General features: G+C 45.4%; 4 protein-coding genes and 1 long non-coding RNA gene across 18 annotated transcripts; 2 read left to right on the plus strand and 3 right to left on the minus strand.

Annotated features, from left to right (window-relative positions):
- Window positions 1-315: 315 nt before the first annotated feature.
- STRADA (STE20 related adaptor alpha) lies at window positions 316-27,591 on the plus strand. 9 transcript variants are annotated; one of them, XM_087854225.1, is made up of 14 exons: window positions 355-465; window positions 3,109-3,154; window positions 9,068-9,147; window positions 10,816-10,873; window positions 13,105-13,133; window positions 19,038-19,140; window positions 19,556-19,677; window positions 21,142-21,250; window positions 21,369-21,492; window positions 23,091-23,262; window positions 23,800-23,904; window positions 25,804-26,045; window positions 26,353-26,395; window positions 26,694-27,591. In XM_087854225.1, the coding sequence occupies exons 3-14, from the start codon at window positions 9,112-9,114 to the stop codon at window positions 26,844-26,846; spliced, it is 1,296 nt and encodes a 431-aa protein (XP_087710351.1). In that variant the 5' UTR covers window positions 355-465; window positions 3,109-3,154; window positions 9,068-9,111; the 3' UTR covers window positions 26,847-27,591. The 9 variants fall into 9 exon arrangements, with proteins under 9 accessions (XP_045669949.1, XP_045669950.1, XP_045669951.1 ...); XM_087854224.1 differs by lacking the exon at window positions 3,109-3,154 and adding an exon at window positions 5,526-5,818 and having other exon boundaries at window positions 356-465; XM_045813993.2 differs by lacking the exon at window positions 3,109-3,154 and having other exon boundaries at window positions 316-465.
- Window positions 14,312-29,100, minus strand: LOC123802959 (uncharacterized). Its single transcript, XR_006782713.2, has 3 exons — window positions 28,488-29,100; window positions 19,133-19,411; window positions 14,312-16,201 (listed from the first exon to the last, which is right to left on the minus strand). It is a non-coding gene; the product is annotated as an uncharacterized LOC123802959 (long non-coding RNA).
- A 1,143-nt stretch (window positions 29,101-30,243) lies between these two features.
- LIMD2 (LIM domain containing 2) lies at window positions 30,244-32,698 on the plus strand. The gene is made up of 5 exons (XM_045813937.2): window positions 30,244-30,399; window positions 31,170-31,264; window positions 31,451-31,495; window positions 31,578-31,717; window positions 31,793-32,698. Exons 2-5 carry the CDS (start codon window positions 31,223-31,225, stop codon window positions 31,950-31,952), a joined length of 387 nt encoding a protein of 128 aa, XP_045669893.1. The 5' UTR covers window positions 30,244-30,399; window positions 31,170-31,222; the 3' UTR covers window positions 31,953-32,698.
- A 1,559-nt stretch (window positions 32,699-34,257) lies between these two features.
- Window positions 34,258-92,660, minus strand: MAP3K3 (mitogen-activated protein kinase kinase kinase 3). 3 transcript variants are annotated; one of them, XM_045813935.2, is made up of 17 exons: window positions 92,213-92,660; window positions 83,345-83,466; window positions 81,609-81,701; window positions 71,388-71,428; window positions 66,070-66,169; window positions 61,649-61,762; window positions 54,233-54,353; window positions 46,934-47,067; window positions 43,797-43,870; window positions 41,786-41,853; window positions 41,480-41,572; window positions 40,699-40,890; window positions 40,000-40,148; window positions 39,205-39,336; window positions 38,648-38,777; window positions 38,132-38,309; window positions 34,258-37,047 (listed from the first exon to the last, which is right to left on the minus strand). In XM_045813935.2, the coding sequence occupies exons 1-17, from the start codon at window positions 92,214-92,216 to the stop codon at window positions 36,819-36,821; spliced, it is 1,974 nt and encodes a 657-aa protein (XP_045669891.1). In that variant the 5' UTR covers window positions 92,217-92,660; the 3' UTR covers window positions 34,258-36,818. The 3 variants fall into 3 exon arrangements, with proteins under 3 accessions (XP_045669891.1, XP_045669892.1, XP_087710349.1); XM_045813936.2 differs by lacking the exon at window positions 81,609-81,701 and having other exon boundaries at window positions 92,213-92,659; XM_087854223.1 differs by lacking the exons at window positions 71,388-71,428; window positions 81,609-81,701; window positions 83,345-83,466; window positions 92,213-92,660 and adding an exon at window positions 66,545-67,123.
- An 814-nt stretch (window positions 92,661-93,474) lies between these two features.
- On the minus strand, window positions 93,475-105,824 carry TACO1 (translational activator of cytochrome c oxidase I). Of its 4 annotated transcripts, none has more exons than XM_087854227.1 (5): window positions 105,319-105,824; window positions 104,080-104,126; window positions 102,525-102,652; window positions 101,839-102,016; window positions 93,475-101,503 (listed from the first exon to the last, which is right to left on the minus strand). In XM_087854227.1, the coding sequence occupies exons 1-5, from the start codon at window positions 105,599-105,601 to the stop codon at window positions 101,303-101,305; spliced, it is 837 nt and encodes a 278-aa protein (XP_087710353.1). In that variant the 5' UTR covers window positions 105,602-105,824; the 3' UTR covers window positions 93,475-101,302. The 4 variants fall into 4 exon arrangements, with proteins under 4 accessions (XP_087710353.1, XP_045670198.1, XP_045670197.1 ...); XM_045814242.2 differs by having other exon boundaries at window positions 104,080-104,129; window positions 105,319-105,823; XM_045814241.2 differs by having other exon boundaries at window positions 104,023-104,126; window positions 105,319-105,822.
- Between the last annotated feature and the right edge of the window lie 3,415 nt (window positions 105,825-109,239).

Here is a 109,239-nt window from a genome sequence, read left to right on the forward strand (position 1 = left end):
TCGGACCCCGCAGGCCCCACCGACGACAGGCTAAGCCTTCGGCTTCCACACACTCAGGGAAAAGGACCCCTTCTGTTAGAGCCTGCATGCCCTCCCTCAGGAACGCGCTGCGCGGGCCGCGCTAACTCAGAACCGAGGAAGCGCTCTCCGCGCGGCCGTTGCCTGGAGACTGCCGCAGGGGCCCCGCGCACCCGACACCACGCGGGACGCGCTGGGGAGCCGCCCCGCCCCGCCCTGGGAGCGGGGGGAGGGGGGCGTGGAACGGAGCTTCCTTACCCGCGCCGCGGAGGAGCCGGGGCGGGGCGAGGCGGAGCTCTCCTCCACCAGCCCTACCCCGGTCCCGCTACTGCGCATGGCACGTTGCGTACCTCCCCCTACCCCCAGCAACTGGCCTGGCGGCGCGGCCCTAAACTAAGGAGGCGGAGCTGAGACGGGGTCGGGACTGCTTGCTAACTCCAGGACCAGGTACCGGGCTGGCGGGGCCGCCTGGTGCGCTCCAGGGACCAGTCCCTCCTCGCCCTGACGCCGATTCCATCTCCTCAGGGGCGGGCCTTCGTCAGATCGGCCATCCTGGCCCCCCCTCACCCTCCACGGGCCCCCTTTCACCCCGTCCTCTTCGATTCCCGCAATAAGGGGCTCCAGCTTGAGAACAGAATAGGCTTGGGCCTGCCCGGGAGACGGCCGAGCGGAGTTGCCGGGCGAGAGAGGCGAGCGCCTGCTTTCCGTACTCATCTTTTCCCCTGACTCCTAGGTGGGGAGCCTGGGGCCCAGGTGTCAGCTTGCCCTGCCCAAAGAGGCGGCCGATCTTGTGCTGACCCCCCTACCCCCATCCCACAATCCCAATTCCCATCTATCCCAGGCTGGACAGCGAATCAAAACCCCCTTAAGGAGAGAGATTTAGGTGACTCCCTGAATCAGCAAAAACAAAACGCTTCTAATTGTCTTGTTGTTTTCCAAGAATGTTTCAGTGCCCGCAGATTTGGGGTGGAGATGGGCGGTGGGGGTAGGGAAGTGAGCGCGAGGGAAGGGGAGTGGTTAAATAAAATTGTTCAAGTTTCCAGGAAATGGGGGACTACTTTTTCTGCGCAGCCTTCTGTTAAGATAACCTAGCATATTCCAACTCGACTTTCCCGAAGAGGAAAAGCCGTTCGAACTGGTCCTTTTCTTACTGTATAATACCTGTTAAAGTAGAACCGTATTCCAGTATGTATCTGAGGCATTAGGACAGTTCTTCATTGACTGATTCATACTGTCTAAAGACACCCAAGACTGTTTCTTGTTCCTGAGAGTTGAAGAAACCAAGTCTCATCTGGTTACTTGCCTTAGGCCAGGAACCTATTCAGCTATTAGTTACAGTGCTGAACTTGTTAGGTCTGTTCCCCCACCTTTCAACCAGGTTTCTTAGAGTATTGTGACTCAAATGCAGTGTTTGTAGTTGTAACCCCAGACATGGAAGAAGTTTAGAAAACAGTGACAAAAACAGGGAAAAGGGAAAAAATAAAGCAAGGTAAACGAATTCTTTTCTATTCTATTTGGCATCCGGTCAGCAGCATTGTCAAATCAGACGATGTCTTCTCAGTCAGTCATCATTGTATCTTTGCAGACACAGTCTTGATACTTCTCCCTAGACTTCTCTGTAATCACTCTGGTTTCTAGAGCATAGGCTTTGGAACAGATCTAATGGGTGCTCTACCAGTTGCCTGTATCATTCTGGGCATTTAGCCTCTCTGAGCTTTTAAGTTCCTGGTCTGTAAAATGAGGAAGATGATACTTATGGTGAGCTGATCTCTGTGATGCATTTAGCACAGATCCTTGCACATAGTAAGTTCACCATAAGTGCTTGCTGCTTTTATTATTTTTGCTATTAACAATTTAACAGATATGGGAGTGCCCATCTTATGTGTTGGGCACAGCAGCCCGTGGGAATGCAATAGTGAGTGAATAAGATGCATTGGCAGTTAACATTGTGGTAGGTGTAAGGGTTGAATACAGAGGCTGAACACCTAACAGAGGTGGGGGGGAATGGCGGTCAGGGAGGATTTCCGTAGCACAGGGTACCTGAGATGAGTAGTAAGGAATGATAGGTCAAAGTTAACCAGGTTGGGGGAGCGAAAGTGGTCCAGGAGGGGAAGCAGAGTCTTTAAAGTTTTTCCTTTGGATTCCATTTTCTCCTACCTGCCTTCAAGCATGATGTCCTAAATATGGACCTATCCCAAGGCTTGCTTCCCAGCCTTCTGCTTTTTTCTCCCCATTTTCTCCTTCAGTGCTTTTGTCACTTGTATAGCTTTGGCTGCTAACTCCCAGGTCCACATAGCCATCTCTAACATCTCTCTTAAGCATCAGTCTTACTTTTCTAACTGACTGCTATATCTTCTCACTTGGAATATAGAACTCTTTTCTCAACCTCAACATGATTTAAAAACTTGAACTCATTTTCCCACCAGAACCACTTCCACCTCTGAGTTTCCTGTTTTGTCGCTGACACACTACTCTTTCCCAGTTACTTGGGCACAAAAAAAATCAGAGTCATCAGAGTTGTCCACAAGTAGAATGGGTTCCATGATAAGGTAGTGAGTCTCTGGCAGGGGAAGTTTTCATGCAGAGGCTAAATAACCTTACATCCAGGAGTTTGTAAAAGCTGTTCCCCCGAAGGGTGGAGGGTAGGCTAGATGACTTATGGTGTCCTTACTAACTAAATAGAATTTCTTTATTTTTCCTTCATCCCCTAGCCATCTATTTCTTAACATTCCCTCTGCTACAAGCTCTTATCACCCCAAATATGGTTCACTATAATTGTGTTCTAATGGTATTCCTTTCTCTGGGGATTTTTCACCTCCCCTTCTCACATCCGTTGGCAGATTAATATTCCTTAGAATGTTTCTTAGAACAAGGCTTCTCAAACATTAGTCAGTACGATGGTCCACAGACCAGCAGTGTTACCATCATCTGGGAGTTTGTTAGAAGTACCAGGCCTCACTCCAGACCTTCTAAATCAAAATCTGCACTTTTAACAAGATCCTCAAATTATTTGAATGCACAATAAAGTTTGAGAGACACTATCTTAGACCACTGTTTTGTGTTTGTCACCTTTCTGTTTAAAATCTGCAGTGGCTTCCTACTGCCTGGTGAAGAAAATCCATACTCTAGCATGCACGTAAGGCCTCTTCATTGTTCTCATATATCTGGAGTTGTGCTTCTATAACTTGTTATGCAAAGTGCTAACATACTTCTCGGTATATTTGGTCAGTCAGTCAGTCAGTCAACATTACTGAGTACCTGCTATGTGATAGGCACTGTTCTAGAAACTGGGAGATACAATTGTGGACAAAACAAAGTAAGCACTAAAAATGAGCAGCTAATACTATTTCATGCTTGGAATTCCCATTTTCTTTAGGTCCTATTTGACACTGAAGCCCCACCCCTGCAATAAAGCTATCCAGGTCCATCCCAGCTTATAGTAACTGTCTTTCCCTTTGCTGAACACCATAAGGACTTGCCCATTTCTACCTGTGCGTTCCCCAGACCTGCTGAATTAAAAAATTTTGAAGGTGGGAGTTTGAGCATTCATCGGTTTTTATAACTACATGAGTTAATTTGAAACACATCCTGGTTTGAGAACCCATGTTCAAATAATTAATGAAGCTGTTGGTGTGGTAGTCTAGGACCAGTTCTTAGGTTTGTTATATTATACGGTGTTTGGGGATTGACTTTATTTTCTGTTTCCAATATTTTCCCAGAGCATAGGTAGTTCCTTCTGCAGATAAAAATCATCTTTTTATCTACATTAATATTCTATGTTCTTTCTGTTGTAGACTATATTTGGATATGGACCCTGCTTCCTCTTAAATTTCTTTTGCATGATGCTTTGTGTTTAATGTTATTAAATAATGTGCACTCTAATAATCTTTTTTTAAAAAAATCCAGTCCATATTTTTCTATTTCATGCCAGGATAAATGATTCTCAACGTGGTGATGATCTTCTATAAGAAGATTAGATAGGGGTGAAGATAAATGCAATTTGATAAAAATATATAGATGATTTTAAAAGGCCTCCTCTCTTCCCTGGATTGAAATCCATTGCTTTGATTTCTCTGAAGCAGTTCTAAGGATTCCAAGAACTCTATGTATCTGATTAAGTTCCCACTCCCATTGCTATACTATATACTACCACAATCCCTCAAAACCCCAACCTACCTCAAAAAAAAAAAAAAAAAAAAGGGAAATGTGGCAGGGATTTTTTTCTAGATTCTTCAAAAGTGTTTCTGATTATTTATTTTAGTCATTTTACTTTTGTTTTTTGTTTTTTGTTTTTTTTAAAGATTTTATTTATTTATCCGACAGAGATAGAGACAGCCAGCGAGAGAGGGAACACAAGCAGGGGGAGTGGGAGAGGAATAAGCAGGCTCCCAGTGGAGGAGCCTGATGTGGGGCTCGATCCCACAATGCCGGGATGACGCCCTGAGCCGAAGGCAGATGCTTAACCGCTGTGCCACCCAGGCGCCCCTATTTTAGTCATTTTACTTTTAAAGTCATTTTTGTTGAGATATAATTTACCTACAGTAAAATATACCTACATTAAGTATGTATGGTTTGTTGAGTTTCGACAGATACACTTGTGTAACTACCATGCAATCAAAATACAGAACATTTCCACCACCCAAAAAGTTCTCGCGTGTCTCTTTGAATTTGGTCCCTCCTCTTACCCTTGGTCCCAGGCAACCAAAGACCTGCTTTCTGTCATAATATTTTTACTTTTTCCAGAATTTCATGTATATGGAAACAATATATAGATTTATGTCTGACTTTCACTTAATATGACATTGTTGTATGTATCAGTAGTTTGTTCCTTTTCATTGCTGTGTAATATTCCACTGGTATATATACCACATTTTGTTTTTTCACTTACCAGTTGATAGACATTTGGACTGTTTCCAATTTGGGGCCATTGTGAATAATGCTGTTATGAACATTCATGTACAAGTCCATGTGAACATATGTTTTCATTTCTCTTGAGTAGACTACCTAGAGCAGACTTACTGGGTCATAGGAAGCTACTAAACTATTTTCCAAAGTGGCTATTATAGTAGTTTGCATCCCCATCAGCAATGAATGAGAGTTTCTATTGGTCACTATTCTTGCCAACACTTGGTATTGGCAGTCTTTATTTTTAGCCATTTCAGTAGGTATGTAGTGGTATCTCATTGTGGCTTTATATACATTTCCCTGATGGCAAGTGATGCTGAGCATCATTTCATGAGCTTAGTGGCCATTCCACCTCTTCTGTTCAAATCTGTTGCCCATTTTTTAAGTTGAGTTGTCTTACTGAGTTGTAGTTCTTTAAATATTCTGTATATAAAATGTTTTGTAGACACACAGACTGTTCTCTCCCAACTTGTATATTTTCTTAGTGCTGTCTTTCGAAGGTAGAAGTTTTTAATTTTCATAAAGTTTATCATATTTTTCTTTTTCATTTCATGCTCTTGATGTTATTTTTTTTTTTAAGATTTTATTTATTTATTCGACAGAGATAGAGACAGCCAGCAAGAGAGGGAACACAAGCAGGGGGAGCGGGAGAGGAAGAAGCAGGCTCACAGCGGAGGAGCCTGATGTGGGGCTCAATCCCATAACACCGGGATCACGCCCTGAGCCGAAGGCAGACGCCCAACCGCTGTGCCACCCAGGCGCCCCTTGATGTTCTTTTTTTAATTTTTACTTATCCCAACATGATGAAGATTCTCTCCTCTGTTTTATTTAGTAGTTTTAACTTTTTCTTTAGTTCTATGATCCACTTCAAGTTAATTTTTGTGTATCCTATAAGGTAAGGGTGAAAGTTCATTTTTTCTAAGTAGATATTAAGTTGTATCTAGGTTATTTTTCCCCCATGGAATTACTCTGGCCCCTCTCTTGAAAATTAATTGACCATACATGCACGGATCTATTTCTGCATTCTCTGTTTTGTTTCATTAATCCATTTGTCTGTCCTAGACCAAAGTACACTGTCTTGATTACTAGCATTAAAGTAAGTCTGGAAATAATGTAAGTCTTCTAACTTTGTTCTTTTTCAAAATCATTTTCACTATTTTAGGTCCCTTGTATTTCCATATAAATTTTAAGATCAGCTTATCAATTCCTTCCTAAAAGTCTGCTGGCATTTTGATTGGGATTGCACTGAATCTATAGATCAATTTGGAGGGAGTTTATATCTTCACAGTATTGAGTCTTCCAATCTATGAACATAGCATATCTCTTATTTAGTTTATCTTTAATACCTCTTAGCAATGTTTTATAATTTTAAACATACAAGTTCTTATAATTTTAAAGAAATTATTCCTAATTATTTTATGTTTTTGTTGGTATTATAGTTAGTTTCGTTTTCTTAAATTTCATTTTCTAATTGTTCATTGCTAGTACATAAAAATACAGTTGGGTTTTGTAATTGGCCTTCTTTCTAAATTCATTTTTTTAGGTCTAATGATTTTTTTCTGTAGAATACTTAGAATTTTCTATATATACAATCATGTTGTCTATGAATAAAGAGTTTTACACCTTCTTTTCCAATCTGTATGCCTTTTGTTTCTTCTTTTTCCTTTTTGCATTGGCCAAGACCACTAGTACAATGATGAACAAGTGATAAAAGCAGACATTCTTGTTTTGCTCTGTTTTTAGAGGAAACTCACTAATTCTTTTTACTACTAAATATGATGTTAGCTATACATTTTTCATACATACTTTATTTTATTATTATTTTTAAAGATTTTATTTATTTATTTATTTGAGAGAGAGAGAGAGAGAGAGTGAGTGCAAGTGGGGGGGAGGAGCAGAGGGAGAGTGATAAGCAGACTCCACACTGAGTGCAGAGCCCGATGGCAGGGCTTGATCCCAACCCTGAGATCATGACCTGAGCCAAAATCAAGAGTCTGATGTCCAACCAACTGAGCCACCCAGGCGTCCCCTTCATACATATCTTTTACCGAGTTGACTTGGTAAATTCTATTTCTATCCTATTCCTATATAACTATTCCTAGTTGACTAAGAGGTTTTCGTAAAATCATGAATTGATACTGAATTTTTTCAGATGATTTTCTCTACTGAGATGATTGTATTTTTTTTTTTTCCTTGTTTACTCAGTTACTCTGGTAAAGTTACACTGATTTTTTTTTTTTTAAGTAAGTTCTAATGCCCAGTGTGGGGTTTGAACTCATGACCAGGAGATGAAGAGTCTCATGCTCTACTGACTGAGTTCATTTTTTTTCCTGCCCACCCCACCATTTTTTTAACTCCTTGAAATTGGTTGTTTTTTATTTCAAACAACCTCAGACAAAAACAGTTTGGTATACATTGATTCATTTTTTAGTGTTAAGAAAGTCTTTAGTTCCTGAGATAAACCCCACTTGGTCATGATGCATTATGCTTTTAGTCATTCTAGATATAATTTTTTTAAAAGATTTTATTTATTTACTTGAGAGAGAGCAAGATCACAGAGGCAAAGGGAGAGGGAGAAGCAGACTTGCTACAGAGCAGAGAGCCCGATGAGCTGAAGACAGACGCTGAACCGACAAAGCCACCCAGGCGCCTCTCTAGATATAATTTTTAACTATAAATTAAGCAAACATAAAACAAGATCAGGATGATATAAAAGAAGATAACATTTGGGGCGCCTGGGTGGCGCAGTCGTTAAAGCGTCTGCCTTCGGCTCAGGGCGTGATCCCGGCGTACCGGGATCGAGTCCCACATCGGGCTCCTCTGCTGTGAGCCTGCTTCTTCCTCTCCCACTCCCCCTGCTGTGTTCCCTCTCTAGCTGGCTGTCTCTCTGTCACATAAATAAATAAAATCTTTAAAAAAAAAAAAAAAAAAAAGAAGATAACATTTGAGAAATGGCAAAAGCTCTTGGAAATGTGTAACCAAAATTTAAAAATTAGTAGAAGGGTTAAAAAATAACATTGAAGAAATCTCTTGGAAAGTAGAGTTGTAAAATAGGAGTGAAACAAGTATAAATTAATTCTAGATAATTCTAGAAGTATGTCTTTATTAGGAATTCTATACATAGGGGAACCTGGGTGGCTCAGTCGTTAAACATCTGCCTTTGGCTCGGGTCGTGATCCCAGGGTCCTGGGATCGAGTACCACATCGGGCTCCCTGCTTAGCAGGAAGCCTGCTTCTCCCTCTCCCACTTACCCTGCTGTGTACCCTGTCTCTCTGTCAAATAAATAAAATGTTAAAAAAAAAAACAAACCCAAACAGCTAAGTGCAGCTGGCCTAGGAAACAACTAGTCTGGGTTGTAGCAGGGGGATGGAGGGCCTTGGAAAGGCAATCTCCAGGGACAAATTGGAATGGATAAGTTCAAATGTATGGTAAAATATATTGATAAGACAAATAGCAGAGATGTACTTGGAAAAAGTAACAGCTATGTGGGAAACCAAACAAGTAAAAAAAATATGAGTCCATTATTAACTCCAGGAAAACTAATGGTGTACAAGAAAACAGACATGGTCATCTTTGTTTGCCTCGGCTCTGAACCGTGTTTCCACAGTCATAACAATGTAAATGTGGATTTTTTATTTAATCAAACATTATGCCAGAATTGTGTGGAGAGAATGAAGGCAAGAAAGTAGGGTGCAGGAAGGTGATGTAGGAGAGCTTAGTCTTCATCTACCACAGTAGAAAGTTAGTAGAGAAGTGTCTAAAACGGATAAGTCATGGCCATATAAACATTATTTAAGAATGATAATAAAAAGCAGGATAAACAGCCAAAAAAAGCAAATGTAATTGCTTCTGGGAAAGGATCAGTGGGGAATTGGGTCAAGAGAAATTTAAAAATTAAAGAAGAAAACCATACAATAACAAACCTGTCTTTTCTTACAGAGATTGCAGTATTTCCGAATGTACTTGGCTAGAGTACATCCAGTTTTATTGTCACTCAAAGATTCTCTAAACCAATCTTTAGAATCTAGAAATTTATAGGTCTGGTACAGTGCTTTGAGTGGTAGACTCATAGTAAGTTTTTGTTAATCAAAAGGCATTTCTATAAAAGGAGATTTGACTAACCTGTTTCTATTTTCCTTTTAGGTTTAAATTTTTGAAATTGAAGTAGGTCTACACATTAGGAACTCATGTCTTTTCTTGTAAGTAAACCAGAGCGAATTAGGGTGAGTGTTTCTATTCTTCTGGCTTTACTATTTTTATTTTCTGTAAAGCAGTGTGTTTTGGCAGATACTGTAGGTGGTTTTTATGTGATGCTCAGAATCCTATGGATGTGAGGCATGTGGGAAGTAAAGCAGATATTGCAGCCTCCACTCCTAAGAAAAGAGCTTGCAGGCAGAGGCTGACTAGAGACAAATACACCCACCAGCTTGTCTGATAGAGTAGAAATGGTGGCTTATTTCAAGAATATCACTCATACAAAATTAAATGAATCAATGTCCCTTTTCACTATAGATATGTAATCGCTAATAAGCTGCCTATTTCCTATGTATTTTCAATGAGTTTGTGTGTTTTAAAAATCAGTATTATCAAATTGTCATTATTTGAACACTTTTTCTAAGTTTAATCATAAGTTTTAACTGAAGACTCTTTGAACGTGAAAAATGTTATTACACCTGAAAACTTCACCAGCTAAAATGACCTCAAGAACAAATACTGGATTTAGCTTCTTTATAAGCTTCCATGACTTCATAAAAGAGCATTGTATTTTGTTTATTATCAAGTATTTAATTTCTAAATGCAGTAGTAATTATTTTAAAATTCTGTAACAAGGAGGAAGTGCTATGTGACACATGAACATACCACTTCCTTTAAATATTAAAGTATATGTCATATTTTGTGATACAGTACATATTATTTTTTATAAAGTTTTTTATTTTGGGTGTTCTTTTTTTAATTTAGAAAGAAAAGGACGGAGAGTGATGTTGTAGTTCCAATTCATAACCCATATTATACAACTTATTTCTGAATGTTACTTAATCTTCTTTTTTCTGGTGTTTGTGTATATAAGAATAATTTATACTGGGAAGAGTAAACTTCACTGTTAAGTAAGAGGAAAAACAGAATCTCTCCTTAGCCTGAACTCTGCCTGGTGGAAAGAATGCCCCCAAGCCAAACTTGAACACTAGTCCTTAAGTGAAATTCAATCGTGATTCCATTACTTTTACATACGAGCTTCTTTTCTGTGTCACCCTCACCTGATTCATGTGAAACCAGAGCACTTTATCAGTATTAAGGAATCCAATACTCATTTGAAATAGGATAGTAAAGTGAACCATGATTGGTAAAGTTAGTGTGGTCCTTGTAAACCTGGTAGAAAATATAGTAGTGATGTCCTTAGAAATCCTAGTGGATGAAAGAATATGCAGCTTACTATTTTCTTTTACAGACTAACAGAGGCTTGTGCAAAACTGTTTCATCTCTGTTTTCCATATTATGAATTCCAGTAGCATTTTTCACATTGTCATTCATGATCCAAAGCATCTGTAATAGACAGCCATTGAGTGAGTCAGATGGAACCAGAAGGTAGTTTTATGTCTAGGAGGGACAAAAAACCTTCTTCATTATTAGGGCCAGTACCACATGTTTCTCATCTGTCTGTCAGATTTAAGGATTATTTATCAAATTAGGCGAAGAAGAATAGAGAAAGGAATTAACCTGTTGTTTTCAGTTGATTTAAATCCAGGATTCTTTTCAAAATTGTTCCATAGAAATGCATCTTAACTGTACCGCATGATTCTGTTTTTGTAGTTTATTTGTTTGTCTAATGGCTGATAGCTAATTTTTTGTGACTTGGAAGAAATACTAATTCTCTTTGGGGTTTTCCTCTTTAGCGGTGGGTCTCGGAAAAGTTCATTGTTGAGGGCTTAAGAGATTTGGAGCTATTTGGAGGTAAGTACAGTATGGCATTTAGCCATCACTTCAGGATAAATGTCACTACTCTTGTTGACTAAATCAATTTCTAGAAATTAGCAATTGGAAGGGCAAGTGTAAAGGATAGTTCTGTTGTTTGGCTCCATTTTGAATCCATGGTATCCCAAAGATTTGAGGGCTCATCTGGCAGTTGACCTTGGCCTGTCTTGATTGTTAGAAAGTCAGTATTTACTTAAAGGCATATTTATTTCTTCTAAGTATTCATCCAGTTGAAAGACATATTCTTAAAGGAAGAAAACTTAAGTGTTTAAAATCTTCTAACCTTGAAGATTTTAAAAATAAAATTATTAGGACAAAAGTACAAATGATACAAAAGTTCTGGTTTACTGATCAATCTAGTTGACTCATCTTTTCATGGTAGAAATTATGAGACTTCAGAGAACTAAGGGAAAAATAAATCTGCCAGGACAAAAATATTAACTGACTTCCTGTTGTAAAATCCACATGCTGATTTCGGAAGTCGTAACCTTGAAATTTTGAAGTTTAACAGGGCCAGGCATTCGCCTATGATTCTTTTGGAATTGAGCCTTTTTGAGAACTGGGATCTTAATTTAAGGCAAAGAAAATTCTTTTCTATACAAATAACAGTAGTAGAGCCCCATTCTTGGTGTCTGAATACCAAGACACTGTCTTCAGCTAAAGAAACAAGTTATCAGATAAGTGCATTGATTGACTGATCAAACAAAATACCCTCAGATAGACTTAAGTCATTGAGAACTGAAACCTGTTAGTTACTAGGTGATACCTGTTAATTTATTTCCCTTAATGCCACTCAAAGACCTTCAGAGAAGTATTATTTGTTATGTTTTAGACAAATGAGAGTTTAGAAAAATAATGAGTTATTTTTGTTTTAGTTCTGAAGAATAAAAATTAGCTGCACAGTAAAGGAAAAGCTAGTGGGAAAAAAAATACTATATTCTGGTCCTGTTCTCATTTTCTTCTCATCTTTAATGGGAATACCATTGGTTTAAAAGTAAACATTGGCATTGATGACAGTTGAGTTGGAAGTCCAGTTTACAATTAATTAGTTAAAAATATTCCAGTATATGTGAATTGAATTAAGGATTTTGGTTTCAGCGTCTTGAGTGTAGGATCTCTGGCAGTCTTTTGACAATTTCCTAGTCTCTAATTTGAGGAGAGTGAAGGGATTGTTCTGTCTGTTGTTTACAGCTTGATGATGTATATTTTATCAAATTTTATATAACTTGGAATTTGCCTTCTACTCTACAAGATTGGACTTCATTTGAATTAATCTGTTCACTTGGCTTCTTACCTTTAACAGACTGTCTTAAGTAAATGCACCTGTCATTTGTGTACCAGAAAAAATAAATAAATAAATAAATAATCTTATTTTGACAAATTGAGGCTAATTTACTCTGTAGCCAGTCTCCTCTAACAATACAGTTGGGTGCTCTGATTTCTAATTTAAGATATTTGGAAATGTGTGATCATTCTGATACTTCCCAGTTAAAAATCGACTTTGACGGTTTTTCTCACTTTCATAGAATGATGAAAATAAAAAATACGGATAGAGAATTTGTCTGATTTAAGGGCAGAAAGTTATTTCAGTTGTCCTTTGCTTTATCTGTTTTCACCTAGAGTAGCAAAGGGCCAAAAAGCCCTTCCTTTATTTGTATTCAGAATAGAGTGCATGTGACTGGAGAATCTTAACTGGGTAATGGTCCCACGTATACATGTTGCTGTACTAAAACCTTTTTTGCCTTTTTTTTTTTTTGAAAGCCTATTTTCTAGTCCCTGCACTTTCTGGGAAATAGCCAACCATCTCTATAACTTTATAATGAATGTTTTGTTCACAGTATAAGACTCTGAAACCAGCCTATTGAAAGTAACATTGTGTGCTGATGGAAAGTAAATTTAAGACTAGAATTACAGCAGTTGAGTTACACTTGCCAAAGAATGCCCAGAGAATAGTAGCCTTGCCATGTTGTGAAGAGCCAGAGATTCATGTTTAAAACCCCATCTATGTGTAGTGTTTTGACTGTGGGTCTCTCTCTGTGTGTGTACATGTGTATGTGTTCATACATGGCACTGCAGGCACTTTTTACCATAATGACTCTTAAGTGGTTTCTATAAATAAATGTTGTCCTAAGTGCAATAATTGCTGCTGTGAATGTGGATCTGTCTTCTGCTAAAAAACAAAATGCCAACAATCAGTTTCTCTACTCCAGAGCAGCCTCCGGGTGGCACTCGGAGAAAAGTAAGTGACTTTCTAGGCTCTAGCACTATGGCTGTTGCATGGGGATGACTTCTTGTGGAAATCTGTGGTTTTGGTTGGCTTATCATTTTATGTTTCTGCTTATCTCAGTGAGTTTTATTTGTAATTCTTTTACTTGTGGAAATTCAGGTTTCACCCTGGAAAGATTTAGATGTGTACTCTGGAAGCTGAAACGCTCTCAGGCACTTTTTTCTCTCCCTTGGGGATTAAGGTCTCCTCCCCTTCCCGACCCTACCAGTCCCCCACCACCTCCTCCAAAAAAACGTTTCAACAATCTAAGATGTGGTTATCTTTTAGTAGCTAGTGGTACTAAATTTTCCATCCTTGGTCTATTGCTAATCGATTTCAGTCCACAGAGATCATACAGAGCTCTATCTAGATTATAGGCAGTACCTCAAATCTCCTACCTTTAAAACAAAACCCCACATTAAAAAGTACAAAAGGGAGGTGCTTTTTTTTTATTGGCAAAAGTTCAAAGACTCTTGCCCTGCTTCCTAGTCTTGTCGTTTATTTTACCAAAGTAAGTAACAACAGATGTGCACAGTGTACCAAGCTATTTTTGATAATGTGAATCAGTGTCTTATAAAGAGAGGGGATAAGAACCCTTTTCTAAGTAGACTTCTTAGTCTTTTCAGATGACAGGCATCTGCCCCGTTTGCAGGCAGCTCCACAGTGGAAGGACAGTGACGTTGACTAGGAATTTCTCTCTGAGTGAAGCTTTGGTTGTGCTTATGTAGTCTGCTAGTCAGGAGCACCTCTCCATCAGATCCAAATATGTTCCATTCGGGAGACCAAAAAACATTCCCTGTACCATCAGTTAGATATTTTTCCGGAATAGAAACCTATTAAATGTAATTTTATATTTTCACAGCTGCCGGCATGATGCCAAGAGTTATCCTGTGTGAAACCTGGTGGTGGGGGGTGGGCATAGCATTTCACAAATATTGTCTTTGTGTGCTCTGTTGTGCTTCGTCTTAAACTCTTTAAACAAAGTTATTTAATGGTCATTTCTGGCTATCAGAAGCTTATGTATTTTCCAAATGATTCAAAATGAATAAAATGCTTTTCATGGCAGGGGAAACTAAGAAGCTTTGCTAGAATTAGTTTCTCTAGACAATTTGAGATTATACATCACACTAATACAACTATGTCATGCTGTGTTTAAAGAGAATGGACTAAACATTTCATCCTTTGCATCTGAATTTTGGCCTTTTCTAACTCTGAAACAGTACACTCCCCTAACCCGCCTCTCTTGTGGCAATATCAGACCCGACCTCTTCCTTTCAAAATACTGTCTTTGTTTGTTTGTTTTCCTAAATAAAGGTTGGTTTCTGTCTGAGTTCAGACCTACAGAACATCCACAAACTAGAACTTGCCCATTTTAGGATCATTGCAGTGAGATGGGGACAGCAACCACTAGACTAGTTCATCTCAGGCAATTCCCGACTGCCAAGAACTCACATTCCCAATTACCTTAAGAATTTTAGTTCCTAAAACTAACATTTTTGAGTCATTTTCTGTAGTCAACAAAGATAGTAGAAATATTTGCCAAGTTACTACCTAATCATACCAGTAGTTTACTACATCGTTTCCTACCTAGGCTCAACAAGAGTGTGCCTTTAGTGTGTAGCCTACTAGACAGTATGTCTTGTATGCACTCGTAGCAAGGAGGAGGGACATAGGTCATAAAAAAGTATCTATCAGTAGTTTTTCCCAAGGGAGTTATTTAAAATGCATTTAATAAGTACTTTCATCTCACAACTCCAGCTGTCCTTCATAGTCTCTTTTTCAAATTAGAGAAATATTAAGGAGTTTGCCTGGAAATCAAAGGAGAGAAGACCTTCAAATATATAGTAGTTCTAGATTTGTTCTCTTTGGGACTATATTGCTACCTGCTAAAAAATGCAGTACTTTCTCAGAGGCAGGTACCAGATTCTGATCTATAAAGCGCCCCCAATTACAAGGGATTTAATGAGTGTGTCGCATGAGGGCAGGTGTTTCCAGTCTAGGTCGATATGTTGAACTCTGTCTCCGGTGGAACTGGCTGGTACATGCCCCCTACTCTCCTCTTCAGCAATGACAAGGGCATGGGCAGGAGACCTTCTCAGTTCAAACTTTGCTTAAATGAACTTTGTATGTGGCAGCCTCATTGTAGGCATTGGGGAACACCTCGGTGGCAAGACAGACAAGGTCCGTGCCCTCAGGGAGCTTGCCTTCTAGTAGAGGAGGCCGTGATAACGTTCCCTGAGGAAAGTCAAGCAAGATGGTAGAATAAAGTGACCGGGAGCCTACTTTACTTTCTGCACAGAGCCTTCGGTGCGCAGATGACGGACGTTTAAGTCGAGACCTTAGTCATAAGGAAGAAGTGGCTAGGAGAAAATGGGCAGGGGCAAGGAAGGAGTAGGGCAGGAGTGTTCCAGACAAAGGGACTGCTGGTGTGAGCTTCTTAAGACCGAAGTGTGCCTGTTCACATGGGTCAAGTATAGTGAGTCGGGGATGTGGTAAGGGATGCAGTCGTTAGAAGTACGCAGGGTCCGAGTCACGTGGATCCTCACAGGCCAAAGTAGGGACTTAGGGTCTGCAAGCCACCCCCTGGGTTTTGTGTTAACTCATAACACCGATTTGACTGAGGAGTAGATTGATACCTGAGAAAACAGGATCCGCAGAAGAACAAGAATAGGTGCAGATGGTGAGAGGGAGGAGGTTAAGAAGATGGGACTGAAGACTAACTCAGCTTGCAGCCTGTCAGTCCTAAACAAATGGTGAGCTGCCATTTCAGAGCTCCTGGTTTGGGCTTTTGGCTCACACTTTGTCCCTCGGCTGTGTATCTCTCACCTGTCTGAGGCACTTGGAATGCACTATCCAGTATCTTAGGATTATTCTGAAGACTGGACAGTGTCAAGAAGCTATACTGGCTATCAATGAGCCTAGAATTTGTTTTCAGAGCATTTGAAAACACAGATAACTGTAAAAACCAAAATCAAACCAACCTTAACTATTTATCGAGCTCTTCTTAGGATTCTCTGTTTTCTTCGTTTTCTCTGTTCCGTCTTACGTGTTGAACAGGAGAGTGACCAAACAGTAGGCAGCAAAAGAGGGAGGAGAAGAACAGAACTCATATTAATTGAGTATCTATGAGACACCAGGTAGCACTAAGCTCTTTCCATATTTCATCTCGTTTAATTGCCACAACAACCCTATGAACGGGGAATTAATCCACTAATGAGATAACAGAGATCCTAAGAGTTTAGAGTGACTTGCCCAGGGTCACAGAGCAAGTGATAGACCTGAGTTCAAGTTCTGCCTCTCTCTGGCCCCTCAGCCTACACTCTTTGTATTATACCATTTGTCTTACTTAAAATAGCCTTTCCCAAATTATCTTTTCCAAAATTTAACAAAAGATTCTCTGGATGAGTAGATTTGGGAAATGCTAGGTTAGACGAAGTTAAACAAGTTTCTTTACTATAATACTTCTCAAAGCCTTTATATGCTTTGAAAATGCTGCATTTTCTCATTTAACTGAACGTGTAAACTGTTCCTATGTGTTAACTGCCAAGATCCGTGTTCCGGGGGGCCTACTTTGGGGAAATCCTGCATTAGAACAGCCCAGTAGAAAAATGGACAAGAGACGCAAAGAGGCAGTTTCACCTGGGAGAAACCTACATGGCCAATAAATACATGAAAAGATGTTCAACCTTATTAGTAACCAAGGAAATGTAAATCAAACCCACAATGACATTGGCAAAAATTAAGTCTGATTAAGTGATGGAGGGAAGTGGATCAATGAGAACATACATATAATGCTGGGGGGAGTGTAGATTGGTATCACCATTTTGGAAAACAATTTTGTATTAGTTTGTAAAGTTGATTGTTCATTTACTCTGTAACCTAGCAATTCAATTTCTGGGCATAAGCTTTAGAGTAGTTCTGGCATATACACATCAGGAGACACTTTCAAATGAGTTTCTAATAGCACAGTTCATTAGAGCAGAACTGAAAACAACCCAAAAAGCCCATCAACACTGGAATGGATAAACTGAGATATAGTCACAAGATGACTATTACACAACATGGGTGTATAGCATGGCTAAATACAACAATATGGATGAATCTTAGAAATAGAAAAATTGATTGAATTAGAAATTTGCTGACAGGGCTCTCATTTGCTTGACGAGATTCCTCCTACTGTCATAGTAAGAGGTGCAAGAGGAAGAACCCATGTGGTTTCTTTCCCCATTGGCAGCATGAACTCTTGAAACCAGATGTGCTTGAAACATCAGGTTTAGGAATATAGCATAGGAAATTTGAGCTGGCCTAAGGTTCTCCATTTCAGTAGGACACACATCTGAAGAAAGAGGATCCAAAAGAAAGAAAAACATAGCCCCAAAATCATGCAAATAAATTTAGGTCTAGAAGAAGGAAACAGCCTTTTGAGCTGTTGGTCTGCCATCGATTTTGCTGGGCACTCTTCTTCTGGACCTCAAAGGCCAGAGGTGTGATGCCCACATCCTAACTGGCTGGAGTCCAGCTTCATTTGCAGCAGGAACAAGGAAGCAAGTCACTTCCGCCGCCTGGGATGATGGCTGAGACCTGACAGCTCTGTTCCTTGCCTGCAGCCCTATGTGTTGGCTCGGTTTTCTGTTTTTTTGTTTTGTTTTGTTTTGTTTTTTGCTTCAGTTGGAAATATCAGAGAATAATTGGCCTGGGCTCTTGGTTTGCTAAAGAGAGGACTTCTTATGGCCACACTTTCCCTATAGCAAGATTCAGCCTGTGACTTTTAGGATCTTGTGGTCAGGACCTTATATAGGACCCCCGCATCTCTCTATCCCCCTTCTCTTTTCTAAACATGGCCTTCTCCAGACATTCTTTCCCCAGTTAAGAATTTCATAGTTTTTGGGGCGCCTGGGTGGCACAGCGGTTAAGCGTCTGCCTTCGGCTCAGGGCATGATCCCGGCGTTATGGGTTCGAGCCCCACATCAGGCTCCTCTGCTATGAGCCTGCTTCTTCCTCTCCCACTCCCCCTGCTTGTGTTCCCTCTCTCGCTGGCTGTCTCTATCTCTGTCAAATAAATAAATAAAATCTTAAAAAAAAAAAAAGAATTTCATAGTTTTTAGCAAGTTGTTGGAAAGGACAAGCAAATCAACAGTCAACTGAAACTGGGCCTGTCCCCCACCCCCATTCCTAGATGGTGCTCACATTTACTGGCTCTGATATTAGAGCTGGTGACGACATTGAACCACCTGGTGTTTTACATTTCTCATCGAATAGTGCTGGACAATTTCTTTTTTTTTTTTTAATATTTTATTTATTTATTCGACAGAGATAGAGACAACCAGCGAGAGAGGGAACACAAGCAGGGGGAGTGGGAGAGGAAGAAGCAGGCTCCTAGCAGAGGAGCCTGATGTGGGGCTCGATCCCATTACACCGGGATCACGCCCTGAGCCGAAGGCAGACGCTTAACCGCTGTGCCACCCAGGCGCCCCAGATCTTGTAACATTTTTAATACCAATTTCTATGTACTTCACAAGAACTGTTTTCTTTTTTTTTTCCTTTTTTTTTTTTTTAAAGATTTTATTTATTTATTCGACAGAGATAGAGACAGCCAGCGAGAGAGGGAACACAAGCAGGGGGAGTGGGAGAGGAAGAAGCAGGCTCATAGCGGAGGAGCCTGATGTGGGGCTCGATCCCACAACACCGGGATCACGCCCTGAGCCGAAGGCAGATGCTTAACCGCTGTGCCACCCAGGCGCCCCTGGACAATTTCTTTGACCCAGAGTCAGACTTCATATGTTTAGATGCCAGTCTCCTCATGGGTGTGAATCACCACCTCCCACTCCCATCCCACACCCCATTTTCTCTTACTAACCTATTTTTCTTTTTCTTTAGACCAATGAGGCAAGCTCAGAGTCGATAGCATCCATCTCTAAACAGGAGATCATGAGTAGCTTCCTGCCAGAGGGAGGGCGCTATGAGCTACTCACCGTCATAGGTAAAGTCCAGGGACTGCCATTCTCAGGCTCCAGGGCGCTGCCACGATCTCCTCTACACCCTCGATGAATGTGTGCCAGAGGCTGTCAGCTAGTTAACAGGAGTCAGGGTGACAAAACAGCCTTTGGGGGCGTCTCCTTTGCTTTCATCTTCCAAGTATGGGGAAAGAGATCATGTTACCAGGAAAAGCTCTTTTGTAGTTTTTTCTTTTTGGCTTGTATGCTTCTGATGTCCTGGGCCATAGTCAGTTTGAATGGTTGGCTGAGAAGGAACTGATAGGAGACAAATTAAGAAATGTCAGCCACAAGGGTAACAGTAGTGACAGTTTTAACTTGAATCTTCTTTTTAGATCAAGTCTCTTTAAGGCAACCTTTGTGACTATTGTCCTTGTTTATGGCATTCCCCTTCTCTTTTAGGGAAAGGATTTGAGGACCTGATGACCGTGAATCTAGCAAGGTACAAACCAACAGGAGAGTACGTGACGGTACGAAGGATTAACCTGGAAGCTTGTTCCAATGAGATGGTGACGTTCTTGCAGGTAATAAAATGTGAATAAAATGTGAAATAAAACGTGAAGCCCACTTGAAGGGTGGGCTCTTCGTTCTAACAGTAATCACCAGGCGTCTCTTACATCTGTCTTCCGAAAGTAGCTGGCAGAAAACTAAGGTGGACCAAACCAAGATGTTACAGAAGCTCTTAATGAAGAATCCTGGGCGTTTGGCACTAAGGATTCTATAATGCTGCTCAGGCCAATTTATAGTCCCGTCTTCTTCTCCAAAGACTGCTTTGTGGCTCATTTATTCATTTATTATTCAGAGAGGCTAAGTCACTTGCCAGTAGTCACACACACTAGCAAGTGGTTGAGATGGGATTCACACCCAGGCAGTCTTGTTCCAGATTCAGGGCAACCTGCTCAGCCACGACAGCCATCTTCCAGCTCTCGTCGTCCTGTTGGCCCAAGGTTCCTTTCTGTTGCAGAAGCAAGTAGCTGCCCTCTTGTTAAACACGGAGAGACCACAGATCTAGTAGCTGGCCGGGGACTGGACTCTCCTTCACTGACGCAGGCTTGCACTGGGAACCCCTGAGATTCAGGGCCTGGGTCAGTGTATTTTCAGCGGTGGACGTGCAGCCTCTCCCCCTACTTCATTCATAACGTGTCTCTGAATTCATGCTTATCTGCTGGTCCCCTAACACCCATTCATGTGGTCAGAGTAGTTTTGTGGGTCTGAGAATGGAACCAGCAGTCAGTCCCAGCTTAGTTATTTGGGAAGAAAGATACCTGAGTTTATTCTAGAGCATGTTGGACTTTAGGATTCTTTTCTTAATTTTTTGGAGCAGTGGACAGGTAGAAGGTATTGCCTATTTGGCCTTAGCTCATGTCCCAGAGGCCAGGACCCCAGAGTTTCTGTAGTTCTTTTGTCCAAATTTATTTTAAAATCCCATAGGTCTGACACTTTTCATAGCTGCTCTCTCAATCCCAGGTTGCTGGAGAAGTACCTTCGAATATCTAGTAGTTATCATTTGCTCTCTGCTGCTTTGTTTCCTTGTTCTATCGATTACAACATTTTCCTCTATAATAGAAAAACAGTTTTTGTTTTCTTATCTTAAAGAGGAGTTCCGTGCCTTGGGCCTTGAAGTCGAGCTAAGCTCTAAGCTTATTACTTCCTCAGTCTTCAGTCAGCAGTTGGTTCTCATCGTTTCCGAGGTGGCGAGCTGGGACCCTCTATTGTGTTGTTCGTGGTTTCCCTGTGGGTGGGGAATTTTTCTTGAGGCCCTTTAAGATCAGCTGGTGGAGCCAAACTCAGGCAGAAGCTGGCAGAGCAGTGCAGGTCTCCCTGTGGAGACTGCAGAGCCTGGCTTCTCTCCTATGGGTGGCCCACAGGCTGCTCCCAGGAGTAGAGCTCCAGAAGTAGTAGGTCCCCATGTTATTCATGCTGCCACCATCACAAGCGTCCTTCGCCAGCGCCCCTTGATTCTGACTTCCACTTACCATTGCTTTCAGGGAGAGCTTCATGTCTCTAAACTCTTCAGCCATCCCAACATCCTGCCATATCGAGCCACCTTTATTGCAGACAATGAGCTGTGGGTTGTCACATCATTCATGGCCTATGGTGAGTGGGACAGGGGTCCTGGCAGAGAGGTGTTCTGAGACCACTGTTGTCAGCCGGCTCACGTGCGGTTTCCCTTCTCTGTTCCCCTTCCCCCTGCCCCCACAATTGTTTTCTTCAGGTTCTGCAAAGGATCTCATCTGCACGCACTTCATGGATGGCATGAATGAACTGGCGATTGCTTACATCCTGCAGGGGGTGCTCAAGGCCCTGGACTACATCCACCACATGGGATATGTACACAGGTGAATTCTTAGGAATAATCGCCCTTTCCAAGAGCAGGGATCTGGGCCTGAGCCCTTAAGCAAACAGTTGAAGGTTGACTGAAGTTAGTGAAGTCAGAGTTTAAACCAAGGCTTGGGATTCTGTCTTTGCTCTGACTTGGTAGAGCATTTAGTCTGTCAGTGCTAACTTTTTTTTTACTGAGCGGCTTGGTCCTGAGTACTGTGTGAGAAGAACATCTGACATGGACCTCTGCACCCTCCATCCCCCGCCTTCCTTAGAGCACCCAAACTGGTATATGTGCCCCAAAGTCAGCCCTATGCGGAGAGGCTGGGGGGAAAGCAGGTTGCTTAGTAAATGGTATCAGGAAAAGCAGCTCACAGTAGGGAGGATAAAGAAACTGGACCCTACCTAACTCCACATACAAAGGAGCACTTCAGATGTGGCCTCAATGTCTGATATAAAACTAGAAACTGCGATAGAAGGAAATGATTTTGTGGCCTGAGGCATCAAAGACTGTCTAGATATTTTAGAAGCACAAAACATCTTAAAACAAAAAAATTGATGTTTTTAACTATATCAGAATTAAAGATCTCTCTCCAGTGAAGGACACCATGAACAAAATTAAGAAATGGGTGATAGCGTGCGAGATGTAAGGTTTGTCTAAAACAGACAGGAGATTTGTAACAAGGAAATCCTGTGAATCAAGAAAAGGATAGCAAAGCAATAGAAAAAAGAGCAAAGGGTTTGAAGTTTGTCAAAAAGGAAATCCAAGGGACTAACTGTCGTATGAACAGATGCTCAAAGCCAACAATAATCAGGAAAGCAAATTAAAACAGGAGGATGTCACCCTGTACACCTGAGACAGGTGTAATGTGGAGGCTGGATGAGGCCCAGTGTGGTGAGGAGGTGGGGTCTCCTGGCCGCAGAGTGGAAGATGGCCTGACATGGCCAGGGTCCCTCAGGACTGGGACCATCAATGCTGCTGCGGGCGGACACCCCAGAGAAACCCTCACACAGAGTCCTCAGGGGTTATATGTGGTGTCATCGTTCCCACGCGTGGTGGTTAGAGGCAGTGTCGTGTTCCCCCCTGGGACAGCGGCTGAGTAAAAGTGTTAGAGCCCATCCCAGAGTACAGGTGGCAGTTAGGACCAAAGGTGAGTTGTATGCAGGTGGCAACACAGATGGACTTTGTAAACAGCACTGAGAGGTAAAGGAAGAAAGGGATGCGAGCACAGCACCGTCAGGTAAATCGAAAAGATATGCATACAAAACCATGCCACGCTTTATAAGATACCTACAAACAGAAAGTACAGATTAAAAGCAGTAGATGGTGGGGGAAGCAGTGGTCTGTGAGCATAAAAGAGAACTTGAAGAGAATATAAGTTTTAAAATCTGGTGATACGTAAATTGGGTCATGCTGTTTGCTGTTTTTTCATACACGTGCTATATAAAAATATGTGTTTATGTATAAGTGGCATGAATATATACATGTGTAAAATATATACCCAAACACTGCCAGGGAGTGAGCCGACTGGAGCTGGTATGTGAAGATCAAAGGTTTGTGGCATGAGGGGCTCCCGCTGCCCCATGACACCCTCTCTCTTCCCCACCCTCCCAGGAGTGTCAAAGCCAGCCACATTCTGATCTCCTCCGATGGGAAGGTCTACCTGTCCGGTTTACGTAGCAACCTCAGCATGATCAGCCACGGGCAGCGGCAGCGTGTGGTCCACGACTTTCCTAAGTACAGTGTCAAGGTTCTGCCTTGGCTCAGCCCGGAGGTCCTCCAACAGGTCGGTGGACTGAGTCCTGAGGAGCCCCTCGCCAACTCAGTTTCCCAAGGGAGCCTTCAGGAATTTCCTGGAATGGGGGTGCTTCGCTTCTGAATGGAGTAAGGGATTCCAGAGGGAGGGGTTCCCTCTTGGCAGGTGGACCTGGAGGCCTCTCAGCATGGGCGTTATGTGCCCATTGCAGATGGTGTTGTTTCCCCTCTGTGGGGTCCCAAACTGGACCTAATGCTATTTCAATTCCCTTTAGAGACCTTCCCATTTTACAGGAAAAGTGAGCATTCTGGAAATACTTGGTGCTCTCCACATCCCTCCACTAAGCAGGAGCACGGGGCCCCACGCTTCCTCTTGCTTGTTACACAGCACCAAACACTCCTTCCTTTAAAATATCAGCTACTCTTTGGTAGTACAGGCAAGAAAAGTGGGCGGGATTGGAGACAGGCATTCTTTTCCTTTCCTTGGATGTCGTCCCATGCCTTTCTCTTCTAAGAACAACCAAGGCTACAAATGGAGTGATGTGTGGCTTTTTTTCTCCTGACTCAGAATCTTCAGGGTTACGATGCCAAGTCTGACATCTACAGTGTGGGAATCACAGCGTGTGAGCTGGCCAATGGCCATGTCCCCTTTAAGGATATGCCTGCCACCCAGGTGAGCCTTCAGCCTGGTTTCCTTCTTGCCTGCCCACTGCATGTCTTCCCCTGCTGTGGGAGGGAACCCAATGGGAGGAGAGCCCAGGAGCAGGCCCACTGCTCACCACTGTAGGGCCTGGAGCAGGAGTGCAAATGGAGGCCCACATGCCATGTGTCTGTTTAGATGTATAAATCAAGCTAACACATTTTTATAAATTTATAAAATATATTCTATCCTCCTACCTTGATAAATATACCTGGAAGGCCTGTTTCTAATTTATAGTTCTCAGACTTCCCAGATTCTGTGCTACCACATTCTGGCCAATACCTTTGAACCTCTGGCCTACAAGTTCAATTTCTTTTCGTGCCCCTTACCACAACTGCCCTTTGGTCACTCCTTGGCACACACAGCCTGTGGCATATTGTACCTTTGGGAGACAGACCAGGGGAGAGGCTTATCCAGGCCTTATCAAATTCAGGAAGCAGACTTCAGACATTTGGGCAAGGATTACCTGAGTCCTAAGTACCTGGAGCAGATCTAGAACTGGGCGGGCGGGGGTGGGGGGAGAGGCTCTGAGCGAGCCTCTCCCTTGAACCCACAGATTGCCCTGTGGGAAAAGGGGCAGCTACAGAATGGCCAGAGGGGAACTCTGTAGAGCAGGGGGCCCAGGGAGGCTTCTGGGAGGAGGTGACATTTGAGCCTTGAAAGCAAATGTGTGAAGAAAGGGAAGTGGAAGGAAGCTCTTAGGCAGAGGGAACAGCAGAGACCCAGAGTCAAGAAAGGATAGGATCTGGGGAATGGCAATAGTTATAAATAGCTGAAGTACAGGTGCTTCCAGGGGGCTGCTGGGTGATGTGGTTAGAGAAGGAAGCCACGGCAGATCCTGAAGGACTTTGTGTGCCACGCCAGGGCCCAAAGCATGTGGAGAACTGCCGACGGCTTTGAGTCCAGGAGTGATAGCCTCAGATAAATTATGTTAGAATGATCACTACAGCAGGTGGATTAGACCTAGTAGACTAGTTAGGAGGGTATGGAAACCTACATAAAGAATCTAGAAAAATCTAAGACCATCAAAGAAAGGAGCTCAGGAAAAGTGAAAGGCTACATGAGGTGAACGAGAGGTACAGATCTAGAAACAGCACGGTCCAGTAGCACTTTCTGGGATCACGGGAATTCCTTATCTGTGCTGCCCAGTATGGTGGCCACTGGCCACCTGCGGCTGTCGAGCACTTACAGTGTGGCCAGCGAGACCAAGGAACTGAATTGTAAGCCAAATTTAAATTCACTTAAGTATAAACAGCTACATGTGACTGGTGGCTGCCATATTAGGCAGCACAACTCTAGAGAGCCTTTGGGGTTTCTGGCTTGGAAGTTCAAGAGGACAACCCTAAGGACAGCAATCCTCAAGGTGGGGCTAGTTCTGCACGTGTGGAGTCTGAGGACTTTGGCACAGCTGCCCCAGCTGAGCCTGCCCCCCCCCACCCCCACCCCGGGGGCATTGCTCCTGTGCACCCTGCCACAGCCCAGGGCAGGTGCCACGTAATGCACCTGTTTGGACCCATCTGGGCCCGGGCTCCAAAGAAAATGACCTGATGGCCGCCTTCACCCTAGGGTGAGGGCTCTACGGTTAAAAGGAGGTGATGATGTCTTATAAACAGGAGAGGAAACTGGGAGCCCCTTCCTTGCAGCCATAGTTGGGGGCTTTGTTTTTGTAGGCCCTCTCCTCTGCACTTTGGCCTAGCTAGGGTATGGCTGCTGAGCCAGAGGCCTGCGTTGCTCTGGAAAAATTAGACTTATCCTGCTTCTCTTTTCTCTACTCCCCTTCAGTATTTTGGGAAAACTGTATTTGTAAAGAAACTCTATAGACCTCCCAGGGCCCCCCCCCTCCAGCCCAGGTAGTGGCTCTGTCCTCCCCAGATGCTGCTGGAGAAGCTGAACGGCACAGTGCCCTGCTTGCTGGACACCAGCACTATCCCCGCTGAGGAGCTGACCATGAGCACATCACGCTCAGCAGCCAACTCTGGCCTCAGTGAGAGCCTGGCCACCAGCACCCCCAGGACCTCCAATGGTGACTCGCCATCCCACCCCTATCACCGCACCTTTTCCCCTCACTTCCACCACTTTGTGGAGCAGTGCCTTCAGCGCAACCCAGACGTAAGGTATTTCCTCTGGGCTGGGAGTGGGCTTTCAGGGGAACACGGGGGGTTGGGGGGGTCAAAAGCCGAGTTTGAGAGGATGCCTCTGTCCTGTAAAGGGCTGGATTCCTGGAGGAGTCCTGAGCCCTTGTGGCCAGAGGGATCAGCACAAGGATTTGCTAAGCAGCCAGCCGGGGTAGCTCTGGCTGTCGTTTTTTGGGCGGGCTGAGGGAAGAAGTTGAGGATGCTTGAGGATAAGGTGTAAGCAGCAGGGTTCTGGAAGTCTGGGGCACAGGGGTGATGCGGGTCTCTCTTCCCCCTTTCTCTACAGACCAAGTGCCAGCACCCTCCTGAACCATTCTTTCTTCAAGCAGGTACAATAGCACTTTCCCGAGGCTCCCTGGGTTGGTTGGTTGGTTGTTGTTTTTTTTTTCCCTTGCCTGTGCTTCTAACTACCCTGCACCCCCTTGGCTTCGGGGTCCTTAGGTATATTCTCCTCCTCCCTTAGAATCAGAGAAATGGCCATGTGTCTGAAGCCCCTTAAAGGCGCTGCTCCTTCCTCTCATAGAGATTTTTGGCTCTAACAGGCCACTTGTCAGGAGGCCACTTGCCCCACGGTGTCCTGGGACCCAGAGCAACAGGCTCCACCCCCAACTGTCTCTCCTCTCTCAGATCAAGCGACGTGCCTCAGAGGCTTTGCCTGAGTTACTTCGCCCTGTCACCCCCATCACCAATTTCGATGGCAGCCAGCCTCAGGATCACAGTGGAATCTTTGGCCTGGTAACAAACCTGGAAGAGCTAGAGGTGGACGACTGGGAGTTCTGAGCCCCTGAAGGATGTGTACATCCTCCATCCTGGGACACGTGAGCCCCGGGGGCCCCTCCTGAGGGCTGGCCACATTCCCACCCTCCGGGGTGCAGACTGGGTAGAAAGGACATTTCTGCCAGGAGAGTTGGCCACTTACTCACTGGGAGAGAAATTCCTGGAGAGAAACCTTCTTTACCGCTCCAGGACTTCTGAGACACAGGGGAATCCCAGCAACCAGTGAGCAGAGGCCAGGAAGCTGACATTCCATCCTGGGAGCACAGGCGACCTCTTCAGAAGGAAGAGATGCTGTTCTGGCCCCGGATGGCTGAAGGCCAAGCCCAGGGTTTGACTCTTCAACCCAGGGGACTGTGTGACTTCCTTTTCTCACTCTTGCTGTCCTGCCAGGCTGTTCCATTCTCTTCCTCTGCTCTCAGATCCTATAGGTCCATGGAGGGGCAAGCAATAAGCAACCTGCCCTCCACCCTAGTCTCCAGACCTCGCCCTAATAATTGAAGGGAAGCACCAGGTTAAGGCTGGGCAGCCCCTCCTTATCCCTCTCATTGCTTGGGCCACAACACCTAAAACCTCCCGTAGCTCCTCCGTGTGGTTCATCCCTTTCCCACCAAGAGTCCATCTTACTGCCTCCGGCCTGCCGCCTTGAGGCTTTCTCCAAGGCCACAATGTCTTGCCTAGCCTGAGGACTTAAGTCCTTATGCTGCTTTAGTTTCATCGCCAGAACAAATTAAAAGTTTTGGAGAATCCATTGCAGAGTGGCATTGCTGTGTGCTGGCCATACAGGCTCAGACAGGAGTCACCCAGCCCCATGTTCTGCCGACCCAGAGTGGTCCCACGAGTGCATGCAGAAGCACAGCCGTGACCACTTTCATTAGAGAGCCTCACAACACATGTAATAGATTTGTTTCCTCACCATCCAAAAATGTGAGACTATTCAATTTAGCCCGCGGCCATCAATCAAACCACTTTGGGGGTGGAAAGGTCTAGGTGCTTAAGACTAGCCCTTCCGCAAGACCACTTCTGGGCCACTAGGAGTCCAGGCATAAGAGGCTCATCTTTGGCAGGAAAGGAGGTGAAGGGTTTTGTTCTGTAACATGACTTGCAGTGTCTCCTTACCCCTGGAACTAATACCCAAAGAGCAGGTAACCCAAGAACCAGACCTGTCCCCTCTGTCATCCTGGCTGGCGGCCAGCGAGGCTGGGCAAGGGGGTGATTCTGACCTGGGTCTCCATGGTGCTTCTCAGCCTACATGGGCACCAGCCTGGCACCTTCACCCCTGCGGTTCCCTCAGAGGCAAGGTGCCCTTCTCTCGCTCAGGCACTAAAAATGTCAGATTAAGGAAGTGCCCCTCCCTCTTCCCTGAAGCTGCGTTGAACCCTCAAATGCTCTCACTTTCCCTTCCCTCAGAAAATTTAACATCAGCTTAAAAACGAAAAGTAAAAACCCTCTTCCTTTGGGCAGTTACAGGGGTTGAGGTGAAGAGAATGGACACGCGCTATGAGGCGGAGTAGGGAGGCCAGGTCACCTTTGTTTCCAACCCTCCTCCTTACCCCTGCCCAGCTCATCATTTCTTTAAACCTCAAGTTCCCTTTTCTCAACACCCTTATCAGCCCGTTTTCTTTCCTTCTGAACTGCTTTCTTCACCTTGTTGTCCGTTCCTCCTCGGCACCCAAGCTGCTGCTTCTGAGGTGGCTGCCCGCAGTTGCCCCTGCAGACCCATCCTGGGCAGGGGAGGGGCTCTCCGGGCACAGGTGGCGAGACAGTGCGAGCTGCTGGCTGCTCCTAGTGCTCCTGGTGCCGGTGAGGGCCACACAGTCCTGCCCCACTGCAGCCACCTTTGAGAATCTGGTGACCGCTGTGCACACTGCCGGGAAAGAGGCACAGAAACACAATGTTAGAAGTGCCGCACACACACCCCAGCCGTGGCGTCCTGGGCCTGCAGCTCCACCCAAACTTAAGTCTTCCTCTAGAGAAGGGCAGGAGGCTGGGGAGAAAGAGCCAAGCGCAGCTGCGAGCCCTGAGGGAGCCAAAGGAACAGCTGGGGGCTGGGGAAGCCTGCTGCCTTCCTCTGGCCCTCCCCTGCCAGGCACAGAGGCGCTGAGTTGTTCTGTTCCCTGACACGCGTGGGGGCCGCGCTCTGGAGCCACTAGCTCTATTCCTGCCACAGTGTGGGAACGAGCCATGTTTAGGGCTGTGTTTGGTGAACAACTTCCAGCCAGACGTCAGGCAGAGCCTAGCAGTCCCTGGAGCTAACGAGACCCGGGTCTCCCAGCACAGGTCCCTCCAGGAAGCCGCTGCCCCAGGTGCGCAGCACAGCTGAGGCTCTCCCCCACCAGTGGGTGACGGTCACCTGCCTCCTGTAGTGCGGTGTGCCGGAGCCATGGCAGCCGCTGGGCCAGAGGGGCAGGAAGTAAGGAGCCAGCGGCAGGGGGCCTGGCTTCTGGCGCCAGCCCTGCCTCTCTAGCTTTGTTACTTGGAACTAGGCACTTCGGATCTTCAGGCCTCTCTCCCTTGTGCTAAAGGGTGTTAGGGTGCGTCGAGTTTTGCTTGTTTGAAGGATGGAAATCTCTTTCCCCGAAGGGAGTGCCCTCGATTTCTCGCAGGCAACCGTGCCCGCCCGCAGGAACTGGGGGGAGGGGGTGACTAAGGCCACAAAAACCGGCCACAGAAACGCTTTAGGACGGTGGGCCTTGGAGCCTCCCTGGGGCCCCTGTCTGTGGGGCCGCAGGAGAAGGCGCTGAGGGGAGGTGGTCCTGTCGGACCCGTAGTGCAGACCAGCGCGCGGTGAGCCGGCGGCCCAAGGTGACAGAACACGGGGACGCCGGGCTTCGCAGCCTCGCGTGGCGTGACCGCGTGCGGGTCGCCGCTGCCATCTTTCTCTGGCTGCCGAGCGGGAGCGGCCTCTGGCGGCGGGAGGACTCCGCGGCCGGAGGGGGCGTGGGATTCCGGACGGGGCCGCCCCCGCGGGGTCTGTCAAACCTCGGGGCCCGCGGAGCTCCGGGCGAAAACGAGGGCCAACTGGGGAAACTGAGGCAGCGAAAGGCCCAGAAGCACCCCAGTGATCCTTTCCCGCCGCAGGGGCGTCGCCGGGAGGGCTATTTGTCCCGGGACCCCAGGCGTCACAACCTGAACTCGTCCTCGCCCTGAGGCGCGCGGTACCCTCCGGCTCCGGTCCCTTTCGGTCCGGAGCGGGCCGGCGGGGCTGCCGGCTTCCCGAGGCGGGCGAGCGCGGGGCCCGCGGAGATGGTGCTAGTGCCCGTAGCGCGGGGTCGGGGCGGGGGACAGACAAAGGCAGGGGACGCAGAGCGAGGGAAAGACAAAGCGCAGAGGGGGTCGGCGGCGGCGCCGGGGCCCCGGAGGCGGCTCCGGGCGCTGCGGAGCCAATGGGCGGGCGCGGGGCGGGGGCCGGCGGGGGCGGCGCCGCGATAAGGCGGTGGCGGCGGCGGCCGCTCGGGGACCACTGGCAAGCGGCGGCAGCTCGCGCCCGCGCCCTCCTCGCACCCGAGGCGCCCCCAGGAGACCGACCCCCCGCCCCGCGGCCCAGGCCGGGGCCTCGGTGAGACCCGCGGGCGGGCCGGGGAGGGGGCCTGCATCCGCCTCACAAACCCGGGCGCTGAGGTGGGGGTGCCGGCGCGAGGGCCGCCCCCCGCGGGGTCCCGACGCCCAGCGCCTCCCCCGGTAGCTCTCGCTACGGGGCTCCGAGGCCCTCGGCCGCCCTCCCGGGTGGGCCTTCGAGCAGTGACGGAGCCGAATCCCCCTGGCTGGGTCCGCGGGGTCCCGGGTCTGGGGTCCCGTCCTCGCGGGCCCCGGGGCCGAGGAGCGGGGCGCGCGGGCGGCGGCTCGGCCGGGCGGGGCGGGCGGCGCAGCCGGGGAGCGCTGTCCAAGGGCTGGGCCGGCCGAGCCGGGAGTGCCCGCGGCCTCGGCAGCGTCGGGCAGGGGTCATGCCGGGCCAGCGGATTCTCACCCACGCCCCGCCCGGTCCGCCCGCCCCTGACCTCCCCTCATCCAGGCGGGGTCCTGGGCCGCGGGGCGCTCACGGCGGCTGCGCGGCGCCCCCTCCCCCGGCCGCTCCCGGCTAACTCTGTCCCCCCGACACATGGTTCCACTCAGGGACCCCTCTCCCTTGGGGAGCAGCGTGGGGGGCGGGCGGGCGAACGAAGGGGGAGGTGGGTGAGGGGCGGAAGTGGCAAGACCCAGAGCAACAGGAAATGACTTAGGGAAAGTCCCAACCGCAGCCCCCCAGCCCCCTGCCTGTAAACACTCCCACCCCACCCTGCAGGCTAGGGAAGGGCTTGTGGGGCCCGACCGACCGACTTCCCCTTGCAGAACCCAGCGGGTGCCGCGTCTCCACCTGGGGCCTCCATCACCCCCACCGAGCCATGTTCCAGGCTGCAGAAGCCGCCCAGGCCACCCCCTCTCATGTAGGTGATCAGCGGGGCGGGAGGGCTCCTCTTCCGCAGGTGTCTGGCCTGAGGGTGAGGGGGTGAGGGGCGGCAGGTTTGCCACCCTTTGCCCCACCCCCCCACGCTCCTGGGATCTGGGCTGGTGACCGCTGCAATGGTCTGGGGCATCCCTCTGACCTGGCCCTGACTGGCCCTCTCCCTTAGGAAGCCAAAGGCAGCGGTGGCAGCAGCACTGTCCAGCGCTCCAAGGTAGGGCCCTGAAAGTGGAGTGTTGGGGGGAAGAAGGGATGGGCATGGGTCAGGCCCCTGGCTGACTCTCTTCCCTGGACAGTCCTTCAGCCTTCGGGCCCAGGTGAAGGAGAGCTGTGCCGCCTGCCAGAAGACTGTGTACCCCATGGAGCGGCTGGTGGCCGACAAGCTCATTTTCCACAACTCTTGCTTCTGTTGCAAGCACTGTCACACCAAGCTGAGGTGCGCCCTTGCCCTAACCCTGCCCTTGCCTGCCAGCCCTGACCTGACCTGACCACAGTTGTTCTGCTTCTGCAGCCTGGGCAGCTATGCAGCACTGCACGGGGAATTTTACTGCAAACCCCACTTTCAGCAGCTGTTTAAGAGCAAAGGCAACTACGATGAGGGCTTCGGCCGGAAGCAGCATAAGGAGCTCTGGGCCCACAAGGAGGTGGACTCTGGCACCAAGACGGCCTGAGGCCTCTCTACCGTCCACTGTCTCTGTAGAAGAGGGCCTGCAGAGGGGCAGTGGGAAGGGTGGGAAAGAGATTGGACCTGGGCTCAGGTTGGGGGGCAGGGTGGGAGGGGGAGAAGGCCATCTTGCTCAGGCAGAGGGTTAGGGGGACAGGGCTGTGCTCCAGGATACCTTCATTATCCCTGGGGGGGGGGTGGTTTGGGAATCAGGATTGGGGTTTGCTCACCGCCCTGCTTCCTACTTCTTTCAGCCTACCCCACCTCACCACCCTGGCCCCCTGGGAGGCCCCCAAGCCCAGCTTCCCTATCTAGGTGCCTTTTCTCCAGCAAGGAGTCACCACGCCCCCTCAGGGTCCCAAGCTCCCTCACTGCCACCTGGGGCCCTCTGTGGCCCCCATGTCTCCCCATCTACCTCTGCCCTTAGCGTGGTCCTGAGCCATGGAGACCGGAGGAAGGAGAGCCCGTGTGCCCTCGCTGGGGCTCAGAATGCCCACCAAGGCCCTGGGGAGGAAGGGAGGGGGAAGTGTATTAGCCCTGCCCTCCCCTGAAAGGCGAGGCAGGGCATGCCCGGTGGGGCTTGGGACCCATCTTGCACCACCGGACTCAAGAAGCGGAAGCTAAAGCACCCGCCAGGCTGAGAGCCACAGAGACTGGCTGGGGGCTGGCGTGGGCCACACTCCTCTCTTCTCCCCTGTTGCTGCCGGTTTCTGACTGTTGTGATCAACCCTGTTTTAAACATGTTTTAACAGATTCTGACTCTGTATTATGTGGCCTGATGGGGCGGGGGGCAAAGGGGGGTCCTTTGTGGCAGGAAGGATGCAGACTTCTCATGCAGAGGTGACAGGAGACATGGTCAGCCCAGAGCACTCCTGGCCTTGATTAGGGTGGGGGTGGGGCTGGTGATGGGTGTCAGGGAAATGACACCAACCTGAGAAAAAGAGGGAGCACTCCTTTTTCAACAGTCAGGCCTCGATGCTGTCATACCCAGAGTGGTTTTAGAACTGAAACTCCACTTTGCCCCTCAGCTTTGTGTCGGTTAGGAGGGTCAGGATGGGGAGCCTGGCTGGCTCAGTCAGTAGAGGATGCAAGTCTTGATCACAGGGTTGTGAGTTCAAAGCCCACTTTCAGTGTGGAACCTACTTTAGAAAAAAAAAAGAGAGAGAGGGTCAGGCCATCAGTAGATGATGGAGCCTAGCCTCACTTCACTTCAGTATATTGGAAGGCAGGACCCTTCTGCTGAGTCCTTGTCTGGACCACTCTTGCCCTGGAAATCGGCAAAGGATGGTGGAAACCAGCAGATTCAGCAAGTGCTGCTGAAGGTTCTCTAGTTCGTTGTGTCCTTCCCCATCTGTCATCTTCCCCTTGCTTTTTCAAACTCTGGGGAGTGGGGCAGCCATGGTCACCGTCCCAGGTAGTCCAAGGAGAAACAGCTTATCTTCTCCTCTGAGAGACAAGTTTACAGCAGGGCAAACACGGCCAACTTGGAGGACCTGAGACACCTCCACCCCCACCCCCACCCCCAGAAGATTATAGGCAGGCAGTCTGGGTTGTCTGTTCCAGAACCAACTGTCCTGATTTCCCCAAACTGCCCATGGGCTACATGAACTGGTGGAGCAAGAGGGCTGACTCCTGGGGGATTTGCTGCTACTGCACCCCATACAATTCCTTAAGTTCCTAAGTGACGCCATGCCCATAGGACAGGGTAGGGGGCGGGTTTTCAACTCTGGTGGCAGATGGGCCACTGGGCTGTGTTGAGGTAGACAATGCCCCTTGAAGCAGCAGAGCTAACACTCAGCAGATATGGCATTGGGTCATCAGCATGAGGAGAGCTGAGAGCCTCATTCAAAGCAGGCCCAAATTCTGCACTAGAGGCCTCAGATGGGGACAAGGATGGGTCTCTCCCTGCTCTGAGCTTAGCACCAGCAGCAGATAGACCAGGAGGAGAGAACAGAGAGGTGGCTCCTGGAATGCCTGAGCCCTGCACCGGGAAGACTACTAGATGCCATGAAGTTCTCAGACCCTGGACACTGGTGACACTGGGGCCGGGGGGGCTGACATACCACCTTGATAATCAGCCCTGATAGAAGCCCCCTCAGCAGAGCTCCTGGAAGTGGGGAGAGTGGGGAGCCACCTCTGAGCCAGCAGTGGTATCAACCAAGTCATCCCATCCTAGGACCCCTCTTAGAGTCCTTTCAAGTTCTCTGCTGAGGGATCCACACTGGTTACCAGGCACGATACCTGGCTCCTCCTGGGCAAACACCTACTCTCTCCACTACCCAACCAAAAGCATTGCCACAGGACCCCTTGGGTATAAATGATCCCTTTTATTGTAAGTAATGCGCGACACTGGCCTGGCTTTGCACTGCAAGCCCTCGGTCGAGATATAGTCAAATAACTATGGCTGCAGGTTCTTCTGCACGATCCACAATTCAGACACAGACACAGAGCTGAGGTGGGCAGGAGGGGCAGGAGGGACAGGAGGGCGGCGGAGTGTAGACTGTCCCCAGCCCTGGCCTTTCCACGTAGGTTTGGCCAAGGCTGACAGCCCACGGAATGATGAGCAAATGGCAGCATGGCCCTTCCCACAGCAAGCCTGGGGCTGCTAGGGGACTGCCTTTCAGAATCTTCGGGCCCAGGCTGTCCTAGGCCCACAACTTGTCATCTGGGTTATTTAATATAAAGACAATAAATTAAAATTAAGCAACAGCTTGATCCTGAGGATGCTGAGCCAGCATGTCCACAGTTTTTGGCACACAAAAAAATCAGGGTCTTTTGGTTTTTTTTGGAGTACGTTTGTTGGCCTGTTTGCAAATTCACTTTTAAAACCCATTCCCTGTGAGGTAAGACCCCAGGAGGTGGGGCTCTGTGAGAGCCTGAAGCTGGGACACACAGAGTCGTCTTCTCGGCACTGGCACCATGCTCTGTTTCCTCTTGGGGAACAGGGACTAGGGACAGGGGTGTGGGCCCAAGAAGAGTGCTACAGCCATCAGGACAGGGTCGTGGAGAGGCTGAGCTGCCACATGGCGGCTTTGGTCAAGTTGAAGGGCCAGTCTCCACCCTGGGCTAGGGCCGAGGTGGAGACAGGAGCACATGCTCACTGTCTTCAGAGGGCTGAGCTGGGGGTGCCTGACAGAGGCCCCTGGGGGAAAAGGATGGAAACAGAGGGGCCCAGGCCCAACTGGCACCGTGCAACACACATTCCTGCAAAACCAGCTGCTTTCATTTTCTCTTCTCTCTCTTGAGGCGTCCATCACCTGTAACAATCTAGAATTGATATATATAAAAACCATCAAATATGATCTGAGATATAAATTAACAAGTACAAGGCCTCACATTACATGATGTGAAAAGGCTAAAAACAGCGATAGAAACTACATTCATAAAAGTGCATCGTCAACAAACAACGAAGGCTTTGGCTTGTTCTGGTGCCCATGGGAAAGTGGGCATGGCTGGCAATGAGCTGCCTGGCGCTAATCCCCAGCTCCCCGGAGAGGCCCATCCCTGGGCACTGGCGTTGTTGTTGTTGTTGTTGTTGTTGTTCCTTTAATGACAACTCCCAAGGAAACTGGGTGTTGGGAGGGAGGAGCTCTAGCAATAGGCACATTTTGGAGGGGAGGGGCCGGAAGAAAGGACCAGCGCCCAGGCTGAGGTAAATAAGGCCAACTCTAAGCTGCTTGGAGATACTGGCTCCCTGACCCCTGCTACCACTCCTCCTCTAAGAAGGGAAAGAGGCTGAGACCTCATGGGGATGGGCAAGGCTGGCCAAGGAGGAACAGAGATGGTAGTTTGGGACACAGTTGGTGACATCATATGGACTCTCCCTTCTACCAGGTGGAGAGGGCTCTGGCTTAGCAGGGTCACGACTCACAAACAGCCTGATCCAACCTCCCTGGCTATCTACAAGAGCCTGCCCAAGGGCTCAGGGAAGCCAGCTGGGTCAGATGCCCTCACCACGCTGTCCATCTTCCTTTCTGCTCCAGTGGGGGAAAAGGTGCCAGGTCAGGAACACAAAGGCCATTACCTTTAGCTCTTTCCAATCCAGCCCAAGGCCCAAGCCCACAACAGGGATACTCAGAGCCCAAGGGTACACAGTCTCCAGTTTAGAAACTGGGTACAGCATAAGAGTGACTCCAACTTGTAAAACAGAGACAATTGCATTGACAAAACTGGGTCTCCCCGCCTAAGTGGGGGCAGTTCCACATCTCAGGCCCCTGCTGGGGGGAGGGGGGCGCAGGGTCATGGGGGCAGGCAGGATGGGCTCCTCCTTCCCTGAATAAGGCAGCATAACATTTGCTTCATTCATCTTTGGTAAAGGACAGGGACTGGCAAAACTGACCTGGGGGCTCTGGGGAGAGCGCAGCCCCAGCCTCTGCCTTCCATTGGCTGTGGGATGCTGGGCTTTACCTCAGGCTTGGGTGGGCTCATCCAGCCCAGAGATGCCCTGGTGGTCTCCAGACATGGGAGGAGAGACAAAATAACACTCTGAATGAAAGTAACACTATTCAGACCCTCGTGTCCGTTCTGTGCCCCCAGACCTGTGAGGCTTTGGTGCTGATTGCAGTGTCAGGACACAGCCCTGAGGGTAAGGCCCTCAGCGCTTTACACACTGTCCCTAGCCCCTTCCCCTCCACGCTGAGCTTAGGATGCTGGAGCTCTCGGGTCTGGCAGGCTGGGGGCTCCCAGTCCTTGAGGCTGCAGCTACTCTGCCCTGGCTCTGAGCCCCAGTGGTAGAAGGGGCACAGACGAACGCTGGTTGGACTGGAGCTCCACGGTCCACAGCGTTGCCTGGGAGAAGCAGCAACTTTGCAGAGCCCCATGGCAGCCCTTGCCCGTGCAGCAGGGGCAGCTGGCAGCAGTGTGCCTTGAGAGCTCAGTACACGAGCTGTGCAAAGTGGTGTGTGAGCAGCTCCTCGGCTGAAGGTCTCTGGCGGGCCTCCACAAAAATGCGCCTCAGGAAGTCCCGGCCGTGCTCAGAGATGTGGGAGGGCAGCTGAGGATTGGTGGGCTGGGTCGCAATCTTGAAAATGGCGGCCATGGCTTCATACTCTGCCCAAGGTGGTTTCTCCGTCAGCATCTCTACCACAGTGCAGCCCAGGCTCCTGGGAGAGAGAATCACTTGTCACCCCAGGCTCCCTGACCTGCCCACCATCATGAAAGGAGGTGCCTTTCTCCGAACACCCTGAGGCAGGATGGGGCAAGCTGAGGGTTGACACCTCTGTAGAGGGTCCCCAAGGCCTCATCAATGAGGGCTTCATCAACCTACACCCACTCAGGTGAGTCTTGAGATTGGGGAAGAGACCCCTTAGCATGGACAGAAAGAGCTCTGAGAGAACCATGTTAGTTTCTTATTGCTGCTGCAACAAATTACCATGAGCATAAGATATAACAAAAATTTCTTCTGGAGGTCAGAAGTCTAGAACCAGTCTCAATGGGCTAAAGTCAATGGGTCAGCAGGGATGGTTCCTTCTGGAGGGTCTGCTTCTAGAGGCTGCCAGCACTCCTTGGTTCACGGCCCCTCCTTACACCACTCCAGTCTCTTGCTTTCACTGTTCCATCTCTTGCTACCCACTCTCACCAGCTGCCTCGCTTTTGTAAGGACACTGGCAATTACACTGAGCCCACCTGGATGATCCAGGATAAACTCCCCAATTCAAAATCCTTCAATTAAGCATATCTGCAAAGGCCCTGCTGCCACGTAAGGAAACATCAACAGGGCGTGGGCATCTTTGAGGAACCATCACTCAGCCCACCACAATACAGTTCTGAGGGGAAAAGATACTCTCACAACTTCCAGGCCCTTTCAGAGGACGCACAGGAAGTGAGGTAGAGTAAACACAAGCCATCTGAACGCTAGGAGAGGAAGAAGCCTGCTACGATTCAGAGACTGACCCAGGCCTTCAGACTGGTGCTACTTCTGTTAGGAATTTAGCAAACTCTAGGGATGTTTTTCATGGCCCAAGTTCTCATCAACAGCAGATAAGGTGCTATTTGGGGTTAAAACGCAATGCATTTGCTGTATGTGCTGGGGCAGGCACCGACATCCTGGCCTGGCTCCTGGCCTGGCTGCCAAGAGGTGAGTCTCTTCTTCCCACCACACCGCAAAGCCCCCACAGCTCATTTCTAAGTTAGAGTCACGACAGCCCAGACATGGAGATGCCATCCCAGCATGTCCCCAGCACTCACCACACGTCTGCCTTCCTTCCATAGCCCTCACCGCTGATCACCTCAGGGCTCATCCAGTAGGGTGTGCCAGTGACCGAGCGCATGCCTGTGCCTGACATGCAGATGGTCTGCAGGCGCTTGCTGGCTCCGAAGTCCCCCAGCTTCACGTTCCCGGCAGAGTCTCGGAGGATGTTGGCTCCTAAGGCATGAAAGGGCAGAGGCTGCAACCCTTGACCCTCCGGGCATTTTCTACCATCCACCCTCTTCCCCTCCCTCCCAGGTCACGGGGTTGCTGGGGAGGATGGAGACTACCATGCATCAGACATGACGTGCACAAAGCACTACTGGCTCCGCCCTACAGCATGAAATGATCATCACCATGGCCAACATCTGCACAATACCCTACAAGTAGTTTCCCAAATTGCTCAACCAATCTATACCAATCCCCTAAGGAAGCAATTAGGGTCTCACTTTTCAGAAAATTCAGAATGGTTACGTGACCAGGTCTTGGGGACCCCACAGCCTATGTCTGCTCACCCTTGATGTCTCGGTGAACGATCATGTTGCTATGCAGGTAGGACATGCCCTCCAGGATCTGCCGGGTATACTTGCGGGTCACACTCTCTGTCAGAGCTCCGTAGGCCTTCAACTGGTCTTTCACTGAGCCCTACAGCCACAGGAGTCAGAGGGAGTCAGCTCAGGAAATGGCAGAGAGGGGACAGCCAACCCCAGTGAGCGATGCACCAGGCTTTGCTGGGGGGTACCGGGCAGCTTAGAGAACAGTTCCCTTAAGCCACGTATGAGCTAAATCCAGAAGGGAGGCCCCTCTGCTCCAGGAACAGGTGGTCCTTACTGGAGAGTGCAGCCTCCCTCTAAGCCTCAGGTCAGGGTGGCCTGGGACGCTTCACATCCCACACCGTCACCACGGCCAGACGCAGAGCTCTCCTGACTTTGACCATCACCTCTCATTTTCCCCCTGAACCTCTGGCATCTCAAGTGATCAGAAGCATGTCCAAGGGACCCCTCCTCCAGAGCCCGCAGCCCAGGTCTGGGCCTCTTTTGTATGTGTCCCACATGCACTGAGGAGCACGTACCCCGGGCATGTACTCCATGAAGATGGTCAGAGTCTTCTCGGCACGATCCCGCAGACAGCCATAGTATTGCACTATGCGCTCATGCTGCAAGTTCTTCAGCAACTGGATCTCACATTCCAGAGCACTCACCTCCTAGGGGAGGGGCCCAGTGGTCACCTTGGCTTGCAGGGCCCCACTTCTGCCCACCTGGGATCAGCTCAGCTTGCCCTAATAAGTGACCTCAGAAGAGTCTGTCTGCCTTGGGAACCTCAGCTGGAGCAAAGGGGTACTCTCTTAACCGTCTGGCCCTTGGACACAATGTTGGGCGACCCATGGGACAGTGGCACTCCCATGCTGGAAGAAGGCAGACAGTGGGGTGGGAGAATGGGTGTAGGTGCTTAGTTAAGGTAACTGCTGCATTTGTCCACTCAGAGTGGAGTGTAGGCCATACCCAAAGTTGAACTCCAAAGATAAACAAACTCCTTCCTGGACCGAGGGCTAAGAGGCATCTGTTTGGTGAGGGTGGGCAGGTACTGCTCTTTGTGGCACTGGCCACTGCCTCTCAGTTCGGGTGGTTTGGTACTTTGGCATCAACTCAGTTCTTCATACCTAATCCCTCACCTAGGGGGTCTAATGCTTCTTTGGACCACAGTCCCTCTGCCCCATGGCCATGTCCAGGGAGGAGAACAAGGGAACATGGAAGGAAGAATGATGGGGGAAACAAGCTGTAGCTTCTTGAGCAGTTGATCTATGCAGTGAGACAGGAATTCCTGTTAAGGGGGGAAAGTGGAAGCCAGACCATGGGGAAGGCAGTACCTTGCTTGTCTCAGGGCTGTCTGGGTCAAATTGGACTTGCTTGGAAGCAAGTTCACGTCCTGTGTCCACGTCATAGCACAGATAGACCCTGCCGAAGGCACCCTGGCCCAGGAGCTTCCCACGGCGCCAATTGATGGGGGCACTAGGAGCTACAGGAGAACAGATGGAAAGAACATTAGCTCAGGCACATTATTTACTGAGATCTTGCCTTGGTTTCCAGAGGCTCTGTGATGGGACCTCCAGCTCAAGACCCCCTCACTCAGCACCGTCCTGCCTCTCAGCCCAGCATCTCCACCCCAACTGGAGCAGGCTCGGTGCCCTGATCAGTGGGACCATTAGGTCCTGAGAGGCAGATGACTGGCTACCGTCATGGTTAAACACTCCTCTGAACTGACCAAATATCTTTACTACCTAAGTCCCTAAACATCTGAATATGGCAAGGACTGAGGAGATTGTTCTTCCATTTAAACACAGAGACTAAACACCAGAGAGGGGAAGTGGCTTGTCACACAACAGTGGAACGAGGCTTAAGGTCCAGGGGATCTGCTGCTGACCCACAAACTCTTCCAGTGTGATGAGGATGGGCCAGAGCAGCCTACCACTGAGCTGAACAGCCCAGGGGACCTCTGGCTACCTGCCCTGCCGCCTGTCTGAGCACCCCCCTGGGCAGTCTCCTTCTGGCCAGGGCCCACTCCTCACACTTGGTTGGCACATTCCTCTCTTGCACAGAGAGGGCATTCTCGCTGTCCGCACTCCGCAGGCGCCCTCTGGGGTCCAGATATTGCACCGCCAGACCCATGTTCTCGCCATTTGTGCTCAGAGACCGGCTGGACGGCACCAGGGTAAAGAGGTTGCCTTGATGACGCCGTATTCGTGGAAATGTTCTTCTGCCTGAAGGGTGCAAGAGCCAGAGTAAAGCAAGTCAGACCCCTGGCCACGAGGCTAAATGTGCGAACCACATCATCCCATCTGCCCTTTTACCTAATCCTTGCCAGAATGGCTAATGTCCCAAGCACCCTGAGAATCAGGACAGAGGCAGGAATTAGGGAGCAGCCAGAGATGGTTCAGGAAGCCCTGGCCAAAGGTAAGGCACCTCGGGCACCACATCACTTGCAGGGCTAATCCACTGCTAAAGTCTGTCTTCCCTGGCATCCTAATCCTAAACCTTTGTGGAAGCTCCATTCTGTCTGCTGCCATGGGGCAGAGGAGGGCGCTGGAGAGCTGGCACCATGGGGCATGCTAGGGATTCAGATCAAGGACAGTTTTCCCAGTGGCAGCATCTTGGTTTCCAAACACTGTCCTTCCGCCCATCTCCCCTCAGTCTCTAGTGCCTCAAGTCTTGGCACAGCTCCTCAGGAATAAAGAAAACATGCGGTCTGGAGGGCCTGGGCCTAGCCCCTGGCAGGGCTTTTGGGTGGCAAAGCTCTACCCATGTCCGTTCTGAGGCAGCCAGCAGGGGGCAGGGTAGAGGTGTACTCACCCTCATTGTAGTCCTTGTGGTGCACAGACACATGGTAGCGCCGGGGGTAGGTTCCACCTTTGACCCCTTTGTCATACAGCTGAGTTTCCCGATCTGAGTTAGACAGAGGAGACAGAGGAATCGCTGGTTTCGGGGTAGGTCAATGTGTGTGAACCATTTAAGCCCCTCTGTCACCTGAGACGTCAGAGCCGCAGGCCCGAGGAGAATTAAAATACAGTCCTGGCTTCCTAACTCAGCTAGCAAAAGCAGAATGCCCCAGTCCCATCCAGACACCCTGCAGTGCTCTTCAGGCTCTGGGAAACTCACCCGAGAATTCCTGTCTGTTGTCTGGGAAGCTCTGGGCTCGGGACATTCTCGATTTCCGGAAGGATGGGCTGGAAAAAAACAAAATGAAATCACAACGTAGGCATCAGCCTACTTGGAAAAGCTGCCCACCAGGGCAGAAGGCAGGATATCCAGATGGATTCTCTTTTCTAACTCCCTCTGCATCATTACATAGAATAGAAAAACCAGAAAACAAAATATCCAGACTGCCTAGCTTACCACAGCGCCTGCTTGGCATGTAATCTTTCCTCACAGTTTGGGAGGGAAGCAGAATTTGAGAGAAACAGCCCTCTTCTGAGTTTGGCCTCCTACTTTCTCTTTAGCAGTCTGAGGTCCAAATCTGACAGAACCTGGAAGAATCAACTCCTCCAGCCCTCACAAACTCCAGCTCGGAGTTTGGCACACCACTTTCTCTTCTTGCCCTTTCCTCCCACCTTGGTAACAGGCAAAGAGTTGCAAAACATCCCTTGTCCACAGCGGTAATAAAAATAGCAACAACACCAAGCATCTTCCTTTCAGACTAAGCACCACCATCCCACTTTAGAGACAGGGAAACTGAGGAACAGAGAGGTTAAGGGAAGCTACTTGACTTATACTGGATGGAGATGGGATCTATGTGGCTACAGATCCCATAAGGAGGAGAGGAAAGCACTATGCTCAAGTTAGGCTGGGCCTCAAGCGAGTAAGTCCAGGTCTCTGGGTGTTACTCCCAAGGAAATGAAAACAAAGCATTGGAGGGACAGAGGCAAAACCCAAGGATCAAGTGGGTACGCTCAGCTATCTTTCCTAGAATTCACCAGAATGGTCTTCTACCTTACACGTGAGAGTGCCTTTTGAGAGGGCCACGGGTCAGAAACGGTCAAGGTAATGACATGGGGGCCGTCCCCTACTTCACAACTACTAGACCTTCCATGGTCTTGTCCTACTGCCTGCCCCACTCCCCACCCCTGCTTGGCCACAAAGCTTAGGAGATAATCCAAAGCCAGAGTCAGTCCCTGTCCAGGCAGAGTCTTCAGTTTGTGGCAGCAACTCCTGGCACTTTTACCTGGGCCTTCTTGCTCCCCTGGTTGAAGAGCAAGCCCCAAGCAATGCTACGAATTGGACACCAACAAGTAACTATGACTGTATTCTATGACGTCTAGAGGGAAGACAGTGCTCCTCAGTTTTCAGATCTGTTAGGAAAGACACAGTACGAATTTGGCCAGTACCCATGTGAACAATTAATCAGTTAAACAAAGGGGGGAAAAAAATTCCTAAACCTGCTCCATAGCCTCTGACTACAACCCTAAGCCCAGCCAGACATGATCAAATGCGCTATTGGGCATAACAAGGTCAAGATGAGAGACTGGCTGGATCAGTGCCAAAGCCAACTCTAAACATACCTCTGCTGATGGGTGAACCAGCTCTACAGAACCATTTGGTATGTAAGACAGCACTTGTTCCCTCCTAAAGTGTGAGGAAAGATTACACACCAAGCAGATAGTGCAGTAAGCTAGGCAGTCTGGGTATTTTGTTTTCTGGTTTTCTAACCCAGTTTCTAACTCCATCAGAAACACTTGGAGAAAAAAAAAAAAGGAAAGTAAACCCACAGGTGATAGTTCAAATTTTCCCCCAAAACACTGAAGGTTCACTACCTCTCAGGCCAGATCACAGATGAGGCCAAGAGCACAAGAGCAGCGTGTATTATACAGAAACTCAAAACATGTAAAGCACTTGGGATAACAGAGCAAGCATTTAATACATATGATTGCTATTATGAGCTACTATTACATTCACCTAATTATACAAACATAACATTCTTATGGTATTTGAAAAATTAAGGAAAGGGCTAGGAATCCCAGAAAGAGGTTTCTTTCCCAGAAGCATGATGTTTTAACCACGGACCTGCAGGCCAGCGTCTAGATCAGAGACATACTAGCTAACTCTGTTTCCTCAGCCCATCAGTCCCAAACATGCCTATGTACTAGCCCCCAAAGCAGCCACAGTCCCATACCTGTCTGCCGACCTGTCCAAGGATTGGCAGCTTCCTGACAAGGAATTCTCAGCACTGCTCAGGGGATCCAACATCTGCAAGGCAAGTCATACAATAAAACCCCAGCCGCAGCCCCAGTCCCAGCCAGGTGACTCAGGGCTTTATGGCCCAGCCAAGGCCAACAAATAGTCCTTTTTGTCAAAATATGAAAGTGCCCTTTCTCTGCCTGTACAGTGGGAAGAATGGTTAGGAAGGTGCCATTCTCCCCCGTAGTTTGAAAGGCAACTTTCCAGGAGGGAGAAAAATGTCTGGCCGGCATCCCAAGGAGCTCTGCCAGGAGAGCAAAGCAGAGACGCTACTTCTCTTGTTGGCATTTTGTTGGCTCATGAACACTGGGAGCCTGGCACTGAAGCTGGTACTACCCCGCAGAGGCTTCCATGGCATATGGGTGGGACCGTAATGCTTCTGTTTACACTCCATAATTTAAAATTTACAGAGACAAGTATTGCCCTCATTCCACAGACAAGTCACTGCAGGTCTAGGAAGGTTAGGAGAATTGTTTCAAGTTATGAAACTAGTATTATGCAGTTAATACTGATGAAAAAAGTCCTACTTCCCGGTTCCCATATGGAGGCAATAAGTATCTATGTAAGTTAAAATGTTTCCCTAGCCCTTGGTCAATGCAGTAACAAAAAGCCTTCAGATTAGCTTTTTCTCCAACTAATCTCCCTTCATTTTGCTTATGGGGGTATTTTCTATCAGAGTATTCATTGTCTGAGATCCAAAGTTAAACATTACGTAGGGAAGCAGAAATCAAAATTATGAAAATTCACTAACAACTTTCATAAAATTAGTTTCCAACTCAAATTATCCCTTCCTCAAATTATCCCAAATTATCGCAGCAAAGGGGAAGTAAAGGAGGTTATGTTGTGTCAGCAAAATTTTTGTTAGAAAAATTAAGCCAAAAAAATTAACATGAATCATGCTTTTGTTCATTCTAAAACTTAGCAAAGAGATGCAACTATTACCATTATCTGATGGAAAAAAAAAAAATAAACCTATCTTAGTTTCACTTTTCAAGAAAGTCCCAGTTGAATATTCTTTCACTATATACTACACTGTTTTGGTCTCTGTTAAGTGGATTTATCTTGAATGGCTGGTTACCAGGAACAATTCACTTTTTTTTTTTTTTTAAAGATTTTATTTATTTATTTGACAGAGAGAGACAGCCAGCGAGAGAGGGAACACAAGCAGGGGGAGTGGGAGAGGAAGAAGCAGGCTCATAGCAGAGGAGCCTGATGTGGGGCTCGATCCCATAACGCTGGGATCACGCCCTGAGCCGAAGGCAGGCGCTTAACCGCTGTGCCACCCAGGCGCCCCAGGAACAATTCACTTTAGCTAAGGGGAAGGACCTAGGCATTCCTTCTTTGGCCTCTTTCTAAAACTCTGTCCTCGCTAGGAGTCCGATACTCCCACACCTTCCAGGGATAGGCAGGTAAAGCAAAGATGTAAAAGGACCAGGATATAGGGCCATGGGGAAGGATAGAGACCAAAGGCAATGAACTCATTTGCATCTCTGAGATTTTATACCCACGTCACCTCTGACAGAGCTGATGGCCAGAAGTGCTCTAGTTAGAGAAAACAGAAAGGATGGTCAGTAAAATACCCAAGGAGGGAATCCTTAACTAAAAGCACTCCAGGTCACTGTTCTAAACATAAATTTATCTGGAAGCAGGAGTTACAGAAAAGAAAAGCAGCAGTGTAAACGGCTTCCTTCTCAGTCTATGTAGTTTGGATAATGCTTTATAGAGATTAGCTATCACCAGGAAAGAAAAGTTTTAAGAATCAGTTTTAGGGGAAAGAAAAGTGACAAAGATCAGTTTCCTGTAAAATCCCTTATGTGGTGGTGCTGGTCCTTCTGTGATGCTATTGCTCTTAAGAAATTTCCCCTTCCCAGACCAAATCTTAAAAATTTATAAGAGTGGATCTTTCTCTTATGAAATCAAAGTAAGCTCATTGAAAAGACCAGGATGAAGCCAGAGATCTCACTCTTGCTGAGTTCACTGAGCCAAAATGCCATTTTCATCAAGTAAGCCACTAGTTAAAAAGTTAGCCATTAAAATGGGTTAGCCATTGTGGTGGGCATACCTATCTAAGGTGGCCCCCACAATGAGTCACAGTCTTGTATAAACACCTCCCCTAAAGTATGGGTAGAACTTGTAACTTGTTTCTAGTCAACAGACTATGGCAAAGAGGGTGGCATATTCATTTCCATGATTATGTTACATTTTACGACTCCATCTTTACAGACTGAAGCAAGAGATTCTCCTTCTGCCTTGAAGAAGCTGCCATGTTGTGAGAGAGCCATGTTGCAAGGAACTGAAAGTGGCTTCTAGGAGCTCAGAGTGGCCCCCGGCCAACAGACAGCAAGAAAACGGGGACCACAGTGCTAATAACAACTGCCAACAAACACGTAAGCTCAGAGGGGAACCCCAAGTTCCAGAAAAGAATGCAGCCTGGCTGACACTTGACTGTAGTCTTGTGTAACCCTGAATGGAGGATCCCATTAAATCATGCCTAGGTTCCTTACCCAGGGAAACTGTAAAATAATAAATGTATGCTGTTTTTAAACTGCTAAGTTTGTGGTAATTTGTTGTGTAGCAACAGATAAACTAATATAGCTGTCTACCACCATAAAAGCTCACCCAAAATAACCATTTCTACAGTGCAATTTGGATATGGCACCCCCCTACCTTTCATCAAGAAATAGCAAAACTAAAATATGGCTGATAAAAAACAAAATCTGTCAGTTTAGGATTGGTCATATGTTAAACTCTGCTGATATCACAGGTGGTTGTAAGGAAGTATTCAAATAGCATAGTGATGTTCTGCGGGGAGACCAGTGAGAGGAGCATAGCTTGTCAAATTTGTCAAATGCTTATCCAACACCAAGGAAGCTGGGTAGTTTACACACTGTCCATGGCAGGAATTAATACTTGGCCCCTAAAAAGGAATAATCCGTATTTGGGCAGGCCTGGTTTACAAAGGAGCTACTGGATGGGGTTCAAATCCCTCAGCTCTGCACCATGCCCACTGAGAAGCCCCATTATAACCTTGGTCTTACACACTCCAAGGCACATCCCAAGCCCTGTACTCACACACTGCTCGCTGGTCTCTGGGATGAACTCCCCCTCGCTGTTGATGCTGGTGTAGGACCCCTGACGGGCAATGCGTTGCTGCCGCTCAGGCACGTAGCCAGGGGGAGGTGAGCTTCGGCCAGGGTTCTGGGAGCCTAGAGCACAGAAACAAGACCTTTTACAACAGAGCCCAGAATGTGTGGCTGAGAGCAGCATATAGGGTACCAGGTAGGAACTCAGCAGAATTCCATTCGTTTCCTTCACTCTATGAGGCAGATACAATGGGTTAGACTCAAGATCCATTCTACCCTTCTAGTATGCCTTCCTATACTTCAGAAGTTAATCAGCTAAAAGCTATTATTCCTAAGACCCTCTAAGGTCCGGCCAATCAGATGCACTTGTGTGAGATTTAGATGGCTTCCTGCTGCTCCTACTGCTCCTGGGCATAGTCATGGAAGCCCTGGTTTTTCTGATGCAGCATGAGCAGAGGTCCCACACCTGGCCTCCAGTTTTCCTGAAGTCAAGACGCAGATGCAGTCCTCCCTATGCACATGGTGTGGACCAGAGCACTGGGGGAATGTGCTTCTGAATCTGGTAATTTCCTGGTTACAGAAAGGGTAGGAGCTCTGTGGTGTCTTAACCTAGAATCTATTTCTTTCTCTCCAATCACTTTATATGCCCGGATGTGCACTAAATCTCTTCTCCCCAAAACTAGTTAGAGTGGATTCTACTCTGTGCACCTGAACCGTGACCAATATACTTTGGAATGAAAAGGTATTACACACTTGACCTAGAATGAACCAAAAATGTCTCTTGTAAGGGACTGATTAGAGAGAAAGAAAAACTTATTTATTGATGAAGTCCCAGACAGTGGTCCAAACTATCTCCAGACAGGATGAACTGCCCCCAGTCTGTTACATGGAGTATCTAGGTGAAGTCTCCCTGGGATAAAATATCCAAGGCCCTAGACACCCATTCTCTCCTTTACCAGCTACTGAACTCTCCCCTGGTTTTACAGGTAGCATGGGACTTGCTCACATGAGGCCAGCACTACAGACCCAGGAGGGGCTGGGGGAAAATAGCAAAGGTTTTCTGAGCTTTTATTTCCAGCCAGAGACTTTCACTTTTTCCAATACACATTGCTGCCTGCAGAGAGCCAGCCCTGTTATCTGATGGGCAGTGGGCCAGGGGCTATTGTGCACAGGCCCACAGCTTGGGGCAGGAAAGGGAAGTCTCCCCAAACCAATGGCTATCAGAGGAAGCAAATGGAAAAACCAGGAGTTGGCAGAACTGCTCCAGAGCATTTTCAGTTTTGTTTTTATCTTCAATTCAGAAATTGGGGGCTAGTGAGACACACACCAGCAATCGAGAACAAATGAGACAGGGACCTTAACAGGACAGGATACTGGACTGCAAGACTCACTGCTGTGCCCACTATTTACCAACAGAGACAGCAGTGAGCCAGACAGCACAAACCACAGTACTATGCAAGACAACTCATTCTGAGCCTTAGAAGGCAGGCATGGTAGGGATGGCAAGCTCTCTGGGATGCCCTTCCCTGGCATTCCAGCCAGATTTTGCTCTATTCTTATGGGGCCGTTTGTGCCAAAGGGCCCCGTCAGCAGCAGCTGAAGCAACAAAGCAGAGTAGTCGTCCTGTGTTCAGAGCGGCCCACAGCTCTGCGCGAAGGTGTTCTACACAGGAGGAGAAAGCCAGGGCTTTAAGCTGCTGACTGGCTGTGCTCCTCCCAGGGCATGCCAGCTCTCTGCCAGCTCCTTAACCCATAGTGCAAAGTCTGAGCAAAACTCTCACCCAAAGCTGAAAGACTGGCTCTCAGATTCTAGCCCTTCTCATAGGAGACTCCGGTCAGGAAGCTGATGCAGTCAGGAAGTTCCCTCCGCAGGGAGTTCTAGGGTTTGGGGTCAGTGTTAATGTGCAGGTCATTCCAAGTACAAAGAGATAGCTCTTTTGGCCATCAACTATTTTCTCTAAACCCTGCTGTCTCTTGCTGGGCAGATGAGATTGGGGGAGGAATCGACTCTTTTTTTCCTTCCTCAATGGGAAATCTTAATCAGTATTTTTCAGTGCTCACACTGGACCAGGCTGTGCAGAACAGTGCTTCTTAACATTTCATCCCACAAGACCCTGAGAACATCCTAGATGTTTCAATTTCCAAAATTCCCATTTGATTTTGAAGTTGCCATCACTACTAAATAGTTTCTGGTCTCATCCAGCATCACAAAAGAAAAACCCCGTGGAAGTGAAGGAAACTGACCTATGTGATGGCGGGCTCTGCCCTTCTACTGCACCAGGAGGGGAGGTCTGCACTGCACACAGCTCTCTCACCAGCTGCTGCCAGGGACTCCCTGCAAGTCACCTCGTCCTTTCAACACTCTCTCGAACCCCTCTCCTCTCCGAGGAATAGGGCTCCCCTCCCCTTGCCAAGGCATTAGGCACCCTCTATCTGCACTACCCATGTCATCTGCAACAGGAGTTGGCTTCCCCACATCCCCTTGGCACCTCCTTCAATCCCCTTTTCAGCTGACTTTGCACCTCCCTTCTTCATGAGCATGCTCAGATCTCTAGCTTACAGTCTTGACCTTACTTTTTGCCTTTCCTGTAAGCCACTAACCGACCTCTGTTTTTCTTTCACAGCCAAACTCCTTGAAAGAACTGACTGCCTCAGCTCCCCCACCACCCATTCCTTAGGGGCTGCAATCTGGCTTGCCTCACTGTGGGACTGCAGTGGCAAGACAAGGAGCGAGATGGAGTAGGAACAGAGGCAAAGGCACTTAATGAGATGCATTAGACCCAACAGGAGTCAGAATGTGGCAGGGACAAGTCCTGCATTTGAGGCTTGGCTGGGTGGCTTAAGGGCACCACCCTACATATTATGGGAAAAATGGTGCTTGAGCTCGGCTTCAAAGGTGGACGGAATTTCTACAGGCAAAGATATAAGGAAGGGCATCGTCACGTAGGGAAATTCCATCTGCCTTGTCTGAAGATCTCCCCATGGGGTCTTTCTTTTGGGTTAACTTATTACCTAGTTGTTGTTTTTGCTTGTTGCTTGTTTTCTTTTTTAGCATGAACTAGTTTAACAGACTAATTGGCTTGAAAAAAATTAAAATTCAAGGTATGTATATTATGATGGGGAAAACAAAAAGCAAACAGGACAGGTGGTTTCAAACAGTTGGAAACCTATCATATGAAAGATGTTATCTATGTATCTGTGTTGGTCAAGACAGCAGTACCAGACTCACTGGGTAAAGTGAGGGAAGGCAGATTTTCAATTCAATATAAGGAAGAAGTTCAAAGAAACAGCATGGATTGAGCTACCTTGCACTTCCCCATCACTGAAAATAGCGCCATGGGGGGGCTGAATGACCCACATGTTGCCATCTCTCACTAAATACTCACCGGTTCCTTCATGTTGGTGGGGGAGGAGGGCAACCCCCGACCCTTGCTCCTGCTGCTTGGGAGTTGAATCACTAAGGCCTCTCTTTTGACCCCGATTCTACTGCAAGGACTTCTCCTCGTGCCTGATACTTAAACCCTGACTCTCCCTTCTTCCTGCTTTCTTCTACTTCCAGAAGGCCTTACACTGTACCGTCACAGCAGCCACTCAAGACATTTGTGGATGAAAACGACAAGTTGTGTCTCTTACCCTTTCCAACCTGGCTGGTACCATGTAAGGCCCCCTCCCACCCTCTCCTGTTTTTCTAGTCACTCCTTTCCTGTGTCCTCTGCAGGTTCATCCTCCTCTAATTGGCCACGAAATGTCTGGGTTCCCAAGGCTCAGCCCTCGGCCTCTTCTTACTCTGCAGTCTCTGCCTAGGGCCTCTCATCTGGACCTGAGGCTTCAACTGGACAATTTCTAATTTTTTTTCTAGTCCTGATTTCCTCCCCTTTGAGCTGAAGACCTGTATATCTATCTACCTGTCCATTTGATAGGTCCTCTTAGCTGTCTCAAAGGCACCTCCAATTCAACCTGTCTAAAAACATCAGGTCTGCCTCTTCTCAGCACGGGAAACCAGGCTCTCATCTCTCATTCCTGTTTTAGTGAAAGGCAATGCCATTTATCCAGATCCATAAACCAGTAACTTATCCCCTGCCCTTCCAACACTCACAAAGTGAATCAAATACCACAGTAGTTCTTAAACTTCTTAGAACCCTTTTACACTTTAAAAATCAAGAACACTGAAGAGTTTTCATTAAGCGGGTTATATCAATTGATATTCACTGTATTAGAAATTAAAGCTCAAAAATTTTGAAAACACAATAATACACAAGCACACATTCCATTAGCCATCAGAGCAATGACATCACCTCAGTCAGGTAACCTCTGGCAAACTCCACTCAGACTCATGAGAGAATAGAGTAAAAAGGCAAATCATAGACCTCCTGAAGGGATCTCAGGGACCTCCCCACCCCCGCCTCAAGTCCCCAGACTACACTTTGAGAACTAAGCAACACCGTGTTTTGTTGGTTTTACCTTCTAAATGTCTCAAATCCACCTGTGCTTTCCTCTCTCCACTACTCCACTAGCCTAATCCAAACTTCTGTGTTCTTCACCTGGACCAAACTACATTAGCCTAACATGGTTCCCCCTTTGGTCCGTTCTTGCTCCCCAGCAATCTGTTCTCCACACTGTAGCTACAGCAATCTTTTCAAAACACAAATCTGAGTATGTCATACCACCTATTCCTATTCACCTTAAAAGCCAGAAAGTGGATTTTCACTGCTTTCAACATTAAGCATCAAAACCTTCATCACGGACCACAAGGCTCTGCCTCCCTCCCTGGCCTCGGGCCCACTGCTCCCGTCTCTCCAGCCTCAGGGCTTCTTTCTGTCTCAATCACACCATACTCCCCTCAGCCATCAGGCCTTCACACATGTAGCTCTCTCTACCCAGCACTCTCTTCCCTGCTTCCCCTTTGCATCATTCACGCTCTGGATCATAGGCTAAGGCTCTCCTGGCCCCGAAACTAGGATGCATCCCTCCATTACACATGCTCACAGCACCATACACCCTTCAGTCACAGCCTATAAATTATACATTAATCTCATCAGGACAAGTGTTTGTCTTCCCATGCAGCTGTAAGAGCCACAGGGGCAGGAGCAAGGTCTTTTTTGCTTTCCATGTTTCTGGCACACAGCTGATACGTGGCCAATTAAATCTTAAGTGAATAAATGAATGAACAAAAATGCAGTTTGATAGGGAGAGAAAAAAGACAATAAGATAATGTGATAAGCATTGTAACAGAGATGGGCATTAGGGACCAACATTTTCAGTGGCTTCCCACTGCCCACCAAACAAGCCCAAGGGCAGTCCAGGCTCTTTAGGGATGGCCCAGGCATCCTTTCTCAGCTTTCTTTATTCTCCTCCAAATGTATCAGCCAGTCTGAAGGACAAGGGAGATCTCCACAGGTAAACAGTCAAAAAGTCCTCTCCCGTCATCCTTACCTATGGAAATCCCCTACAATCTCTAAAGATCTAGTTCAAATAGCTCCTCCACGGAATGTATGTCCCAAGTCATTCCAGTTAGAAATAACCTCTGCCATTTCTCAGCTCTATGGAAAGGCTGGCAGGCTCCGCCCACCTCTTCCGTCATGTCCACCACACTCCACACCACTCGGGGTTCTCCGAACCCACCACCTTTTGTGATGGTGTCTGGCAGGTGCCCCTTCCTGTGCCTGGAATATCTCTATGCTCGGTAAATCTTTCCTTCCTGTGGTAGCTCTGATGTTTCCTCTTCTGTGGAAGCACTTCTCCAAAGTCCTGGGCCGAGTTGGTTATTGCCTCCTCCCACCCCACCCTGCCCTCTACTGTTGCCCCCATCCCAGCTCAATGGCTGGTACATACTGCTTGCTGAACGAAGGAACCCAGGATCTACGTGTGCTAGGAGGCTGCGCTGGCCATTCTCTAGATACACAGGATCTACTTCACAGAAATCCTATTCCTCAGCATTCTCAGACAAGGAAATTCCATCTATGGCTCCTCCCAACAATGGCCCAGCATTTGGCCCCCGCCTCTACACACAAATCACAGGCTCTTGCTTAGGAGCAGGCCCAGTCACGGCCCCATGTCAATCCTCATTGCTTACTGTACAAATGAACAATGCTGCCCTCCTCCAGCCCCTCAATCTCTCTGAGGGCTCTGGAACAGAGGCCGAGCTGGCAGAGCTTCCTAGGCTTCAGGGCACCTGGATTCCAGGGCCAGAGATGTTCCGGATAGGGCCTCCTTGCTGGGGTGTTGGCTCTCTCTCCTCTACCAGCTTATTGAAAACACAGCCACCAATTATCCACAATGTTAGAGAAACATGAAACTCAAATACAGACCTTCAGCTTGGCAACACTTACTACCAGTGTTTGCTCAAGTTCCAAAAATTACTCAGGCAAAGTCAGTGCCTCAGTAACACATTCTTCCTGCTACCTTCTCAGAAGGCTTGTCACTCACAGACAGGCTCAGCGGCAGGACTGACATTCAGAACTCCCCATGCTCAGCTCAAGATGTTCAGAGAGCAGTTCAGTTTGATGCAACTCTACCTGTGTGGATAGAACTTCTCTTCCTAGCAGCAGCAGGAGTCTCAGCAACGTTAGGGCAGTAGGTTCAACACAAATGTTTGATAAAGCCAGGTTTCCTGCTTGATACAAATTCCACAATTAAGGACGTGGGCTTCCCCTCAGACTCTGGGAAATGGGATCCAGACCAATTCTGGGTTATCTGGTATAACGCACAGACCTGACTTCGATTTCTTTCCTGGGGAGGCCTGGGGGCAGCTACGTAGTTTTCTTCCTAGTTAACCAATCATATATACTATGGCAACAGTCTCCTGTCCTTCCCAGACAACTTAAGTTTGAGTCTCCAAGATTTTCATTGGTCAACATCTTCCTCAAAGCATAAGGACTCCTCAGGAATCATAAGCAAGAGGTCTGAGGTCAAAACTCAAACCTCGACCTTACTCCTAACCTCATAAGTCCCCAGTTCTTTGGCGAAACAATGGTCAAAAATGAGAGCGGACTGTTTGCTGCTGGACGTCTTCAAGCAGATGTTTGAGGAGATCACTTTTTCAGACAAGTTTAAAAAGGAACTTGGTCACGCCATCACGTTGTTATACTGTAAGCTCCCTAAGAGTCAGGACACCATCCCAGTCATTTATCTACCCCTTCCCCCCCAAATAAAGGCATAGAGGATTATTTTGCACAGAGTAATAGTTTCTAAATGTTTGATGATGACTTTTTAATTAATAAATACTTGATTTTTAAAAAACGTGGGCAGATAAATTAGATGAGAGGGGAAAAAAGGGGTGAAATACTCACTGACAGAGAGATGCCTGCTTCTGGGCTCAGGGGGCTGGTAGATGGTATTGATATCTCCTGCAGACTGGGAAGCTTTGATCCGCACCTGCCTGGACACCCCGGAATGGGGAGAGGGACTGGTCTGTAAGAGAAGAGGAAAAAGGCTGAGCTAACTTTAGGCAGGCAGGTCAAGAAAGGCCGCTTGCCCTTCCCTAAGATTCTTTGTGCTCTTAGCTGCCTTGACACTTTTCTTTTTTTAGATGTATTTATTTATTTATTTATTTGAGAGAGAGAGAACACAAGCAGGGAGGAGGGGCAGATGAAGGGGGAGAAGCAGACCCGCTGCTGAGCAGGGAGCCCAACGCGGGGCTTGATCCCAGCTCCCTGGGATCATGAGCTGAACTGAAGGCAAAGGCTTAGCCAACTGAAGCCACCTAGGCGCCCATGCCTTCACACTTTCAGTACTCGAGGTACCCAGCCTTCCTCCCAATCTCACTCCTCCATCTGTCTTGGCAAACCACTATTTCCTCATGGTAGTTTTACAGCTTCAGTGATACCTGAGCACTGAGACCCACTGCCCCAGTTTAACAGGTGCTGACCCAGGCATGGAGGAATAACAGGTTTTCCTATAATAATATGCCAAACAGAGAAGTGAGTTGTAAATACCCTCTCATAAAATTCTCCAGAGAGCTTGGGGAAAATAGCAGGAAATTATTTCGGCAGCGAGATCACCTGCCGAGTGGGGGTCAGAATAGAGAATGACAGCAACCTCCCTGACCAGCAGAACTCTGGTTGATAAACATGTATTTCTAAAAGCAGCTTGATGTGCTGCTTCTACCCCAACCACAATCACTCCCCCCAGATTAAGGCAAAATCTCAGTTGCTTAGTATCACCAGGGTTTACATGCAAAATCACCTCAAGGTTGTATTGATCTGGGAAAGGCTACCATAGGTACCATTCTGCCAGAGGTTAAGGACCTCAGAATGAGGTCAGCAACTTTACCACATGTACCCTCACTTTTGCACTGTTCTAGTCAAACCACCAAGTGAGCCTAGAAAAAAATCAAAGCAACAAAGGGGGCACTTGCACTGAGAAAGCTGAAGACCGAAGGTGAGCGGTGAGCAAGTGATGTCGGGATGCGATCATAAGCACGTGGAGCACTACAGAGAGTGGGAATGGGAGGTCAGGAGTGCTAAATAACTTGGGGCCAAGTTTCAACTTGCTTCTCTAGCTCTTCTACCTCATATAAGAAAAAAAGTCCGACCTAAACAAACTATATCCTGTCCTCCAGGAAAAAGGCTTCCCACTCTCAGGGTTGAACTCAGCTGCCAAGCAGCCTCCTCTGGCCTCTCCACGCCAGACTTTATCACATGCAGGGCTGTCTTTACAAACTGTCTTGCTCTAACGGGAAGTCAGAACCAAGGGGAAGTGGAATGTTCTTGCTGAAGCCTCCGATGTGCAATAGCTCTCTGCTGAGAGTCAGAAAGGAAAAAACAGTCAAAGCCACATTCTGGGGAAGCAGGCCAGTGAAGGGCACAGAAAGGCCATAGCCCTGCAGTCGGAAAGAGAAGAGCCACATGATGAGCCCCCTGAGGACACCTGCTTGCACAATTCTTTTTTCACATAGTGAGAATTCCATAAATCTTGGCAATGTGAATTTGAAATGTACCAAAGAACATACGCTATAAACTCAATTTTAAACTCTAAGACCTGAGACAAGAAAGTAGGTTCCACAGCCCGCACAGGCATTGGTTTGTAGAAGAAAAGGCTTTAGTTATGGCAACAGGTTGGAAAACAGAAGAAGGGAATCAGTGGAGGTTTCAAAGCAGGGCTTCTTATACCTTAATGTGCAAAAATTACCTGGGGCCTTGTTAAAACACAGATTCTGACTCAGTAGGTCTGGGATGGGGTTGAGAATCTGCATTTCTTTTCTTAAGATTTTATTTATTTACTTGACAGAGAGCGGGAGAGAGAGTGAGGGAAAGCACCAACAACGGGAGCAGCAGAGGGAGAGGGAGAAGCAGACTACCCACTGAGCAGGAAGCCTGATACAGGGCTCGATCCCAGGACCCCAGGATCATGGCCTAAGCCGAAGGCAGACACTTAACCAACTGAGCCACCCAGGCAGCCCTAAGATTTTATTTTTAAGGTAATCTCTACACCCAATGTGGGGCTTGAACCTACAACCCCAAGACCAAGAGTTGCATGCTCTACCGACTGAGCAAGTCAGCCAGGCGCCCTGAGAATCTGTATTTCTAACAAGCTTCCAGGTGTGCTGATGCTGCTGGTCCATGGACCACACTTTGAGCGGCAAGGTCTTAGCAGGAGAGTCATTCTTCAATTTAAGGTCACGGTTCTCAACCCCATTAGAGCTGCCTATGTGGCTTCAGACACCTCACACCACCTATAACAGAATCTCTGGGGACGGGGCCCAAGGACTGGTATTTTTTAAATCTCCCCAAGTGTTTGTAATATTCAGTCAAGTCTGAAAACCTTGATTCAAGGGGATAAAAGAGAATGGCACGGTAAACAAAAATGAGGTTCACCCAAGGATTCAGGGAACTTTGAACACGACTTAGAAGTGGGAAAGAGAGGGGACACCTAGATGGCTCAGCTGATTAAGCATCTGCCTTCAGCTCAGGTCATGATCCCAGGATCCTGGGATCGCTCTTTACTCAGCAGGGAGCCTGCTTCTCCCTCTGCCTGCCGCTCCCCCTGCTTGTACTCCCTCTCTCGCTCTCTCTGGCAAATAAATAAATAGAATCTTTAAAAAAAAAAAAAAAGACGTGGGAAAGAGAGGAAGGAGGAAGGTGGGGCTAGGAAAAACAAAAGGGGACTGTAGTGGAGTAAAGAGAGCCCGCAAGTATAAAGTGTGGCCAACTGTTCTAAAGATAGCAAACAGAAGGTGGCATTTGACTACTCAATGTAAACCTCACTGAAGGACTCCACAGGTAGCAGTGTGTGTGGCTGACACAAACAACATGAAAAATTACCAGGGAACCACGTCCATAAAGATCGAAGTGACTGGAAGCTAGGAGATCAGCAGAAAAAGCGGTCACAAGAGTGGACTCACAAATTATCTTGATGAAAGATTTGCTGGTATGAGACGAAATGAACAAGTGGATTCAACTCTGCAGGGGGTAGAGGGGTGTGTGTGTGTGTGTGTGTGTGTGTGTGTGTGTGTGTGTTTGCTTCAGTTTGGTTCACGGGAATGTAAGGTGAGAAACGGTCCCCTGGATCTCACCAGTCCTCTGCTTCAAGGATGACACCAAGAGACTTTGCACAGAAGACTACAATAGTTATGACAGTTGTGTTTTCTTCTTTTAAGATAACCCCCAATATTTAAAGAGTTCATCCAGATTGAGATAAGGCAACTAAATCTGTATTTTCATTATCTGTACTCTTCAGTGCCTCCTAGACTTTGATTGCATATATACAGCTCAGAGTGCCTTTCTGGACGAAAGAATTCCAGGCTTTTTTGGCTATTCACATATAAAAGTGACCCCAACCCCTTGAAAATGTCGTCTTCCCTTGGACGTTTTCTAGCTCAGTTACCCTTTGAACTGTGGGAAAGAGAATGACACAACATCTCACAACTTCTCCCCATGGGCAGGCAACGTTATACTTTCTGTTCTGCTTCTGATAAACTGTGGAGGAACCCAGGAGAGGTCTTCCAAGGACTATAATAATTCTAAGACCCCTTTCTGGGAGGGTAACTCATAGGTACTGAACTACAAGTCAGAACATCTGGATTCTAGACCAGCTCTGTCACCACTGACCACTTCGCCGCGGGCAAGTGACCCTAAGTCTCGGTTTCCTCAGGTATAGACTGGCGAGAACAGATGCCTGCCCTGGACCTCTCAAAGTTGCAAGAAACACATGAGAGACAAAAGCACTTATACACGTAAGGTGTTATGTTTAAACAGGGGCCAGACTGAAGCTATTGTATTCAATGATTTTGGTCCTACCTTCCTGCACTTGTCCCATTATTTGAGTAAGACCAAAAAGAATTAATTATTCTTTAAATTATCCTTGATGTTTTGAACTTAAATAATAGACAAGACAGCATCAAACTGCTTTAATGGGATATTTAGGAAGTGGGCAACATTTAGATGAGAAGATTAGAAGTTTACTTTTGTAAGGGAGAAACTGAGGTAACAAAACAAAATGTCATATTCAATTTAAGGTGGCTGGGTATTCAGTTTTTATCATATTCAGATATAAGTGACAAAAGAATGTAAGCTTGAGATTATTTTAAGATAGTGGAAAATCTGGGTCTAGAAAGTTATAAGAAGGTCAAGAGCAGAAAGATAAACTAAGAGTTAAATGCACACATGCTTGGAGAAGTCTGTAATAGGAATAAACTAAAAGTTCACGGCCCAATGCACAGCCTAAGGCAGTAAGAACTACTGAAGAAGATGATGAAGCATCTTTAAAATGGCAGGAGCAGGGGCGCCTGGGTGGCGCAGCGGTTAACCGTCTGCCTTCGGCTCAGGGCGTGATCCCGGCGTTATGGGATCGAGCCCCACATCAGGCTCCTCCACTATGAGCCTGCTTCGTCCTCTCCCACTCCCCCTGCTTGTGTTCCCTCTCTCACTGGCTCTTTCCTGTCGAATAAATAAATAAAATCTTTAAAATAAAATAAAATAAAATAAAATAAAATAAAATGGCAGGAGTAAGCAAGGCTAGAAAGAGGGTCTTCAGATTAAAGGGCTCTGTGATGACCAAACTCCAGGAGTTCTCAGGTAAGAACAATATTGAAGCCTAAGACATGGCGCTGGCCAGGAGAGGTAGGAGCAGTATGACATAACCCTTGGTGAGGGGTAAAGACACAGGAAAGATTAGAAGCTGTCATAGAAGGATCAGGAGAAAAGGAATTCAGAGAGAAGAAAAAGATCGCACATTTAAAAACAGGAATAAGAAAGGAAGTGAAGGTGTGAGTAGTAACAAAAGGTGGATGAGGCAACATTTTTTTAGCAAAAAATGGAAGAAACTCAGTAGAGAAACTAAGGGGCTGCCAGTTACCAGCTGGAGATGAAGCAGGGCGCTCCGGTATCCTGGAGCAGTGCACTCAAGTATGCTATGTGTGGCGGGTACCCAGCAACAACCAATGGCGTCATAATCCTCAACGAGATAATACAGCAACGGAAAATAACTCTTTACAGACTTTTACAGCAATTTGGTAGAGTGACTTTCTGTCTACCAACTCTAACAATAAGAACTGTAGTCTTATATTTTGTACATCCCTCATTTATTTTTCCATTTCATTTTTCAGTTTTTGTGTTTTAAAAAGAATTGGTCCATAGCAGACTAGAAATTGGAAGAATAAAACTGATATTTCATCACAGAGGGTTAGAGAAGCACTGTTCTGGGGGTGGGATTCCTGAGCACACAGTAAGTCTGGATCACGATACTTGTAGCTTATTAAGAAGCCTGAAGTGGGGTAAAACTTCCAAATGCAACAACTAGTGGGCCATTACTAAGCAACCTATCAACTAGCGTGCACATTATATCCAATGACTAAAGGAACAGGGAATAATCAAGATGGCCTCAGTAAAGACACTGATGACACTGTAGCAGGTAAATCAAGCTAGATCCTAAAAACAAGGTGATAGCCATGGCAAAGAGCAATAGGGAAGAACTGCAGAATGGGGGGAGTATGTGGAAAGATGAGACTGGGGAGTTGGAAAGAAGGGCAGTTGGGGATAAACCCTGAATGCTAGGCTACATTTAGATCCTCTACAATAGGAAATAAAGAACGACTATAAGGAGCAGGTGAGTAACTTGAACAGAGAAATAAAATAATAAAATATGTATTGTATTTCAGAATACTTCCCAAAACATATTCAGAAAAAAGACACATCTGGGACAGAGAAGACCAGTCCTCAATCAAAAGGACATTTCTGTAATATTAGAAAATGTCTTCTTTATTATAAGGCCTCCTAACTGCATTCGCCGGTGCCTCCATCTAATCAGTAGGACAGCCTGATCCCAATACGTCTCTTTAAAAATAAATGGTCAGGAGGTGCCTGGGTGGCTCAGTCGGTTAAGCATTGCTTTTGTCTCAGGTCATGGTCTTAGGGTCCTGGGATCGAGCCCTGCATCGGGCTCCCTGCTCAGTGGGGAGTCTGCTTCTCCCTCTCTATCTGCTTCTCCCCCACTCGTGCTCTCTCTTCTCTCTCTCAAATAATAACAAAAAATATCTTTAAATAGTTAAATAAATAAATGGTCAATATGAGCACCATTCCATCTAAACTCTGTCCTGGTATGGTGCGTTCACTGTCCTCATGCAGCAATGTCAGCTCTCCACAGCTGGCTGTATTCAAACATAAGGACAGGAAAGAGTGCCAAGGAACCTTTAAGAACATGAATCTCAAGAAAACTGGTGCAGGAACTGGTGATTAGAACATAGACCCCGGGGGTGCCTGGGTGGCTCAGTCGGTTAAGCATCTGCGTTCAGCTCAGGTCATGATCTCGGGGTCCTAGGATTAAGCCCTACACTGGGCTCCCTGCTCAGTGGGGAGTCTGCTTCTCCCTCTCTCTCTGCCTCTGCCCCTCACTCATGCTCTCTCTCTCAAATAAGTAAAATCTTAAAAAAAAAAAAAAAAAGAAGACAGATCCAGATTGCAATCATTCTTGTGAAATGTAGATCTTCAGAGACCTTTTAGGAGAAGCAGCTACATAAGGGATAATTCCTCACTTCTGATGGCTCCTGTCGATTGCCCACAATTTGGTAAGGCAGCAGCTGGTAAATTACAAGAGGTCCTCCATTCCATGGCCTCTTTTCCATTGAACAGAAGGAAAAGTTTGTTTCCTACATGTGTCACAAGACACAGGCCTGGTTGCTGAGGAGTTGTGAGAGGTTTACATGATAGTCTCAAAACCTTGGCAGCCTTTGCTAATCAGCATCTCCACCCTAATCAAATCTCTCTTGTTGGGGTCCAAATCAAATTGAAATAACATAAATATAGAGAAAAAAAACTTTCTCTTTTATCATATATGTTTTCCTTCCTTCCATGCCACAAACCAAGTAACCTTTAGCTGCAACTTTAACATGGATGATTTGACTTCGCAGCGAAATCACATGCAAAATGCTACCTGGCCAATGACATAATGGGCTGGGCTGCACTTATGTGCTTGCTTCATTTTTTAAAATTTTATTTATTTATTTTTAGAAAGAGAGAAATGGGGGGCAGAGGGAGAGACAGAATCCCAAGCAGACTCCCTGCTAAGCAGGGAGTCCGTTGCCCCAGGGCCCCGAGATCATGACCTGAACTGAAATCAAGAGTCAGACGTCCAACTGACTGAGCCACCCAGGCGCCCCCTTACGTGCTTGCTTTAATAGCAGCACAAATTTCAGTCAAGTAAGCCAGGTAAACTCCTGAAAGACAGCAAGTTTTGTCTTCAGCTGCCAGGTCATCACAGGTGCTACTTACATGGTTTCTGTCCTGGGACAGCAGCAATATCCTAAGGCTTTTCATGCTGGAGCTTCTGTCTAATATGTCAATTGCTTTATCAAGATCATCTTGGTTCTTCAGCAGGATGGAGAGCTGTGACACAGGACACAGAAAAAGAGAATCATATAAAAGAAAAGTCATTAGTTTCTAAAAAATAAGCAAAATACACAACAAAAATAAAAGATTGAAGGAAAACAATCTCATTGGATACTATGGGGTCTTAAAACTAATTGAAACCACATAGATATTTTCTTTTTCTTTTCCTTAAGTGCAACTATCACCATAATTCAATTTTAAAACATTTCCATTTTTCCAAAAAGATCTTGTGCCCATTTGTAGTCATTCCCTCTTCCCCTCTGTAGCCCCAGGCAATCACTAATGTATTTTCTGTCTCTATAGATTTGCCTCTTTTGGGGGCACCGAGGTGGCTCAGTAGGTTAAGTGTCTGCCTTTGGCTCAGGTCATGATCTCAGAGTCCTGGGATCGAGTCCCGCATTGGGCTCCCTGCTCAACAGGGAGTTTGCTTCTCCCTCTCCCTTTCCCCCTCCCCACTGCTCATGCTCTCTGTCTCTCTCTCCCTCTCTGTCTCAAATAAATACATAAAATCTTTACTTATTTTTCTTAATTATCTTTTAAGGAATTTATTTCTTTAAAATAAAAGAAGTAGGCTTTAACTTAAACTACAATTTTGTAAATGTATGGTATGAGTCTAGATATTCAGAATATATAAAGAACTCTTACAACTCAACAGTAAGAAGACAAATAATCCCGTTCTTTTAACGGGAAAAGGATTTGAACAGACATTATCCAAAAAAGATAGACAAACGGCTAATAAGCCCTGAGAAGATGCTCCATGTCATAGGCATTAGGGAAATGCAAATCAAAACCACAATGAGATACCACTTCACACCTACTAGGATGGCTATAATTTAAAAAACAAACAAAAACCCAGAAAATAACAAGTGTTGGTGAGGACGTAGAAAAATTACAACTTTCCTACATCGCTGGTAGGAATGTAAAATATACATAGAGTTACCATAAGACAACAGTTCCGCTCCTAGGTATCTACTCCGGAGAACTGAAAACACATGTGCAATGAAAATATGTCCACAAATGTTTATAGCATATGACTTAGTGCATATGAAAATCTGTCCACAAATGTTTATAGCAGCATTATTCATAATAGCCAAAAGGCGAATTCAAGTATCTACCAACAGACAGATGGATGCACAAAATGTGGTTTAGCCAAATAATAGAATATTATTATCTTGAAAACATAATGCTAAGTGAAAGAAGCCAAACACAAAAGGCCATGTACTGTATGACTCCATGTATATGAAATGTTCAGAATAGGCAAATCCAGAGAGACGGAAAGTAAATTTGTGTTTGCCTGCCAGGGGCTGGGAAGAGAAAAGGATAGGAAGTTACTGCTAATGGGTACATGTAGGCCTTTTCTTTGGGGTAACTGGAATTAGTAGTGTTGGTCATACAACTCTGTAAATATACTAAAAACCTTTGAATTGTCCACTTAAAAGGGTAAATCTTATGGTAGGTGAATTATACCTCAGTAAAGCTATTACAAAAAGATAAACATAAGGTAAAATCTCAACAGATTTCTCATTTGTGGCTCCCAAACCCTGACATGGCAAGGTTCGGGGGCAAAGGAAAGAAAAAGAGGTTGAGGGATTTTAAATTAATAAAATGTAAATAGTCAACTCTTGGTCACTGACGTTAGCAGAGTATGGAAAGACATCTGTAATCTAAAATAATTAATGACAATTATTTATGCTTGGCTTTAGAATTAATATCTGCATAAATATTTGAAAAAATGAAAGACTAACATTCTGGGCAGTCACTTTATTGGCAAAAGAGTTTGAAGATGGATTTTGGGACATGTGGAATTCTTAATGGAAACAGAAATGAGTACTAAGTCATTCAGAAAAGTCTTTACTAACTGAGGAACACCTTCTTTAATGCTGATTAGCTGCTTACTCTAGCCTCGCTTTCTTATTCAGTGACTGAAGCTTGAGCCGCAATTTTTTAAAGTTCTATACATTTGACATTTATATCTTTTGGGTTCTCACATCCTGTATTTTTTTTTTTTTTTTTTTTTTTTTGAGAGAGAGCGAGCACGCACATGTGAGGTGGGGGAGAAAGAGCGAGGATTTTAAGCAGGCTCCACTCCCAGCATGGAGACTGACGCAGGGCTCGATCTCACAACCCTGAGATCATGACCTGAGCCAAAATCAAGAGTCGAACGCTTAACCCATTGAGCCACCAGGTGCCCCTCATATCCCATATTTCAAATGTTCTAGTTTACATACTTTAAAATACTTATATCAGCATTACTTATTAACTATAGAGTTAGTGGCTTATTTTCCAAATTTGCTGTATTTCTAAAATTTGTCCAAAACACAAAAGACCAGATGGTCTTATTTTTGTTAGCTATATAGCAATATATCCAATTGTAGTTGTACATTTTGTGTAAAGGGGACCAGGGAGTTTTTAGCCAACAAATCTCAGCTTCTATAGATTTCAGCCCCCAAACTATGGAAGAAGTGCCTTTTTAAATCCCCCTTGAGATGAAGGGTTTTGCTTATTTTGTTAAATACAGCTGACACATAATGTTACATTAATATCAGGTGTACAACACAGTGACTCAACAAGTCCATAAGTTATGCTGGGCTGACCACAAGTGTAGCCACCATCTGTTGCCATACAGTACCACTGATGATATTCCCTATGCTGTACCTTTTTCTTTTTTTTAAAGATTTTATTTATTTATTTGACCGAGAGAGAGACAGCCAGCGAGAGAGGGAACACAAGCAGGGGGAGTGGGAGAGGAAGAAGCAGGCTCCCAGCAGAGGAGCCCAACGTGGGGCTCGATCTCAGAACGCCGGGATCACGCCCTGAGCTGAAGGCAGACACTCAACAACTGCGCCACCCAGGTGCCCCCCTATGCTGTACCTTTTATCCCCATGACTTACTCATTCCATAACTGGAAGCCTGTCTCTCCCTCCCCACTTCACCCATTTTGCCTATCCCTGTCCCCTGACCCCCCACCCCACCCCTCTGCTAGCCATCAGTTTGTTCTCTGTATTTATGGGTCTGTTTCTGCTTTTTGTTTATTTATTCTTTTGTTTGTGTTTTAAATTCTACATATAATTGAAATCATATGGTATTTGTCTTTCTCTGCCAGAGTTATTTCACTTAGCATAATACCCTCTAGGTCTATCTATGTTGTTGCAAATAGAAAATCTTTTTTATGGCTGAGTAATATTCCAGTGTGTGTGTGTGTGTGTGTGTGTGTGTGTATACCACATCTTATTTATCCATTCATCTACTGATGGACATTTGGGTTGCTTTATGGAGGAGATTCTTAACTCTTCAACCAATAAAACAAAACTACACAGTAAGAACCAGTTTCTCAAAGAGCCAGGATATTGCCTGGCTTTCCTGTCTTGCCCTCCAACTCAGTTCCCTCAAATGTACGCTCTTTACTAGGCACCAACACACTGCCTCTCACACTAATGCAAAGCACCAGCCCAAGCAGATTGTAGCCTCTCGAACGCTTCTTTGAGCTGGGAAAGCAGCCAAGTAACTGACATTCAAAAGAATCCCTTCCTGGGTGATATTCAAAGTATGAAAAAATAAGAACTAGAGGGGTGGGGACAGGAGAAGGAAGAGTTAAAGAAATCACTTAGGTAGGTGCTAACTTTAGAAACAAGCTACAGTTGGTAGTTAAACTCTGAGAGAAGAATCCATCAGTTATGACTGTCAATAAAGGAACTACCCACCAGTTTTCCACACCTCTCCAGCCCCTCCTAAACCTCTGCTTCTTGTTAAGGCTGTGCTGGAAAGAAAAAGATAAGCTACAAAACGTAAAGGAGATGATATAAGCCCTGGCCCTGGTACCATAGCTGATTCCACCATAGAGTATTAGAGCTACCAGCACAGAATGAGCAGGGGAATGGAAATGGCTACGTAATCTCCCATGTAGTAAAAACTACAAATCCCAGAATGATTGGAATTAAGAAAAGAGGCTCCAGGGGCGCCTGGGTGGCTCAGTCGTTAAGCGTCTGCCTTCGGCTCAGGGCGTGATCCCAGAGTCCTGGGATCGAGCCCCACATCAGGCTCCTCCGCTGGGAGCCTGCTTCTTCCTCTCCCACTCCCCCTGCTTGTGTTCCCTCTCTCACTGGCTGTCTCTCTCTGTCAAATAAATAAATAAAATCTTAAAAAAAAAAAAAAAAAAAAAAAAAGAAAAGAAAAGAGGCTCCAGAAAATGAAAACCTGCAGATGGTATTAGAGGAACAAACTCAAAAATCCTCAGTGAAGCAGGAAGAAAAAGGTAGTCAGCTGTCACCCCTCCTTGTCCCCACACCATCCATCTAGTTTCTTACCTCATTGTTCATGTAATGTAAATCAAGAGGCTGCCCAAACACTGTTGTCACCTTGTGTTCCACATCTTCATATCTCACAGGCCGGCTGAACGCTATAATTCTGAAAAGGAATAGGAAGTGTGGTTAATTGTGTATTTTAAAAGTTGGATTTGGAAAGCTAGGACTTCTGAGTGACATCTTCCTGTTCTTTTAAACATAGGATTCTCTTTTTCTCTTTCGCACAGCTTGCCTTTCTCTCTGTTTCTTTTCTTCTCCTATCTACCTTATTTTTTTCACCCTTCTTCTGAGCATCATAAGCATTGCTCAATCCCAACCACTGTTCTATCACTTCAGCTCAGATTTGTCAATGACAGTGCAGTATCGAAGCAGGACACCTGGATTTAAAAACTAGGTTCCAAACACTCCTGTTAGGAAGAAAACCTGGAAACTGGAGCAGCACTCCTGAAAAGATGGTCTTAACTCCTAAATAACTCACCTCCAGGACTTGAAAGGTCTTTTCCATTGCTGATGCCAGAGGAATCTCAATGCTAATTATCCTCAGAATTGAGATTTCCTACTTCAGAGTCAAAGGAATTCCCCTTGAGTTGGTTATACGCCCCAGTTTTCTTAACTAGTGACACGTGTGACCATATAAGTAGTGTGATATTGACAATTTTCTAGAGAGACTCATTAGATCAGTTCAAAGAACAATTTCTATAAATAGAGAGTAGAGTTAAGAACCTGTTCAAAGAGATGTTAAAATGATTTGTCAATTAGACATCAGAGCAAAATTTAAAAGTGGGGCTAGATGAAATATACAAAATGAATGAAACACAGAAGAATGAAATATACAAAAAATTGGCAAAATGTTGATAATGTTGAAGCTGCATTAAAAGTTCAGAAGGGTTCAGTATGATATTCTCTCTACTTTTGTGTGTATTTGAAATTTTCGTAATAAAAATTTTTAATGAATATATTAGGTTGAACTATAAGATATTGCTGGTAGTCAACAATTTTTGATATACAACAGCGGCAATTTCATATGGGTCCAACCCAATACTCGAAAACTTAAATCCTTAAGACAAAAATAAGCAAAGAGATAGAAGAAACAAGTGAGTATCAGAAAGAAACTCATATATATATTCCATACGTATACAGAAGAAAGTACAGGATTAAAAAACATTGGAGTGGGGAAGTTCTTCCTAAACATTACATAAAATACAGAAGACAAGAAGAAGACAGATTTGACAACAAAAATTCATAGATTTACTTATTTATTTTAGAGAGGGAGAGAAAGAGAGAGCATGCAATTTTGAGCAGGGGGATGGGCAGAGGGAGAGGGAGAGAATCCTGAGGCAGACTCCCTGCTGAGCACAAAGCCCAACACAGAGGGCTCCACCCCAGGAGCCTGAGATCATGACCTGAGCCAAAATCAAGAGTGGGACACTCAACTGACTTAGCCACCCAAGTGACCCCTGAGAACAAAAGTTTCAACTTCTGATAGCAAAATGAGCCACCAACAAAGTTGAAAAACAAATATCAAACTCGGAAAAAAACCATTGCAAAATCAATAAGAAAAAGACAAACAACCCAACAGAAACATAGGCAAAGGATATGATGACACAATTCAAAGAATTATGAATGGCTAATAAGCACATGAAGTTATGTTTAATGTGATGGGGGAAAATGCATACCAAAACTACCTTCATCTCTTGGCAGCCTAGACTGGATGAAATCTGACTAGTGCTTGGTAGAATAGCAGCACTCAGCCCTGGAGACTCTACAGCTCTTGCCCTCCTTGATGCTAAGCAGTGTGTGGTTCTTTTATATCTTCTCTGCTCCCCCAGAGTGGGAAGTAGTATAACCAGAGGAAGAAGCAATAAGCCACAGGAGAGAGGATCTAAGCCACTGGATTTTAATGGAACCTGACCAGATCATTTTTATAATGCTCTTCTGTGCCAGGCTGGCACAAATGAGTGGGCAGCAAAAAAGATTCCATCATCTAGAACTGTGCTCTTCAATATGGCAGCCACTAGCCATGTGTGGCTAGTTCAATTCAAATTAATTAAAATTACATTTTAAATTGGTTCCTCAGTCTAACTCAGCACACTGCAAATGCTCACTAGCCACATCTGACCAGTGGCTACCATACTGGACAACACAGGTATATAACATTTACATTATAGCAGAAAGTTCTTTTGGACACATTGATAGCATACTTCTATCAACCATAGTCTATCCTATCCTTCGCACAAAGCCTAACATCTCAGGAAGATAATTTCTCCATAACTTTTCCTTCATTCATCACCGCCTTTCATTTTTGGAAATTATATTGCTGAATATATTAGTTTATATCCCACCTGGAAATCCATCCATATTATAATCCTTATTTTTTTTCCCCCTCACATTTCCAAGGAATGACACTGTTAGATTCTATCTAGATATAGGTTATACAGATACAGGTATTTTCTGGAGTCTTTAAGAGAATGGCTTCCCATTAGTTCCTGATAGCAAATCATACCCCCTCCATCAGGACCCCAGCAACAGTCTTTCTGAATAAAGAAAAGAAGACCTTTTGGATGTCCCTAGCACACTGCTAGAAAAGGATCAGGCTCAGATAAATTCTCCTGCATTTGGTCTGGCGATGAGGCATTCAAAACCTCCAAAAGCAGCCCCAAAGTCAAGATCAGAAACCAGGACTTTCAGTTTTGGTAAGATCTAAGCTGCTGCCATCACACTGAGTAATAGGCATTTTTAGTTAGTGCTTCAAAGAGGGACCTAACACCTGTGACAACCACCCCAACCATTGTCTGACAGGAAGATTTTCAAAGGGAAGGAGTTCAAATCTATAGTCCTCCTCTTCTGCCCCCCGGGGCTAAAAGGAAAAAGCATTAGGAACCTGGTCCGTACCCTTCCAAAGTAAAGAGAAATAGAATGGATACCTGGCATAGATGAATGGAAAAAGTCACTATTTCTTTCCTCTTTTCTGTACACTCTAAATCTATAAGGCCCATAACATTTAGATAGATACTATCCATATTTCCCACAAAAAGTAGAGAAAGCTCACAATAATATTCTCTACAAAATCCTAAGACTTGAGACACATGAAAGCAGAGCTGACCGGCACAGAGCAGCTTGCACTTGGCTTCCCTGCACCAACTTTATAAAGTCCTCAATTCCACACATAGTACACAAACAGTGAAATGCCATGGCTCCTGAAAACAACTCTATAAAAAGAGAATGCACAGTTTTCAAAATCTTGATACCAACACTCTGCTGCTCAGGGCTTTGAACAGCCATTCCTGCCTGACCACCTTAAATATTTGTGGTTTCGATCTGGCAGCTTCTCTGAAACTAAACACATACACTTTCTCAGTGTAAGTCCGCTCACTGTAACTGCCTACCACTTTGGGAACAGGAATTCAGGAGAGCGTAACTGCATAATTAGGCTCCAACACAACTGAGCTTTTGATTTTGTATCTACTTCTGAAAACTCTCTGCTACTCTGAGTTTGGCAAACTCTCCAAAACCCAGTCATACCAGAAGTGTGAAAAGCAGCAACAATGAAGTGACAATTTAACTTCCTTGCTACAGGGAGGACACAGGATGAGCAGCCGGGGACAGAGCTCAGAAGACTTCCCTCCGTTTAGGCCTGGAACAGCTCTAGAATCCACATGGCGGCAGCAGGACTAAGGCTCTGCAGGTCACAGTGTTTCTACCCAGCAACCTCTGACAACCTTGCAGGCTTGTGAATGTATCTTTTTAAGGGAGAACAGCAGCCATATATCTGGACCCATGTGAACGATGTTTGGAGGCACTAAGGTCCTCTGGTGGGACTTAGATAGGAGAAGCTTATTCTCGTGGATATGCTCTTCACATTTCCAAACGCTCAAAGCAAAGGAAAAAGGAGGGTATCAATGGGAGAGAACAGCATAGCAGAAAGCAGATACTGAAAAGCACACTTAGGCACATATATGCCACATGCATGCACACACAGGGTTCTAATTCTCCCATGACTGGAGTTCTGTACGCTTTTTTAAAAGTTTTTCCTTGGGACGCCTGGGTGGCACAGTTGGCTGAAAATCTGACTCTTGGTTTTGGCTTAGGTCACGATCTCAGGGTCCTGGGATCAAGCCCCGCCGCATCAGGCTCTGTACTTGGCGTGAAGTCTGCTTGGGATTCTCTCTCTCCCTCTGCCCCTCCCGCTTGTGCTGTCTCTCTCTCACTCTCTAAAATAAATAAATAAATAAATAAATAAATAAATAAATAAATAAATAAACAAACAAACAAACAAATAAAATCTTAGGGGGGGAAAAAAGAGTTTTCCTCAAGGGGTGCCTGGCTGGCTCAGTCAGTAGAGCATGCAACTCAATTTCCGGGTTGTGAGTTTGAGCAAGATTACTTAAAAGTAAAATCTTCTAAAAAATAAGTTTTTCCGGGGCACCTGGGTGGCTCAGATGGTTAAGTGTCTGCCTTTGGCTCAGGTCATGATCCCAGGGTCCTGGGATCAAGCCCCACATCAGGTTCCCTGCTCAGTGGGGAGCCTGCTTCTCTTTCTCCCTCTGCTGCTCCCCCTGTTTATGCTCTCTCGCTCTCTCTGTCAAACAATAAATAAAATCTTTAAAAAAAAAGTTTTTCCTTAAATAATTTGAGAAATTAGGTGGAGTCCTATTTTTCTCCACTGAGAACTTCTACCTTGACTTCCTACAAAAAAACCAAAATACTAACAATGGAGAAAAGGACAGAAGGGTTTCGTAACATTACTTTCACTTCCTTAACAAGGTAAGATACTGAATATAGACTGAAAAACTCCCTCTTTCTATATCCTCAAATGATCTGAAATCTTTCACAACTGACAGACTTGATGCAGCTTCCCAACCCAGACACATTATAAAGAAACTTCCAATTCACTAACCCCGCCCTGATGTGGACAAAGCCAGGGCCACTCTACCAGGCTAGGAATAACAGTAAATCACAGGAGAATCCCAATCTCCTTCTGATGCTCATAGATGGCACAGTGTCAGTGTGTTTGGAAACCATAACTCTGAATAGAGCTGGAGTCCTGACTTCCTCCCCAACAAAATGGTGGACCCCACAGGAGTAAGAGCACAAGAGTAAAACATCAGCAGTTGAAATGGCTTCTAATTCTAAGACCAGAAATAAAATTCAATTGGTAAGCCAAACCAAAGATGAAAATTACCCTTTTGTGCCCAACCAACCCCATCACACAGCCAGTGACCCCCCAGCGATCACTCCAGGGAAAGAGCTTTCATAAGCTCAACGCTTTCTGAGAACTGCAGCACACATGAACGTAACCACTGATCAGAAGGCAGACTTACCGCCTCTCCCCGTTGTGCTCAAACTTGATTCTGACGTCACTCTGCCAAAGGAATGACAGACAGGTTAGCGGGTTCTCTGGCATGTGTTATCCTGCCATTCCCAGGTAAGCTTCAGGTAGTCCTTTAGCAATGTTAGGCAAACATCCCTGATGGCTCCTATTCCAGCTTCTCTACCTCATACGCATTCCTTTCCAATGAGTTGGGAGCCTTCCAGTTCTAACCTCAGGAGCAACAAAGCTCTTGGGACAAGATCCCCAAGTGGCTGCCCCAGCTCAGCTGGTAGGCTCTGACAGGTCATTTCTAAGTTCTACACTCTATTTCCATAACTGGCTCTGGAGTTTCTCTCACCATATCATCTCCTGGCCAGGATACCTTTCCTTCTTGGCTGATGTGACTGAATAGAAAGAAATCTTGGGGTGGATACTTCCTAGCTATGCGTCCACAAGCAAGTTACTTCTCCTCTATGAATCTTGTTTTTCCATGTGTACAATGGGGCTAAACATACCTAATTTGCAGAGCTGCTATGAGAACTAAACAACATAATGTAAGTAAAATACCTGATACAGAGCAGACATGTGATAAATGGTTGCTGCTGCTACTACAGATTTCCATGTTCCTTACAAGACCACATTCCCAGTGGGGTGAAGTGGGACCCTGGACAAGTTACTTTAGAATTGTTCCCAGATTTGTCCTAAATGACCATCATGGTAACCTATAAGCTGCAGGAGGACATGAACCGCGTCTATCTTGTTTCTGTATCACCAGTGACAAGCAAGGGGAATGGTATATAATATCTGTGCTTACTATTTATCCAAACGGATTAAAAACTGGATAAAGAACAGAATTGTGTGGGGGCGCCTGGGTGGCACAGCGGTTAAGCGTCTGCCTTCGGCTCAGGGCGTGATCCCGGCGTTATGGGATCGAGCCCCACATCAGGCTCCTCCGCTGGGAGCCTGCTTCTTCCTCTCCTACTCCCCCTGCTTGTGTTCCCTCTCTCGCTGGCTGTCTATCTCTGTCGAATAAATAAATAAAAAATTTAAAAAAAAAAAAAAAAAGAACAGAATTGTGTGAAGAGTGTAAATATCAGAAATAGGAGGAAGTAGAAGCATCAGAATGTTAAGAAACAAATCAAGGAGGAAGAGATTGTAAAGGGCAAACAAATGACTCAAAGGAGTTTAAAATGGCAGGAAAAGGGAAGAGATATTATAGAAGAAAAGAACAGGTAGAGAGAAAAAAGAAAAGTAAGACTGTCAGGAAACCAACAAATAATAGAGATGGAGGAGAGAAAGAATACATAGTCAGTGAATGAAAAGTATACCGAGAAAGAGAAATTAATAGACTGTGGCTTGGAAGAAAGAAAGTTCCAGAGTATCTTTAGATGAGAAACAAAGAGCAGAGAGAGAAGAGGACAGAAACAGGACAGAATGTCAAAGGTAGGGTGGGTACATAAAGGACTTCCTTTTCCCAAGAGATTAGAAGGCTAGAATTCTCTTCCAGTCCACTGAACTGGATGGTGGTTCTCATTTACACTCTAAAAATGACTGAGGACCTCAAAGAGCTTTTGTTTATATAGATTATATCTACTGATATTTGCTATTATTAGAAATTGAAACAGAAAATTTAAATTTATTGTATTCGCTTTAAAACAAAAAAATATTACACATTAACATAAACACATTGTTATAAAAGTAACTATACAGTTTTTAGAGTTTTGTGAGACAGTACAAATCTCTTTAATGCATGGCTTAATAGGAGACAGCTGGGTTCTCATGTCAGCTTCTGGTTTTAATCTGTTGTGATAACACATATCATGTAGCCTCTGGAAAACTCTACTGTACGTTCTTAAGAGAATGAGGGTGAAAAGGGCAAGTAACATTTTAGTATTAATATGAAAATAGTTTTGACCTTATGGACCCCCCGAAAAGTTCTTGGAAACTTCCTAGGGATCCCTAGACCGCAGCTTGAGAATCACTGAATCAAAATATAAGAATGCACTCCTCTATCCCATTATTTTAAAGACAAGGTGGAGTTGGGGCTCAAAGAGCTTCACGTCCCTGAAAAGTTCACATACTAAATAGTGGACAGCAGAGTTCCCCTGACCTGCAATGTGATAACTAACCTCTTCAAAACACAGCCCTGATCTTGCCCTCTCATCCTTTAATATAATATATGGACCACTTTATCCATTAATAGTATATGAAAATAGCTAGCATTTATTGAACACGTATTATGTACTAAGTCTTGTTCTAAGCATGTTACATGTATCAATTAAACAAATCCTCACAACAGATTCTATTATTGTTCCTATTTTAGAAGAGAAATTGAGTTACAATGAAGTTAAATAAGTTCCCTCAAGGTCACCATGCTTTAAAGAGTGGGCCAGGATTCAAACCCTGGAAAGCCCAGCTCTTAACCACCATGCTATGCTATGCTATGCTATAACTTAAGTGTTTCACAGGCAGGGTGCCTGAGTGGCTCAATTGGTTAAGTGACTACTTTCAGCTCAGGTCATGATCCCGGGGTCCTGGGATCAAGTCCCACATCAGGCTCCCCCCTGCTCTGCGGGGACCCTGCTTCTTCCTCTCCTTCTGTCTGCCACTCCCCCTGCTTGTGCTCTTTCTCTCTCTCTCTCTGTCAAATAAGTTAAAAAAAAAATCTTTAAGGAGGTTTATTTTACTCACAGATGCAGGGCTTCAATGGGAGAAACTATCAAAGGAAAGACGTTTTGCGATCTTACTTTTTGGAACCCATGCAAGAGAGATGGTGGAATAACGGAGTCAGAACCAGGAGACCGAGGTACCAGTCATGTAGCAAGCTATAGGGCCTGGACAACCAGTGGTGGAGCCTTGGCTGAGGCTGTGAGTAGACAGGGGTGGAGGAGGTAGAATGGGAAGGCAGGGTGCCCCATCAGTCTGCACTTACACGCGCATGCTATCGTGTGCGTGTGTGTGGGTGTATTTGTGCAGCGTGCATGCACAAGCAGAAAGGTGGGCCAGCGTTGCAGAGAAAGTTATTGTGTGGATTTAAGGTTTATGCAAGTAACATTTTTCTCCTTCCCTGAAATGCTGAGAAGTTAGCACGGCAAGGGCCCCCCACAGCACAGTGCCTACGACAGGCTGCTGCACACCGACATGCCGCTTCTAGCTCCCTACACGCTCTAGTCCCACAGCCAGCTCTGGAGTTACGTGAGAAAAATTGAGCAGATAGAGCCCACAGACCCTTCTTCCCACCAGTTTCCTCTATTATTAACATCATGCATTAGTATGGCACATTTGTTTTGTTAGAATTAATTAACCAATACTGATACAGTAACTAAAGTCCATAGTTCATTCAGATTCTCTTAGAGTTTATTTCTCTCTGTTAATTTAAAAAAAAATTTGTAGGGGGTGTCTGGGTGGCTCAGTCAGCTGAGCTTTCGACTCTCGATTTCGGCTCAGGTCATGATCTCAGGATCATGAAATTGAGTCCCAGGTCGGGCTCTGTGCTCAGCGCACTGCTTGAGATTCTCTCTCTCCCTCTGACTCTGCCCCTCCCCCTGCTCATACATTCTCTCCCTCCTCTCTCTCTCCCCTTCAAAATAAATAATTTTAAAAAATAAATTAAAAATTTGTATTCTTCTGTTGATCTTTATCTAACTTTTTATAGCAATAAAAAACATATAGCAATAGCTCTTAAACTGGGACATTACACTTTGATGCACTTATACAGTAATCCCCTCTGTCCCTTTGTGGGACTGATGGCACTAAATTTATTTCATGATGGCCATAATTCAAGCACTATTCTATGTGTATTCAGTTAGAAAGGGAATTAAACTTTTGCCTTAAACCATAAATCACTCCTACTTAAGACTAACCAAGCCTGTGATTAGTAAGCAGTGTAAACAAAGACGCCAAGCACCCTGCATCCCTTCTCTGATGTGGTGACAGCCTTTTCAGAGCAGGGTGCCTGCATGTACCACATGGTGTGCCCACATCTGCCAAGTTCCTAAATCTGAGTTCCCCCTATCAGGCTGACCAGAATAGGCCATGGATAAGGAAAATTCAGATAAAGATAACTTTGTTCAATTTCTTAAGCCAACCATTCTCCTTGTCTCTCTGAGACATTTCACTCTGGTGGCCGGCCAAGTCCTCTTTCATGAGGTTCTCTCCTCCTTTGCCTTCTGTGACTCTATCCCAGCCCAGACAACCTGCCACCACTCTCACCACTTCTGCTTCTTTGCTGGTTCCTCTTCCTCACGCCTTCTCCCACCCCTCCTCCAACACGTGACTGTTCCTTGATGTTTGGACTTTCGGCCTCTGGATTTCTCCCTCTTTCCTCACATCTTCTCTTCAGTAGGAATAAAAAATAGGCAACTTATAAATAGAAAATCCCCAAATCTCTGACTAGCCCCAATCTCTCAAGCAAAACTTCCTCTGTCTGCCATGTAGCTAAGGCAGATAAGTTGTTAAGAATGTAGCCACTAGAGTCAAACCGTCTGGCTTCAAATCCTGGCTCTACAACCTCCTAACTATAGGATATTGAATTTGACTAACCTATCTATGACTCAGTTTACTCATCTGTAAAGTGCAAATAGTAACAGTATTTACCTCATAGAGTTATCAAAAAAAACTAAATGAAATAATTAGGTAAAGATATGAGAACAGTGCCTGGCACGTGATAAGTGCTCAAGAAATGCTAACACAGGTCCATTAGCCTTTAGCCTAAACCTGTGGGGCCAAAAGTGCGTCAGAGTGTACTATTTACTTAGAGAGGCAGTTTACATGTTCCATCTACGATGTAATACCAGGGGAGGGGGTCTGGGGCAGCACTTCCAAGGCAGAGGCAGTATACGAACAGGTATTCCCCACACACCTCTGCATTGCTTAGCCTCTCTTGAAGTTAGTTTGGGGCTTTATGACTAGTTCGGACCAAGAGCTGGGAACATCACTGAGTTCTATACTCTCTTCCCTGGCAGCCACATGTCCCAGGTCAGTGTGACCGCCCTCAACCAGGGCCCTGACTATGGGGAACACTGTCTTCCCCTTTCCCATACTGGGCATATTGTGTTAAGTCACCTAAGATTTAGAGTTTTTCTGTTAACACAGTACAAATTAGTTTTTGTAGTGAAAAGTATGAATGCTCACAATAAGTGGAATAAATAAAGACTACAAATAGGTCTGTATCCACTCAAGCCAGGTTTTGCTGCCAAATGAGTTTGCCACAAATTTACAAAAAAAAAAAAAAAAAAAAAAAAAGCCTTTCAGTTTCCAGTACTCTTTGGATTTCAGAATCACAGATAAGGGATTCTAGACCTGCAAAAATCACACACACACACAATCTGAGTTTTTTTCACTATGATCTCAAACTCAACCTGGCTCCATGTATGTCTGCACCAACCACCCTTCTAAACTGGTCTTCCTTCTCAGCACTGCCATTTCTCACATTGGTACCACTATTCCCTTGGCTGCAGACTCAAACCTCTGTGTTCTGTTTGATTCTTTCCTTCCTCTCCCCTCTAATTCTCCTTTCAAAGGCCTCTGGTATAGCACTCCACTTCTCATTATCTCTGTCCTTTCTCTGACTGAGCCCCTTTCCCCTCGTCCCTCTCTGTACTTCTCAGCTCTCTCTTCCAACACATTCTACATTCCTCTATAGTTTCAATCATCTTAACCACGGCTTTCACCATGTCTCTTCCTTGTTCAAAAAGTAATCAGTGACACACACCCCTGACCTATAGAATAAAGTGTAAATTCTCAGCTATCGCTCAAAGCCCTCTGGAATTTACGCTCACTCAATTTACCTAGCCATCTCACACTGTTCTCAGCAGGAATGCTCTCTCCAGCCCAATCATCCTGAAATAGGCCATGTTCATTCTTTCCCCTAGGCCTTTAACCGTTCAGTTTCCTGACTTGGAGTGCCACCCTTCCTTCTTGCCACCTAACTAAATGTTCACACAGTGCAAGTGCTACCTCCTGAGAAATGACTCTGTAACTCCTTCGGCTCAAGTTCACCCTTCACTTTCCTAGTCTCCTATAGCACTCACTATCTGTACCATATCTTTAGGCATAGTTGCATCCTACCTCAGTTTCTTTTTTTTTTTTTTTAATTTATTTTAGAGAGAGAGAGAGAAAGCACAGGGTAGGGGAGCTGAGGGAGAGAGAGAATCCCAAGCAGACTCCCCATTGAGCACAGAGACTGACGCTGGGCTTGATCTCATAACCCTGAGACCACAAGCCCAGCTGAAACGAAGAGTTGGATGCTTAACCGACTATACCATCCAGGCACCCCACCTCAGTTTCTCTTTTTCATGTATTCCTCACTTCCCAATAAGACTGTATGATTCTCAGGGTACAGGGAACATTATTTCTCTGTACATCTAAGAGGCTGGACTATAGGCACACATTGAACAGGGAGAGGTGCCATCCCTGCTAAGAAGAAAAGTTCCAGTACAAAAATTCAGGTCGAGGCAAGTTCAAGTCTCCTGCCCACCAGAGCCCCATCCAGTAACAGTGAGGGCCATGGCCAGGGGAATAGTGCAAGTTGAACTACAGATTTGGGATCTTAGCAGGGGTGACAGGAGTAACTAACAATGATACCAAAGTTTTTTGTTTTTTTTTTTTAAAGATTTTATTTATTTATTTGTCAGAGAGAGAGAGAGCACACAAGCAGGGGGAGCGGCAGGCAGAGGGAGAAGCAGGCTCCCTGCCGAGCAAGGAGCCCAATGCGGGACTCGATCCCAGGACCTCGGGATCATGACCTGAGCCAAAGGCAGGCGCCCAACCGACTAAGCCACCCAGGCGTCCCAATGATACCAAACTTAAGTAGAAATAACCTTCTTGAAGTCTAAACTCAACAACTGCACATGTAACCCAAGAGAGCTCCCAAGAATCCCTGCAAAAATCAGAGTTTATTAAACAAAGGTTTGTGAACTAATTTGACCTGACAAGCCCGCAGCTAGCCATTGTTCTGATTCTGTAGACCTCCTTTTCCCTGTATTTGCTAGGTATCTTTGATGGCTCCCCCATCTTTGGCACTGGAGTCCTTATTTTGTCAAAGATATTAAATAAATGAGAAGGGAAAAAAAGGACAACGAAAATAATTTTGTGTGACTCTGGAAACTCCAAAGAGATCAATAGAAGACATGATTATAAAGCAACATTTTCTGCCCTAGTTCTTTCTACGTCCTCAGTCCCTGCATTGCACTCAGTGAGTGTCTGAATGAATCAATGATTAAATGGTATATTATTTATCTATGGCTGCCTAATAAACCACCACTGTACACAAACACATAAATAAATGTAAATATATATATGTATATAAAATATAAGTAAAGCAATCTTCTTACAAAATAAAATATCAGGCTTCTATATTGCTTTACGTTTTATTTTCAAACTAGCCAGACTACCTTATCAACAACCCTTGAAAGAGAAAGGAAGTCCTAAGAGCCAGGTCTATCACAGTAAAAGCAAGACAGTCTGCTCAATCACTGCCCTTACTTGAGGAACAGCCCCTAGAATTCTCCTTCTTCAGAAATGATAGCCAAGAGCTCTGTCCTGCTAGTGCCTGCAATGAGGAAAGCAACTCTTCCATTCCGAAGCACCCACTAGTGAACATCTGCAAGGTGTGACCCAGGAGACCCTGGGTTCTGTTCAAGCCTTACCAGTTTGGTAAGATTTGAGAGAAACTGGAATTAAAGATTCTATTTTGGGCATGTGGGTGATTCACACAACATCTGCCTTCAGCTCAGGCCATGATTCCAGGGTCCTGGGATGAGTCCCGGGTCAGGCTCCCTGCTCAGCAGGGTGTCTGCCTCTCCCTCTGCGCCTCTGTGCCTCCCCCCTGCTCATGCTCTCCCTCTCTCTCAAATAAATAAATAAAATCTTTTAAAAAAATAAAGATTCTATGTCTTCCCCCACTGGGATTTTTAAAGATTAGGCTAGCTTCAGAAGTTTGCAAAGGACTATCTGATAGAAAGGAATAACAATCCAATAAAGGTAGAAAACCTTAACCCTTTCAGTTCCGTGACAGTATGCAGAGTTCTGATTAGAAGCTTCCGTTAGTGCTCATTCCGCAATGCCAGAACAGAAGTGATGTAATCACTAAGACTTTACATCCGTACATTTGTTTCACAATGTACAAAATGCTTTACATTCTATGATCTTACAACACCTTTAAGAAGTAGACATGGTGGGTATTATTATGTCTATATTTCAGATGGAAAAACTGAGGTTTAGAAAGATTATTAGACTTATACACAGTAAAATTACTGTGACCAGGAGTCAGAAGATCTGGGTTTGCTTCCCGGCTCTACTCAATACATTTGCATAAGCACTTTGCAAACTTTAAAGTATTATACATGTACCTACGGCTGTTGTTATTATTGTTAACTGTTGTTGTTGAAAGTACACTGTAAAATCCTAGGTTAATGGATTAGTGACAATAATTTCCAGGCCAGTGCTCTATTCACTATACTAAGCTGTCACCCTCACAGAGAAATTGCACCTGCTGATAAAGCACTGTGAGGTGATGACCAGTAAAGGGATGCTGCTCACCGCGGCCTGCAAAACTGCCCACATGCCCCAGCCACACCTGGGATGGGCCATGCATCTAAGAATGTTCAACCAGCTCTAATGAGGCTATAGGCTTTCAGGGATCTAATGCACAGAAGGAAGAAGAGAGCACAGAGCCTACCTCCTAGCAAACAGTTCATAGCTAAGCACCTCATTGCCCATGCACTTCCATAGCTGCTCAGAATGCTTAGTTGTTGCCAAATGCATTCTCTTTTTCAATTAGTTTTGTAGCTTGTTCACTTAGGGAAGAGGATGTCTGAAGTCCTACCAAGCAGAGATATTAAGTTAGGTTTTTCCAGTTCTTCCAGGCCTCAGCCCCCCCAACATTTCTGTCGATGAACCCAGAGCTCTTCTGGCTTTCCTTTGCTGTGTCCAGCCTGAGCCCCATGAGGTGATGCCAATCTCAGCTCTGCCCTGTAGCCAATACTGCCCTTCTCACGCTGAAGTAAGCACTCTTTGCCTCTGTTGGCACCATCCCCTCCCTGAATATGCAACCTTTCCTGCTGGCCAAAATACTTGGTTACTTTCAGCTGGAACTCTGCAATTTGAATCTTTAGCCCTATTTGACATTTCCTAGCTAATTTGGCATCTCTTAGCCATTTAAATTAGGTTTTAATCTTTCATTCCTCTCTCCCAAGTATGGACCTTCTGGCAGAATTGGTAATGGAGAAAATGGTTTAATTCTATCCTAAGCCCAAGCAAACAAAAACAATAATATTAATAAATATGGATTCACTCTGTAAATTGTAAAGTCCTATGTTAACAGATTATTAACATCGCCAGACTCTTAGGCCAAGTTCATTTTCATTACACTAAGCTGTAAACACATCTCCCTCCAAGGTCTCCCCTACCGCGATCTCACCCCATCCTTCCTAGAAATGTATTCACTGAGACTTTCTCCCCATTTCTGCTTTTGGATTTTGCTGAAGAATACCCTTCCTGGTCAGAAGCTGATCATCTGCTACAATTCCCAAGAAAGACCATTCTACAATCTTGACTTTATTAAGGGAAAAGGGTGATCTTAACATTTTCACTGCCTTTTACCCAATACTAGGGTAAAACTTTGAGCTTCCATTTCTAAACAGCCATGTTAGTTCCACAGCTTCACATGTCCCCCACATCCCCATGCCTCCTGAAATAGAATCGCAGATAGGATTCCCACTGATGAGCTTATCACAATGTGTAGAAACACGTGATCTGTGTGGAGGAATGAATATCCCAATGAATCGCTAAACACCTCCAAGCACGCACTTAATTTCTTGCCCAGCAAGCCAACAGTCCCTTATAGAATATATAAAGGTGTGCTGTCCAAGACAGTAGCCACTAGCCACATATGGCTATTTAAACTAAAACTAATTAAAATTAAATAAAATCTAAAATTCACTTCCTCAGTGGCTCAATAGCTACGTGTGGCTAGTGGCTACTGCACTGGACAGCACAGATATAGAACACGTCTATCATCACACAAAGTATACTGGACAGCACTGACAGAGGCTGCTTATGAATAATACTGTTCTGTGAAATGGTGACTAAAAGCATAGAACATAGGTAATGAGTAACCAGTGCTAAATCCACTAAAATGACTTGTCTAGGAAATGAACTCCACACTCTTCCAGCACTTGGATCAAATCTGAAAGCACATTTTAGCTTTACGAGTAATTTGGTTCCTTACCAAAAATTTCTTTTTCTCACTGGCCCCTGCACATGAGCTTGTTGTTACTGTGGGGCTGTTCAGAAGGGTTGAGCTGCTGCTGTTGTGTTTTTTCTTTAAAAACAAAAAGACTGAGGTTAATAATTTGTACCCTCCACGCAACAGAAAAAATTGATGATATTCAAGTAAATTGTGGGTACTCAAAACCACTACCTCTTGTTAAGATTACCTCCTAACCAACAGGCAATCCTTTTTTTTACAGCCTTCTCCTTTCAACACCACTGACTTTACTTTAATAACACAGCAGCAGGCACAGTACAAGATCAGGACGTTTCTTACAAACGCTTTTAGGTTCTAAGCAGAAGGATCTCTAAAAGGTAATCTTCCTTCAAGGAATGATCAGGGACCACCACGCCACCCTCCTCTTCCCAGCCTGGTCCCTTTGGGTCTTCCAACTCAAGAAAGCTTCCCCTTTTCACCTAACTGATATCCATGCTAATAGCCCCATTTGGAGAAAGATCAGCTGACTGGAGCAGCACACTCCACATAGGAAGACAGGAAGGAAAGTGAGGTCATTAGGCTCAAGCCTGGGGGAGGGGACTCACTTCTGGTAAAATGCTCCTTCCAAAAGCAGCTTTGAATAGAAAAGAGTTACTGCAAGGCAAAACCCACACAATTAGACAGAATAATATATGAAAATAGTACAAGAATGGGCCCTATTCTGTTGTTCCCCCAGTTTTGTGGTAGCCATAAAAATAAAAGCAGCTTTCTAAGCTAATCCTTCGGTTATATCATGAAACAAAAGGACTCAGGGTCCCTAGATTTCCTAAAGGCAGGAAATACTCTGAGAGGCTATACCTAGCAGACCTTAGACAGTAAAAGTTCTAGGGCCTTACTCTTTCTCTAGGAACCAAGGATTCTTCTGAAGAATTGGTAAACAAGGTGCAAACGAGGAAAGAGGTTAGCTGATAACGAAGAGAACCACAAGGGAAAACGGCACAGACAAATTTTCACCAAACACACCACAAACACAGCCATATGATATAGCACTAGATACCCACTAGGAAGGAAAGCTCTCCATCATTCACTCCTTTCTGCAGGCCAAAGTACCCAGGAATCAGGGAGTTTGTAAATGACACTGGAGGTAGGAAGAAGGTTCTCAACAGTGCACAAGTTTAAATGTTAACAAAAATAGGAATTGTTTTCCTAAAGAAGCACACAACTCTCAATAAAATAGGCACTCTCAACCACCTGAGTTAATATAAGGGGGAAACAACTGTAAAAAACAGTAGATTTTATTGTTACCTTTAGAATATATTATATGACATTTTATTAAATAAATTTCCCTTCCTAATTATATTTTACATAAGCTAATACTAAAAATAATTAACTTTTCCTAAGCATATACTGTAAGGTAGTTAAAAACCTTCTGAGTTAGAGATTATGAATCTGGATTAAACATTTGCCAAATAATCAGTAAAGGAACAGTTATATGAATACTGTCTCTACAAGTGAAGGAATTATTCTTATTCTCTACAGATGAAACACTAGGCACAAGGTCGGATGCACAAGGCTTTGGGCCTCCAGATCATGACCCACACCTGACTGGCATGTATCACTTACCATTTAACAGACTGTGAAAGAAAGGGGCCAGTAACATTCAAGCCTGGTATTAGAGTATCCTTGGCTTCTCAAATATTTCCCATTTGAAAACCCCTCCCCAGCAATTTAGTTGGGTCTGCCATGGCCACACACACCTGCCTATTTGGGTGACCCGTGTCTTTGTTCTTCATGGTCTCATATCCAGGCACCCGGGGACGTCGGCTCATCTGGAGGGCCACCAGATCCTTCATGATTGAGTTCAATGCCTCCTGTTCGTCTGCAATGAAAGAGAGGACACGGGATAAGATACTTTAATATGGACCACAGGTAAGTGTTGAATCACTAAATTGTACAACTGAAACTAATATTACACTGTATGTTAACTAACTGGAATTTAAATAAAAACTTAAAAAAAATACAGACCAGCAAATTACTATCACAAATTATATGACTAATACTCAGGGAGTTCTGCCCAGGTAAAATGACAGACCCTGTAACTATAATCACGTGCATCTGACGTCTGAAGAGTAGGTGAGGTCAGACTATAGTCACTTAAATTTTAATGGATTCTTAACAAATCTCCAATAAGATTTCTGGCAGCAATATTTACCAATTCACTGGTGGCAAGGGAGGTGCTCAAACAGGGCAATTCTTCCAGTGCCAGAGAAACTCACCCAGGAAAAACAGATAAAAAGTTGGAGTGAACAACACCACAGCACAGTGTAGTAGGGTACTGGGTGAAAAGATGCGTTCACGGAGAGCTGATTATGGGTCAGAGTCACACACGGACTTATTCTTGAAGCATCCCATGTAGAAGAGCACATTTTAAAAGGTACCAAACAAGGACCTCAGGTAGGTGCTTTGAACAGAAGTTGTTTTACAAGCCTACTCTTTGAACGCCCCCCCTCCCAACTCCTTACAAGTTTATAGGCCTTCTGCTTCCCACAGGGAAGCCAAAAGGCAGTTCTATTGTTTTTCTTCCCTAACTGACCAAGCAATGCATTGTCTCCGCCTTACTGGCATTACTTTTAATCCCCTTTTCTTGAAATAGCACGGAGTACTAGAATCCTCATGCACTGAAGACAAATGGACAAAACCCAGAGCCCAAACCAGCCCAATTCCATGTTTTGCAAAATTCTCATAGGTCCTTCAGGAGATCCTTGTCCACTCAAACAGCATTTGGGAGTTGAAAATAAATCTGTTGATCTAGAAAGGAATATGAAAGATAAATTGTTACACATGTTTTGGTGACAACTGAGTCACTTGGAGACCTGAAGCACACCTTAAAAGAAGCAAGTACAAGAGACTCCACCCAAACAAGCACCTATCTTTTGTCTTTTGTCATTGGTCCTTGGAAATGTTCTAACACCTTGTGGAAAGAACAGCATGACATATAGGAAGTAAATCTGTGTTATTTGTCTCTTCCCTCTTTCTACATCAAATGTGCTCAGGGGCCCTACATGCCCTCTGAGGAGGTGTAGGAAAGGAAAGAGAAGGGTGCCCATGTGGAGGTTTTTGCCTGCTCATAAAAGTAAAGTGAGACTTAAAATGTGCAAGAAAAACACCAGTACAGTAGCTTCGCATCTAATTCCATTTCAAAATATATACCAAAGTGTGTGTGAGAGTTGATGTAGAACCAAAAGGATAAATAAATGGGATAGTGAATGTAAAGGAAGTGGGTATCTACAGAAAGACATGTCAAAATTAAAACACATACAACCCAAGATAAAATAAACAAACTGTCACAGTGAAAAAAACACAAACACATACATCCCATAAATTATTTTATATTTTCTAGCAATTTCCCTATAGGCTCCTTAAAGAAAGGGAACTTGGATGATATTTTGTTTTGTTTTGTTTTGTTTTTTAACCTCCCAACCAAGATTCAAAAATTAGAGCATAACATCTAAGCTAGGAAGACTTGCTTATATATATAATATCTATAGGCTTATATATTAAGTTGGCTTATATACTATTTAATATATGTGTATACAATTTTGGGGCCAACTGTAGCAGTAAATTAGGATCACTATAAAGAGGATTATGACTAGGCAGGTGTTTTCTGAGGCACATCTAGTGATATTCCTAACAGGAAAATACATGGAATTTTCAGTATCAAGGTAACCATCCTGCGAATTGGTAATTTCTGTTGTTGCCTCAACTCAGATGTTGAACCTAGATGGATGTGAATACACACACAGAGACGCACAACACACATGCTTTTCAAGTCAAAGCCACAAGTAGAACAACAGAATCATTTCTAATTCTGTATAAGATGATGCTATTATAAGAGCTGGTTTATCAGGTTGACAAATTCGGTTTCCAGGAAGCTAACCAATTCCTGGCATTACTTCATGGATAAACTTGTTTGGTAGTTCCAGCACTGAGAATACACTAGAGGCATGGTTTGGCACTATCTCCTAAAACTCAGGATAACTGACACAAGGGACACAGGGTAGAATCTGATTTTTGTCAAAGTCGAAAACACTGCTAGAGGCAGACAGGTTCTTAAACTGATACTTAAAGCTGAGGATGTGGATAAAGACAGGAAGTAAATCACGCGGCTCTTTTAGGCATTTCTTCCTGGATTGAGATTTTAACTGAATTATCAGCACTCCAGTATGGTATTCCTCAAAAACAAAAACAAACAAACAAAACTTTTAAAAACAAATAGCAGCTTTCTTAGAGTGCAGCAGTCATTTATATGCCCTGTGACGTCAGAAAGACCTGGATTTAAGGAGGCTTTGAACAAATCACTTATTCCCCCTAAGCCTCAGTTTCATCATCTGCAAAATGCAGATAATAAAAGTATCCTCTCACAGAGCTGCTGTGAGGGCTAAAGGAAAAAACTTACAAAGTATTCCTCATGGTACCTAACTAACACTTAGTAATGCTAAAAAAAAGAAAAAATGCTGGCTATCATTGTCAATGGAAAAGGTCGGTGGGAAAAGACTGGACACTACTTAATCTACCCTAATGCTTAATTTTATTCCTGGATTTTTATTAGTCATTAACAAAAACCATTTACTGAGTACCAATATGTATTATACATTAGATAGTTCTGAAAGATACTTCAAGCTGTTTAAACTCTAGGGGTAAAAGAATGAATGACACCCAAATACAAGGTTACACAAATAAAGCAACTGACTTAGACAATATACAAACCAAAGCACATAAACATGCACGTGTAAAAAAATTTTTTACAGTGAGTAGCAAGAGGTTTTATAGATGACTTCACAAAATTATTAACAGAATAAACTGGATTCTTTCAGAAAAGCAAGCTGTTCCAGCTATGCAGGAGAGCTTAAAAAATGAACTGAAGATGAGAAAGGACCTAAAAGCAAGTGAGGGGACCAAGGGGAAGAAAAGTGGGTCAGGAACTGATCCTCAATCAGTAGTAATCCTTATTGGGTAGACTAGGAAGAAGGTATGCTGGCAAAGAAACCTTTAAGAGGACTAGGAAAAAAAACAAAAACAAAACCAAGAGTGAGTGACATCACAGCAATCAGGACCAAAGAAGGACAGTGGCAGGCATAGGCCAGGCAGGTCCAATAGACTGGTAGAGGCAGAAACAAAATTTTAAAGGGAATCAAGAAGCTGGAGATTCAAAGGAAATTGGAAGTAGTAGAAATCAACAATTCATTTGTGAACTTTACACATGAACAACTTGAGGCTGGGGTAATAGTTAGTGTGCTATAACCTTGAAAAGATTTCCTGAGGATGGAGGTGGTTTGACACACTTAAAAGCTACCAGAAAGAAGCACAGAGGAAGAAGTTCATTCTAGAGATTAAGAGGTTATGACTATAAAGGGAAGGAGTATTCATTAGAAAATAGAAAAGAAGGGATCTATGAAATAAGGATTAGAGTTCAGGCTCTTAAGCAGTCTCAAGCAGACGGCTATCCGTAATTATTCAGCAGCACAGACTTTTTCTTCTCCAGATACCCTGACCTATGGTCTGGAGGCTGCCAGGCAACACACTCCTCTCTCCTTAGCTCCAGCATGAAGACAATCTTGCAGACTGAACTACTGCTTCTATCTAAAAGCAGGATCTTAAGGCATCCCATTTATGAATTCCCTCGGCTAAAAACCCAGAAAAGTTTCTAGTAGCACCATGTCCTTTAATAAACATTGCTGTCCTGTATGACATCTGTGTACTATATCAGACACTCTCCCTTTTCCATATATACAAATCCCCAAAGTAATGTTTTAATTATTGTTTTCATTTAACTAATGTTATTTCTTCACATGGCCAGCACTCTACCCACCACTGCCGGATCGTCTGATGACACTGCTCACTGCTGTTTCCAGTGTCCCTGAGTCAGATTTTACTATCTTTTTTTTTTCTTTCTTTAAAGATTTTATTTATTTGACAGAGAGAGAGTGTGTGTGTGAGTGAGCACAAGCAGGGGGAGCAGCAGGCAGAGGGAGAAGCAGACTCTCCACTGAGCAGGGAGCCCGATGCAGGACTTGATACCAGTACCCTGGGATCATGACCAAAGCTGAGTGCAGATGCTTTAACCAACTGAACCACCCAGGTACCCCCCGATTTTACTATCTTAATCTTCATGACACTTCACATACTCCCACTGCCTCCACCTTGTCAATACCTGGGCAAACATCATTTTATAGTAAGTACAAACAAAAAGGCCTGAGCCTCAATTCACAAGAAACGTTTTTTTCTTCATGGACATGGTTGAACCTTTGCTAGATCTCATAGTCAAATTCTGGTGTTTATTTTTCTGTTTCTGGGATATAAGAGCCCTTCCAAAGTAACTGATGGTTCAAAATTTATTTTTTAAAGATTTTATTTATTTATTTGAGAGAGAGAGTGAGTAAGAGTGAGAGAGAGACTGAGCACAAGCTGGGAGAGAGGCAGAGGGAGAGGGAGAAGCAGACTCCCCACTGAGCAGGGAGCCTGACTCAGGACTCAATCCCAGGACCCCAAGCTCATAACCTGAGCCAAAGGCAGACACTTAACTGACTGAGCCACCCAGGCGCCCCTAAAATTTAAAAATACATATTACAAAGGAAGCTGTTGCTTCCTCAGAAGAATCAACATATCATCACTATATTTTATTTTAATGTTTAATGAAATTAACCTAAAGGTCTGGAGACTATAGGATTATGTATGTCAATCCCAAAACTACAGAACTGATTTCTCGCTCCTATGCACCTTTACACCATTTTGACAAAGTACCTACAACACCTCCTTGCACTCACTTGTTTACATGTTTCTGGTTCACCTTACCTTCTTAAGGTAACTTCTTTTTTTTTTTTTTTAAGATTTTATTTACTTATTTGACAGAGAGAGAGAGAGACAGCCAGCAAGAGAGGGAACACAAGCAGGGGGAGTGGGAGAGGAAGAAGCAGACTCCCAGCGAGAAGCCTGATGTGGGGCTTGATTCCAGAACGCCAGGATCACGCCCTGAGCCAAAGGCAGACGCTTAACGACTGAGCCAACCAGGCGCCCCTTAAGGTAACTTCTTAAGGCAGGATAATGCAGATATAGGGCCTAATACTGCTCCTGACACATAAGAGACACTCAATAAATAAATGAGCAAAGACTAAAGGAATAGCTTATACAGACAGAACCAAGAAAACTGCTTCTTATCCTTTGTGTATTCCCCTAAGTAATATTCAGTTGGATATTTACTTTTTATGAATGCCTAAATTCAGTTTTAAAATCCAACTGTCAGGGGCGCATGGGTGTCTCAGTAGGTTAAGCATCTGCATTTGGTTCAGGTCATGATTCCAGGGTCCTGGGACTGAGCCCTGCGGGGCTCACTGTTCAGTGGGAAGTCTGCTTCTCCCTCTCCCTCTGCCCCTTCCCTCACTCCACCCCTAGTACTGCTTACTCTCTCTCAAGTAAATAAATAAATTCTTTAATAAAATAAAATAAAATAAAATAAAATAAAATAAAATAAAATAAAATAAAATAAAATAAAACTGTCATTTAAAAAAAATCAGAAATCTAGCTGACATATGGCCAGGCTGACTCAGTAAATTGTGACCCCAATTTCAATTAAAACACATGTTGACCAGAGTCTAGATTGTCAGGTTGTCAGATTCTAGACAAGCTGCGTTGACACTGGTCTAACTGGGAGCTCACAACAGCCCCAGATCCTTAGAGATCCAAGGTTTCTGTAAATCACAATGATTCTGACTTTCAACCAAGCTATCCAAGCAGAACCAACCCATCCTTAATCCTGTATTCAGTTCACTATAGTTTCCTGTAACATTTCCAAGTTGTTACATGTTTTTTCAGTAACACTTCCCACTAAGTTTCAGACTGCATTTATAAAAAGTCCAAATATGCACTAGTGAATTAGTCTCAAGTGTTATTAACAGCATTTGCCACTATACTTACTAAAACTGGGAGAGAATTCTAGTGTGACCAAGAAAAATGACAAGTCAATCCCATTTTTTTTAATAACCACACAGTATCAAAGCCCAAAAAAAGAAGCATATCTCCATATATCCTATTATTTACCAGGATAAGTGTACTACAGGGTAAGTGTAGTTCCCATTAGAAATCTACTAGAGCTAACAGCCAATATAAAATCTAACCTGTTTTTATTACCAACCCAAGTTGTCAAACAAGCTTGAGTCTGGGGCTTTGAACAGCTCAGGAAAATATGACTGTTAACCAAAGAACCTGCAGGGCAGGGACTCCCAATTAGTTTTGGTCCTTTCCTCACTGGGCTGAATTTAACAAGTATAATGAAAATATTAGTAAGTCTGTATGTCTCTCTTACCAACCTCTTGCTGTATCATAGTTTATTTAGAACCACAGCAACTAAAGCAAACTAACCTGGGAATATGAATTTTCATCATATCATACACATCACCAAAATGGAAAACAGTATTTAAGAGAGAGACTCTGTGTGTGTGTGTGTGTGTGTGTGTGTGTGTGTGTACACATATCCTTGCTGAACCTTTTATAAAGTAAATTAAAGATCCAGGCTCTGGAAGAATTCAGTATTAGATCTAATTGCATATCAAGGTCATCTATAAAAGAGAGAATGGTATGAAGAGAACCTGCTGAAGAAAGCGAGGCAGTGGCTCTTAAACCAGCTTGCCTAATATATGGCAGCCACCAGGTAAGTTAGTTCCCCTCTCACTGCCTCAGTTGCTTTATGTAAAACAGACATGGGAACAAATGAAAAGCAGAGTTCCTGATCCTTTCTTCTTTAGGGTTCTGGCCCCCACCTATATAGCTCCTTTCCTCCCCATCACTGTCTCTCCATAAACTCATACACTTAAAATAGTTTTTAAAAATGTCTTGGAATGTGAAAACAGGCTGACATCTATTTTCATGTTGGACATGCAAATATAATCAACAAATCTGGGCACTCTTACTAATGCAGTAGTCAATAAAGTGGGGAGTGGGAGGCTGCCCATCCTCAAGTATCACATACTGTCTCTTGGGACTTAAGATTGCCCTCACAAGACAAAGAGTAAAGACTATCACAAACATAGGTTCCACAAACCAATTCAAGGATTGAGTTCGATCACCAAATTCCAAAACACAAGATAAATGTTTGAAGCCTGGGGAGGACAAGAAGAATCATGTGCCCCATTTATAGTAAATGTTTGGTAAGTATTTGTTGAATTATGTATTTAAATACCAAGCCTTACTGGGTTCCTTTTCTGCTTACTGTCACAGGAGACTTACCCTAGAAGAGCAAGCTTGAAGCAAAGCATGGGAAGGAAACAGTAAACCCAGCAAATGAACAAGCCCATCCTTTACTGTACAAGGGCAGCGCAGAACAGAACAAGGCAATCCATTCAAAGGCACAGTGTAGAGACAGGCAGCAAAACAATATCTGCTCAATGTGACACAGCATACACTTAACCTTCTATGAAAATGACCTGACCTTGCTATAGCGCAAAGCAAATATTAACGTTCTCTCTTCACATGCATGGCACTTCACAGATACAATGAATGCCTTTGCAAAGGATCCTTTCATTGAAGTTTCACTGAAGTGTTCATTTAGGACAATACAAAATGCTTTGCAAAACTTGTGATTGTGGACAACAGTATCACAATAACCGATCCAACAAGAGAAGCAAAGTACATCTAAAATGTTATCTGCTACTTAACCTAGTCCAATAATCATTTGCTAAATTACCAAAAAGGACAACGAAATATAATTCAGTTCAAATGCCGCGTGTGGAACACATTAAAAGCGTTTCTTAGATTACATCTTCACAACTGAAATTGCAAGTATTGATAAAAAGGAAATGATTTCATAGATTCTTTTGTGCAGAGAATGCTTCTTTTAAAATAAGTTACATACTTTCAGGGATACCGCTAAATAAAAATAATGGATTTTTCAAAAAGTAGGATGCGAATTATAACTGGCAGTCCCCGACCAAATCCTAACCTCCAGCAATCTGCGTGGGGCTCGCATTTCTCAACTGCGCTGTTGATAACAGTGATTGCTGTTTTAATCACCTCCCAGCCTATCTCCCCGCACGCCCTCCCCCCTGCGCTGGGGCGCGCACAGGGCTCGAGAGCAAGCCCCGGGAACTCTCGCTGGCCGGCCTGTGTGAGCAAAGGGAAGGAAATGACACAGGCAGGAAAAAAAAGCAAATCAAGGAAAAGACACAACAGCAGCTGGGCCTGCACCAGCCTCCAGCCCGGGCCCCACACTGAGCTCCCGCTCCCCCGCCCTCGGGCTCGCGGTCCGGCTCGCCCGGGCCGGAGCGGGCTGCCCCGCCGAGCACGGGCCCTCGATCCTGCCGCCGCCTCCTCGGGATGCGCCCGCCGCGCGGCCCGGAAGAAGGCTGCCCAGTGGTCTACGCCGGTCGGGACCGCCCTGGCGGGCCGGGAAAACCGAACCCCCGCCCGAGCCGCCGAGCCACGAGCGGGGCGGGCTGGTCGCCGGCGGTCCGCAGCCCGGGCCGGGCGGGCTGTCCATGCCTGTCAGGCGGCGGCCCAGGGTCCTCCTCCCTTCAGCCCGGGGCGGGGCGACGCGAAGCAGCGCGGTCACAGGCCGGGGCGGTGGCGACACTCACCCATGGTGGCGATGGCGGCGGCGGCGGCTCGGGCCCGAGTGTCACCTCCGCAGCCGGAGCTGCATGCCGGGGGCCCGGGCGGCGGGGACGGCAGCGGGCCTGGCTCCGCGCGGGGGGCGCGGGCTGCGCTCTGGGCCCCCGCCGCCTCCCCAGGCTCCGGCTCCGGCTCCGCCCGCGGCCGGGCGCTGTGGCATGGGCAGGGTGGCCCGCTACATCCCCGGCGCTCCTCGGCTCGGCCCAGCCCGGCCTCGGCGGCGCCGCTCGGCCCGCCCGCCCTCCAGTCTCTCAGTCCCGCAGTCGCTCCGTCCGGCCACCGTTCTCCACCTCAGGAACGCTCCGAAAAACAAACCGCTGGTCGCGCAGCTCGCCCCCTTGTCTGTCACTCACCGCAGCGCCCGCCAATCCCAGGCAGTCGCTGGACCTTCGTACCACCCCCACTCACTTCACCAGCCAATAACAGGGAGGAAGTCGCTGCCCCAGTCGCCCCCCAACCCCGCTCTCTCCCCAACACCCTAACTCTCAGTCGCCAGCTAATCATCAGCACCACACGATGAACCAATCCCGCCTACTCTCGCAGGATGCCAATGGGCGAAGCCAAGGCCGTTTCCGAGGGCTGTCTACTGCCCGCCAATCATCGAAACAGCACACGGTTCACTCTCTGCTAGCCAATCACGCAGACGGCTCTGAGCACCCGCCTCTGCGCATCCCTCGCCGTCTCGCCCGCCCTCTCTCCCCGGGAGGTGTTGGTTGCTCCAATCACAGCTCGCGCGTAAGGCTCCGCCCACATTCCCACCTCCCGTCGGTCACTGAAAGCTCGGCGGGCGCGCGGGCTGGCACTATTCCCCTCCGGCTACTTTGGGGCTGGCCTTTGGGAAAGCGGCTGGAGCGGCCGCCGGCCTCCCGCCCCTCCCTGTGCCCGCACCCGGCGCGCAATAAGCGGGGAGGGTTCTGGCTCTGAGTGCTTCCCGGCGTGTGGCCACCCCTGCCGCCCGATCCCGACAAGTCCTCCCGTCCGGACGCTGCGCTTGCCGGGAGGCAGGGGCGGCCTCACCACTGCCCGCCTTTTCCTGGGTCTCCTACCTCCGGGGCCACACCCTCCGAGGGGCTGGGGTAGTACTGGAATGTGGGTCCTCGGAAGTCTGGGAGTTCCGCTGCTGGCCAGGGCCGAAACCAGTAAGTGGCAAAGTCAGAGAGGTACTTTCGGATAAAAGCTTTTTTTCTTTGGTTATGAAAGCCATACAAGCTCTTCGAATTAAAACTGAAAAAAAAAAAATCCACCCCAGGGATCATTTTATCTTTCTTACCAAGATACACAACGTTTGACAAAAATGGCTTCATATTGTTTTGTAGTATGCTTACGTTTTATTATAAGTGTTTTCCCGTGCCACTGAACTACTGTTCCAAAACAATTGTACTGGCTTCATGATATTTCAAAATAGAGAATGGCCATAATTAATTTCCCCAACCCTCATTGTTGAACATTTTATACACCCAGGTCTTCAGATGCCAAGTCCATCACAATTAATATGGGCTCCCTTCCTCTAGTCCCTGTTCTGCTGTAATACAAATCAGACGCTGGAATAATCTTCCTTTAATGCCATTTTCAACCATCAACTAAGAATCTTTAGTGGTGGCTTTGCCTTGGGTATCAAATCTCTCAAGAATTACCTTGGACTCCCCTCTTTCTTTACACTCCCTCCTCCCCCCAATATTTAATCAGGCCCCTTGTCCTGTTAGTTTTTTGGTTTTTTTTTTCCCCCTCTGCAACGAGCTTTTAAATCTGTCATTCTCCCACTTGGTTAGATCCCTACCCAGTTTATTGTAGTCCCTCACTATAATAATCTCCTTTCTGGGAAGGGGAGAAAGAGTAAAGGGGAAAGAAAATTAATAATTAGTCATTTACTATATGCCAGGCACATCATCTCACTTAATCTTTCCAATAACTCTGAGGTAAGTAATACTATTGGCATTTAAAGGATGAAATCGAAGCTCAGAGAAGTTAAGGACCATGTCCAAGTGGTAGAGCGAAGATCCATACCAGGTCTGTCTGCCGCCCAAAAGTCATGTTCTTTTACCAGGCCAGTGTTTCTCAACTGCTTTTTCATTATCACCTCCTCCCACCCAGGAGAAAATTTTGAATTACTTAATTAAATATAAATTCTAATGAGAGAAATTAAATACTAAGGAATAAGATTTCGTCAAGTAGGGTTGAGCTTTGAACGCCACATACCATTGTATTGTCTAAGTTTTTTTTTTTTCACCCCTTAAGAATCATTTTTCACTCCACTGGGGTATCATCCTGGTGAGAATGTGTGTAATAAGCCAGTGCTGGAAGTCCCAGTCTACCAATCTGAGGCTCATATCTGACCCTTAATTTTATTGACCTGTGAGATTAAGTATTAAAAAAAGACACAACTATGCAAGTGGAAATCTAGTACTCACTCCATTGCCTGTATTGGAAGGTTTATTCAGCAGCTTCTCTTGGAATATCTAAAACACATCTCCAGTTTCACAAGTTTGACACTGAACTCTTTATCCCCCGTCCCCCCAAAATACCCTGCTCCTCTATTTTCGCAATTGTTAAAATACAAACCTAGGAGTCTTCCTTGGTTTTGCTCTTTGCCTAACACCCCTATATCTAATCCTTCACCAAGTCTTCTTGCCTCTGGTTTCAAAATATATCTGAATCCAACCACTACCACCCTGGTCCAAGCTGGCACCCTCTCTTGGATGAGTGCCCTAGCCTCCTAACCCATCACCCTGTTTCCTCTGTGGCCACCTGAAAAATGATTCTCTACACAGCAGCCAGAGCAATCTTTGTACAATGTAATTCAGATCATGCCATCGCCCTGCTGTTAAGCCTCCAGTGGCTTCCCATTGCACTTTAGAATAAAACCCAAACTCTTTGTCATGGCCTTTCAGGCTCAACAGGAGCTGGCCCTGCCATCCTCTCCTACCTCATCTCTACCTCTCTCCCACGATCACTCTTCCAGCCACACTGCCTTCTTACCACATTTTGAGCCTACCCAGCTCAGGACCTTTGCACCTGCCATTTGTTCCACCTGGAATGCCCTTCCCCAAAGTGTTCCTGTGGCTAATTCCTGCATTTCATTCAGGTCTTTGCTCAAATGTCAACTCTTTTGAGTTTCTAAGCACCCCATCCAAAGAGCGTCTCTCCTCTCCATCATTCTTTATTCTGCCTTATTTTTCTTCACAGTGACTATAATTGTATGTTTACTTGTCTTTCCTCTAGCTACAGTGAACATAAGCTATGTGGCAGCAGGGATTCTGTCCTTTTCATGCCTTATCCTATCGCCAGCACTTAGAATAGAGCCTCGCACACTGGAGAGAACCACAGTACAACCACGTAAGTCTTTAGCTGAAAAGAGCCTTGTGACTTTCCTTCCTTATAGCAACTGCTTTCTTTGAGGGCTTCCTTTCCATTGTTTGTCCCTTAACAGCCATCTCAAACATTCCCATGCTGAAGTTACCATACTAGACTTTCTTCTGAGCTCCCTCGGCATCATCCTGTAGCCTCCCATAGGCACCTCAAATTCTACAAGTCCAAACTGAATTCATCATTTTCCTCCATAGCTCCATATTTCCTCTGCTACCTTCAGTCTCCCAGGTTGGCCCTGTGAATTCTCTACCTTGGAGATCTCTTCCTCCCCATTTCCCTCCTCCCACAGCTAACCTTGACTATGTCACCAATCTGTCCATTTCGCTCTCATCCTCAGCTCCACCATCCTAGTTCAAACCCAGTATAACAGTGTCTGCTTACATCACAGGGTGATCTTTCTAAAACGGACACCTGATCCAGTCATGCTCTGTTTAAAAACTTTGTAGTTTCCTATAGCCCTTAGAATGTAGTTAAGAAAGCCCTTCAGAACTCAGGCTATGCCTCTCCAGCCACAAGTTTTTCCATTTACTACCTCTGCCAACCCCATCATTCAAATTCTATGTTCTGGCCACACAGAACCACTGGAGTTCATCTTGCCTCTATACCCCTGCATCTGCTATTTTGTTTTTGAACACTCCTCCTCCACTTTCCCCCCCACCCTCATTCTTTCAGGAAATAACTAAGCCTGAACATCATTCCTTCCAGGAAGCCCTTCCAGACAAATACAATTCTGCGTATCAGAGCACCTAGTACTTTCTTCATCAAAGCACCTGCCCCACTCTGTTGTAACTGCCTTTAAGGAAGTAAGCATAGAGACAGAAGCTGTCATTCAAATTGGTATGCCTTGCATCTTTCACAGTACATTCAAAAAACATTTTTTTTTGTAATCTCTACAAGTGTGCCCTTTTAGTTATATATTCTCTCTATATATTGTTTTGCTCCTTACTCTTCATTTTCCCATATGAAGCCTCCCATTTGGGCCATGCCTTCTCAAGCCAGTTCCCCTGGTTTCACACTGAGTAGATGCTCCTGGTTAAGTAAGTACCTGAACCATACCTGATCCCAAGGATCACAACCTGCCCCTAATGCTCAGGGCCTCAGGCAGCCTGATATATCAGCTGAACACTTTCTTTTTTTTTCTTTCAAGAGCATAGAGACACTTGGACACAAGATAGGGAATAATAAACAAAAACGAATTCTTTTCAGGGATAGCTCAATGAATTTGGTATTAAAAAAGAAAAAAAAGGGGGCAACTGGGTGGCTCAGTTGGTTAAGTGTCTGCCTTCGGCTCAGGGTCCTGGGCTCAAGGCCTGCATCGGGCTCTCTGCCCAGCAGGGAGTCTGCTTGTGCTCTCTCTCAAAAAATAAATAAATAAAATCTTTAAGAAACACACACATGCAAGGGGTGCTTGGGTGGCTCAGTCGGTTAAGGGTCAGACTCTTGATTTTGGCTCAGGTCATGATCTCAGGGTCAAGATTGAGCCCTGTGTCAGGCTCCAAGCTGGGTATGGAGCCTGCTTAAGATTCTTTCTCTCTCCTTCTGCCCCCCACCCCTGCTTATACGCATGCTCTCTAAAAAAAAACAAAAAACAAAAACCAACAAAGCTACCACCTGATCTGATGAAAATTCTTTTTGAAAAAGACTTTATTTATTTGAGAGAAGAAAGAGAGCAAGTAAGCATGAGCGGGCGGTGGGGGCAGAGGGCAGGGAGTCCAATGCAGGGCTTGATCCCAGGACCCTGAGATCATGACCTGAACTGAAGGCAGACGCTTAACCAACTGAGCCATCCAGGTGCCCCTAATGAAAATCCTTTTAATTCAGAGGTAAAGAATATATTCAGACCACTAGTTCAACCAGTTATTTTATCTGCATTGTTAAGGAATGATGCCTACCTCAGAGAAGATTTTTACAACTGTGATATTTTATATATTACTGACATTAACTAATAGGGAAAAATTGCTTTTCATTTAGAAATTCCACTTCTATAAATTTATCCTAAGGAACAAAGGTAAGCAAGCAAAGGTAAGGAGCAAAGGTAAGTAATGTTCATTGCAACATCCAGGATACATTGTGAAGTGAATAAAAACTTATAACAACTTAAAAAGCACTTATAAAGCAGAAATGTAGAGGGTGATCACATTTCAGTTTTAAAAAATGTTCATTCATACTTACTGGGGGGGAAAGGCCAACATTTATTGAGCCCTTACTATTGCCAGGAGCTGTTTTAAGTGCTTAACATACATTAACTTACTTAATTCTCAAAATAGCCCTATGAGATAGGTACTGCTGTCCTCATTTTATAGACGAAGAAATAGGTGCAAAGAGGTTAAGTTCTTGTCCAAGGTTGCTAGCCATTGGCAGAGTTGAAATCTGTTCCCCAGCAGATTGGTTCCAAGGAGTAGAAAAATACAGAGTAGACTGTTAATGGTGGTTATATCTTAGGAGGAAGGGGTAGGGAATCCCCCCATTTGGTCACTTATTCATTCAAAAACCACAGATGTTACCTCTTTCACATGGACAAAAGAAAGACCAAAAAAAAGGAAAAGCAAAAACTACTATCCTGTTCAGTGTCTGGGGAGGGCATAAGGAGAGAAAGCGGTTTTGGTCAAGACTCGTGTGGTCTCTATCATTACACTCGCTCTTGCGAGACCTACTGGCTCATTTATTTCCTCTTCAGAATGGCCCCAGAGGAGTCCCCAGGGATTCAAATAAAAGTCTACAAGTTGGGGTTTCTTCGTGTGTGAAGTTTTATTGACTGTTGTGCTGTAAGTTTCAGAGAGTAAAACCAAAAAAACCCAAAAGAGTAACTCAGGCCATGGCTGAATTTCCATTGTTGGCTGGAGCCAACATGGTTCCTGTTCGATTCAGCCAGGCCTCTGGCAGAGGGAAGGTGGCTACGTACCACGTGAGCGGTTCTTGTGAGAGTCAAGGCTATGGACGGAACCTGTCACAAATACTCCCATCCCACAGAAAGGTCACTTGAAAGTGAGCCGAAGCCAGCTGCAAGGCACTGAATGATTTTGTCTGCTAAGACAATGACCAAAGATAAGGCAAAGGCAAGCCAAGACCAGATCTCATTCTCTGGAGTTTAAGGTATGCCTGATTCCTGCCCTCTCACATGCTGTCGCCCTAGCTGGACAATAATGTGACTAGTTTTCTTTTTAAAAAAAATGTTTCCCCTGATAAAATATATGATTATAGAAAATAAAACTCAGTGATAACATCACCACCCAGAGATAACCAGTTTTGAGATTTTGATATACTTCCTTCTAGTCTTTTTTTTAAAAAGTTCATGAAGTATGACTATATTTTAAAATCTGGACCATACTATACATATAGCTTTACATCTTTGTTTTCCACTTAATTGTAAACATTTTCTGACATAAAATATTCTTCAAAAAATAATTTTTAGTGGCAAAATAACTCATATCCTCTCTACTTAACTATTCAGTTAAATAGTTATTTAACTATTTAACCTATAGCTAAGGGTCTCTTTAGCGGACTTAGAGGCAGAACAGGTCCAAATAAGGCTGCATTTCTGCCTTTCCCATATCAGCCGCAGTAAAGACTGCAGGGCACCACCAGGGGTCAGTGCAGAGCCATTCAAACCCTTGCTGTAAGAAAACTAGCTACACAAAAATCCTTATTAACAAATCCTATCTATTAGATGAGGACTATTCACATGAGTAGCCAAGTTCCCTTCCAGAGCAGGCTCTCCTGATGCAGGTTTCTCAGACAGAAATTACCAGATTCTTCCAAATTATAATTATATTCAACATTTACAAAACAGAGCTATTTTTATAAACCAAGGTCTATCAACGTAAGTGTAGTATCAGACCTAGTCTCACCTGCTTGCTATGAGACCATCTGTGCATAAGATACTTGGCCTGATTATTTTGTAGGTTTGCTGTGAAAATCAAATAAATAACATCTGAAAGTATCTTATAAATTACAAAGCAGCACTTTAAATTGCACTATTTTAAGGATGTGCTCGTCAGATATTTGGATAAGTTATCACCTTTAAAAACTAAAGAATGCAAGGACGTCTGGGTGGCTCAGTTGGTTAAGCATCCGACTCTTGATTTTAGCTCAGGTCATGATCTCAGGGTCATGAGATCAAGCCCTGTGTTGGGCTCTGTGCTGAGTGTGGAGCCTGCTTGGGATTCTGTCTCCCTCTGCCCCTCCCCCTGCTCTCTCTGTCACAAATAAATAAATCTTTAAAAACAAACAAACAAACAAACAAACAAACAAACAAAAAACTAAAGAGTCCAGGTGGTATCATGATTGTGAAATGAGGTGTAAGAGCACATGCTTTGGAACTCTCGTGGGTTAGTTCATTGGTTTTCCTTTCCTTAGCCTTGCTCTCCAACTGTTAGAGTCATCATGGAATTAGTAATCTGCTTTTCCTAGAAGCTGAAGTTATTATTTATAGCCAGCCAATTTGGTTTTTGTTATTTTCCTCATTTACCTGAATCTCCTTCAGGAAAATTACTCTGATCTCAGAACTGGCTTAAACAACTTATGAGTAGGTGATAAGAGGGATCAAAAAGCCACTCCAGGCCTGACTTGTCTGATGGGCTCCTGCACAGGTGACTGGCACTCCTGGTCTCTCTAAACCCAAAAGTGACCCTTAGGAGCCAAAGGTACGAAGGGTTGTATTTCCCAGCTGGCCAGGCTCTGACTCAGTCCTTCACCCTTCCTTCTATTCTCATTTCCTCTTCAGTTCCCAGTGCCCCATCATTTGGCAGCAGAGAGGAAAAAGAGCTAGGGTGGACATTCTGGGGACCAAGCAGCTTTCAAAGCCAGCTTGGCATAGCCTTTCCTGACAGCAGTCCAATCTGCTGACAGGTCTGCTCTGACCAATCTCAGAACACGTGGGGGCCTGGGTGAAGCACAGCCTGGGAGTCCCTTATCATTGGCACTTGATTTCCTACTGGGTTAGAGCCTTAAGCTCTCTAGCAGAAGGAGGGCACAGAGGCCACAAGAAGAGAACAAGGATGCATGCACAGCAGCTCACACTGCCCTAGGCAGTTCCAGCAGACAGCAGTCCTGTGTCTGACCTCTGAGGTCCTACGTCTTAGAGCAGGATCTTGCTCCTGGTTAAGTACAGTTCCTGGTACACAGGTGTTTGACAAATACTATTTGCATGATTGATGACAGGTTTAGGTCACCAGATCAGCATTAGAGCACAGCGTGGTGCCTTAAGGGAGCTACATTTCTTGGGTCAAAAAAAAAAAGGGCCTGGGACTGGAGTAGTGGAACTAAACCTATAGACTTCAGAGGAAGTCGAGCAAAAACCCAGCTGGACAAAAACCCAGGAAAACACTAGAGCCACACAACAGGAGTGTAGCAATCCAGATCACTTAACATTATTTAAGAGCAGTTTCTAGTACAAGGGCCCTCAGGGCACCTGCCATTCCCACAAGGGCCAACTTCCTAAGATCAGAGTCTGATTAGCTGGCTGGCTGCACCCTGCATCCAGGAGGGCTCTGCGACACCAGCAGAGCTGACAAAGAGGCTCCACAGAGATGTAGTGATTCCCTTGGCCACAAAGCTGCAGATCTTGGTTTTATGCCTCCTAACCTGCTAGGCCTCCAATCTGCTTCAGTCTCAGGGTCGCTGCAGAAGCCTGTGCTCCAGAATGAGCTGCCAGTTGCCTAGGAAGGCCCCCGGGGGCACACAGAGCCTGGTTACTCAATGTTGTCATAGACCTGGATCACATCCTCATGGTTGCCAAGAGCCTGGATGAGAAGGGCGGCCTGCTCCAGGTCGGGGTCTGCCAGCTGCACCTTTGTGTTGGGGATGAATTCTAGTGAACAGGACACCGAACACAAGCCCAGGGAGTCCAGCTTCTTCCTCACTTGATGCAGTGAAGAAGCATCACAGATAAACTAGGGACAAAAGAAAGTCAAAAGGTGAGGAGCCAGGAGATAACAGGATAAAGCCAATCAGAACTTTGCAAAACCTGAATGGAACTACTATAATGAATCACTGCGTTTAAGTTCCTACTAGCGGAGATACGGTTTTCAGAGTTCTGAATCCTTCTCGTAGTCCTCCGTAAAGTGAGACCTATCTAGTATTCGCTTAATAAATATTTGTGCAATATGGGAACTCTTTATGTCATTTGTACCCCAGGGTGCAAGAAAGAAGAAACAGAGAAGCACGCCTTAACACATCTATTAGGACCCTCTAGAAAGTCCACCAAACACCAAGGCTTCATACTCACTTTAAAAATGTTCTTTTCCTCTTCATCTTCAGTTTCCTTGACATCTTCAGCTCCTGCTTCAATTGCCAGCTCCAGGGCACGCTCTAGGTTCACAGCTTTCTTCTCTCTGTCCTCCACTCCAACCACGACCACCCCCTTCTTATCAAAAGAGTGGCGAGCTCCATCAGCCATCATTCCCCTCAAAGGAAAGGAAACACGCCAGACTGAATGTCTGTAGACACTCAGCCCCCACATAGCACTGCATTCTAATTACTGTTTCCCACCCAGCCTTTGGAGTATAGACATACATATTCTGAAGGAGAATATGCAGCTACCACCGGGCAAGAGAAAAATCCAAACATATCTCCATCCCCTTCTTTCTGCCCTGATTGCAGTTTAGTGGATGCAAAGACATTGCTCATCATTTAAGATTCCAGTCTTGGTGGTACATTTTAAGACCTGGACATCATATGGCTACAGATGGGAAAAATGGGACAAAGGGCCCCTTCTCCGCCTGATGAACAAGTCTTCCATATCCTGTCTAGTACAGAACAAATTAAGGGAGAATAAATGATCCCATTTGGATTCTGCTAAGGATGAAGTATGCTTAAAACCTGAAATGCCACCAGGAACAACTGTACTTTCCTTGCAAAGAACTGGAACCTCAAGGCTTCATACCCTTCCACTCTCCCCAGACCTACACCTACCCATTCTTGTTCAGGATATGTCTGATGTCTGAATAGCACTTGGAGCCACTGTTAGATAATGCTTCAATGAGCAGAGAAGAGCCACCAGGGCCTCGGCCCTCATACAGCAAATAAACATCCTTGGTTTTCTGCAATAAACAACATGAGCACATTTTCCTGTTTCCCAATTACCTCTTGCATCCCAGCCAGAACACGGACACTAACTCCATGGGATGGGCACTCTGGGGTACAGCTTAGGGTCTCAAGTCTTTATTGTTATCCCCCACCTCTGAGAGGTGGCCCTTTGGGACCAACTTCTGAGGTAATTGCAAGTACAACCCCTTACTGGGAAGGAAGTGTTTCTCTGGTCCCTGAACAATCAATGAGCTATCTCCCAGTTTCATTTCCTCCCTGTCCCAGCTGAATCCCACATCTAACACACACACCACCCCACGCTCCCACCAAGACTCATCTTCCTACACCCATCTGGCATGAAACTCACCTGTAAAGTCTCCTACCCCTGGGGTGCTGAGTGTCGCTTTAGGAAATAGCACACCTGGGCCCTATCATAGGAACCACTGAAAACAGCATGGCCAAAAAATTCAAACAATTCATTGAAGGTCTAGTGACCAATCTCATTGGACCTCCCATGCTGCCTCCACTCATCGCTTGCCCACACATCTGACCTTCACCACTCTCTCCCAGTACCCTGCCTTGCTGCCTTTCCGGGAACTCTCAAATGACAATTTCTTCCTTCTTCTTTCACAAAGGAAATAAAGGGCCACCAGGTGGGGGGAAATCCTCTACTTCCACTTTATCTGCACCACAGCCCACATGACAGCATGTGTATAATGGTTAGAGAACAGGTTCTACAGTCTGTCTGGTTTCAAGTCTGTCGTTTTCTGTGTGACTTGATCACCTAATCTTTCTGCGTCTCAGTTTCCACTTAAGGTTGTTTTGAGGATTCAGTGAGGTAATGCATACAAAATTCTTATCAAAGTGCTTGGCCTAGAGTAAGCACTAAATAATTATTAGCTATTAAGATGCTTATCACTTTCTCAAATCCTTCCTACTGTCCCAGAGGAAGAGGTGTCCTCTCACCTAGGCTCAAAGACAATCCCCATAACTGCACTCTACACCTTGCGCCTCCCACCATCACTAATGCCCCGTCTCCCTTTCTACTGGCTCTTCTCCTTTAGGGCATACATATCTGAAAAACGTACCCTTCCTCAATCTAATATTCCCTACATTGTGCCCCCTTCTTTCTACCGCACTTCCTCACACTTTGGCTGAGTAGTCCTAGGCCGTCTGGTTCTGTACATTTTCTATTTATCCTATTCCTGATTGTGCTCCCATAACTACTGTCCAAGGTCAGAGAGCCACCAGAAGGCTCTGTATTGAGGGTTTCAACCACAATGCTACCCATCTCTCTGATAATCTAAGGAGTGTCTGGTAGCCTTCCAGACATGGGCCCTGGAGGGACTGTGATCAATAACAAGAAGTCAAACTGAAGACACACCCCCATTTTCAGCGATGCCTCAATCGTTGACTTGGGCATGTGCTTGCTGCGACACACCTCTAAGATGTTGGCCAGGTTGCTGTTGTGCTCAGGGTTGGGGCCTCCTTCTGAGATAGAGAGAAAAGAGTGAGTGAGCACATCTCATTACAGCCGGGGAGAAAGAAGGGATTTCTGCCACTCTACCCACCCCCAGCCAAAAGAGCAGCAAGTCACCCCTTGGCTCTCAGTTAATTTAGAACATTTATTCACTATTTAAATGAAATATGGAGAAGCATTTTGGAAAAGAAGTTTCTAATTCACTATTTAAGGATGGATATCTTTCTGCTAGGTTTCAGCAAACACCACTTTGCAACAAAGAGGTAAGGATGAAAATGGTACCAACATTTCCTCTTGCTCTGACTCTACTACTTTGTGTATAATTATTGAAACGCTCATATGACAGCATGTAATCATGCTGTCTCTCAGGGTAAGGGCTCTACCTCATTATTCTGTATCACCAGTGCACATAACAAACACTCAAGAGTGTTGATCTCACTCAATATCAAGAATTTAGAAGGAAGCCAAGAGAAATATCAGGCACGAATTCTAGGGGTAAATTAGTATTTACTGAGTGCCTATTATGTGCCAGAAACGACCAGAAAGTGGGTACTATCCCTGTTTTACAGAAGGAAACTGAAACTCAGCAAGGTTAAGCCATTTACTCAAGGTCATACATTTAGTAAGTGACAGAAACCAAGTCTTCTTGACCCCAAAGTCCATGAATTTAAAGGACTTTTTTCTCCACTCTTACAGGTATCTTACACTAAATGCAAAAACAAAAAAGCCGTCTTGCCATGGCTACACAATTGAAAAAGACATGGTTGCAAACTTACCTTCCAAGAAAATATGTCTTAGGAAACTGTAATGAAGCAAACTGAGACTGGGCAAGTAATGGATTTATTCAATGCCCCTGCCACAACCTATGTGTTACCAGAGGGGAATAGAGGGCTTGATTTGTCTCTTCAGGCAAGATACACGTGACCTTACTCTTAGGGTCTGTTTCCATGAAGTACCCAGCTACACACTAGAATGAAGTCACTTTTACCATTATTGTCCTAACAGCAACTCCCTGCCAAGCAGGCAGACGCTCAGCATCTGGAAAGGTGAGTGGAGACATACAACGTAGGTAGGTGACCTGAGCTTTTATGAAGTGGGCAACGGTGGGAATTAGGAAAAGAAAAGAATATGAAGGACCAAGGGTCGGGGTGGGCCCTGCTTTAGCTGTGGGCGTAGAGAGCGCAGCAGCGGGTGACTTACCTTTAACTGCCAGGCGGATACTCAAACTGAGCTTGGAAAAGATGCGACTCCTCTCGGCGTCCTTGGGACCCTTGATATGCCGGACTTTGGACCACTTGTTGTGCCCAGCAGGAACCGCCGCGGTGAGGTGCAGCGTCCTGCCCGGAGCCGGAGTACAGCCCATGGGCTCAGGCTGGGAGGCCGCGAGGGTGGGCGGAAGAGCCGCCCGGACCCCGGGGCCTCGCGCCCCCCGCAAGCCCCGAGCAGCGACCCTGCTCAGGTTGACAGCGGCCCAAGCTGCCATCAGCTTCGACCTTGGACCTAGGTCAGCAAGAACAGCCGATGAGCGGCGGCCAAGGTCAGCCCGTGGCGTCCGAGGAGGAAACGAGCAGGTCCCGAGCCTGCGGCCGCCGCCACCCGTCACCAGAAACCCAACTGCTCAGGCCAGTCCGGCGCAGCCGCGATACAAAAGACCCGATAACATCCCCGCGGAAGCCGGGAGCGGTGCCTTAGATAATGTAGCACACTTCCTTTCCCCCGGTCCGTTCCAGAAACCCGCCCCCACCGCCCGAAAACTCCGTTCCGTCGCACGGTACTTGCTCCTTTCTCGCACCTGTGCAGAGCCGGGGTCGAGATGGGGGCGACTTTTAGAGTCCAACTGAAATTTTTAGCTTAAACTAATAGTTCACTTAGGAATGTATTATTGTTGTTGCTTATTATCCAAGCTACTCTGTGATGGGCTCGGCACTCTCCTCCTTGTACTTTGCCATATTAGCAACATCAGGTTGCTCCTAGTACTTTCCACATTTCCTGTCTTCAGCACAAACCTGGGTCTTTGCTGATCCTTGTTCCACTTCACTTCACCTGGCTAAATTTTGTTTTTCCTTCAAGATTCAGTTCGGACATAATTTTCCACCAAAGGAAAACATCCCCTAATTCTCCAGTTGCCCTCCTTTGGGCTCACATGACACTTCATATTCCCCTGTACCTTAGCACTTACCTAAAAATGTTTGTCTCCGCCACAATATGAAATTCTTTGAGAGCAGGACAGGACCACTGTGTCCAGCATAGTTCTTGTTTTTTGTTTTTTTAAATAACAGCTTTATTGAAACAATTCACGTCATACATCACCAATTTAAAGTGTATAATGGTTTTTAGTATATGTATTCACAGATTTGTGTTACCATCACCATAATAAATTTTACATTTTAGTCACCCCAGAAAGAAACCATGTATCCATTAGCAGTCATTCCCCATTTTCCCCCAATTTTTTCAGTCCTGGGATATCACCAATTTACTTCTTCCTCTATGGGTTTGCCTATTCTGGACATTTCACATGAATAGAATCATATGTGGTCCTTTGTGACTGGCTTCTTTCACTTAGCATGATGTTTTCAGGGTTCATTGATGTAGCACGTATCAGTACTTCATTCCTTTTTTATTGCCAAATCATATTCCATTGTATGAATATACAACATTTTATTTATCCATTCATCAGTTGATGAACATTTGGGTTGTTGCCATCTTCTATTATAATATTGTCATGAACATTTGTATACAAGTTTTCGTATAGACATTTGTTTGTTTCTTTTGGGTATATACCTAGGAGTGGAATTGATGGGTTGTGTAGTAACTCGGTTTAATCTTTTAAGGAACTGCCAGACTGTTTTGCAACACAGTTGCATTATTTTACGTTCCCACCAGCAATGTATGAGGTTTCCACTTTTCTCCACATCCTTGTCAACATTTATCATCTCTTTTTTACTATAGCTGTTGCCACCCTAGTGGGTATAAAGTGATATCTTATTGTGCTTTTGATTTGTATTTCCCTCATGACTAATGATGTCAAAGATCTTTTCATATACTTACTAGCATTCACATATGGTATTACTTTTTTGTCATTTAAAAATATAGTTTAATATGTCACTTTGAATAGCAAAAAGCAAATTAAGGGAATTTATAATCACAAATAAGCATGAAGGCCAAAGTAAAGTCTGAGATTGCCCTGGCCCAGCCTAAGTCTACCAAGGGCAAACCTGTAGTTCAACAAAGTCAGGCTACGGACTCAGTGCAACAGGGAAAACTCCACAGCAGAGGGATGGTGGGGTGTCTCACCAAGCAGAGGAAAAGATAATTATTATACGATTGTGAGGAAAGGTGGAAGTTAGGTGAAACTTCAGTGAAATAGAGTTTGATAGGCTCAACGGAACACAGAGCTGTATGAGAAGTGGGTCAACATCAGCTCTGCACTGCTAGGCAGTCCGAGTTCAGTTTCCGTGGAAACTACAAAGCTAAATGGGGAATGCCGTGTTCAGAAACACCTGCTCTGAAATTCTATACGTGGGTTGGAAATCAAGGCTGCTTCTCTGTCGGAGTGATTTAGATTCTCCAAGCAAGACTGTAAGTCTTCATTCTCACTGATAGAATTTCAAACAGCAAACTTTCTGACAGTCCCTGATTTTACAGAACAAAGTTCCTAAGTGAATTTTTAAAAAGAAGTCACTCAGAGAAGGGAACTATGACACTTTTAAGTTGCAGGTGTGCTTGGGAGAAATATTGTTTCCTGTTAACTTTGCAGCTGGTTTTATGTATCTATTTATCTGTGATGAACGGCAGGACAGAATTACCTTCTCGGTCTGAGCTAATACTCAAGATAAATTCACGGATGACTGAGCCATCTCTAAAGCCTGGTTTTCAGGATCACAGAAATCATTAACATTGGTTGCTAATATGATGGTGTGGCAGAGATAGAACTATTTATCCGCCACTTTATTTCCTCTTCCTAGGTGTACAGGCAGACTATCTTTCTTAAACATCCTTGCAGTTAGGCTGGAATCATGTGACTGAATTTGGCAGATACAGGCAGGACTATTCCTAACATATTTTCCCCTTCTAAGCAACCTTGGAGTCCACAAGTTCTGGATGAGGTAGCTGACCGACCTCCAAAGGACTTCACATAAGCAAATAGTAAAATTTTGTTGTGTTCAGTCTCTGCGATGTGGGGGTTTGTTACTGCAGCTTAGCCCAGGCTAGTGAGATGAAAATTGCCGGTATGACTCTCCTGGAGCTCCCCTTAAAAACCAAAGAGCAGGAATCTCCCATACAATACATGTTGTCAGACTGTACAGCACAGTTCTAACAGAGCCAGCAGGTGCTCATTTTGCCACATAGTCTAAACTCTTAGTAGTTTTTTGTTTGTTTTTTAAGTAGGCTCCACACCATGGGGCTTGAACTCACAGCCCTGAGATTAAGGGTCACGTGCTCTACTGACTGAGCCAGCCAGGCGCCCCCCATTCTCCAGACCCACTGCTGCCCCCACCTCAATGCCTCTGACACGATGCCAGTTCCTTGCCAAATACTGGCTCATGGAATCAGTCACCATTTGCCCTTCTTCTCTTCCCTTGAAATGATTAAATGTGAGCCCAGAATGAAAATAAAAATAAATGGAGGGAGTATTCAACCAGGACTTGGAGCATTTACACAGCAGTGGGGACAGCCACTCCTCCATCTTACCATGTTCGGGCGTAGGCTGAGGAAACTGGCTTGGGCTTGGAAACCCCAGCCAGCCATCGGAACCTGGTGTCCAAACCCACAGGGTCTGGGAGTTATCACTTGTCATCCTTCAGAGCCAGTACTTCAATGCATCCTGATTACCCTGTCTTTTAAATCTCTTCAGTTATGCCCTGTGCCCTCCTTCCCTGCTGCCCCTGCTTTAGTTCAGGCTTTTACTTTTTCTCATCCTGACTGTTACAGTCGGTGAACTGACTCCCTGTTTCACCCCCTACTCAGGCATTTTCTTCACTGCCCCCTAAGGTGCAGTTCTGAGCAGGACTTCCCTCTACGCGAGTTTTCCAAAGTCTCATACAGGCGTTAAGGTCTAAACGTTCTGCAACGCACAGAAGACTCTGCCTGATCCGGCTTCTGCTTACCTCTCTAGCCACA

Source organism: Ursus americanus, chromosome 23 (genome assembly GCF_024610735.1).
Source record: "Ursus americanus isolate L20-20 chromosome 23, mUrsAme1.1.p, whole genome shotgun sequence".
Taxonomy (NCBI): domain Eukaryota; kingdom Metazoa; phylum Chordata; class Mammalia; order Carnivora; family Ursidae; genus Ursus; species Ursus americanus.

What these genes read in the sequence shown, in the direction of transcription:
- MAP3K3 (XM_045813935.2), bottom strand. An exon ending in CGGGTCACCCAAATAGGCAG is followed by an intron (nt 81,702 to 83,344) that starts GTGTGTGTGGCC and finishes TTGTTTTTAAAG; the next exon opens with AAAAAACACAACAGCAGCAG. An exon ending in TGTCCCAGGACAGAAACCAT is followed by an intron (nt 54,354 to 61,648) that starts GTAAGTAGCACC and finishes CTTCTCTTACAG; the next exon opens with ACCAGTCCCTCTCCCCATTC.
- STRADA (XM_045813993.2), top strand. Translation starts at nt 9,112, where the DNA reads ATGTCTTTTCTTGTAAGTAAACCAGAGCGAATTAGG. An exon ending in AGATGGTGACGTTCTTGCAG is followed by an intron (nt 19,678 to 21,141) that starts GTAATAAAATGT and finishes CATTGCTTTCAG; the next exon opens with GGAGAGCTTCATGTCTCTAA. An exon ending in AGGATATGCCTGCCACCCAG is followed by an intron (nt 23,905 to 25,803) that starts GTGAGCCTTCAG and finishes TGTCCTCCCCAG; the next exon opens with ATGCTGCTGGAGAAGCTGAA.
- LIMD2 (XM_045813937.2), top strand. Translation starts at nt 31,223, where the DNA reads ATGTTCCAGGCTGCAGAAGCCGCCCAGGCCACCCCCTCTCAT. An exon ending in GCACTGTCCAGCGCTCCAAG is followed by an intron (nt 31,496 to 31,577) that starts GTAGGGCCCTGA and finishes TTCCCTGGACAG; the next exon opens with TCCTTCAGCCTTCGGGCCCA. An exon ending in CACTGTCACACCAAGCTGAG is followed by an intron (nt 31,718 to 31,792) that starts GTGCGCCCTTGC and finishes CTGCTTCTGCAG; the next exon opens with CCTGGGCAGCTATGCAGCAC.
- TACO1 (XM_045814240.2), bottom strand. Translation starts at nt 105,601, where the DNA reads ATGGCAGCTTGGGCCGCTGTCAACCTGAGCAGGGTCGCTGCTCGGGGC. An exon ending in TATCCGCCTGGCAGTTAAAG is followed by an intron (nt 104,130 to 105,318) that starts GTAAGTCACCCG and finishes TCTCTATCTCAG; the next exon opens with AAGGAGGCCCCAACCCTGAG. An exon ending in AGGAAAAGAACATTTTTAAA is followed by an intron (nt 101,504 to 101,838) that starts GTGAGTATGAAG and finishes TTTTGTCCCTAG; the next exon opens with TTTATCTGTGATGCTTCTTC.